Below are 141,890 nucleotides of genomic sequence, written 5' to 3'. Positions count from 1 at the left end.
TAATTCCAGCACTTTAAGTGGCCAAGGTGGGTGGATCACAAGGTCAGGAGTTCGAGACCAGCCTGGTTAGCATGGTGAAACCTCGTCTGTGCTAAAAATACAAAAATTAGCTGGGCGTGGTGGCAAGCGCCTGTAATCCCAGCAACTTGGGAAGCTGAGGCAGGAGAATCACTTGACCCTGGGAGGCAAAGGTTGCAATGAGCTGAGATTGCGCCACTGCACTCCAGCCTGGGTGACAGAGTGAGACTGTCTCAAAAAATAAATAAATATAGTAACCAGTTGTTCCATCCTAATTTGTCAAAAAGACTATTATTTTTCCTTTGAATTGACTTAGCACCGTTGTCAACTATCAATTGTCAGTTGACCGTATATATGTGCCTCTAATTCTGGACTCTCAATTCTGTTCAATTGATGGAGTGTACGTATCTATCCTTTTGTCAATACTACACTGACTTAAATACTGTAACTCTATAATAAGTCTTACAACCTAGCAGTGTGAGTCTTCCTAATTTGTTCTTTTTCTCAAAATTTGTTTTGGATATTCAAGTTTCTTTGTATTACCATAAATATTTTAGAATCAACATACTGATTTTTATGAAAATCCTGCTGGGCTGTTGATTGGGATTACGTTAAATCTGCTGATCAAGTTGGCGAGAATTGGGACTCTAAAATATAGATTTTTCTGTCTCCAGGTGGATAGTGTAAAAAAGCAAAAAAGAAAAAATATATATATTTTTTCCAACTCATTGCCTCTATTTAGGTCTTCTTTAGTGTCTCTTATCAATGTCTTGTTTTCAACGTGTCAATCTTGCATGTTTTGTTAGATTTATGCCAAGTATTCCATGTTTTTTATGCTAATTAAAATGGCATTTTTAAAAAATTCCCATTTTAATTGGGCATTCCTAATATATAGAAACGTAATGATTCTTCTCTGTTGATCTCGTATCTTGTAACCTTGATAAATTTACTTATTAGTTGTAGTTGCTTTTTTGTAGATTCTTTGTGATTTTCTACATAAACAATTATGTATTCTACTAACAGAGACAGGTTTATTTCTTCCTTTCCAATCTGTAAGACTTTTATTTATTTGATTATATCTTTATTGACTTCTAGCCCTGGTTAGGACCTCCAGTAGAATGCAGAATGGGAGTGGTAAGGGTGAACATCCTTGCTTGTTCCTGACTTAGAGTAAAAGACTTCAGTATTGTTTTTTGTTGTTATTGCTGTTGTTTTTTGAGACAGAGTTTCACTCTTGTTACCCGTGCTGGAGTGCAATGGTGAGGCCTCTGCTCACTGCAACCTCCGCTTCAGGCTCCCGAGTAGCTGGGATTACAGGCATGCGCCACCACACCCGGCTAATTTTGTATTTTTAGTAGAGACAGGGTTTCACCACGTTGGCCAGGCTGGTCTCAAACTCCTCACCTCAGGTGATCCACCCGCCTCCGCCTCCCAAAGTGCTGGGATTACAGGCATGAGCCACCGCGCCCGGCCGACTTCAGTCTTTCACTATAAAATATGACAGTAGGTATAGGATTTTTGTGGATGTCTTTCACTGAGTTGAGGAAGTGCCTTTTAATTCTTAGTTTGCTGAGAGGTTTTATCATGAATAAATGCTGAATTTCTCCCATGTCTCTTAACTTCTTTTTCATATTTCACTTTATTACCTTTCTTTGTTGAATTCTTGGTAATTTCTTAAGCTCTACTTTTCAGTTTACTATTCTGTCTTCACCTTGGTCTATTCAGCTTTTTCACTTGTCTTTTGAGTCTTTTTTATTTTAATTATTGCAGTTTCATTTGTAGAAGTTTTATCTGGTTCATCTTTAAATAAGCCTAATTAGGCTGGGCGTGGTGGCTCACGCCCGTAATCCCAGCACTTTGGGAGGCCAAGGCGGGCAGATCACGAGGTAAGGTGATCGAGACCATCCTGGCTAACACGGTGAAACCCCGTCTCTACTAAAAATACAAAAAATTAGCCGGGCGTGGTGGTGTGCACCTGTAGTCCCAGCTACTCCGGAGGCCGAGGCAGGAGAATGGCCTGAACCCAGGAGGCAGAGCTTGCAGTGAGCCGAGATTGTGCCACTGCACTCCAGTCTGGGTGACAGAGCAAGACTCCATCTTAAAAAAATAAATAAAAATAAATAAATAAATAAATATGCCTAATTAATATTATTAGTTTCTCATTATATTTTCAGTATCTTTTTTCAGTTCGTTAAATACATTAAAATACTTAGTTTCTATTCTGTGTCTCATTATTCTATCTTATGCAGTATTTGTGGGTCTCACCCTGCTATTTATTTATTGTTTCTGCTGACTCATACTCCTTGTGGTTTGTTTCCACATGAACTTATTAATTGTTAATTATGAGGTCATGTTTCTTGTAATTCTTTGTGGGAAGTCTTTGAATCTGTGTTTAAAATATATTCTTCCAAAAAGGCTTTTTGTTTGCTTTTGCCAGGCGCCTAAAAGTACTTCCAACTCAGATCCACTTTAAACATTTTTTTGGCTTAGGGTTTTTCTGGTCATACGGGGAATATAATTTTGGGCTTTTCTCTGCATGAATGTTGGCTTTTGGACTTCCTTTTTACCCTGTGTTGCGTCTCCGGCCACAGCTAAGTGGATACAGCAAAGTCTTCTGTAGGTGAGTTGTTTTCCCTGTATCTCCCCTAGGGTATTGACTTCTGAGAAGTCCCAAATTTGGAGGAGTGGAAGGGTCCTACCTCCCAGGACCAGACTTCAGGCCTTTCCTCCTCTTTCCCGATTAGTTTTGGGTCCCCTAAAAGCAGAGCCTCAGACAAAGGTTTTTGTGGAATTAATTTGGGACATAATCCCAGGGAGCAGGAGTAAGGGCTGGAGAGAGAAACAAAGAAAGAGGGAAGCCTGGGACAAGGTCAGGTTATCAAGGGGACCTGGGACCTCTGATAGGTGCTTGATTCCATAGGAATTCTTGATTCCATAGGATCTTCCAAGGAGTCTTATGAAATGGGAGAAACAAAAAAGACACATTGAGTATTTGCTTGTGTCACTCATTGGTCGAGAGTGGCCTCACAGACATGAACTCCCCTGAACCTGGGGTCCACACATGCATAAGGGTCCAGGGGATTCCCAAGAGCATCTGCCCTGTGGGGTCAGTGAGACTCAGACAGGAAGGGAGGGGTGGGCCCCATGTGCCCAAAGTGAGGTGGTACCTGCATGAGGCCTACAGAACACTCATCACGTCAGCAGTGGCCAGAATCAGAACTGGGGCCAAGCAGACTGAAGTGGTGCCCAGGAGGTGCCTGGCATGCTGGCCATTTACAACCCAGGGCCTCAGGAAGCACAGGCCTCAGTGCAGGTTCACCCTGATAGGGTCATGCTCTTGTTATTCTGGCTTCTGACTGGTTCCCTGTTTAACACCCGTTCATCTGTGCTTTCACATAAGACATATTTGATGTTTTATTCAGCATTTTTAGGAAGGGATTTCTCTATTCAATTAGTCTGCATATTTCTGGATACAGGAGTAAATAGTCAATATTTTCAAAGTGCTTCTATATGCATTTTAATATTCCTTTAAAATTTTTCCGAGTATTGAAATCAAGCATCCCTTTCTGGAGTTCCTATAATCCACTTTTGTGCCCCTAAACAGGCCAGTCAATAATGACAACAACAACACAGCAGCTCCCAGCTTTTGAACACCTACTATGTGCTGTTGTTATTGACTATATTACATTTCTATATGCTATAAACCCAATAATAATAGACATTGTTTTATACAATTGCTTTTTACAATCAGTTAACAGAAAGAAGAAGAAATGTGTATTTATACTGTCTTTTATACTTACATAATTACTTTTATCAGCACTCTGTTTTTCCATATGGTTTTTGAGTGCTGTTGGGGTCATTTACTTAAATTCTGAAGAACTTTCTTTATTGTATCTTGTAAGGCAGGTCTGGTAGCAACCAATTATGCTTATTTTTGTTTATCTGGAAATGTCTATATTTCATTTTTCTTTTTGGAATCTAGTAATGGCAACAGCGATCCATCTAGAGTGGCCACTGCCAAAACACCAGCTGCAGCAGGGAGGCATGGTCCTCACCTTTTGCTCCACAGAGCAGGCCGTGCAGGAGCCCTGCCTTCCTGGGCGTGGCTGCAGCCATCCAAACCAGGCTGAAGACTCAGACGTCCCTGCATTCTTAGGGGAACAGAAAGGCACCCCTTGCTTTTCAGGCTCAGAAATGCCTACTCCCACTGCCTGGCTTCTCCCTGCTGTTGGCACCCACTCCAATCTTGGAACAATGTTGGGGCCAAGCCCTGACACCATGAATAGCAGCATGAGGTGGATCAATTCCTGGGCAGAGGAAAACAGGTCCCTGGTGAGGCCCCACTTTCAGGTCAGGGAAGGCCTGAAGGCTGTGGGCCAGGCTGCCAGTCCCACAGTCGGAGTAAGAACTGGTGCCTTTTCCAGGCCACCATGGCTGCCCATGGACCAGTCATTGCACACTTCCTCCCCTCTGAGGCCCATAAAAGCCCCGGGCTCAGCCAGAGCTGAAGAGACAATGGGATGACCAGCTGCAGAGATGAGCTACCCTCTCCAGGGCCTCCTCTCTGCTGAGAGCTGAACACTCAACAGGACAACCTGCCTACAGAGAGGAGCTACCCACTGCGGGCCTCCTCTGAGCTGTTCTAACACTTAATAAAGCTCCTCTTTGACTTGTTCACCCTTCACTTGTCTGCATTTCTCATTCTTCCTGGACACAGGACAAGAGCTTGAGCAAAGGCACCACCAGCCACAGGTTTCTGGCCAAAAAATCGAAAACCCAAAGATCCCTTAATACTAGTTTTGCTGGAAAAGATTGTTGGCTGACAGGTTATTTTCAGCAGTTTGAATGTATAATCCCACTGCCTTCTTCCCTCCATTTTTTTCTGATGAGAAGGTGGCTGTTATTGTTATTGGGATTCCCTTGGACATGACAAATCATTTTTCTCTTGTTTTCAATATATTCTCTTTGTCCTTAGCTTTCCAGAGTTTTAATAGAGTGTATCTGAGTGTGGATCTCTACTACTTGGAGTTCCTTAAGATTCTTAGATGTGTAGCTGAGTGGTTTTCATCATTTTTAAGAAATTTTCAGCCATTACATCTTCAAATATTTGTTGTCTTCCTTTCTTTTTCTCCTCTTTCTGGTACTCCTATTATATATATTTTGGTGTACCTAATGATATCCCACATTTCTCTAAGGCTTTGTTCATTTTTCTTCGTTCCTTTTTCTCTTTGTTCTTCAGGTTGCATATTCTCTATCAATCTATCTTTAAGTTCACTGATTCTTGCTTCTGCCAGTTCAAATTGATTACTGAACTCCTCTACTGGATTTTTCATTTCAGTTACTATAATTTTCAACTTTGGAATTTCCATTTTGTTTTTTCTTGTATAATTTCTATTTCTCTGTTGATATTTTCTATTTGATGAGACATGGTCATTATACTTTACTTCTTTATTTTGTATTGTCTTTTTTTTTAGACAGAGTCTCACTCTGTCACTCAGGTTAGAGTGCAGTGGCATGATCTCAGCTCACTGCAACCTCCGCCTCCCAGGTTCAAGCAATTCTTGTGCCTCAGTCTCTCAAGTAGCTGAGATTACAGGCATGTGCCACCATGCTTGGCTATTTTTTTTTTTTTTAATTTTGGTAGAAATGGGATTTCACCATGTTGGCCAGCTGGTCTTGAACTCCTGACCTTAAATGATCTGCCTGCCTTGGTATCCCAAAGTGCTGGGATTACAGGCATGAGCCACTGTATGCACCCATAATTTTTATATTTTTAGTAGAGATAGGGTTTTACCATGTTAGGCAGGCTGGTCTTAAACTCCTGGCCTCATGCACTCTGCCCACCTCAGTCTACCAAAGTGCCAGGATTACAGGAGTGAGCCACTGTGCCTAGCTTTTTTTTTTTTTTTTTTTTTTTTTTCAGACAGTATCTCACTCTGTCACCCAGGCTGGAGTGCAGTGGTGAAATCATGGCTAATAGCAGCTTCAGAATCCTGGGCTCAAGCAATCCTCTTGCCTCAGACTCCCAAGTAGCTGAGACTACAGGCATGTGCCACCACATCTGGGTAAGTTTAAAATTTTTTGTAGGGATGAGCCGCTCTGTGTTGCCCAGGCCGGTCTTGACTCCTGGCCTCAGGCAATCCTCTCAGCTCAGCCTCCCAAAGTGTTGGGATTACAGGCGTGAGCCACCATGCCCCTCCTTCCTTTACTTCATTTTTTTTTTTTTTTGAGACAGAGTCTTGCTCTGTCACCAGGCTGTAGTGCAGTGGTGTGATCTCGGCTCACTGCAGCCTCTGCCTCCTGGATTCAAGTGATTCTCCTGTCTCAGCCTCCCAAATAGCTGGGACTACAGGCACACACCACCATGCCCAGCTAACTTTTGTATTTTTAGTAGAGGCAGGGTTTCACCATGTTGGCCAGGATGGTCTCGATCTCTTGACCTTGTGATCCACCTGCCTCGGCCTCCCACAGTGCTGGGATTACAGGCATGAGTCACCACACCTGGCCTCCTTTACTTCTTTAAGTGTGGTTTCCTTTAGTTGTTTAATGGCTGCTTGGAAGTCTTTGCCTGCTAAGTCTGACATTTGGACCCTCTCAAAGACAGCTCTGTTGCCTGCTTTTTTCTTGTGTATGGGTCACATGTTACTCTTTCTATGCATGTCCCATAATTTTTTGTTAAAAACTGTATTTTATAATATATAGAGTATATACATAGTTATATATTATGTTAAAATAATACATATTTATAGTATAAAATATATTAACATTGGCCAAGCATGGTGGCTTGCGCCTGTAATCCCAGCACTTTGGAAGGCTGAAGTGGGCAGATCACCTGAGGTCAGGAATTCAAGACCAGACTGGCCAACATGGTGAAACCCCATCTCTACTAAAAATACAAAAATTAGCTGGGTGTGGTGGCACTACCTGTAATTCCAGCTACTTGGGAGGCTGAGGCAGGAGAATTGCTTGAATCCAGGAGGTGGGGGCTGCAGTGAGCCGAGATCTCGCCACTGCACCCCAGCCTGGGCAACAGAGTGAGACTTTATCTCAAAATATATATATATATATATATATATATATAAATGTTTCAGATAATAAATTGCAGCAACTCTGGATACTAACCACGACCCCTCTGCCCCATGCACACAACTTCTTGTTTTTGTCATTTGCTTATTTATTTAGTGGCCTGGCTGGACTATTTTAGGGAAGTTTATTTCCCTGCTGTGTGCAGTTTCTGACGTCATGCCTAAGAAGCCACAGCCTTGCGTATGTGTACTGTCACCCTGGAATGACCATGGCTTTAAGATAGCTTTCTTTGTGTCTGTTCTTGAGCTTTCTGTTAACCTGTAGATGGGTGTCACACAACTGTTAGCCTCTACTAACTGCTGACTGGTTCCTCTATTGTTTTTTATCACTTGGGCATAAATTTCTCCACAGTCCGATCAAATTAAATTCAAGCCCCTTTGCTCTGTTGCCCAGGCTGGAGTGCAGTGGCACGAACATGGCTTACTCCAGCCTTGACCTCCTGGGCTCAAGCAATCTTCCTGCCTCAGCCTCCCATGTAGCTGGGACCACAGGTGTGTGCCACTTGTCTGGCTAATTTTTTTTTTTTTTTTTTTTTTTTTTGAGATGGGGTCTCACTTTGTTACCCAGGTTGGTCTTAAATTCCTGGCCTCAAGTGATCCTCCCACCTTGGCCTCCCAAAATGCTGGGATTACAGGTGTGAGCCACTGCATCCGGCCAATAAATGTTTCTTTATTTGCTATATGGTCTTAAGAAAAATTCCAGAGAATATGAATGATTGTTTTTAAAATTATTTTTCATTAGTTATGGTTGTGTTGTCTGCAGAGCTCCTCCTGTCAGCATTCCAGATGTCCACTCCCTAAGATCTTCTCTTGAATCCTAGTGTTCTAAGATTTCACAATGATGAGCCTTGGTGAGAGATTTTGCTTTGTTTTATATACATTCATTTTGCCAGGCACTCAATGGACTCTCAATTAAGCACTTTCGTCTTTTCTGAAAATGTTTATTGTGTTTTTAACTCTTATTTTATTTTATTTTGAGATGGAGTCTTGCTCTGTAGCCCAGGCTGGAGTGCCATGGCATGATCTCAGCTCATTGCAAGCTCCACCTCCCGGGTTCACGCCATTCTCCCGCCTCAGCCTCCCAAGTAGCTGGGACTGCAGGCGCCCACCACCACGCCCAGCTAATTTTTTGTATTTTTAGAAGAGACAGGGTCTCTATCTCCTGACCTCGTGATCCAACTGCCTTGGCCTCCCAAAGTGCTGGGATTACAGGCGTGAACCACCGCGCCCAGCCTGTGTTTCTAACTCTTTACCCCCTGTTATCTCTGTCCTCTTTTTCAGGAAGTTCAATCAGTCAGATGTTGAATCTCAGATTGATCTAATTTTCTTATTTTTTATATCCTGTTGTTCATCTCTGAATCTTTCTGTGTAATTTTCTGAAAGGTTTCCTTGACTTTACCTTTCTACCACTCTCTCACATTTTAAATTCTTGTTCTCTGATTGCTCCACCTTCTATGGCATCCAGTTCCTATTTTGTGGATGCAGTATGTTTTCCAATCTCTCTGAAATGATCAATGGCAGTTTCTTCAACATTTTCTTCTGCTCTTTGCATCATCTTTGTTTCCTCTAAGTTTCATTTGTTCTGCTGTTTTGGCCTCTCTCTTACATATTGGAAGCTTCCCTCAAATCTCTAGAGAAGTTGAGCATGGTGGTTCGTGCTTGTAATCACAGCTACTCAGGAGGCTAAGGTGGGAGGATCGCTTGAGGCCAGGATTTCAAGACCAGCCTGGGCAACATAGCCAGACCCCATCTCAAAAAAAGTCTCTGGAGAGGGGCCCCTTGGTGTGGGACAGGACATCTTACCATGAAAGCATGCTCATGGCCCCAATATATTCTATAGAGGAGAAGGAGCCAGCCTTGGAGTTGGATACAAGAATCCAACTGGCTCAGAATCCAGCACCATATCTGCCTGCTTTTTTATTCTGATTGGATAACTCCCCTGAGCATCAATTTCCTTCTCAGTAAGATGAGGATAGTAAGACATCCTGTGGATCACACAAGAGCAAGCAAGCACTTGTCACAGAACAGACACTCCAGAAATGTTAACTTGTCAGCCTTCCCCTTTCAGAAGTTGATCTGAGGTACTTCAGTTGATCTAAGGTACTTAGCACCTGCATTGATCATTGATGTTCATTTCTCCTCCTTCTCTTTCCCTCCCTCTTTGGCCTCATATGCTCAAGGCCATGCCTCTACCAATCATGGAGGGACAGACCATCTCTGATAATAAGACTTTGCCACCATGCTGCCTTAAGCAAGTGGTTCAGAAGACATATGTTGGTGTCTGGGATCCAAGGCCTGCATCCATCACTGAAATAGCAGATGTGATGTAAAAACAAAGATTTACCTAGCAGCCCCAAGCCTCGTGTGAGATCCCTATTTACTACAGTCAAAGAGGAGACAGGAATAATATGGCTTCCAGGACTCAAGAGTCCACCCAAGAGAAAGACTCCCAGTGACAACGGGGATCTGGACCCCAGAAAAGGGCTCTTTCTCTCCTCCTCAAAGATCTGGAGGGTTGTGCCTTAAGAGCAAAGAAAGCATCTTCTAGTCTTCCGGCAGCCTGGAGACCTACCTCTCCAAAACAGCTGTTGGACTTTATGCACCACACACCCATGCTGCCCTGCCTCCCCACCCACCTCCAGCCGCCTGCCATCCCCATGTTGCTGCTCAAGTCTAGGCTGAGACTCTGTTCCTTTGGTGGTACTACCTCCCTAGCTGGGCTCTGCACCAAGGAGAGGGAAGGGACAGGTTCCAGGGGAAGGGGGAGGTCAGCCAAGGAGGTCTTGCCCTCCAGGTGAGAAGCCATGCATTCTGACCTCTCCCAGAGCATTCTGCAACAGGCACCTGACTTCAAAGGCTCCCCTAAGCACAGCCTGGCCCTATTCCTTCAGATCTCTGAGCCTGCCATGGTGGGCACTCAAGGCAGGTGTCTCTGGGTCTGGGATGGGAGTTTGGGCAGAGCTATGCTGCAGCCTGTGTCCTCTGGGCAGGGCATCCATACAAGGAATTCCACACTCCTGAGACCTCTGCTGAGAATGCCTGCCTCCAGGCCTGTGCATGTCATCCCTGGGGTGGCAGGTCACCTGAGCAGAACCAGCACACTGGGTGCTCAGGGATCCTGTGCACTCTGGTGACCTCATCCTCCATCTCTGTCGCCTCTCCCACATTTCTGAGGGACAACTGAGCACAGATTCTGGGACACTTTGGGAGAACTCTAAACCCTTCCATCTAATGGGCCTCAGGAGCACTACCTACGGGCATTGCACCATGCTAGGTCAGCAGGGCGAAGCAAAAACAGCAAACAGGAGGGGTCCCGGCCCTCTAGCTAGTTGGAATATAAGGCAACACTTGCCAAGTATCCCACAGTAAAGCTGTGGGAGCCTAGAGGATGGAGGTTTTTGGAAAGAATGGACCTGAAAAAGTTCTTGAGCTTGATCTGGGTGGTGGTTCACAGGTGTGTACACCTCTAAAAATCCATCATGCAGGCCAGCCAGGTGTGGTGGCTTTCACCTGTAATCCCAGCACTTTGGGAGGCTGAGGTGGGCAGATCTCTTGAGCCCAGAAGTTGGAGACCAGCCTGGGTAACATGACAAAACCCCATCTCTACAAAAAATAACTGGGCATGGTGGCACACTCCTGTATCTTAGCTACTCAGGAGGCTGAGGTGGAAGGATCACCTGAGCCCAGGAGGTCGAGGCTGAGTTGCAGCGAGCAGTGATTGCCCCACTACACTCCAGCCTGAGTGACAGAGAAACCCTGTGTCAAAAAAAAAAAAAAAAAAAAAAATCCATCATGCTGTGTACCCTTAAGATGTGTGCACTTTACCATATGTGTTGTTCTTCGATTTTTTTTTTTTAACTGTAACTGGCCCTGGTCTCAGAACTCAGCAGAGAGTAGACAGGCCAAGCGGGGAGCAGAAGGTAGGTGGCAGGACCTCCAGGGAGGCCAGGTCTGGAGGCCCAGTGATGGCAGTGGAAAAGAGCCGTGGGCATGGGTTGGAGCCATTATCAGGAAAGAAGGTGAGGGCCTGGGGACTAACATAACATCAGAGACAGAGGCAGCCAAGAGTGAGAGGTCTGGGGTATGACAGCCAGGGCAGCCTTCTGTTTGGGGAACACCCAGAGACGACTGGGAAGTCCTAGTATGCACACAGTTTAAGGGGAAGTGGAGGAGGGATGTGTTGACTTCTCTTAGGTTCCGAATAGGTGAGGACTGCGTGACTGACAGCTGGAGGGTCCAGGGCACCAGAACACACTCAGGACTCTGAAAGTCAGGCCCTGGGAAATAACTTCAGAGGGTGATCAGCAGCAGCCAGCCCATGGGCCTAAGCACCACCCATCCCTAATCCCTGGTTTCCCCCAAAGCAGTCTGAGCAGAAAAAAGACCTGAGCCCGCCCCAGACTAGCCTGGGTCAGCCCAACCATTTGTGAGGTCCAAAATCCTGTGTTTGGGGGACATGTGTGGTGAGTCTCCAGCCTGAAGGTGGAAAGGAGGGAGCACACAGTAGATGCTCGAGCAATGGCAAGGACTGACTCTAGGCCACCCATGAAGCTAAGCAGGGGCCCTCTTCACACCTCTGCTCCTCCAGTGTCTCCTCAAACATCCCCAGAGCAGGAGGCTCACTCCCTCAGTCTCTCCCTCCATTTCCATGAGCTCTAAGTGCCAGGACATTTTCCTTCTCTGGGGCTCAACTTTGCCTCCAGGACATTTCTCAGAGTTCTAGGATAAACTGCTGTCCCCTGAGGCTGCTCTTCCCTGCTCATCCAGCCTGGCTTTTGCAAAGCCTTCAGCATGCTGGCTCTTCTCCTGCAGATGTTGGGCAGCAGGGGCCCCAAAAGGACCATAATCCTTCGGATGCAGTCTGAGCCAGAAGGAGGAAAAATCACCTCCTTTGACCTTCATGCTATACCACTATTAATACAGCCCAAGCTATTAGCTAAGGAGGCTACATGCAGTGTGTGGTTCCCATTTAGCTGATGGGAAAAAGAGGGAGTTCTCATTTCACATACCACCTTGGCTTCCCAGAGCCTCTCCATGATCCCCACCCAGTCCCCGCCCCATTGGGCCCCTACCCAATCTGCCCTCCTTCACCCACTGCACTCTGCCCCACTCACAAAACTTTTACGTGCCCCAGCCAGCTCTTCCCCTTGCCACATTTGTATGTGTAATAGCCTGGGTCTGAAATGCTCTGGTTCATCTTCCCCTGGCTAACCCCTGCTCACTCATCTTACTTCCACTCACCTCCTCCAGGAAGTCTTTCCTGAAAACCCCTGCCCTTGCCTAAATTAGGCTCCGAGGTTATCCTCTCTCAGTAACCCGTACTTTTCCTCCATGGTGCTTATCAGGGTGTCTACTCTTCCTTACCTTGAGCAGCTATCTCAGAAAGGCCCCGAGGGCAGGGACCATGTGGATTCTGTTCCCCACAGTGTCCCCAGCACTGGGCACAGTGCCTAGCACAGAGCACATGTACATACAGTAAAGATGGACTGAGTGGACCTGTAAATGAGGCATCCTTATTGATCTGGTTATGCAAAGCCCTCGATTGCCACACCACTCCATCCTCCCCAGCCTGAGCAAGAGGATGCAGCGTCAAGAGTGTGTGCTTTGGAGACAGGCAGACCTGGGCCCACGTTGCAGCACAGCTGCTTACCAGCGTGCACCTGTAGTGACTTTGTGTCTCGGAACCTCCGTCTACTCACCGGTAAAATGGAGATGGTGATAGTACCCACCTCCTGGGATGACGGATGTGATACAGTGGCACGTGCAAGGGCCCAGCACACAGTGCTCAGGACAGAAGTCTCCTTTATAGGGTGCTTGTGGGCAGGGTGTGTGTGCGTCCTGGCCACCTCAAACAAGCAGGGCAGGGCGGGGCTTGCTCTGCTGAAGATCCAGAGCAGCGGGGTGGTGACCAGGCTCACCTCTCAGGCGCAGCTTGCTCTTGGGATACTCCCTTCTCGAGGTAGGCCATCCTCATTCTCTCTGGTGGCCTCAGAGCCCCATCATCTTTGTCCCTCTGTAAGAGCCGCAGGGAAAAGGCACCTTTACCGTCTTCATGTTCTGACTGAGCAAGCAGAGGCCTAAGCCCCAGCTGCACAGGCCCCCAGTTCCTGGCCCCCATCTACCCCAGGCCTGGCTACCGCCCCTTCCGGGGGACTCAGGAGGCCGAGTGAGTCCGGTCTGCCGCAGACTTGCTGAGGAGAGGTTCCAAGTCCCTGGTCTCCCGTGCTCACTCTATTAGGAAAGGGTTGCTTTTTCTCATGTCCCTCTTTCCTGGAACCACCTCTAGGGATAAATAAGAAAACGTGACATAACCCGAGAAGTCCCTCTAGGCCCAAACCCCACACCCTGGTGGACCTCAGCTACTTCTCTGTGGCATGTGAGACTGTCGGCCAAGGCCGTTTCTAAGCAGAAGGGAAGGGGCTGTCAGCCCTTGGCCCATCAGAAAAATGATCCCATTCTCAAGGGGCTGACACATGAGGCATCAGTGAAAACCCCTGGAGCATCTTCAGGACACATGTAAAGCCACAAATGGCACCGTCCAGTGCCCCAGCCCCCCCAGTCTCATTCAAGGGCCAGTACAGACCCCACCCCTTTGGGAAGCTCCCCAGATCTCCACTGTGCCTGCTGTGGCCCATCTGGACCCTTCCTCCTCAAACGGAACCCCTCAGCTTTGGACTCCGTAAGTTAAGGCTATCACTGCCTCCACCTATTGATACCCTAAAGCCAGACTGAGAGTCTGGGTTGGGTGTGCTATCTGGCCCCCAGGGCTTTGCACACCCTGCACCCCACTCCCGCCCTCATCACCCTCTTTGCTAACGCCTACACCTTCCTTAGAATTCAGCCCAGGCAAAACTTCCTATGCCATCCCTCTGCATTCCCCAGGCCTCACTTGCAGGCTGGAGGATGCCCTGCAGGGCTCAGCACCCTGGTCTGACCTGGGCTTATCTCTGTTGATGTATCCCCCACCCCCAAGCTGGTCTATCTGCTTGTCTGCCTACTTCACTGAACTAGAAGTGCCTTGAGGGCAGGGCTGGCCTTGGTCTAGAACAATGTCTGGAACTGAGTTTGTAAAATGAGCAAATGAGGCTGTGAGAAACACTCTCACCCATCCAAACCCAAAAAATGGACTTAGCAGCATGAAGAACAGCAAAAGTGAGACTTTTAATAGTGCTCTTGCAAGATCGGGTGTCTAGTAGGCAGGCACACTCAGGACAGTCACAGCAGGTAATTTATCTCCTAGCATACAAGTGCCTCCCCCAGTTCCTCACTGGTCGAGTACTATGGAGTTACAATCTTCCCGGACGTCACCTAAGTTTCATTATCCCCCTTATAAGGTTATACCCTGTCCCCTTCCTCACTTAAGTTTCAATTTCCCAATAATGAAACTTTCTTCCCTTTTATGGACTGACCCCTCCTCTACATTCTGTTCGCTTATTGTGACCTTCTAGGTGCATGGCCCATGCAGCTTGTTACATTTGCAGGCTGGCTGCCAATACTTAGATTTATCATGCCTTGAAAATGGAACATGTAAAATGTTTTCTCACAAATTCCCTTCTGTTTTCTATTGACTTCCTTTGGTCTCATTTTCATTTAAACCCTTTTGGTCCTTGAATTGCTCTAGAAGTTGTTTACTTTTTTTCTTCCTTACATAGGAGAGTGAGTTTAATTTGGTTTCTAATAGTAGCAGGTTACTCTGCTGGTAAGTCATGGGCATTTGTTTATTAATAGCTGTTTCAATTCATCTCTGTGCTAGTCCCCTCACACAAGGGATTATACAATATCTCACTGCTGTTAAGACTCCTGCACAATTAAGAGAGATGGAAGGATTGAAGTTACCATGCCTTTCCATTTTTCAAACCAACCTTCTAGCCAACCTGTAAATGGGTCATTAATTCCAGCATTTTTTGCCAGTTCATTGGCTAGAGTTGTTAGTCCTTATAAAGCTTTTATGATGGTCCCATCTGGGGTAGTAGTGTTGGGAATGCAAGTACATTTCCCACTCAGCATAACATATACACCCCCTTTTTCTGCTAGTATCATGTTTAGCGCAAACCTGTTTTATCAGGCCATTCAACTGGTGGCATCCAACTGATCTCAGCTCACTGCAAGCTCCACCTCCCGGGTTCACGCCATTCTCCTGCCTCAGCCTCCTGAGTTGCTGGGACTACAGGCACCTGCCACCACACCCGGCTAATTTTTTGTATTTTTAGTAGAGACGGGGTTTTACCATGTTAGCCAGGATGGTCTCGATCTCCTCCTGTGTGTGTGAGCTGGGATCGGCCACTGCACTCTAGCCTGGGCGACAGAGGGAGACTCATCTCAAAAAAAATTCTGGCAGTTATTTGGCAGGAAGCCCTTGGACAGATGTAGTTTATTCTTTAGGGGTCTCCAGCTTGGAGTTACCCACCCCATGTTTACTGTCCAACCCTGAAATTGGGTAGTCCACCATATATTATCCCAGTTTGGGCAGGGTGATGCCCTACTGTAACCTGTATTTGGTTTAGGGCAAAGATACTTATCTGCCTGTGAGATCCGTCTCTGATTTTTTTAATTTCCACAAGGTAAAACCTGGCAGGCATTAAATCTTATAGTCTGGGGTGCTACCATCTTGGTCACATTAATCACCAACCTGACTGGGTAGAGAGAAGTCCCCTGCCAGCTTCCATTTTGACCTTCTGCTCTTTGCATAGTAGCCCATCCCAGTCATATTAACTTCCAGAAATGGGGCCAGCCCATGTTTTCTTTTTAAATTTTTCTTAGAGTTAACTTTAAGGGTTCCTTAAAGTTAAAGTTAGACTCGGGCACTTTCCACTGGTCTTTTTCCCTCCCTTCCAGGGCCTCTTTTACCAGTCCCTTGACTCTAGTATAGTGAGTCCATCTCCATTCAGCTGTTTGCAGGGCCATCTCCATGGTCAGGAGCACTTGATAGGGACCTTCCCAGCTTGGGTGGAGCTTGTCTTCTTTCCAAGTCTTAATCAGCATCAAGTCACCAGGCTGGAAGTGGTGAACCACAAACTTAAGGGTGGAGTTTGAGTTAGAAGTCTTTTTAACCTAAGGGATGACAGGGTGGAGGATATGGCCAGTATATAATTTCTTAAGAATTGATCCTTGGTTTTCATAGAAGGGAGTTCTGTAGCTCTGCCTAAATACGGGAGCCCATATAATAACGTGTAGGGGAACAATCTCAAGTCTTTTCTGGGAGCTGTCCTAATCCTGTGGAGTGCTACTGGGAGACATTTGGTCCAAAGCATTTTAGTTTCTAAGATTAGTTTGGTGATATGCTTTTTGAGAGTTTGATTCACTCTTTCTACCTTTATAGAGGAAGGGGGATGCCAAGGGGTGTGATAATGCCATCTAATTGGTAAACCTTCCATAATTCCCCTTAACACCCTTGAGGTAAAGTGGCTCTCATTGTCTGAATCAATATTTTTCACCAGACCAAATCTAGGTACAATCTGTTCTAATATTATTTTGACCATATTCCTGGCAGTGGCTGTTGGGAGAGAAAAGGCTTCCACCCAGCTGGAAAGATGATCTACGATCACCAGTAAATACTTTAATCTTCCTACTTTGAGCATTTCTGTAAAATCTACTTGGATGCTTTGAAATGGTCTTAGTCCAGGAGGTCTTCCTCCCATGGCTTGTTTTCTAATTACCTTTTGGTTTATCCTTTGACAAGTTACACAATTTCCACATACTTGTTTAGCGAGGTTATAAGTCCCTATACACCCATAATTCCTAATGTTATAGGAGGCAGAAAGAAATTTAGGTAGACAGGGTAAAGTGAGTCCCTGGCAGAAAACTTTCCCTCTAACAAAAAGCAGCTCAGAAAGCTCCCTTTCTAACCTCATGTGGTTCAAAGAAATTACTTCTCTTCTAACAAAGGGCAGCCTAAAAGCTCAGCCTGTAAATCACAGATAAACAGCTCAGGCACAGAAGGAAGGGGGTTGGGGGGGTTGGGATTGGGGGGAAGTCTCCTGGGTAATCACCAAACTTCACACTCATACAATGGGCCCCAGTAAAAACAGTGGGCCTTAATAAGCACATTCCTTTCCCTTTAGGCACACTAAGATAGGGAGGCTAAAAACGGACTGGGGTTGGGGGGTGGGTGCCTGAAGCTGCAAGAAGATGCCTGGAACAGACACAGACACTCTCCCTCCCAGGTAAGTGACAAAATGGGGTAAAGGTGATAGAAACTCTGCTCTAAACAGATAGCACACCTGGTCACAACTAAATCATCAGACCCTAGGAGGATAATACATCCCCTCTTCACTAGCCCCCTCCTCGCTAGCCCATTTATGAAAACTCTAAACATTTTTATTGCAACTTGGCAACCTGCTTAGGATCCCCCTTTCAATGCAGAGCGGCTCCCGCCCCCGGGCCACCAAACTCCTGCTCCAAACCCACTCCACCTGTGGGACCCTGATCTCCCCAGCTGCAAGACCAAGAATCCTGGCATCCACCCCAGCCAACAAGGCTGCCTCACTAAGTATTGCATTACACAGAGCCTGGGGTCCCCAATGACTCCCTTTGTGTACTATAGACATTAGTTCTTTTATCAAGGGTTTACTCACACTAGCTCTCTCTCACACTGTCCACCTTTATTTCAGCTGTCTGCTCCCGCTCTGCGGCTCCTGCCACCCCCACACCTGCAGCTGCATTTCCTGGCCCACAAGGCCAGCTCTTAGTTACAAAATTAACTTTTAAAAGGCTTTGACTTACTGGGTCCTCTGTATTTAATCCGGAGGTTGTTTTTTTTTTTCTTCATCTGATCTCTGGCCTCTGCAGGAATGCAGAGGGAGTTTTCTCTTTTTCTTGTTGAATCTCGAGTGCCTTTCAGACATTTTGAGTCCTAGGAGTGGACTCTTTGATCCCTTTAATTATTAGTTATCTGAGGTTCTGCATTTGAGCCTGGTCCCTGGGATCATTATTATCCCATTTGGGATCAACATTTGGAAGTTTTTTGTTCGACTGTCAAGACTTCTTGCCTGGGAGGGTGTTACCTCTCCCATATAGTCATGGCCACTCTCCTAATCATTCCCCTTTCTTCTCCTATGAACAGGATATTTAAGATAGACATCATTTCAGCCCAGGTGTAAAAGCTGGGTCCTATGAATTTGTCCAGCTGGTCTGCTAAACCGAGGGGATCTCCTAGGAGTGGTTTCATTTCCTTCTTGAAATTCCTAACATAAGTACTTGTAAGAGGAGCATTTACAAAGCCAATCTCTCCCTGTTCCATAAGAACTTCCCTAAAAGGGAACATGCTAGATGCCTGCTGTGTGGATAGGGAAGTTCTCAATCTCTCTCCTATACTGTTCTAATTCTTTTTTAAAATTTTGATAAGGATTTAAAGAAGCAGTTGGTTCAGCTCCCCCATGGTCTCCAGGTCTTTTTTCCTCTAACCCTCCTGCTGCCCCTTGATCTTCCTGTCCCCTATTTTGTGAGACATATGGAGCGGGCACGCATGACGGGGGTCCCAGGCCTTTTCCCTAGGTGAGGGCTTTTTACTAGCTCTTTTTCTTCTTCTTTGAAGGGGAACATGGGGGTGAATTCCTTGATCCAGCAGACAGCATAACATCTCTTCTTATGAGGATGGGGTTTTATCATTCACATAGAGAATTAAAGCTTGGCACACCCAATCCTCATCTGAGCCTAACTTGGGCCAAAAGACTGAAGGTTTACAAATGGGTCTTTGGGCCAGGTAAAACAGCAATGCTTTATTATCTTTTGCTTTTCCTTGTCCCTGGTTCAAGGGTTGTTCCTCCAAACCTGCCACATTCTCCCCAAAGGACTATCTGGGGGAACATCAGAGGGAGTCTCTTTGGCTCCCTATTTCCTTTGTCACCTAGGCCTAGAATTCCTGTTTCCCATTTTCAGTCAGTCTCTGAGTTTCCCTGTGTACTCAACCCCCCTTACTGAAGGTTTCTTGCACACCCCGAGAATAGCTTCATCAATTTCCAGCCATCTCCCTCTCGGGAGAAGAGAACCACAGATTGGGACTCTGCACTCACTTTGTATCTAAGATACATGTCAGTCACACACACACTCAACTGCCGAAAATGCCCAACCACCAAGGCAGTACTTATAGTCCAATTTTCCACCTTGGCTCATGCACAAGGTTGCCTGGTTGCCACAGTGCCTGCTTTTCTCCCTGTGTCATCTCAACTGTCTCCTGAGTAAGTCTTGGGTTTGTCTGTGGCTTCTGTGGGGAGCTGGGATGCCCGACAGAGCAGGCCACCTAAATTGCGTAGGACATGTCTCCTCTCTTGGCCAGAGTCCCACTCCACGCAGGCACAGAGATCCCGGACAGGCCCCCAGGTTGTGAGAAACATGCTCACCTGTCCAAACCCAAAGAATGGACTTAGAGGCATGAAGAACAGTGAAAGTGAGACTTTTAATAGTGGTCTTGCAATATCGGGTGTCTTGCAGGCAGGCACACCTAGGACAGTCACAGCAGGTAATTTATCTCCTAGCACAAAAGTCCCTCCCCCAGTTCCTCATTGATCGAGTACTATGGGGTTACAATCTTTCCAGACATTGCCAATGTTTTATTATCCCCCTTATAAGATTATACCCCATCCCCTTCCCCACTTGTTTAGATTTCCCAATAATGAAACTTTTTTCCCTTTTATGGGTTCACCCCTCCTCTACATTCTGTTCATTTATTGTGACCTTCTAGATGCATGAGCCCTGTGGTTTGTTACGTTTTCAGGCTGGCTGCCATTACTTAGATTTATCATGCCTTAAAAATTGACCACTTAAAATGTTTTCTCACAGGCCAAGTATGGTGGCTCATGCCTGTAATCCCAGCACTTTGGAAGGCCAAGGTGGATCGTCTGAACTCAGGAGTTCGAGACCAGACTCGGCAACATGGCAAAACCCTGTCTCTACCAAAAATACAGAAAAATTAGCTGGGCATGGTGGGACACGCCTGTGGTCCCAGCTACTGGGGAGTCTGGGGTGGGAAGATCACTTCAGCCTGGGAGGCGGAGGTTGCAGTGAGTCAAAACCACACCCACTGCACTCCAGCCTGGGTGACAGAGTGAGACCCCATCTCAAAAAAAGGAAGAAAGAAAAATGAATGAATGAAAAGAGGTTGTGGATGTGTGGGGACAGTGCGATATGGAAACTCCCTGTACTTTCCACTCAGTTTTGCTGTGAACCTAAAACTACTTCAAATAACTTTACTAATTAAACAAATTAATAAATGAGTGAAGACATATGATCAGCCCTTGCTCATACAGCTTTGGCTTGCAGAGGCCTCAGGCCATTATGCTTGTGTGAAGTACCACAGGCAGACTCGTCCCCCTGAGAGCCAGGACTTTCCTTCCCTTGTTCGCCCTGCAGACCTGCCACTGGCCCAGGCCTGGGTGTGAGCAGGTGCTGTGATCCACCTGACTGGATGACGGGGTGGCCTATTTCCTACCCATCTGCCTGCGATGTCATAAGTCAAGGGGAGTCCAAAGGCCATCTGAGCTTTGGTGTGTGCCCTCCATTGTCTATGCTATGGCCACTGGTCCACCCTGGAGGGTCAGGCTGGCTTGTGAGTGGAGCAAAAACTAACCCCTGAGGCTTACAAATTCTCCATGCACGCATATGCTTGCACGCCTTCTGCTGCTAATCTGGAGTATTCCTGCATCCCAAACCACCGTGATTCTCTCAAGTTCCAAAGAGACTGAGCCGGGGCCATGGCAGAATCTATAGACCAGAGGGGACAGTCCTGGCTCCAGGATACCTCCAGGTACTAGTGTTCCTGTTCTCCAGTCATAAAAATGGGGCAACTCAGGGCATGACTTCTTTCCTAGAAAATTCCCAGGCAAACCTCTACCTTGGTCTTGCCTCCCTGGAAGCCCAGGACGATCCTTGTGGAAGCCTGGGGGGGCCTCTACCTTGCCCTAAACCCCCACTGCACACTCACCTTCCCTTGCAAGCCAGCCCTGGGAGAGGCCATACAGGGACTTCAGGGATGGTCTGGTGACTGGCCTGTCACCCTCCAAGACCCAAGCTTCGTTCTCTCCAGCTGACCTCCTCCTCTGGTCTTCCTCCAATGGCCCTGGGCCTTGGAGGCAACATGACTCACAGAAAGAGCAAGGGCTTGGAGCCTGCCAGAACTTCCTCACTTCCTAGCCGTGGGACCTTCAGAAAGTTAAGTAACTGGTCAGGCGCGGTGGCTCACGCCTATAATCCCAGCACTTTGGGAGGCCGAGGCAGGTGGATCACCTGAGGTCAGGAGTTCAAGACCGGCCTGGCCAACATGGTGAAACCCTGTCTCTACTAAAAATACAAAAAATTAGCTGGGCGTGGTGGTGTCCACCTGTAGTCTCAGCTATTCAAGAGGCTGAGGCAGGAGAATCACTTGAACCCATGAGGTGGAGGCTACAGTGAGCCAAGATTGCACCACTGCACTCCAGCCCGGGCAACAGAGCAAGGCTGTGTCTCAAAAAAAGAAAGAAAGTTAAGTAACCTCTTTGAACCTCAGCATCCTCATTTGTCAAATTCTTGCTCTCAGAAGAATTCATGGCCAGGGGACAATATCCACCTTAGTGTTGCTGTGAGGATTAAATTGTAAATCGTGGCCATTGCTTCACAGAGCATGGCTTCCCTCTGGTGCTCTGTGAGTAGTGACCATACATGCTGGTTTGCCTGGAACAGTCCGGTTGATGTCTACTGGCCTGGCATGTTAATTGCCCCTTTTCACTCTCAGAAGCGCCCAGTTTGGACAAAATATAGTCAGCCTATCTGTGTTTCTTTCTATTCCCAGCTCAGGTCCAGCCTGCATGAGCAGCACCACTATTTCTACTTTCCCCTCCAACAGGCCATGTTTGGTTTGTGGTTATGTTACTGACACACCAGGGGTTCGGTCTAGGTCCTGCTGTGGGTCACACAGAGAGCCAATGACTGAGACACAGAGGATTGCCAAGGAAGGCTTTAATCGAGTGCTGCGGCCAAGGAACTGGGAGCTCAGTCTCAAATCCATCTCCCTGGCTAAAATTAGGGGTTTGTACAGCAGGGAAGACACGTAACAATGTAAGGGAAAACAGGAACTCCGGAGGGGTAAGGAAGCGATCATGGTAATGAGGGGCCTGGGTCTCCCTGTCTGGATGCTATGATCTGTGAGTTTCAGTTATTTGATACTTTTTGAGGGGCCTGGTATCTCACTGTCTGAATCTGGTGAGTTTCAGGCTCTAAGACCAGATGTGTCAATTTCTGTTTATTAGGAAAAACTGTCTATGAAACTATTGGGTCAATTTCAGTTATATCCTTCTTTCTGGGCCTCAGGTTCCTCTTATACTATTATCATTTTTTAAAGATAGGGTCTCCCTATGTTGCCCAGGCTGCAGTCAGTGGCTATTCACAGGCGCAATCATAGCACACTATAGCCTCAAACTCCTGGGCTAAAGCGATTTTCCTGCCTCAGCCTCTGAGTAGCCGGGATTGCCCATGCACACCACCACACCTAGCACAAGTTCTTATTTCTTTTTTTTTTTTTTTTTTTTTTTTTTTTTGAGATTGACTCTTGCTCTGTCATCCAGGCTGGAGTGCAGTGACGTGATCTCAGCCCACTGCAACCTCCACCTCCTGGGTTCAAGTGATTCCCCTGCCTCAGCCTCCTGAGTACCTGGGATTACAGGCACGTGCCACCACATCTGGCTAATTTTTGTATTTTTAGTAGAGATGGGTTTCACCATGTTGGTCAGGCTGGTCTCGAATTCCTGACCTCGTGATCCACCCACCTTGGCCTCCCAAAGTGCTGGAATTACAGGCGTGAGTCACCGTGCCCGGACTCATATTTCTTTTTTTGTTTGTTTTGAGATGGAGTCTGGCTCTGTTGCCCAAGCTGGAGTGCAGTGGCAGGATCTCCACTCACTGCAACCTCCACCTCCTGGGTTGATGCCGTTCTCCTGCCTCAGCCTCCCCAGTAGCTAGGACTACAGGCGCCCGCCACCATGCCCAGCTAATTTTTTGTATTTTTAGTAGAGACAGGGTTTCACCGTGTTCGCCAGGATGGTCTCGATCTCCTGACCTCAGGATCCACCCACCTCAGCCTCCCAAAGTGCTGGGATTACAGGCGTGAGGCACCGTGCCCGGCCGACCGGCCTCTTATTTCCTAAATGGGGGTAACAATGCCCATCTTGAAGGATATTTAGGAGGCTTAAATGTAGGGTCTGGCACAGGCCAAGAGCCAAATAAACCTGAGTTCCCTTCCATGGCCTTCTCTCTCTTCCCTCCATCATGCCAGTTTCCCCCAAGCATGGCACACCAGAACTCAACTTCTCCCCTGCCAGGAGAGCAATTTCCAGAAGTTCCAGGTGACATATCAGCTCCCAAGCCAGGGCCAGGCCATGGTCTTTTCTGAGAGCAGGAAATCTTCAGGGCCAGGAGCAGTGGCTTACACCTGTAATCCCAACAATTTGAGAGGCTGAGGCAGGAAGATTGCTTGGGCATGGTGGCTCTTGCCTGTAGTCCTGGCTACTCCTCTGGCAGCTGAGGTGCAAGGAACACCTGAGCCCAGGGAGGTCGAGGCTGCAGTGAGCCATGATCGCACCACTGCACTCCAACCTGGATGACAGAGTAAGACCCTGTCTCTTAAAAAAATTTTGTTTACTTATTTATTTATTTATTTATTTTGAAATGGAGCCTCACTCTGTCGCCCATGCTGGAGTGCAGTGGCACAATCTTGGCTCACTGCAACCTCTGCCTCCCGGGTTCAAGCAGTTCTCTGCCTCAGCCTCCTGAGTAGCTGGGATTACAGGCACCCGCCACCATGCCCAACTAATTTTTGTATTTTTAGTAGAGACGGGGTTTCACCATCTTGGCCAGGTGGGTCTTGAACTCCTGACCTCGTGATTCACCCACCTCAGCCTCCCAAAGTACTGGGATTACAGGTGTGAGCCACTGCGCCTCGCCAAAAAAATTTTTAATTAAAAAAATTTTATGTCTGGTGAGGACCTAGTTAAAAAAAAAAAATTGGGGGCAGGGCGCAGTGGCTCAAGCCTGTAATCCCAGCACTTTGGGAGGCCGAGACGGGTGGATCACGAGGTCAGGAGATCGAGACCATCCTGGCGAACACGGTGAAACCCCCTCTCTACTAAAAAATACAAAAAATACTAGCCGGGCGAGGTGGCGGGTGCCTATAGTCCCAGCTACTCGGGAGGCTGAGGCCGGAGAATGGCGTGGACCCGGGAGGCGGAGCTTGCAGTGAGCTGAGATCCGGCCACTGCACTCCAGCCTGGGAGTCAGAGCGAGACTCCGTCTCAAAAAAAAAAAAAAAAAAATTTTTTTTTAATTTTAGAGAGGGCCAGGGATGGTGGCTCATGCCTGTAATCCCAGCACTTTGGAAGGCCGAGGCGGGCGGATCACGAGGTCAGGAGATTGAAACATCCTGGCTAACACGGTGAAACTCCATCTCTACTAAAAATACAAAAAAAAAATTAGCCAGGTGTGGTGGTAGGTGCCTGTAGTCCCAGCTACTTGGGAGGCTGAGGTAGGAGAATGGCATTAACCCAGGAGGTGGAGTTAGCAATAAGCCGAGATCGCGCCACTGCACTCTAGCCTGGGCGACAGAGCAAGACTCTGTCTCAAAAAAAAAAAAAAAAATTAAAGAGAGAAAGAAAGGATCTTCAGCATCCATGTGTTCATGTTCAACCCACGTTGGCTGCTTCCAAGCGCATTGCTATTGCTGGTAACATCGTTTTGCCTATACAGACGGAAGGCACCTTTGAACTCACGTTTGAACGCTCCTTCCTCTTCCAGGAATCCAGAGGCCTGAAAGGGAGTGCTGGGCCTCCAGTCCCTAAGGACCTGCTGTCCGGGCTAGCAGGCAAAGGGTCACCATGTAATCTCAGCAGATAAAGCCACCATGAGATGAGCCCATAGCAGCAAGGGAATGACTTGCTCCCAGATTCTACCTGGATTAGCCACATGTCCTCCAAAAGCCCTGAAGCTCATGTATCTGCCTCTTGCCCGTACTCCCACCCACTCCCCACATTCTTTTGCTATGAGACAACCGGTAGTTCTTCTGGCCTGACCATTCCCATTGCCTTGCCGCAGGGGGTACCAAACCTGGCTTAAATATTGTAGAATATTTGGTTCCACCAGGAAGTTCTCAGTGTAAACAACCTGTCAGTTATTGGGGTTGACTCTTAGCTCAGAGGCAGTTGCATGACACTTAATCACGGATTTTCATCCTGCCCTAGAAACCACAATACATGAAGGAAGGAAGCCATGAGAAGAAAAAGGTAATGAAGCAGCTGTCCAGTTGGGACTGAAAGGGCAAGCATCTGGTGGTGCTGGTGTGTGGTGGAAGGGGTGTTTCAACTGATCCCAAGGAGGTAAATGCAAATGAGGGTAGAATCCTGTGCAGGAGCCTGTTTGCACGTAGCTGTAGGGCAGAAAGAGAAAACCCTAGTACACTGCACTGGCTGTGTGGCCCTCAGTTTCTTGTCTATAAAACAGCTACATATGCTAATTGACTCCATTGTGAAGCTGTGATGTGAAAAGGGTGAAATGAGATCAAAGAAACACTTGGCAATATGGAGAACATGAAACACATACCCATAACCCAAGTATTATCTAGGGCTCCACCACATAGTTCAGTCCTACTCAGCTGCACTCAGAGAATTACACATTGCAAAGGGCTTTAAAAAGAACCTCGATCTTGTTGCAGTGAGCTGAGATCGCGCCACTGCACTACAGCCTGGCGATAGAGCAAGACTCCATCTCAAAAAAAAAAAAAAAAAAAAGAATCTTGGCCAGGCGCAGTGGCTCATGCCTGTAATCCCAGCACTTTGAGAGGCTGAGGCGGGCAAATCACAAGGTCAGGAAATTGAGACCATCCTGGTTAACACGGTGAAACCCCGTCTCTACTAAAAATACAAAAAATTAATCGGGTGTGGTGGCAGGCGCCTGTAGTCCCAGCTACTCGGGAGGCTGAGGCAGGAGAATGGTGTGAACCTGGGAGGTAGAGCTTGCAGTGAGCCAAGATCGTGCCACTGCACTCCAGCCTGGACCACAGACTGGACCACAGAGCGAGACTCCATCTCTAAAAAAAAAAAAAAAGAGAGAACCTTGATCTTTACTTGGGTCTCTTGAAGAACATAAAGTGTGTCAAATTCACAATTCTCAGCAACATTCTTCAAAAATCCTTTTATTCCCCACCCCATCTCCTTCTACCCCTTAGCTGCTCTGAGACCCTATTAAGCCAACTCCAAACCACCCAGGCTGGAGTGTGGTGGTGCAGTCTCGGCTCACTGCAACCTCTTCCTCCTGGGTTCAAGCAATTCTCTTGCCTCAGCCTCCTGAGTATCTGGGATTACAGGCATGTACCACCACACCTGGCTAATTTTGTATTTTTAGTAGAGACAGGGTTTCACCATGTTGGCCAGGTTGGTCTTGAACTCCTGACCTTAAGTGATCTGCCCACCTCGGCCTCCCAAAGTGCGGGATTACAGGCGTGAGCCACTGCGCCTGGCCACAAGGAAAGACTGAACAACACTGTGAGGTCAGGAGAGAGAAAAAAACTATACTATAATAAACAAAGCAAAATTATTTTTCGTGGATGGGGCTGAAGACTGCTATAAATCTTGCACCAACACACACACACAGTGTCATTTAGTCTCCCTCCCCCACTGGCCACAAGGAGAGTGGGTTGTTTTTGTTTGTTTGTTGGATATTGTGTTTTGTTTTTAGCACTCACCACCTTAGGGAAAGACCACGGCTTTTACAGTTTTTAATGGTGTTGATTTTTCTTCACATTGTTACTCACTTTTGTCACCCCTTTTCCAGAATCAAGGGTGTGGTCAAGGCCTTCAGCACAACCTAGATTCCCCTTCTCAGCATCCTGGCTTCCTCCTAGACTCCAGCTTCTCAATCCGGCCCCAGTCTGTTCTGCACATACCGCCTCGGTGATCTTGACCACACTCCACACTCACCATGTGCCTCCCCTGCTAACAGCTCCCAACCTCCCCAGCACGTGGAGCCTGAGTTCCTCCTTGGGTGTCCTACATCAAGCACATGGCAGCACGTCTTCACCCTTTGTATCCTTGGTCCTCCTGTAAGCCCCAGTCCAAGTTCTGTTCCCTCCAGGAGACCCACCCTGACTGCTCAATTCTGAAGTAGAGTCCATGCCACACAGTCTCACTTTCGTTGTTTACTGTTATTTGATCATTGTGAGTCTTTCTCCCGTAAGAACATAAACTCCTTGAGGTCAGGGATCTTAAAGGCTTATGAAAAGCACACAAGGATACTCAAAATTCATTTTCCTCTGTTAGCTTGTGACAAGAAAAGAAGGCCCATTTCTACTCCAAAGGCCTTGATGAATATCTTCAAGGCCAGGCATGGTGGCTCATGCCTGTAATCCCAGCACTTTGGGAGGCCAAGGCAGGTGCATCACTTGAGTCCAGGAGTTCAAGACCAACCCGGGCAACATGGTAAAATCCCATCTCTGCAAAAAATAAAAAATTAGCCAGGCATGGTGGCATGTGCCTGTAGTCTCAGCTACTGGGGAGGTTAAGGTGGGAGGATCGATTGACCCCTGGAGTTCCAGGCTACAGTGAGCTGTGACTGTGCCGCTGCACTGCAGTCAGCCCAGGTGACACAGTGAAACCCAGTCTCAAAAACAAAATCTCCAGATGCCTTTGCCAAGTCTTTGTGTTTGTTTGTTTGTTTGCACTAACTCTCTACCATCATTTTTAAGAACTTCTAGATAAAGAACAGAAAGAGGCCGGGCTCACACCTGTAATCCCAGCACTTTGGGAGGCTGAGGCAGGCAGATCACTTGAGGCCAGGAGTTTAAGACTAGCCTGGCCAACATGGTGAAACCCCGTATGTACCAAAAATACAAAAATTAGCTGGGCCGTGGTGGCGTGCACCTGTAGTCCCAGTTACTCAGGAGGCTAAGATGGGAGGATTACTTGAGCCCCAGAAAGTCAAAGCTGCAGTGAGCTGTGATTGCGCCACTGCACTCCAGCATGGATGACAGACTGAGGCCCTACCTTAAAAAAACAAACAAAAAGAGCAGAAAAATCTTTTTATATTTTTACTTATTATTATTAAATTTTTTAGAGACAGAGTCTCACTCCTCACCCAGGCTGGAGTGCACTGGCATGATCATAGCTCACTGCAGCCTTGGACTCCTGGGCTCAAGTGATCCTCCCACTTCAGCCCCCTAAGTAGCTGGGAAGACAGGTGTGTGCCACCATGTCCAGTTAGTTGTGTTTCTTTTGGTAGAGATGGAATCTCACTATGTTGCCTAGGCCTGTCTCAAACTTCTGGTCTTAAATTGATCCTTCTGCCTTGGCCTACCAAAGTGTTGGGATTACAGGTGTGAGCCACTGTGCCTGACCAGAAGGAACTCTTTTTAAAATGTATTCATCTGGCCCAACAATTAAAAATGAAGTCACCTCCTTTTTTTTTTTTTTTTTGAGACAGAGTCCTGGCCTGCCTCCTATCTTTGTTTCTCAACCACTCAGTTAGTTCCCCTGCCAAGAGGAAAACAATAGACTTTTTTTCTGTTTATCTTTTTAAAAGCATTTGATGCATACACAAGTCAATAAGAATATATCCTCCTTTTCTTTCCCCACCCCCATTTTTTCTACACAAGCGTGCATGTGACACACATTCTTCTGCACCTTGCTTTTTCTGTTTAACAATGTACCTCAGAAATCTTCCCAAATCAGCTTCCTCAACACTTTGTTTTATGGTTGTGTAGAGTTCCAGTGTATGGCCGGGTGCGGTGGCTCACGCCTGTAATCCCAGCACTTTGGGAGGCTGAGCTGGGCGGATCACAAGGTCAGGAGATCGAGACCATCCTGGCTAACACGGTGAAACCCCGTCTCTACTAAAAATACAAAAAATTAGCCGGGTGTGGTGGCGGGCACCTGTAGTCCCAGCTACTCGAGAGGCTGAGGCAGGAGAATGGTGTGAACCTGGGAGGCAGAGCTTGCAGTGAGCCGAGGTTGCGCCACTGCACTCCAGCCTGGGCGACAGAGCAAGACTCCGTCTCAAAAAAAAAAAAAAAAAGAGTTCCAGTGTATGAAGGAACACTAATTTATTTACCCAATCTCCTGGCTGTTAGATAGTGAGGGTGTTTCCAGTCTTTTAGTACCATATACAAGGCTGCAATAAATCTCCTGTTCAGACATAATGTCATACAACTGAGTCTATCCGTGGGACAAATTCCTAGAAGCAGAATTGCTGGGTCAAAGGGTAAGGTGCATATGTAATTTTTTTTTTTTTTTTTTTTTTTTTGAGACGGAGTCTCGCTCTGTCACCCAGGCTTGGAGTTCAGTGGCATGATCTCAGCTCACTGCAACCTCTGCCACCCGGGTTCAAGCAATTCTCCTGCCCGAGCCTCCCAAGTAGCTGGGATTACAAGCATGCACCACCATGCCTGGCTAATTTTTTGTATTTTAATAGAGACGAGGTTTCACCAGGTTGGCCAGGCTGCTCTCAAATTCCTTGAGCTCAGGCAATCCGCCCGCCTCAGCCTCCTGAAGGGCTAGGATTACAAGTGTGAGCTATTGTGCCCAGCCCTTGGTCTTTTTGTCATCAATGCATAGGAACTCTTTATATATTAGGAGAATCAGCCCTTTGTTTATGACCTGCAGATAATTTCCCCAGCATGTTGTCCTTTGACCTTGACTTTGGGTTGTTGCTCAGTGAACCTATTTTTCTATAGTCAAATTTATCAATCTTTGCTTTTGTGGTTCCTAAATTTTGTCTCTTGTGCAGTAAGGAGCAGAAACCAATAGCCCCAACACACACACCACTTTTTTGTCAGTACAAGCTTGGAGTGACTTGCTGGGTTCTGTAAGGAATAGGACAACTCCTGCTCTCCAAGAGATCCCAGTGTTAGGAGGAAATAAAGTAAACTGACAATTACAATTCTGTTGTAATAAATAGTGGTGGCAGGGCACGGTGGCTCACTCCGGTAATTCCAGTACTTTGGGAGGCCGAAGCATGAAGATCAAGAGGTCAGAAGTTCGAGACCAGCGAGGCCAACATGGTGAAACCCCGTCTCTATTAAAAATAAAAAAATATATAAAAAAAATTAACAATCAGGACAGGCACGGTGGCTCACGCCTGTAATCCCAGCACTTTGGGAGGCCGAGGCAGGCGGATCACAAGGTCAGGAGATCGAGACCATCCTGGCTAACATGGTGAAACCCCCTCTCTACTAAAAAAATACAAAAAAAAGTTAGCCGGGCATGGTGGCAGACGCCTGTAGTCTCAGCTACTCGGAAAGCTGAGGCAGGAGAATGGTGTGAACCCAGGAGGCGGAGCTTGCAGTGAGACGAGATCGCGCCACTGCACTCCAGTCTGGGAGACAGAGCGAGACACCATCTGAAAAAAAAAAGCAGAGCGTGGTGGCATGCCTGTAATCTCAGCTTCTCAGGAGGCTGAGGCAGGAGAATTGCTTGAACCTAGGAGGCAGAGGTTACAGTGAGCCAAGATCGCACCACTGCACTCCAGCCTGGGTGACAGAATGAGGCTCCATCTCAAAAAAAATAATAAAAATTAAAAATAATAGTAGGAAGCACCATGGGAACCTGGGCAAGGAGGATGCAGTCAGCCAGGGAAGGCTTTCCAAAGGAGGTAGCACCCAGGTACATCCAGAGGCATGTGTGGGAGTCAGTCTTGTCCCAGTAAAAGCAGCAGCATGTACACAAGCAAGAGGCCTGGCCAGTTCAAGGTCGTCCAGCCTGGCAAGAGAATAGGGAGCCCTTCAGGGTTGGCGTGTGTGGTAAAGGGCAGGGCTAGAAGGGTAGGCAGGAGCCAGATCACAAAGGGCCAGGTGTATACTGCCCAGGAATTTGGGCCTGATCTGAGGCAGTGGGGAGGCAGCAGCGGGACTTGACCAGCGCAGCGGGGTGCAGGAAGGGCTGGAGGCGGCCCAGGGTGGAAGCTGGGCCTTGGTTTGGAGGCTTCTGCCTCCCACCCAGCAGCATCCACAGCAGCCTTGAAGGGCTCATGGCTGCCACACAAGAGTGCATGTTTCAGACCCAAATGTTCTATTCTCTGAAACTTCCAGAATTCTATAAAAATATCAGGGAGGCTAGAATCTTCTCTGAGAAACATTTCTCCCCAAGATGAAGATAACTTCCAGTGCTTGGACACCTCATGGGGAAAGCGGTGATTGTCACTCCCACTCAGCACCTCGCTGGCAGATGGGGCCAGCTAAATGCAGCACCTGCTCCTCTTAGCTCCAGTCTGGCTCAGGCAACAGCTGGGCTCTTTAGGCCCAGCCCAGCCCCATTCATACAGACCCCCCCTTCAAAATGAGCAGCAGGGATGCAGGACTGCTGTGGGTGGGAGATGGAGAGGCGAACCCCCAGGGACAGGGGCCTCCAGCTGGCCTGAGTCCACAGAGATCTATGTTCCCTTCTAGCCAACAAGGCAAAGTCCTACTGAGCAGCAACAGCTGTTTTCAGAGCTCTGGGACAGTGGCCTGTGAACTTCCCTGCTCCCATGGCCTTTTCACACAGGCACTTTTTGGTTGATCTCCCTGGGCAACTGCCTTCCCTAAAATGCCTGGCATAGATCCTCACACATGATGAATACTCAGAAAACGGTATCAGTTTCTGTTAAAATTGGGAAGTGGCTGGGCGCGGTGGCTCACGCCTATAATCCCAGCACTTTGGGAGGCCGTGGCCAGCAGATCACTTGAGGTCAGGAGTTCGACATCAGTCTGGCCAACATGGCAAAACCCATCTCTACAAACAATTCAAAAATAAGCTGGGCGTGGTGGCGGGCACCTGTAATCCCAGCTACTCAGGAGGCTGAGGAGGGAGAATGGCTTGAGCTGTGATTGCACCACTGCACTCCAGCCTGGGCGACGGAGCGAGACTGTGTCTCAAAAAATAAATAAATAAAAATAAAAATAAAATTGGGAAGCCTCACCATTTACTGGTGGGTTGCTGAGGGAGAGGAAGGGCAATGTGGACAAGAAGGAAGTTGGAAACCCTGGAAATGGACTTTTAGGACCATCCCCGGGTTTCAGTTACCCAGGTTCCCTTCAGGCCCCATCCCCAAGCTAGCCAAAGAAGTTGGTTCTTGATGTTACTAGTTATAGTTTATTTCGTGCCCTAAGGCAATTTTATCCCAAAGGGTCACATGGTGAAGTCAAGTGCTGTTGAGATAAAGGCTGTGGAGGCTGCTGGAGCACTGATTCCAGCCAGAGGGCTTCCTGGTCCCCTCAAGGCACCTCTACTCTCAGCGTTCTCAGAGCCCACGTGGGATGTCCCCTATACCTGGCCTGGAAGTCGGAGGGCAGGAAGCCAGCCTCAGGCTCAGTTCCAAATATGCAGACAAGCCCTCCCCACTGTAGCCACACCAAATGGCAATTAGGTCAAAAGCTGGGTAGCAGAGGGTTTCTGGGCCAGAGTGCATGGTGTCTCTGGATCTACTTCCCTTGGTCATGTATACTGGGGGTCGGGGGGTCACAGACACCCAGGCCCCTGCCTCAGGTCCAGCAAAGCTGAAAGGATGAGAACAGAGGAAACCAGGAAGCAGGAAAGAGGCCTGGGACCCAGGGCAGGGTCAACCCTCCTGGCTGCTTACCTGTCACCTGCATAAAGGGATGTGTCAGCTTAGCATCCAGGATTTTCTTTTTCCCAAAATGAGATGGGGCATTGCAGTAAATGTTAGGAAAGCTCTCTGGCATATAAGCATGCCTAGTTTTAACTTCCATTGATTTGACATTTACTATGTCCCAGGCACTCAGTGGCATGGGTATTTTGCACACATAATTTCACCGAATCCTCTCAACAACTCCCTGAGGGTAGGAAACAAGATAGCTGAGGAAAGTGAAGGTCAGGAAGGCTAAGTCCTGAACCAAACTCCCACTGCCAGTAAGTGGCAGAGCTGGGATTGGAACTAGGGGCTTTCTGGCTTCAGAACTTTATCCTTAACCACCATGTTATATGGGGACTAAAGAGTACCAGTGAGTCATCAACCCAGACCCTTCCCCAGCCACACCTGGCAACACCCCCTGGTCTCTGGGACCACAGTTGGGTTATAGGGAAAGAATGGAGCCTCCTAAACGGTGATTGTTCTTTATTTCCCCGCACCTTCAATCTCATGGCATGGTCTGCAGGAAACCTCAGAGTCCTGCCAACTCGCAGGCTTCGCTGATCGCATGGCATCTGGGCACCCCGCCAAAGAGCTGAAGCTCCCAAGGCTCAGCCAGGACTCTCCAGCTGTGGTGTTTCTAAAAGTCATTCTGGGTGAGATGTAGAGCCGAGTTTTCCCAGTCGCTCAGTCCTCCTCCAGTGAGGACAACACTGCTTGCTCTCCTGGCTTGCCTCGCCCATCCAGGAAAAGGTGGGGATGGGCTCTAGGCAGCGGCCTCTCTTGGTTGAAAGAAGCTGAGACCTGAGCCTTCTGTCCAGTATAACCTGGAGCAGGCCCAGCCCCTGGGGAGGCTCAGAGCAGGCCCCCCATTCAGCAAATAAGGGAATCCTCCTATTTTGCCAACATCCATCTTCACCGACTTGGCCTGAACACATGCTGAATACAGAGGGACAACCATGACAGAAATTCCAGGTCAACTCTGCTGGAAGCCACTGTGCTGGAAGAGGACTTCTTTCACTTTGTCCACGATGGTCCCCACTTCAGCCATGGCCCCCAGACCTGGGAGCAAAATTCCGCTGTAGCCAGACAGGCAGACAGTGCCTGTAGCCCTGCAGACCCCTGCCCATTGCTCCCTGAGTGCTCCACCGAGAGCCCAAGGCCTGAGAGGGCAAGGTCTGTCTCTGCCTGAGTCAGACACATCATATCTCTCCCGAGACCCCCGGTGAGGCCCTGGGAATCGTTCCAGTAGCCATCCTTAACTACGTGTGGGCTGCGTGCCAGGGACTCTACCATGTACTTTACATGGTCCATCCCATTTTACCCTACCAATCTGGAGGCAGGAATTACAATTCCCATTTTCCAACTGAGAAAGCTAAGCTCAGAGAATGGTTTGCTAAGGTCATAACAGGCCAGGAACTGAACTGAGATGTGACCCCAAAGCTGAGCCCCTTCTACGGCCATGGGCTATGAGCCTGGCAAGACACCCACCTTCGTCTCCACACACCAGCTTCTTGGCCACACAGGGGATCTCGACATAGCCGAAGGCCTTGAGCTGGTCTACCTGCTGCGCTGTGATAGGGTGCTCCCACATGGCGGTGTTCATGGCCGGGCAGAAGAGCAGGGGCTTGCTGCGGTCCCAGGCCCGGATGACGCAGGTCTGTGAACAAAGCCGGGGAAGTGGGGGTCTTGCTACTCTGTCTGCCACCTTCCCCACTGCCCTCCAGACCCTGCAGCCAGCAGCCCAGCTGTGGGCTTGAGATGAATGGGCACAGCCTGGCTGCAGGGAACTGTCTCGTCTCTCAGGGGTGGAGGCTGTGTCTCCTCGCCTCTCTCCACCTCCCCACAGGCTCTGGCACAGGATCCTACAAACAGGAGGTGCTCAACCAACGCTCAGACCTCCAGCAGGTATCCCTGTGCCTAAGCCTCCTCCAGGTAGGCTCACACCTCCTGGGAGAAGCAACCCTGGGGAGCAGAAGGCAGGCTTTTTTGGTTACACCAGAAAGCAAAGGACGAGGCTGCTCCTCAGTGGGGCCCATCTACCCGACATCAGCTCTGCAAGGCCAGCTAAAGTCTGGCAATGAAAACATCTGCCGTTACCAAAACCTTCTCATGTATAGGATCTCATTAACCCTCACTGTGACCTTATAAAGAAGGTGTTGGCTGGGTGCAGTGGCTCACACCTGTAATCCCAGCACTTTGGAGGCCGAGGCAGGCAGATCACAAGGTCAGGAGATCAAGACCATCCTGGCTAACATGGTAAAACCCTGTCTCTACTAAAAATACAAAAAATTAGCCAGGCGTGGTGGCAGGCACCTGTAGTCCCAGCTACTTGGGAGGCTGAGGCAGGAGAATCGCTTGAACCTGGGAGGCGGAGTTTGCAGTGAGCCGAGATCATACCACTGTACTCCAGCCTGGGTGACAGAGCAAGACTCCATCTCAGGAAAAAAAAAAAAAAAGGAAGGTGCTGTCCCATTTCACAGATGGGGAGCTGTAGCTCCCTGAGAGGTAAGCAGTCATCCAAGTCCACACCCGGACAATGGGCGCCACTCAGGCAGTTTTCCACTGCACAGCCTCACCATCTCCCAAATCCAGGCTGTCCCACCAAGCCACAGACCTGAGCAGCTAAGAAAGGAGCCATCCAGCTCACAGAGTCCTTTGTGCCATGGACTTTGAAATTATGTAGCGCTGAGTTCAAATCCTGGCTGTGCTCTGTATTACTAGCTGTGAGAACCTGGACATGGGACTGAAGGCCAGGGCCTGCCTTCCTCTCTAGAAAGGTCCCTCCCTGGGCAGCAGTGAAGACTGAGGTGAGAATGACTACAAAGCTCTGAGCGCAGGGCCAGGCACAAAGCACAGGCTCCAGGGCAGTGACTCCTGGGCTTCCCACAGGCGTAGGCTCCCTGGGCTGGGGGCCGCCTGGGGAGAGAGAAGCTCCCAGTGCTCTGACTAATCCAGACACTTCTTCCAGGGCTGTGAGCCCCTCAGGGTAACAGGGGCTGGAAACCCCTCCCCTGAAGGGAAGCTCATCTGGGAAAAGAGGGAGTCCAGAGAACAATGCCTCGACAGGCCAGGACCAGCACCTCCCCCAAGTCCCAGGGACAGGGAGGAAGCAGGACAGCAAACAGCCCTGGGACCTGGCTGCTTGCATCAGCCACAGCATTAGTTTCCCACCAAGCCTTCTCAATGCGGCACCCAGGCTATGAGTGGACAGTTTCAGTCACACTTCCTCTTGGCTCCGTGCCACCCACTACTTCTGCAGAAGTCAAGAGCATACCTAGAAGAGTCTCTCCACTGTGTGCAGGGTGGGAGCAAGGGCTGGGCTTGGCTTTCTAAGTGCCCTCAAAGCAAAGAACACCAACCAGGGTGAAAACCAGCACTCCACCTCCTCTCAGACAAGCCTCAGCTCCTCTGAACCCACGAAAGCAGACGAGGGAAAGGAGGGCCTCGGTTCCCACGGTGACATCTCTTTGGCCAGTGCTGTGTTCAACACTTCAGGCTATGCCCCTGGGAGTTCACGTGGACAGGGGAGAAGGCCTGGATCCCAGTTAGGAGACCGGCTCCTAGCCAGAATGGTGACCCAGAGAGATTGTCTGCTCTTTCTAGGTCCGACTGCCTGTTTAACACAAATAGGCCAGGGCCTTATTGAGCTAGAGGACAGAGGGAGATGGGCCTGGAGGCCAGGAGCACGGTCACGCCTAGCACACTGCCCTCACAGTACTCCACGCCCTGGGCCCTGGAAAGGGAGGTTTGTGGAGGGAGGAGCAGGCTCAGCTTCCTTTCAGGGATGTAGGGAGAAAACAGCTACAGAGAGAGAACACAGCCACAGGCCACCAATGCCCACACTTCAAACTTTGTAAAATTTGAGATTCCTTGAAACGTTTGTGACTTCCAAGGAAAACCTTTGAGGCAAATGATCCGGGGGCTGGTCTTGGGAACATGTTTCACTTCCCAGCCAACTCTGGAGGAGGGAAGCCCAGGGATTTCATGAAGTGATGGCAGCTTAGAAGGAAAATGGAGGCCGGGCGCGGTGGCTCAAGCCTGTAATCGCAGCACTTTGGGAGGCCGAGACGCGCGGATCACGAGGTCAGGAGATCGAGACCATCCTGGCTAACACAATGAAACCCCGTCTCCACTAAAAATACAAAAAAGCTAGCCGGGCGAGGTGGCGGGCGCCTGTAGTCCCAGCTACTCGGGAGGCTGAGGCAGGAGAATGGCGGGAACCCGGGGGGCGGAGCTTGCAGTGAGCCGAGATCGCGCCACTGCACTCCAGCCTGGGCGACAGAGCGAGACTCCGCCTCAAAAAAAAAAAAAAAAAAAAAAAAAAAAGAAGGAAAATGGAAAGCAGAGCTTGCAGGAAGGAGGAAAGCACCCTTGCAGAGCTGACCCAGGCCAGGGCTTAGCTCCCAGAGGCCAGTGCTTTGTCACACCAGCTGCTGCTGACCCACCAGCGGGGAGCCTGGAGATTTGGTGAGATGGTGCTGGCCACACAGAACTCTGACCCAATTTGATGAGAGCAGCCAGGAAATTCAACTGTTCTAGCTGCAGCTGCTATGTCAGTTGTGGCACCAGTGCTGCTGGGAAGCCTTTTTGTTTGTTTTTTGAGACAGAGTCTCACCTCTGTAGCCCAGGCTGGAGTACAGTGGCACAATCACAGCTCACTGCAGCCTTGACCTCCTGGGTTCAAGCGATCCTCCCACCTCAGCCTCTTGAGTAGCTGGGGACCACAGGCATGCACCACCACACCTGGCTAATTTTTTTGTATTTTTTGTAGAGATGGAGTCTCACCATGTTGCTCAGGCTGGTCTCAAACTCCTGGGCTCAATAGATTTTCCTGCCTCAGCCTCCCAAAGTGCTGGGATTACAGGCATGAGCCACCATGCCCAGCCCTTTCTTTTTTTTTTTTTTTTTTTTTCAATAGAGACAGGGTCTCGCTATGTTGCCCAGGGTGGACCACACTGGCTATTCTGGCTATTCACAGTCACAATCAAGGGGCACTGCAGCCTAGAACTCCTGGGCTTAAGCGATCCTCCCACCTCAGCCTCCCAAGTAGCTGGGACTATAGGGAAAGTCTTCCTGATGACATTACTCCCAGGCTCTCTTCTCTGCACTCCCTTCCCCTGTTCCTGGCCACACAAGTTGTTCTTCTGCTCACCCTGTGCTCTTATTCAAATGATGCTTAAATCACTGGCAGATTCTTTGAGGAGTGCCTTTAGAGCCCATTGACAAGTATACAAGAACACTAATCTGTGACCCCAAAAAACATCCTGTCCCAGCTTCATTATCCACCTTCTTCACCACATGAAACTCTGAAAAACTCCCAGCTACTTGCAAAAGTAAAACTGCTAGTTACCCCATACATGCAGTATTTACTGGATGTCTACCACAGGCCCAGCACTATGCAAGGTGGTGACTCCATAGTCAAAGGACTGACTGGGGTCATTCAGGACTGTAGTCCTCACCAGAGGATACTCCCTTCCCACTGCCATGGGTGATCAAGCGTGGCATTCTCCTTCCAGCCTGGGAGCTCCGTGTCCTGTGAGGCTCTCAGCATAGACCCCAGTACGTGGTAGGCGAAAGCTCAATAAATGAGGTGAGGGGTGGCAATAAGGGAGAGGGAGGAGAGAAATCACACCCAAATCTTCCCAGAACTATTATATAAACAAAGGCAGCTCCCCTTTATGGGCAACAGCTCCCTGGAGGCATCTTAGGCCTAGGACAGCTCCCACTTTGGACAGCTGGACTTCCATTTCTCCCTACCACCCATCGGCTCTCGCCACTGCCCCTATCTTTCTCCCCTCTTCCCCTCTAAGCTTCCCGTAATATATAGGAACACTACAAGGGCAATAAAGTGTATGAGACATCTATGAAGAAGTGAATCCCCAATCACATTGCCCACGTGTATACCCTGATCTGGGGAGAAGGCAGAAGCAGGAGGTGATGGGGCTGGGCAGAAACAGTGGAAGAGCACATCCAGGCAGCCCACAGAGGGACAAAGAACAAGGAACGAGGGTCTGCTTGTGGGCACCTGGCTGGATGCCAAGGGCAGGGGAGAAGGGGACACTCCTGGGGAGCAGCAGTAGGTCAAGCTGACCCATCAGGACCAGGGCTGTGCCCACGTGCTGGAGAGAAGGTGAGATGACTAGGGGGCGATGGGGGGAATGGGAGAGCATGATCTCCCTGAGTAGACTGGGGCCCCACAGCAGCAGGTCTCCTTGTACAAGGATGTCTGCAGCTCAGCAAACTGGGAGTGAAGCCCAGGGAGGGACAAGGGCACCAGGGCATCACTCACAAGCAAGTTGTCACAGATGCCACTGGCCACCTTCCCCAGCGTGTTGGCATCAAGAGGAGCCACCAGCAGGAGGTCTGCCCACCTCCGCAGGTCAATGTGCAGAACTGGGTCAGAGCGGCTCTTCCACATCTGGCAGAGGGAAGAAAAAGGGGTCAGTGTGGAGGAAGTGGGATGCAGCGCCAAGGCAGGCCAGGAGACTGAGAAGCCCACTGACCTGCCCTGCCCAGGCCAACCTCCGTTCCCTCCTGCAGCTAAGCTGGCGAGCACTAGCCATGGAGCCAGCAGCCGAGAGAACCAGGCCAGAGGAAACAAGCGCCCCTTGTCTCTCTGAGCTACTCCCTTCACGGTTTGGCTTTCAAGAGAACTGACATCTGGCAGGGAGCTCCCGGCCTGTCTGCTTGAGGCGGATGCTTGGGTTGTCCAAGCCAGTGGAAGGCTCTGGGGCAGTGAGAAATGGAGGGGGTGGGGGCAGGGAAGACAGACCAGCCGGAAATGTTCTAGGCTGAGAATGTTTGGAAATGCCTGGCAGGGAACCCCTGTGAGGCCCACACTCAGTGTCTGGTGAATCAGCCAGTGCCCACCCATCCGCAGGGGAGATGCAGCAGAGCCCAGTGGCCGTGGGAAGTGAGGCGTTCTCTTTAGCCCTGACGCCAGGAGCCACGTGGACAAGGGTGGTGGGAACAGAGCTCCTCTGTGGTTTCATCAGCCCAGATAAGTACAAGGACACTCAACCTCAGGCACCAGGCCAAAGCCCAGCTCCGCCTGGGCTGGGAGGAGACTAGGGCCTCCTGCAGGCCAGAAGCTAGACAGATGTTTTCTTCATTGCCTCTGCCCAGAGGGCCCTGACCGTGGATTTGAGCCCAGCCTGTCTGTTCCAGCTGCCAGACCATAGGCTGCAGGGAGGACTGCTCTGTCCTGCTGGTGGAAAGTCAACGGGACTCAGCCCAGGAGCCCCCAGCACTGACCTCCCATTCATCAGCATCGCTGTAGAGGGTGACAGGAATGTCCTGGGGGCTGTAGAAATGTTTGGCTCTCTCAGTTGTGACCACTGCTACTTCCAGCTGTCACCAAGAAAAAGGGGGTGGTGGGGAGGGAGGAAGAAACTGTTACCAGAGTCACAGGCCTGGAGGTCACAGGAGGGTCAGGGCAGGCAAGTGCTGTCTTCACAGGCTGGCTTTAGAGAGGACTTCCCTCCTTAGCTGCAAGCCCCATGTCTGCTTAGCTACTTCTGCTGTCACCCAAAGGTCAGGCCCTACCAGGTGTGGCTGTTTCACTTCCCTATCTGAGGGGCTGCTGAGGAATGAGTCACCAACTGCCCATATATATAAAGCTGCAAGCTCCTGCCACTCGGGCAGAGGGAGGCCCAGGGGCAGAGGCACGCAAGTGACAGGAAAGGAAGTCAAGGCCAGGGCTGCAGAGGCCACAGCAGGCAGGAGGGGCCACCCAAGGAGGCTCATAGGTCCTGAGTTCTGTGCCACACAGCAGCCCTGCCCTCTGCAGGCCAAGGCACTGGGGGCTGAGGCACAGCATGTCCTCTGTGCATGCATGCCCCCAAGAGAAGGCAGACAGTGTCCCTTCACGTACTTCTAGGAACATGGGCACAGGCTGCAGACAGGCTCCTGGAAAACCCAGCTTGTGTGTGCCCTACACTCATGGGGTGAGAATGAGGTTTACCCGCACACTACCCATTCACTAAGAAATTACTAATGCAAACCAGGGCTGCCTGCAATCTGCTTAACAGAACACATGGCTGTGAGAAACAGCACCCAGGAGTGTGAAGGGCACTAGATGGGTTGGTCATCATTTGTAAAACAAGAATTTTTTTTTTTTTTTTTTTTTTTGAGATGGAGTCTCATTCTGTCGCCCAGGCTGGAGTGCAGTGGCATGATCTCGGCTCACCACAATCTCCGCCCCCAGGTTCAAGAGATTCTCCTGCCTCAGCCTCCCAAGTAGCTGGGATTACAGGTGCACACCACCACATCCAGCTAATTTTTGTGTTTTTAGTAGAGACGAGGTTTTTCACCATGTTGGCCAGGCTGGTCTCAAACTCCTGACCTCAGGTGATCCACCCACCCGAGTCTCCCAAAGTGCTACGATTACAGGTGTGAGCCCACCCCAGTCTCCCAAAGTGCTACGATTACAGGTGTGAGCCACCGCACCCAGCCTGTAAAACAAGATTTTAGACTAACAAGCTGGCAAAGTACAGGGGCCCAGAAGAAGTAGCTGGCAGGGAGAGGGGAGTGTAGGAAACCACATCTTTGGGGGAAACCAATGAGTCAGGAGAGGACATTTGTTTCTCTGGACATTTATCCAGAAAAAAGAAAAGTCAAGGGTGGCAAGGACAGAACCATCGAGCAGCCAGAGCTATAGTCGTGGGCCATGTCTGGGCCAGACCCAGCCTACAGACATGCTGTTTGGCCTATACAAGATCATTAACATTTTTGAGCCAACATGTCCAAGTTGGGAGATTTCGCATAGAAAATTCAATTTCCTCAGTTCTTGTGAAAAGCTGAAGGCTCGGCGCTGCTGGACACACATTCCTACTTGAGAGCGACGTGGTGCCCTAAGGCCTGCCTCTCGCTCTGTAGAGCGTGCCCATGCCAATTTCACCTTGTCCTCATTCTTCACTACTGTCTCTCTGAGGCACCCCCTCCTCGCTTGCTTCCTGTATATTGTACAAGACGGAGTGAGTGACACATTGGCACGGCACCTAGGCAAAAAGCTAGGACCAAGGAGTAGAAGTCTCAGAGAAGAAGACTAAGGAAGAACTTCAGAAAGTCTGGGGTTCTGAGTTCTATTAACTTGTCCATTCTCCATCTCACTCCCCCTTAGGATCTACCATGCCCAGAACCTGCAAAAAAATCCTCAGGGACCTTTTCAGAGGTCCGTCACTTATTTATTTATTTACAGACAGGGTCTTACTCCATTGCTCAGGATACAGTGCAGTTGCGTGATCATGGCTCACTGCAGTCTCAACCTCCCTGGGCTCAGGTGATCCTCCCATCTCAGCCTCTCGAGTAGCTGGGACTACAGGTGCATGTCACCATGCCCAGTTAATTTTTTGTATTTTCGGTAGAGACAGTGTTTCACCATGTTGCCCAGGATGGTCTCAAACTCCTAGGCTCAAGCAATCCACCCACCTTGCCTCCCAAAGTGCTAGGATTACAAGCATGAACCACCATGCCCGGCCTAGAGGTCATTTAAACCAAACCCCGACTGAATGCTGGAGTCCCCCTAGGATGACCCTGAACAAGTGTTGCCCAGTTCTGAGGGCTGCCTTATCCCTCCCCAGAACCCAGTCCTAGAGATGCCACTGGGCCAGCACAGGTGGGGAGAGTAGGGCAGGGCAGGGCGGGGCCATGCTGAAGGCCTGTCTTTTTCGTGGGGAAGACACAAGGTAGTGATAAGGTAAAGGACAGGGCATAATAAGTCAGGGTAACCATAAGAAGAATAACCTACACCTTTCAAACCCACAGAAGGAAATTCAATCTACACATAAAGGATACAAAAGGAGAAAAAGAAGCAGAGAGAACGTATGATAAACCATTTGGCTGGGAGCAGTAATGGGATTACGCTCATGCCTGTAATCCCAGCACTTTGGAAGGCCAAGACGGGCAGACTGCTTGAGCCCAAGAGTTCAACACCAGCCTGGGCAACATGGTAAGACCCCATCTCTACAAAAAATACAAAAATTAGCCAGGCATGGTGGTGTGCACCTGCAGTCCCAGCTACCTTCGGGAGGCTGAAGTGGGCAGACCCCCTTGAGCCTGGGAAGGCAGAGGCTGTAGTGAGCAGAGATCAAGTTACTACACTCCAGTCTGAGTGACAGGGTGAGACCCTATCTCAAAAAAAAAAAAAAAAAAAGCAAGCAAGCATTAAATAAGACAGCATAGGTTAATTCTAACATAATAATAATTATAGTAAATATATAACAGGCTTATCTCCTTGATTAAAATTCAGATTCTCATCTTGGATGTTGTTTAATCCATCAATATGTTGTCTAAAAAGATATATTTAAAGCAAAAGAACATATAAAGGTTAAACAGAAGAAAAAGCTTTTAGTTAAAATAAGGTAAACTCTGCTCCCTCCCAGAAACCCACTAAAATAAAAGCAAAGTAATTTTTTAGAAAAGATCTAAACTCAGCCGGGCGCGGTGGCTCACGCCTGTAATCCCAGCACTTTGGGAGGCCGAGGCGGGCGGATCACAAGGTCAGGAGATCGAGACCACGGTGAAACCCCGTCTCTACTAAAAATACAAAAAAAATTAGCCGGGCACAGTTGTGGGCGCCTGTAGTCCCAGCTACTCGGGAGGCTGAGGCAGGAGAATGGCGTGAACCCGGGAGGTGGAGCTTGCAGTGAGCCGAGATCGCGCCACTGCACTCCAGCCTGGGCGACAGAGCGAGACTCCGTCTCAAAAAAAAAAAAAAAGTAAAAAAAAAAAAAAAAAAAAAGAAAAGATCTAAACTCAGTGGCTCATGCCTGTAATCCCAGCATTTTGGGAGACTGAGGCAGGCAGATTGCTTGAGGACAGGAGTTCAAGACCAACATGGTGAAACCACATCCTTAATACAAAAAAATTAGCCAGCATGGTGGCGCACACCTATAGTCCCAGCTACTCTGGAGGCCAAGGTGGGAGGATCACTTGAGCCCAAGAAGTCGAGGCTGCAGTGAGCCAAGATCATGCCACTGTACTCCCACCTGGGTGACAAAGTGAGACCTTGTCGAAGAGAAGGGGAGGGGAGGGGAGGGGAGGGGAAGGGAGGGGAGGGGAGGGAACTGCCCGCGCGGTGGCTCATGCCTGTAATCCCAACACTTTGGGAGCCTGAGGCGGGCGGATCACCTGAGGTGCGGAGGTTGAGACTAGCCAGAAACCCCGTCTCTACTAAAAATACAAAATTAGCTGGATGTGGTGGCGTATGCCTGTAATCCCAGCTACTCGGGAGGCCGAGGCAGGAGAATCGCTTGAACCTGGGAGGTGGAGGTTGCAGTGAGCCGAGATCGCGCCATTGCACTCCAGCCTGGGCAACAAGAGCTAAACTCCGTCTCAAAAAGAAAGAAAAGAAAAAAAGAAAGAAACTCCCAAGAACAAAAAGAAGAGGAACAACCACCAACAGTAGTTAAGACGTGCCAATGAGCTTTCAGAAGATGGAAGTGAAAGGAAGCACTAGCAGATCAGATCCTAAAAGATTAGATTACATTAGATCAGATCAGATCAGATTAGATTAGATAAGAAAATATCCAAAGCCTACACAGTAACTGAGACACAAGCCAATTAGAACCCAGGAGCCTAGGACTTGAGGAAGTGAGTACCACAAAGGTGAGCACGAGGAAGACAGCTGAATACAAAAGGACTGGTTCCTGACCTGTTAGAAGGAACAGCTAAAGTCCCCCCAGCTCTTCTTCCCACCCCAGGCAGCCAGACATACTACCCTTGAAGAGTTAGCACAACAGAGGACAAAGGAGTCTTGGAGCAGAAGTGAGTATCTATAGACCAAACAGAGAGACCCAAGCCTGCTTCCCCTACTTGACCCTAAGAATGCTAGGTCAACCAGGCAGGAGACTACTGGTCTGGAAAAAACAAATAACCCTGGGAGTAGGGAGATGTGGTAGGGAAGGAAACCTTCAGATATGGAATTCAGAGGTCCACCAACAAAACATTTCAATACCAGATGAGTACCCTGGCAGTGAAGACAGTTTCCAATCAGCTTTTGGCACCCAAATAAGAACAGCCAAGGAGTATCAGGTATTTGAGGAGAGCCCTCTAGCAAGAAAGAGATTACACAAACAGAAAATAGAAACCCAGCGGCAATGGAGGGAGAAGAAAATTTAAAAATGAGAGATTACACCCAAAAAACAAGAACATAACACTTTTTAAGATGAATATTCAAGGAACAAAAAAGAACTCTTAGAAATTAACATTATAAACAGTGAGATAAAAAATTCAACACAAGTTTAAAAGAAATCTTCCAGAAAGGAGAAAAAAAAAGATGGATAATAGTAGAAAAAAGATGAGAAAATCTAATCAACTCAGTAGGTTAAAAATTTTAATGATTAAAGAGTTCCAGAGAGAACAGAAAAATAGAGAGGAGATAATTACAAAAAAAAATTAAAAATAAATTAAATTTTCCAGAAGTGAAGAACCCACAGGTGAGAGCCATTTACTCTGCCTGCAGGGGTGGGAGAAGGCATCCCCACTGTTAGGTTCATGAAGAAACCAGAGCATCATGTCTATCGATGCAGCCTGAACCCACAGCAGCTCTTCTGGTGGCCACATCCCCCTGCTGATGTATGGAGTTTGCAATCAGCAAAAACTCAAAAAAATTCTTCTCATTCATGCTGCTACTAGGCGCAAGCGCCAGGCTGTATCTGAGCAGTTATTTTTCTGGTCCCAAATGCAGTCCCTCACATGTCCCTGGCAAATTTCCCCTTATCAGAGTTGGCCTGCTGTTTGCTCAGCCTACAGAGAGCTCCTGAGAGCTCAATCCTGTTGCTCCTCCTCTCAGCCAGCACCACCATCAGTAGCCCCCAGAGACACTAATCCAAATTATGAACAGAACAAAGTCAAGGGCAGAGGCCATCCACAAGGTCCACAGAAGTGGGTGTGGCAGCAGAGCAAGGGGTAAGAAAGAACCAAGAAGAAACTGTTTCCAAGTTGGATCTTTCACTGGTTATAACATGCTGACAACATCCCCAGGCAGTCTAGGAAGAGGTCCTAGGATTCCATCAAAGGCCTCATCTAAATCGAAAAATACTTTGCTACTATCCAAAACATAAACTAAAATCAATATGCCTTGTTCCTAGTGATCCCAATCTAGCTTTTCTTAGCATTTACAAGCCTCATCTGTAGCAATTTGCAGAGCTCACCTCCTTCACCTTTTTGATAAATGGACATTAGCCATCTCCTGCCCCTGACCCCTTTTGACATTTCCCACACTTCCTGTAGGTCACCAACCACAGTTCCCTAGCACCCCAGGAGAGAACTTTCCCAGGACAGGAGATGAATCACCCACCCTCAGTTCAGGTCCCTCCTACCACTACAAGCTCAAAAGAGAAGATGAACAAAATGAGATCAAAGAATCTCTCCATTTCTTTTTGTTAAAAAAAAAAAAAAAGAGAGAGACTCACTTTGTCACCTAGGCTGGAGTGCAGTGGTGCAATCTCGGCTCACTGCAACCTCCCGGGTTCAAGGGATTCTCCTGCCTCAGCCTCCCACGTAGCTGGGATTACAGGTGTGCACCACCATGCCCAGCTAATTTTTGTATTTTTACTAGAGACAGGATTTCACCATGTTGGCCAGGCTGGTCTTGAGCTCCAGAGCTAGAGCAATCCACCTGTCTCTGCCTCCCAAAGTGCTGGGATTACAGGAGTGAGCCACTGCGCCCAGCCCCTCCCATTTCTTCTTGTCCTCTGCTAATGTTACCATTGACCTCCAGCACCAGACACTGCTTCATTGTTCTTCTTCCAAATACATAAAACAGCCCTCTCGAGCCTCCTGAGTTTTGCCACAAGCTTCAGTTCACCCGGGGGGGCTCTGGACCACACTCTTCCTTCATCTCTAGTTACATGTCCTCCCTTCCACTTAACTGTTTTCCAACTCCTTCAACAGAAGGTTTCAGGTAGCCAGAGACCACATCTCTCCTGATACACTGCCTGCTTCTGCTCATGGGACCCCCATCTTTCATTTCTAAGAGCTTCCTAACCATCCTGAACTATTTGCTACTTAAGAACATCCCAGATGGCCGGGCGCGGTGGCTCACGCCTGTAATCCCAGCACTTTGGGAGGTCGAGGTGGGTGGATCACGAGGTCAGGAGATCGAGACCATCCTGGCTAACACAGTGAAACCCCGTCTCTACTAAAAATACAAAAAATTAGCCGGGTGTGGTAGTGGGCGCCTGTAGTCCCAGCTACTCGGGAGGCTGAGGCAGGAGAATGGCGTGAACCCGGGAGGCAGAGCTTGCAGTGAGCCGAGCCGAGATCGCGCCACTGCACTCCAGTCTGGGAGACACAGTGAGACTCCATCTCAAAAAAAAAAAAAAAAGAACGTCCCAGGTTCATCGGGTTCATCGCCTCTATTCTGAAATTTGGAAAGCTACTTCCTGAAGATCTAGGTCCTCCACTCTCCCCAACTCCCAAAACCATCTTCCAGTTCGCAAAGCAGAGGACCTTGCCTAGTGCTGGACTTCAGAATCATCCCCAAATTGGGCACCAGGCATGGTGGCTCATTCCTGTCATCCCAGCACTTTGGGAGGCAGAGGTGGGCGGACTGCTTGAGTTCAGAAATTTGGGATGAGACTGGGCAACAGGGCAAAACCTCTTCTCTACAAAAAAAATATGATCAATCAATCATCAATCAATAAAAACCTAAAAAAAAAAAAAAATCCCCAAATAGGTAATGCCCTTGACTCAGGGGGTTCTCTCCTCCCTCTCAGCTCTACCCTTTCTTTCTTCCCTACACCATCACTCAAGGTCTCAGAGCCTTTAAGCCCCCACTGTCCCCTGGGGAGCTCCAACCCGGGTCCTGTTAAGCCTCTCACCCTGCTTGAAATCTTCCCTCTAAGCTCTTTGCCTTACCTCTCAGAGGCTCCACTCTCTAGCCACCCTCCCAGGTTACATAGTCACATTGTTAGGGAGCCTCCTGGGGTCAAGGTCTTCACTAAGGAGTAATGTGAAATATATGTGATGGGCGGGTCCTTCCTGATGCCTCACCTCTGACCCACTGAAGCAGTTGACTCTCCTTGGAGGTGACCCTGACTGACCCCAGTGTTGTCTAGCAGGCCCAGACTAGTTTTTCTGGTTTTAGAGGGATGTCACTTGATCTGATTCATCAGCCCTATGGGCTTTGTTCTTTTATTTTCATTCACTCCACCAAAAGGTCCTGGGAGCCAAGGGCTGGGCCCTGGGTCTGTACACACTTTAAAAAAAAAAAAAAAAAAAAAAAAAGGCCTGTGTTACCTTCTATAATACTAAATAATTCTGACCATTTCTCATGTACCTTGACCTCTTCCCAGCAAATGCCAAGGAACCCCGGCAGGGCAGAAACTCCCTGAGGGCAGGAGCCTTCCTTGGCTTTCTCTTACACCTTTGTGGGTCCTGGTAGAAGCAGGGCTGGGCATTAAAAAAGAATCTCCCATATGCTACAGAATTCCTGAAAGGTAGCTCCTGGCTTGGTCCCCTGCTGACATCACTTAGAAACAAGTTTTTTCCTCTTTTTTTTGTTTTTTTTTTGTTTGTTTTTGAGACAGTGTCTTGCTCTATTGCCCAGGCTGGAGTGCAGTGGCACTATCTCGGCTCACTGCAACCTCCGCCTCCTGTGTTCCAGAGATTCTCCTGCCTCAGCCTCCCAAGTAGCTGGAATTACAGTTGTGCACCACCATGCCCAGCTAATTTTTATATTTCTAATAGAAACAGCGTTTCAGCGTGTTGGCCGGGCTGATCTCAAAGTCCTGGCCTCAGGTGATCCGCCCACCTCAGCCTCCCAAAGTGCTGGGATTCCAGGCGTGAGCCACCATGCTCGGCCTACCTGAGAAAAGTTTTTACAGCTAATATTTTTAAACTGAATCTCTTTGTGTATGTGACTGAGGCTAGGACAGACCCTATTACATAAGCTGCCTGCATTTTATCTAGCATGTATAGAGATTCCTTCCCGAAACCAGTTGGCAAGTCTGGTTTCCTTTTCTTTGCTGAAGAGACATCAGGAATCCTGATTTGGGTTTGGTCAGGAGAAATGGAATCAGGATTTAGAGTGATACCTCCTGTTTCTACTTCAGGCCCTTAGTGTGGCCAGGCTACTTCTGGGGCAGACTATCAAAGGAACCCGTGGAGAGGCACTTCGCAGCCACGGGATGAGACAAATCCCATGGCCTGAGTCTCCACTGCCAAGCCCATTCCTGGCCTCTACCCACTAGAACCAAGAGCTAGTAGCACCACCACCCCTAAGTTAGGACAACTAAAAATGTCTCTGGACATTATCCAATGTGCCCTGGGAAGGAAAATTGCCCCCATTGAGAACCACAACTCTACAGCATTATCCATGAAGAGCATTTCCATCTCTGCAATGATGGGAACGGCCCTACATGTGCCGTACGGTGTGGCAGCACTGGCCATGTGTGGCCACTGAGCACCTGAGGTGTGGCTGCTGTGACTGAAGAACTGAATTTTTTATTAAATTCTAATTAATTTAAATTTGAATGTGGCAAGCGGCTGCCACATTCAAATTTACATTTATCGGATAGCACAGCTCTGGAATATACAAGAAAATTTAAATATATCAGATAGCACAGCTCTGGCATATACAAGAAAAGGAGAAGAGCCCAAGTGGAACCAGCAGTTGAGTGGCTGGAGAGCAGGTGTTTCTAGTAGGGCGTGATGATGCCTCCACTGGAGACAAAGGAGGATTCTAAAGAGGAAGTGGTAGCCCTGCACTTAAGCTGTGACAAGGCAAGGAACCCAGGGCTTTGGTGGCCCAGTCCTTAGGACCAGGATGCACAGCAGAGGACCCTGACATTGGGTCTACCAGTGTTGACGCTGGCATGCTCCAGATCTGTGCCCAGGACCTAGCGGCCAGCCAAGAAGTAACACTAACCTGAGCATGGGAGTGGCAGGTACATTCTAGGACAAAGGATTATTGGGGCCCAGTGCAGTTGGCACATGAGGCACGGGAGCTGTGAAGGAGGTGGCTGGCCTCCTTAACAAAACCCCCAAGGGAGTTCCGGTTGGCTCCATGGGTTCCATGGCTTATGATGATGCCTCTACTAGGCAAACATTTACTAAGCCTCTTATATGGTGGGGGCAGGGCTGATAAGATCCAAGCTCTACCCTCTGCTGCAGCTCAGTCTAACAGATAGGTGGGGTACAGGTAACTCCTAACTGCAAGGCAGACCAAGATAGGAATCCACAAATTCCACCATCCTCAAGCACTGGTGAGCTTGAGCAGAGAATGAGCTCCAAGTCTGAGCTCCTCAATTCACTCACTGATAGGACCCAGAAAACCTGGCCTCAAGCCCCCAGTTCTGCTAACTCACTTATTCCCTGGAAGGCCGTGGGCAAGCCCTTCTTCCTCTGTCCCTGGTTTCCTCTTATGACCCATGCATGAGCCATTTAGACCACATGGTAGGGGTCCATCCAGTTCACTGTGCCACCCCAGCCCTTCTGTGACCCTGACCCTTTCCCACCTGGCTCTGCAGGAAACAGCCGCTCTCTCATCTGCCCCTGGGGGAGCTGGTGTTCGGGTTGTGCCAGCTTCTCATGCCAACCCTTCTGTGTGCTTCCCCAACTCCAGAAAATTCTCCAGAAGGAAACCAGAGAGGTGGTCTATGGAGGCCCTGCACAGGGACGTTGTTCTGGGCAATCAGGGAAGGACCCTGGGGTGCAGGACCCTCTGACCAGCGGCCGACAGAGCTCTGTCCCTAGGGGAGCAGGCGACAGGGCTGCAGGCCAGAGGGGGAAGGAGCCAGCCAAGCAGGTGGAGACACAAATAAAGGTCTCAGAGTTTCCACATCAGGACACAGAGCGGGCAGGTGGCCCCCACCCAGAACAAAAAGGAAATCATCAAACCAGGCCTTATGTTGTCTGCTCTTTCCTCAGTGAGCACTTTAAAAAAAAAAAAAAAAAAAAAAAAAAGCACAAAGTTACCAAGAATGTTCCACAATATTCCCACCAAAAGCCCCACTGACTAAAAAAAAAAAAAAAAAAAAAAAGACACACACACACACACACAAATATACACATAGGTTAGAAAATTAAAACTGAACAGAATGATACAAAATGAAAAATCCAAGTTTCCCTTCCTCTACCGGTCCCCCTCCACAAGAGTAACCACCTCCAGAGGAAAAAACTGTGCGCAGTAAGTCAGTATAAGAACACATAGAGGCCAGGCGCGGTGACTCACGCCTGTAATCCCAGCACTTTGGGAGGCCAAGGCGGGCGGATCACAAGTCAGGAGATCGAGACCATCCTGGCTAACACAGTGAAACCCCGTCTCTACTAAAAATACAAAAAAATTAGCTGGGCGTGGAGGTGTGCACCTGTAGTCCCTGCTACTCGGGAGGCTGAGGCAGGAGAATGGTGTGAACCCAGGAGGCGGAGCTTGCAGTGAGCCGAGATTGCGCCACTGCACTCCAGCCCCGGCGACAGAGCAAGACTCCGTCTCAAAAAAAAAAAAAACACACACAGAAGGAATCAGGCTGCATACCAGGGGTCAGCAAACCTTCTCTATAAAGGGCCAGATGATATTTTAGGCTTTGTTGCAAGATTCAACTCTGTAGTAGCACGAATGCAGTCATAGGCAATACGTAAATGAATGGGTATGGCTGTGTTCCAGTAAATTGTCTTGGACCTGAAATCTGAATTTCATATCACTTTTTCTATAAGTCACAAAATACTATTTTTCTTCTGATTCAACCATTTAAAAATGTAAAAATCAAGCTGGGCACAGTGGCACATGCTTGTAATCCCAGCACTTTGAGAAGTGGAGGCAGATAGATCACTTGAGCCCAGGAGTTTGAGACCAGCCTGTGCAACATCGCGAAATCCTGTATCTACAAAAAAATACAAAAAAGTTAGTGGAGTGTGATGGCACACCTGCACTCCCAGCTATCTGGGAGGCTGAGGTGGGAGGATTGCTTGAGCCTGGGAGGTCGAGGCTGTAGTGAGTGGTGGTCACACCACTGCACTCCAGTCTGAGCAACAGAACAAGACCCTGTCTCAAAAATAAATAATAAAAATTAAAATATAAAAATCATTCTTAGCTGGAGGCTATACAAAAACAGGCATTGAGCCGAATTTGGCCTGGGGGTCCAGTTCACTAGCTCCTACACCTTGCTTATTCCGCCTCTATCTTGAGGATTGCTCCCATTAGCACAGAGAGAGCCACCCCATTTTTCTGAAACATTGCCAAGTAATTCACTGAGAGATTGTCCCATAAATCATAAGGGCACCATAGCTCTCTACTGCTGGACATTTTGTTTGCTTCCAGTTTTGCTTTGAAATTATAAATAATGCTATAATGAACATCCTTTTATTTTGTAAATACACCCCACAGGGTTTAATCCTGTGGGTAAATCAAGGGCTATGAACATGTTTAATTTCTCTCAATACTGTCAAGTGGTCCTCCAGAAAGTCAGAATTTACTCCACACTACCTATGAGCACAGCCTTCTTTTCCTCACCCTCAACAGACCTGGATGTCCCGACGGACACCCTAGAAATGTATCCTCCTCTGAGCCCGAGGCCTGCTGACTCCTTGAGTCGGGGGTTTTCTCTGTCTTTAGAAATCCCCTTTTGGCTCTGAATTCTGCTGACACCTGCCCTGGCAAAAGCTAGGGCGATATCTGCCTTCTCCTCCCAAGTTTAAAGGGTGTGGATGAAGGAGTTCAGGAAATGCCATCCCATAATATGTGGCTTTGGTATGCTGATTATTTCAAACCTGAAGACACTTGGGAAAAAACAGATGCAGGGAGGAACTTTCTCTGAACTTCTCTTATCTGCCTAAAGAGGGATGCCCCTTGTCCTGAGTCCCCCTCCCTGAGAAGGGAAGACTGACTTATTGACAATCTGCTGAGGCATCTTTCATTATCTGAGAAGTTTTTATCTGCCTAACAAGACGTTTATTCACTGTACAATTCCTCCCCTCACCCTCCCATAACTTGTGTCGCCACCACCCCCAGAAGCCCCAAGCCCCTATTTCCTTCTGTAACTCAGGCTGCTATACAGGCTTCAGTCATCTCACCCTTCTGGGAATCTCATATTTTGTGGTACACCCACGTGCAGATTATGTAATTAAATATGGTTTTCTCCTGTTGATCTTGTTTTTTGTTGTTGTTATTGTTTTGAGGTGGAGTCTTGCTCTGTCACCCAGAATAGAGTACAGTGGCACAATCTCAGCTCACTGCAACCTCTGCCTTCCAGGTTCAAGCGATTCTCCTGCCTCAGCCTCCTGAGTAGCTGGGATTACAGGCGCCCACCACGCCCGGGTAATTTTTGTATTTTTAGTAGAGCTGGGGTTTTACCATGTTGGCTAGACTGGTCTTGAACTGGCCTCAAGTGATCCGCCCACCTCAGCCTCCCAAAGTGAGCCACTGCACCCAGTCCTGTTAATTTTGTTTATAAGTCAGTTGAACTCATAGCCCAGCCAAGCAGCCTAGCAAGATGGAGGAAAGCCATTTTTGCTCCCCTGCACGGGCCAGGCTGCCAACCCCAGGGAATAAACTGCCTGAGCTGACAAACCAGATTTTACTGCCACTCAATTACATGACAACCATGGAACTACAAAACCCCCGATCCCCCTGAAGTTCCTGGGCCCCAGGACCTTCTCTCAGGCTGCCTTTGGGTCCTAGTCCTTTTTGCCGTCACATCTAGAATATTCTAACACCAGTGCCAGAAGAGACCCTGGAGATGGATCATTTGAGAACCTGCCCGTCCTTCACTGTGTAGATAAGAAAACTATGGCCAAAAAGAACTGACTTGCCCAGTGTCCCAGCATCAGAAATGTGCTCAGCTGCCTCTCTTGTGACACGGTTGCCCATCTGCCCCAACATACTCAAGGTCGTCTCTGCTAGTGACTACTCTCCCCATCGTGCTGGTGTGTGTGGCTTGTGCCTAATCCATGTCTCTCCAGCACCCCTCACAGTCTCCCTGACTTGGCTACCTTGAGGTTAGCGGCTTTCCCGGGATGTCTGGACATGCTGGTCAATCAGAAACAGTGATGGGCCAGATCTGTAGAATCCCCCAGCTCCCTGCAGCCCACACCCCAGCTGTTCATGTGCTAGACCAAATCTGGAGGTACCTAAGGTAGTTCCAGAAAGCCTTGAGCATGCGAACCCACAACTCGGCAGGCGAAGAGCTGAAAGTGACTGCTCCAAGGGACAATGATGCTCCTGCAGGAGATCCAGCAGGAGGCAGTGTGGAGATCAGGGCCATCAGGAAATCCAGGGGAGTGTGCAGGGGTAGACGCCACCACTGGGGCCAACACAAGGCAATCCAGGGATTACCTTTGGATCCCACACCTCAGGAAGGCCCCAATAAGCAAAGCCAGGCTTGGAGAGCTGTCTCCCTGCAGATGAAAGGCATGGGCCCTCCACAAGTGCAGGTGAACTGTGGCTTCCATGGCTCTTCCCAGTGGGGTTGCCCCACACCATGTGGCTGGCCCAAAGGACATGAACAAGGGGAAAGGACACGGTGATGGCCAGCAAACACACACAACCGAGTGCTTTAACATGCCAGGCTCTGCACCAAGTCACTGGCACAGGACTATTTCATCTGTGACCCCTCCCACCCCAGCCAACATCTCAGGGAGCCTGACAAGAGCCTGGGGGATGGGTAGCAGGAATCAGCCTTATTTTCAAATGGGAAAGGCAGGCTCCAAGAGGCTGAGTCGGGGAGCCTTCCCTCCCAGTTCAGTGCCCTCTGGCTGCCTCACTTTTGGCGTCAACTCCAACCAGAGAGGGGAAGCCAAGTCCTGTTCCAGACATGGCCTGCCCTCCCACGGGGCCCAGGCTAAAAAGCCCTGGGGTGGGCTCGATCGCCTCCCCGCTCCAGGCAACCCTTTCCACACACCGCCCCCCAGCCAAACGCTGGCTGCGTGGGATGGGAGGAAGCGGTGGGGTTGCCATTTCCCTCCGTTCTGAGGCTGCCCATCTGTTTCCTGGGATAGGACTCCCCGCCCCTATCCACCCCTAGTCCGGAAACTCACTTGCTCTGGGGCTATGGGAAAAGGGAACTGCATGGCTCCCTCCCTCCCCAGGGGGTGGTGGCAGAGGCTCTCACTGCTGCAAACCCTTCCAGGCCTCCCGCCCTCACGGCTCTAGCTGGCCAGCTCCTACCAGTGGTTCTGGGTACAAAGTGGGTGGCTGGGCCTAAGTAGTACTGCCCTAAAAGTGCAGCACCCAGTCTCAGAGTGCCACGAGACTCTCCTCCCTCCCCCACTCTGGCCAGCTGTCATCCCTGGCTAGCAGCTTCATGGCTTATCCCAGCCCTGGGGGTGGGGTGACGGGGTGACTTTCTGGGTGGAAGTTGGTGGAAAGTAAAAAAGTGAAACACTTCCCAGCCCAGCCCCAGCTGATGGGACCACCAGCCCCAGCTGATGGGACCACTGTGAGTAAGCACCGCCCCCTGCTGGACATGCCAGATATGGCTGCCTGGGCCACTGCACCTTGGGTGCTCAGCTGATACAAGAGAGGGAAAAGCCAGGCCTGGGTCCCAGCAACTTCACAAGACCCCACCAAAACTAGGGGCCAGTAACATTAGCAGTGTCTAAGGCAACCTATAGTTCTATGTCAAATGAGTTTAAAAGAAGGGGCCAAAACCACAGGGACTGGGCTGGGGCAGTCAGGGAAGGCTTTGCACAGAATGTGAAAAGGCGGGAGAGGAGCAGAGAGGGCAGCCAGCCCAGCAGGGCCCAGCCACGCAAAGACCAAGGAGGTAAGACAGACCAACAAAGGGCCCTGGAGGCGGAACATAGGAAGTGGGGCCACTGCCTGTTAGATTTCACGCTGTTTAAAGCCTTGAACTTCTGCACCCAAAGAAAATAAATCCAATATAGAAAATAGATCCAAGTTGAGGGTCTGGCCAAGGACGGGGACTAGAGTCCCTGACCCCAGCACACAGTTGGGGGCCCCTGGGGCATCTCTGAATGCCTGAAGGAGCAAAGTTTGAACCTAGAGCTTCAGGCAATGGGGTTTCAGAGCATTTGACTGACAGGACAACCATGGGGTCTCACAAGGAGGGAGAACACTGCCGCAGTGTTCAAGATGGAATGAAAGTGGGGGTGGGGGAGCCCAAGGCAGGAATGGGTACTAAGAACTTGTTGCACTTCTCCAACCAGCCCTCCTCCCACACAGGACTTCACAGATTCTCAGGGTTAATGTATGGGAGCCCAAACCCTCCGTTCACTGGGTCCCTTCCCAGCCTCCCCTCAGGCTCTGTCTGTACTATCTAATCTAGCCCCTGGTTACACTGGACACTGGTCTCTGTCTCCCGAATCCTCCACAGAGCACTACACACACAGGACCTCCACAAGCATGATTAACATGATAAAGAAAAAGAAAATTGCACCCACTGCAGAACAATGGGCCGTCCCCAGGAGCACTGGCCTCCCATGCCGGAGGCTGCCATGCTTGTCTGGTGAGGATACTCACCCCAGGAATGTCCAAAAGCTTTGACACCAGAAGAGGCAACTTCAGGGCTGCAACACTCCCCGTGACACCCACAAGAACATGGAATTTTCTCTCCACCAAGGGTGCAGCAGTTGGACAGGAGGCCTTTGGTTCCATGTGGGGTCTGGTGGCTTCAAGTTCTGGGAGCCTGCCAGGCCTGGGCTCCATAAAGCTGTCAGGATTTAGGATCTAAAAGCAGAACAAGGGCCACCCTCTTCATTCATATACCTGACCAGAATGTATGCAGCACCACGTGTTAGGCCCCAGGCCAGAGGCTGAGGCAGCTAAAGGGATCAGCAGTCCCGGCTTCAGGGAGCACACAGTTTGAAAAGAAAGTGAGATGCCATCCCCACACCTGGGCCAGTCAGTCACAAGGGAATGTTGCAGTGCTGTGGGGAAGGGCTGTACCAGGTGCCGTGGCTGCTCAGAGTGACCATCTCTGGAAGTCAGAGGCTGCATCCCAGAAAAGATGATGTTAGGGTTGAGTCCTGAAGGACGAGTTAGTTTTTCAGAGATGGGAAGAAATCACTTCAAAAGAAGGTACAATCTTGCAAAGGTGAAAGTCCTGAAGGAGTGCGGCAGGTTGGGGAACAGGGAGTGCCTTAGTAGTGAAGCCAGAGTGTGATGTGGGGTGGTGGAGGGGTAGGAGGTGAGGCTGAAAGTCGGGGTGAGGCCAGAATGCCATGGGCAGCGAGGGCCAGGGTGAGGAGTTTCGGTTTTAGAAAGATGGTGCTGACACCTAGTGATAGTGTCAAAGGGACCCTGCTAATGGAGAGACTGGAGGGTGAGAGGAGCTGCTGCAGTGGACTGGGCTAATGGAGAGACTGGACTAGGAGAGGATGGGTTCCAAAGATGCTCATGTGGTGGAACCCTGGGCAACAAGGAGGTTTGGGTGCTCCAGGGAGCCAGGAGATTTGCCTCTCTGTCCCTGTTTGTTAATCAAGATGGGCACCACCGTACAAATCAAAGCCCAAGAAGAAACCAGCATAAAGAGGATGCAGGCCACCCCAGGAGACCAGCTGGTTTGCTTCTTCCTCTGACTCTCAGACGTTGCTAGAAGTGAGTGCTCTTGATAATATGGCTGATGGACACCAAAACCTACCCGCTGGAGGTTGGGCCAGCAGAACATGCTTCATCAGCAACCATCACTGAGGACCGATTACACTGAACACCATGCAAAAGAATTGTGGAAAACACAGTAGCTGCCTCTGGGGAATCTGTAGGTTGAGTTCGAGAAGACAGGAATCACACCTGTCTGAAATTATCTGATATCAGTCCTTCCCTGGGATGTACCTTTTTGGTGATCACAGACTCAATTTACACATCAGTTTCCTTGCCTCTCCCTCCACCAGCAAGCTCCCTGAATGTGTGACCAAGTCTAACTGCCAACCAGCAGTCCACTAGCTGGCAGTCCTGAACATGTGCTGAATGAATAACTATACCCTCCAAGGCAGTGTGGGGCAGAAGACAGATACCCAGCCTGTGAATCAGAAGCCCTGGGCCCTGACCATGGTGTGCTCCTGACCTGGAGTGACCTTGGTCCAGGGTCATTCCCTCCCTGGACCTGTCCCTTCATCAGAAAAATGAAGAGGTAGGACCAGATGATCTCTGAAGCTCCTTCCAGCAGAAACTTTGACTCGATACATGAAAGAGAGCAGTAAGGGCCTCTCCGTACAAGACAGAAGGTCCTAGAAGATACACTTAAAAAAGAACCAGCAGGGCAAGGGAAACCCAGGCAGCTGCCCAGGAAGCAATGCTGGTGAGTCGCCCAATGGCTCCCTCCATGGCTGAGCATCCACAGGGGCCTGTCTCCTCTTCACTCACAGGCCCCTTGGCTCTCTAGCCTCTCTGCCCAGGATTTGCCTTCAGTACTTGGGCACAACCCACGTGGGCTGAGGATCATGCTTGGCTGCATTATCCCACTTCTCAGCAGGGGTTAACCACAGGCTGGTTCCCTAGGGCAAGATCACCCAAAGTTTGATTTGCCAGTAATCTCAATGTTTGCTCCACTGCAGGGCAATGCTTGGTCAGAGTTGGAGAACTCAGTTTACTCCAGGGAGTGGGGAACCCTGTTAGCATCTGACAAGGTACAGAGGGCCTACCAGCCAGCTGCTTCCCAGAACACATCATTGGTAGATGATGGGAGCACGTTGTTTATTCTCCAGGGAAACCTACCTGCCAGATCTCAAACCCTGACCCTGTCCCACCCTAGCCAACTGGTGCTAGGATAGGTAGATTCCTGCAAAACCAGAAGCCAAATTTTATCTCTGAGGCCCCTGAACCTCATCCGCATCAAGCTGATCTCATTCCTAGGAAACGGGTTACAGAAAGCAATCAGTTAAATTTGGGGCAGGAATCTGTGTTAGTGACTTCAACTGCTTCCCCACAGCAGGCACTATAGTCCGAAATATAGTACTTAGCCTGCTTAGTAAAGCTGTGCTAAGGATCAAACCTACCTACCTTCCTAAAAAAGAGGGTGTGTGTGTGTATGTGTGTGTTTAATATACTTGAGGAATAGAAAGTGGATCATTTAACCAACATTTGGAGGCGAGGTCAAATCAGTTCAACCTGAGAATTCCAGGAAGGGTGACGGCTGGCAGGATTCCTTTGTTTGCTTGCAAAGAGGATCAAATTCCAAACCAGTAAGTCTATTACTCTAACCAGATCCTGTTGGAGTCACCTATTTGCACGGGAAGGGTAGCTGGAGACAGTACCTCACTTCCCCGGGCTCTGCTGAACTCACAGGAACTCCTGAGCAGCAAAAAGAGTTGGCAAGCAGGCAGATTATGGGGCTACAGGCTGTGATTACTGAGCCTCAAGATCCCAGGGCACCAAGCCAAGCAGGCAAGCCACAGCCAGAAAAATGGCAGCTTCTCTATCCTCTAGAAAGACAGGGACAGACAGCGCAAAGAGCCTCGGCTTGTGTGTTTAAGTCTCCTCTGATGAGTTTAATTCAGGGCAGAGTTTTAGGTTTCAGGGATACCTGCCAGTCCCTATATGGGCAAAGGTGGAGCTGGCACAGAACAGACTAAAGACGGGAGCAAGGAAAGCAAGGTCAGACAGGGTATACATTCAAGCTCAATACAGGAAGGATGAGAACTGAGCCTGAGACAAAGCAGAACCAAACAAGGGAAGTGGGTGGTGGGTAGGCAGGGATCCAAGATCCATTATGAGCCCGAATCCTTTAGCCTAACATCAAAGCCCCTCACTACCAGCCACCCAGGGTTCTGCTCCAGCTTACACCTGTAATCCCAGCAATTTAAGAGGGCAAGGTGGGGGGACTGCTTGAGCCCAGGCAACATAGCAAGACCCCAGCTCTACAAAAAATTTACAAATTAGGTGTGGTGGCACATGCCTGTGGTCTCAACTACTTGGGAGGCTGAGGCAGGAGGATCACTTGAGCCTAGAAGGCTGCAGTGAGCCATGTTTTTGCCACTGCACTCCAGCCTGGGTGACAGAGACTGTTTCAAAATATGATGATAATAATAAATTATTATTGTAATTTATATTGTATAATTTAATAATAAATTATTATTAAATTGTACCACAATAAAAAAGTGTGTAACTATTTACATAGCATTTACACTGTATCAGGTTTTATAAGTAATCTGGAGATGATTTAAATTATATGGTGGGGCGTGGTAGCTTGGGCCTGTAGTCCCAGCTACTTGGGAGGCTGAGGTGGGAGGATCATGTGAGCCCAGGGAGTTCGAGGTTGCAGTGAGCTATGATCACACCACTACACTCTAGCCTGAGCAACAGAGTAAGACCCTGACTCAAAAAAAAAAAAAAAAGAAAAAGAAAAAAGAGTATACGGGAAGGCTGATGTGGTGGCTCACATCAGTAATCCCAGCATTTTGAGAGGCCAAGGGAGGAGGATTGCTTGAGCCAGGAGTTTGAGACCTGCCTGAGCAACATGGTGAGACCCTGTCTCTACAAAAATAAAATAAAATAAAAATTAGCCGGGTGTGGTGGCTTATGCCTGTGGTTCCAGATACACAGGGGACCGAGGCAAGAGAATCCCTTGAGCCCAAGAGGTCGAGGCTGCGGTGAGCTATGTTCCCACCACTGCACTCCAGCCTGGGTCACAGAATGAGATCCTGTCTCGGACAAAAAAAAAAAAAAAAAAGTATACAGCAATCCCCTGCGGATACTGAGGGATGAATGTATCTAACACACACACTCACACACGTGGGCTACTAGAAAGGCAGTGATTGCGTACTGCTACTTTCCAGCCACTGTGAGAGAGATGGAAACCCCTGGTGCAAGACACCCACCACTTCCCCAACCTGGGAACCTCTCCGGCTCACCATCTAGCACCTGCTTCCAAATACTTCAAGGACAGCAGGAAGTTCTTTTTCGACAAGATTTGGCCTAATTTTTAAACGGCATTCTGCACTTTTTGGCAGGCCTAGGGCTACTTCCAATATCCCATGGCTTTCCTTTTTTAATTTTACCAACTTTTAAAATACACTTTGTATTTTGGGCAGCCCGAGTAAACGCTAAGTGTGAGGAGCTGACACGGCCATCATTTAAACTAGATTAAACGACGCTGGACAAATAATCGCAGAGCAGCACAAAGTTGGGCTGGACGTGCACAGATGCAAACCCTCCACTCCGGGCTCTGGAGTCCCTCCTGCTCCAGGCGGCCCCACCCGTACAGCCAGGAAACGGAGGTCGCACACATGCACAGCCGTCTACCCACGCACAGTCGCAAGCAGAGCTTCATGGCCACAGAGGGGAAAGTGAGGACACACACAGACAGCCACGGACCCACGCTCGCAGACACAGCTCCCCGAACCTCTCCTCCCGCGCCGCCGCGAGAACCCAGCTTTCCTGCCCCGCTCCACTGCTCACCCGCGCCAGGCGCGTCTCGGGGTCGACCCCAAATATCGCGGTATTTCTGCCGCCCTCCCGCGGAACCTGACTGTCACGCCTCACGAGAGCACCGTGGGGGCTGTGTGTCGCGCAGCCTTCTGGGAGCTGTAGTCCACTTCTCTGTCTTCCAGGAGTTGTAGTCCACTGGGGAAATCCTGGAGCAAACCCTGGCTTCCTGTTCTTTGTATTGCTGGGACTCTCGATAGGGGCTGGCATAACTGTCCGACCGCCTCTCCTCACTCCTATCAGCCCCATACACACTGCTCGTTGCTTGGAGCCTTTTTTTTTTTTTTTTGCTGTTGTCCCAGGTTTATTGAATATATTACAGTATCCCAAAAAGATTCAAACAGCTCTACATGGCGTTTTGAAATTCATCCCCACTGTCGGCTGAGTGACCTGCAGGTTGGACAGACTGCCAAAGTCCAAAAACATCAGCATTTCCTTAATATCAGGATCTGTTAATACTTCAGTGATCTCCTGATCCAGGCCTGAGACCTCGGGAACATGATCACCTCTCCTTTCTCTCTTCTCCTCCTGCAACTTGATGGAGATACCTCTCACTGAGCCCTTCATATCACCTTCATCACATGCATGTTCTAGCCTGCTATCTTGTTGGGGAGCTTTTTTTTTTTCCTTTTTGAGACAGGGACTGGCTCTGTCACCCAGACTGGAGTGCAGTGGTGCTATCTCCGCTCACTGTAACCTCCACCTTTCGGGCTCAAGCCATCCTCCTATCTCAGCCTATTGAGTAGCCGGGACTACAGGAGTGCACCATCATGCCAGACTAGTGTTTGTATTTTTTGTAGAGACGGGTTCTCACTCTATTGCCAAGGCTGGTCTCAAACTTCTAGGCTCAAGCAATCTGCCCACCTTGGCCTCCCAAAATGCTGGGATTACAGGAGTAAGCCACCGCACCCAGGCCTGGGGAGCTTTTTGCTGGAAATAATGGTGATCTCCTTTCACATGTGCTTGTTTGTGTGGAAGTTGCTGCCCGGGTGCGTGTAGTACTTTTTTATGACGGAATATAGAAAAGGGCCATCTTCACGGTGTTAGTGTGAATGGGGCCCATGTTGGCAGGTCCTTAGTAAAAGAGGGCTCGGGGCACTTAATGCTGAATATTTACCAAGGTTCTTCTATTTTAGGTGCACAGGATACACACAGGATACAGGATAAATCAGATGCGTCCCTGTTCTTGACACAAACAGGGACACAGAAAATGACAGGGTAAGATCCTCCATGAGGAAGCAACACCTCCAGGCAGGAAAGCCTTCTTGAAGGAGTGACTTGAGATGAATCTTGAAGGACAGCCAGGAGCTTAGATACAGGATCCCAACAGCGATCCAGGTGGAGGGCATCGAATGGGCAAAGGGAAGGCAGCAGGAGAATGCACATTGGGCATGCTTCCCTGCCCCTTTCATTTTTTAGCCTTCACAGGCCCCAGAAACCTCTGTATTCATTGAGGTGGCTAAAGCAGCTGTGGGTTCCCTGCCCTGAGCTGAGGTGGGGCCTCTGCTCTACCCCTGCCCTTGGCTGCAATGGACCATCTGGGCCAAACCATCCCTTACCCAGGGATCCAGCCTGCTTTTTTTTTTTTTTTTTTTTTTTTTTTTTTTGAGATGGAGTCTTGCTCTGTCTCCCAGGCGTGATCTTGGCTCACTGCAAGCTCTGCCTCCCAGGTTCACGCCATTCTCCTGCCTCAGCTTCCCAAGTAGCTGGGACTACAGGTGCCCACCTCCACGCCTGGTTAATTTTTTATATTTTTAGTAGAGATGGGGTTTCACCTTGTTAGCCAGGATGGTCTCAATCTCCTGACCTCGTGATCCACCTGCCTTGGCCTCCCAGAGTACTAGGATTACAGGCGTGAGCCACCACGCCCGGCTGATCAAGCCTGCTTCTTCCACTTCCTCCCCCCAAGGCAGGGGGCCTCGGTGGCAATTTCATCACCTACGCAAGGCTGCATCAGATAAAGAGCCACACAGGGTCGTATAGCTCTAGATCCCAGGAATGACAGACCACAGACCCACCCAGCCCCCATACTTTCATGCCCCTGCCCCACAGCCTGCCGTGAGGCTCCACGCAAGCCCACAGGAAGACACATGGCACAGCAGAACACACAGGGCCAAATGTTCCCCTTTATTATGGTTCACTCAGTTACCAAAGACAGACACATTGGCTCAGGCAGCTCAACTGCCAGCTGGGGAACATCCAGCTCCAGAAATAGGGAGCAGCAGCGGCACCAGGAGAATAGCAAAGCAGGTCACTGGGACCCCAGAACTGACCTGGGCCCTCCTCCACTTGACCCCAGGCCAGACCTTCCTGCAAAGATGAAATGTGTGCCCTGCCCCCACTTCTCATACTGGTTCCCTCCCTGGGAGAGTGCATAGTTGCCTGGAGATGCAGCATCCCAGGGCCTGAACAAGCTGGGCCACACACCAGGATCAGGCTTTCCCAAGGGTAAAGCCAGAGCATGGCCATATAGGTCTGAGCCAAAGAGGCAGGTAGGACAGGATATTGATTGGAGGTAACATCCAACAGGTCATGGGTGCTAAGCAGGGAGCTAGATCATAGGCCTCCTGGAGCCACCAGAGAGAGAAGGAAAAGGGAGCCAAAGGTCTCGGGTAGGAGAGAGGAAGGGAAAGGGAAGAAGGGCCTAGACCTAGGGTCCCTTTTCAGGTACCAGGGACTGTGACCATTGCTCCCTAGAGAGAAAATGGGAGAGAGGAGAGGTAATTATATTTTGTGGCCCAAACCTAAAGGACCATCAGGAAGAGAACTTCCAGAGGTCCCTGGCTCAGGGTGGCATGGAAGCCTAGGTGTTGGGTTCCAAGCTGAAGCCAGGCCAGAGTAGCCAAGCAGGGTTTGGATTTTTGTCCAAACAGCTCAGGCAGGCTTCTGTTGGGAGAAGGGAAGGTGGGAAATGGGCAGATGCTCTTTGGGTGAGAACCCACTCCCCTTCAGGCCCTGCACACAGCTGGAGCCTCTACCAGCCATGTTCTTATACTGCTTGGAATAGAACAGCCCCATGGGCCTAAAGCCACTCTCCTGAAAGTGTTAGGGAGTTCTGACTGGGTGAGGACAAGCCAAGACCAAGGTCTGTAGGCAGAGGGGAGCAAGTTACCTTGATTTGGAAAACAAAACAAAACTAAAGCCAGAGAGCCTCGCCTCCCACCCCACCTAACCTGAAATCCCATTCAGGCCATTGTGCTTGCAGCCAGGACTGGGCCTGTGCTTCTGCTTGGGCCCTGAGTTCAAGTGCCCAGAACTGCCCTGTGACCAACAGCAAGTGAGGGTGGGGGAAGGCATGCTCCCCTCTCACTGGGCCCTGCCTGCCTTCTCCTCTGACCTTCCCTCTGGGCCTAGCCCTCTGAGCCCCTGTCCCTTCTACCAGATCCAAACAGAACAGCTACTGCTCCCAGGAATCCAACAGTCACTGAGAGACACCTAGATGCCCCAGTGTGCTGGAGCCAGCCAGACCTTCCCCAGGGACCAATCATTACTGACATGCCCTCTGCTCCAGCTGTGCCTTTACATCTGACAACTGCCCAGCATGTCCCAACTCCTCAGGGAAGGCAGTAAGGCAGATGCCACCTGGCACATGGTGCGGTCAGGGTAGGAGAATCAAGCTACAGCAGCTGGGGGCATGGGGAGGAGGCAGAGGGACATATGCAGAGGGGCTCAAGGGGGCTCTGGGGAGAGAAGGAGGAGAAGGCAGGGGAGAGAAAAAAGGAGCCTGCCCCTGCAGACCAAACTCTCAGGCCCAAGTAGAAACCCTGCATTTCCATCCCCTGGGTGTCAGTTACCCAGGTGGGCTCTGCACCCCCAGCTGTGTGCCCCTCCTACATCAGGGGTAAGGCCCAACTCCCTCATCAGCTTCCTTGAACTGTAAATCAAGTTAGATTTGGGGATCTGGGCTCAGTCTCAGGAGCAGGTAAAACTGGGATACTCAGCCTTGGGGAAAACAAAGAAAAGCCACGTAGGAAAGAGACAGACAGACCCTGGGCAAGGGAAGATAGCACAGGGAATGTGACATTAGGGAACAGATGAGGGAGGAGGAGGCTGAGGGAGGGGAGGCCTGGACGGATGAGAAGAGCAAGGGAATATCCTGGGCTTGTACCCATCCTCCCACCCACCACCAAGAGTGCTAAAAACTGCTGCTTCCCAGGAAGACTGAAAGTGGAAGCAGTTCCAGCTTATAACCCTAGGAAGGGGCCAGTCTTTCCGCTATGCATCCCCTGGCCCTGTGAGGGGTCCCTGGACCAGGGTCAGAGGGGCAAGGGGCAGGAGGGGCAGGTGGAGGATGGGGGTGGGGGCTGGTTTAGCTCTAAACACACATCTAGCACCACAACAAGAGACCTCCACTGCACACTATTTCACGAGGGGACACGGACACAGCTACCACCGCACGGGACAGCTCCACGTGCAGCCCACAGCTGAGTGCCAAGAGCAGAATACAAAGGTTGGGGGCCGGGGGACAGACATATACATATATATATATATATATATATATATATGTGTGTGTGTGTGTGTGTGTGTGTGTGTGTGTGTATATATATATATATATATATATATAAAACTCTGGTCCTTTGTACAAAGTAGGGAAGGAGAAAAAGGAAAGGGGGAACCCTGCTTGGTCACCACAAATGATGATGTGGCTTGAGCCCCCTGTCCCAATGGCCCCAGCCCTGCCACCTGGTAGGTGTGGCTGGTTCACATCTCATTGGAGTATGTGTAGTTGGGGGTGGCGGAATACTGAGTCTGAGGCTGATTCATGGCACCCTGGGCTGCCCCCATGGCTGCATTCTGGGCCGCCTGCTGCACGTGTGGATTCTTCCATGCCCCTGTTGTCCACTCCTCCTGAGCTTTGCTGAAACTCCCCCCACTTCCCCGGTAAAATTTATGAACCTGTAGGAAAAAAGAGCATAAGAAAGGGTTAATCAAAGAAAAAAAGACAGCGCATCCAGGAAATAGATGGGACCTATCTGTAAAAAAAAAAACAGTGCTCCCTCCCTACGCATGCCTCTGTAGGAGAGTCCTGCAGGCCATTCCAGAGTGAGTCTCTTGGAAGACCTCAGGATCCTCTTGTAACTTGGAGGAGGGTTTGTTTCAGAACACAGCCCCTTCCCTAAGCCACCTTCTCACCCTTGAGGGGACCACGTACCATGCTGAGGGCGATGAAGGAAAAGACGGCCATCACTGTGAACATGACAGTGGGAATTAGCATCACCACTGCCGAGCCAATGTTCGTTCCGAAGAAGGAGATGGTGGCAATCCAGCCGCTGCAGGAAGAGGCCAGTGTGGGGCTGCGGGCAGGATGAGCGGTGCCCAGGAGCCCCTCTCCCAGAGGAAGGGACCATCTCATTGTCACAGGGAGGAAACATATCACTGGATGCAGAGGGACCATCTTACTGACACCCAAACGGCCTGTGTCAGTGGCTCAAGAAGACCCCTTCCCTGTGGCTCAGAGGTGCTCTTCAGATACAACACTTCCTTTCCCCAGATTTTCCCATAATCCCTGACACCCCTCAGCCCTCAAGAAACCACTGCCAGGTTCTCCTTCCCTCTGATGCTATGGCTGTACTACTACACTATCCCGAATCCTCTCACTCTCCCAACAACCCATGTCACTCAGGCCCCATAGGCTAGGCAGCTTAGCACACAAAGGTACACAAAAGATACACCCGCAGTGCCACCCCTTCCAGCCCCAGGCCACACCCCTGCCTCTTACCAGACGCCCCAGCCTGGGATGCCCACGGCCTGGATGATGCTGATGACCAACTGAGCCATGAAGGTAAAGAAGAATGCCATGAAACTGAAGGAGCTGTCAGTCCTGCGGCAGAGGAGGTGGCTCCCGTCACCTGGGCAGAAGGCCAGGGCTTCCCTGCCTTCAAGGCCCCCAAGCCCTTCCAAGTTTAAGTGCGTAATGGACAGAAGACATTTAAAGGCCTTAATTGAGAGGTCAGAATGGGATAGTTTTACCCATACATCTTTGCAAGTTTCCACATGGTAGACCTGTGTGTTGCAACATCGCACAGGGAGGGATTTCCTCATGAACAGACCACCCACTGTTACATGGATGGACGGCTTATTGGCATAGAAATAGATGGCTCCATTGAGGCAGGAATAAACAGTCTCATTGTCAAGGGGATGGACACCGGCACCAAGACAGCTAGCTCCACTGGTACATGAATGGATGGTCCCATAGGCTCAGAGATAGAAAGTCGCATTGGCACTAGAATGGACACCCTATTGGCACCAAAATAGTAGCTAATTGGCACTTAGATAGATGGCCTGATTGGCACAAAGAGATTTAAGGCCCCATTAGCATTGAGATGGATATTCTACTGGCACTAAGACAGATAGCCTTGGTACACTGATGAATAGTCACATGGGCACAAAGATTGAAAATGCCATTTGGCAGTAGGTGGACACCCACTGGCACCGAGACAGCAAGTTCCACTGATACGTGGATGGGTGTTCCCTTTGGCACACAGTTGGATGACCTCATTGCACATGAACAGCGTCCATGGTGCATGGCTGGCTGGTTCCATTGGCACATGGATAGATGGTGTCCTTGGCACCAAGTCGGCTAGCCCCACAGGTACTAGGATGGGCAGCTCCACCAAGACAGGCAGCCCCACAGGCAAAATTTAACATGCAGCTGCCCGAGGAAGGTGATGACAGAAGAAAAAATAGGCCTGGTCTCTCTGTATTTCCCCTACCCAAGGGTAGAGTGAGGAGGAAAGGAACTAACTCTCAGCCCTCTCACCTCAACCTGATACCCCCAGAAAGCCCAAGCCCAGCCCTACCTAGCAATCTGAGCCAAAGGTGAACAAAGGAAAGTGAGTTTGGGGGAGGGTAAAAAAAAAAAAAAGAAGTGAGAAAAGATATGGAGAAGAGGCAGGGGAGACAGGCAAAGAGACGGCTAGGCACTGCAGTTAGTACCAACCACTTACTTGAAGGCCTTGTAAATGGGCCGAAACCAGCAGACGTAGGAGCAGGGTGTGAAGAGGATGAGCCAGAGAAAGGCGAGGCCAAAGTTGGTGGCTCCCCCGCCTCCGATCAGCCACGCGAGACAGCCCACCAGGTTCACGGCCAGCGTGACGCTGTTCACTGCAGGCCCAGGAGCACATGCACACATAGAGACAGACACCCAGGCCCATAGAGAGACACATGAGCACATGGACATGGGCACGCACACACCAGTAACGCAACAGAGACCCACAATCAAGCCAGGCCAACAGCACAGACAAACACAGAGAGATGCAGATACATTCACAGATTCACACCCACACAAAAGACCCACAACCCGTACCAACAAATACATACAGAGACACACGAGACACACATACACACACAGAGGAGTAAAGACTGTAAGAAAGCAAGCTGGGAGCTCGAACCAACCGCCGCCCCCCACCCCAACAACCCCAGCACCCACTCCTGAGAAATCTGGAGAGCACAGGCTCCAGAACCCAGAGCTTCTGCCCAGCAAGCCCCTTTGAAGGGCTCCAAAGCCTCAGGGTGGTAAAATGCTTTTGTCCCCCTCACCCTCCCAGACTCACAGCAATCACCAAGTCCAGGACATGGGAAACCGACCTTACACTTTCTCTTTTGAAAGAGGGGCATGGAAAAGGAAAAGTAAAAGGCCTTGTGGAAACATCTCTTCTAGCCATTGTGCCATCTACCTTGCACTTAAATAGGGCAGGCATTGGCGGCTGGAATCTCAGTCTTTTTTTTTTTTTTGAGAGAGAGTCTTTCTCTGTCGCCCAGGCTGCAGTGCAGTGGCCGATCTTGGCTCACTGAAAGCTCCGCCTCCCGGGTTCACACCATTCTCCTGCCTCAGCCTCCCAAGCAGTTGGGACTACAGGCGCCCGCCACCATGCCCGGCTAATTTTTTTTGCATTTTTTTAGTAGAGACAGGTTTTCACCTTGTTAGCCAGGATGGTCTCGATCTCCTGACCTCGTGATCCACCCGCCAAGGCCTCCCAAAGTTCTGGGATTACAGATGTGAGCCACCACACCTGGCCTTGGAATCTCAGTCTTTATTTAATCTATTTCTTTTTTTTTTTTTTTTTTTTTTGAGATGGAATCTTGCTCTGTAGCCCAGGCTGGAGTGCAGTGGCGTGATCTCAGCTCACTGCAACCTCCACTTCTCAGGTTCAAGCGATTCTCCTGCCTCAGCCTCCCAAGTAGCCGGGATTACAGGCACCCGCCACCATGCCCAGCTAATTTTTATATTTTTAGTAGAGATGGGTCTTCGCCAAGTTGGCCAGGCTGGTCTCGAACTCCTGACCTCAGGTGATCCACCCGCCTTGGCTTCCCACAGTGCCAGATTATAGGTGTGAGTCACTGTGCCCAGCTATCTAATCTATTTCTTAGATAACTCTCATGCCAGCTCCTCGAAGAAGTCTTCCTTTGCTACTGCAACCTCATCATCTCCCATCCCTCTGACCTTCTGCTGACCTGGGCTGCTCTCAAGTTTCCCCAGATGTAAATCCCAGCCCATCAACCAGACTAAAAGTTCCCCAAGAACAGGACCCAGGCTCTCCCTCCTCTGTCCCCACCTCATCTATCTGAACTAGGAGGCATAGTGTCACTGAGTCATGGCCAGCAGGGACCTCAAAGATTTACAGATAAAAGTGATGCTGGTACTAACACACACCCAGGTCTGTGCAGCACATCATTATCTAACATCAGGGCACTCCCTTCCTTGAAAACAAAGCCAAGTCCACAAAGACCTGCTGAACAAACAAACGAAGGAGGGCTCAATCATGGCCTCAAACAGCCAGGCATCTGTGGTCCTGTCTTCTGAATAAAACTCTTAAGCACCTCAAGGGTTATATACATTTCCTTGGGAGTAAACCACCTGGTGAGTGCCTAGTGAGGACTTAAGGAGATATTTATAGCCCTTAAATCCAGCTTCTGGATGAGATGTTCCCAGGAGTGGAGTTCCCAGAGTCCAGGTCAGACAGTGACCCACAAGCCTGGCCTGACCACCATGTCACCCATCTCAGGGCCCCTCATAATGAGTGGGCATTTCTTCCTGTACATTCAGCTGTATTTCCTCTATCCCTGTTCATTGTCCCAAAATCTCCTGGAGGCTTGGTGTTAAGAACTGATTTTATTTGCTCTTTATATAGAAAAGACACTAACCTATTACATTGGTTACATCTCTCCCTAGTCCAACCTGTCCCCAGCTCCTTTGCTCAAACACTTCTGCTGCAATTACTCTGCTTCCTCTCTGGAATGGATACCCATGGGCTCAGCCCCTCTCTCTCTAGCGATCAGTTTCTGTCTGTCTTCACTCTTCCCCCTATCCAGCTTAGATTCCATAATTCATTACTCATTTTCTTATTCCCTCTCCTGCCCTGTCACACTCATCCTAGATGAACATAATTCTCATCTGTACCTGAGCTGAATGTCGCTGAGAAAAAAGGGGACCCCATGAGGAAGACTGGCAGGTGTATAAATTCACATCAGCCAACCTCAAATGGACCTTGTGTGTGGCCCAGAAATCTTAGGGGCCAGGTTTCTTTGGAGAGTGTCCTCACTCTCTGTCTACAAACATGGCCATAGCCTCGCCCTGAGCCCACTCTCCCCACTACATCATATTTGATGGAAAAAACGGAAGCCATCAGAGTTAACTTCCTTATTTGCTTCCCAACATCTACAGACTTACCCACACCTGTTCCATCCCCCCTTCTCTCAGGTTACATGGTAGGAGATCCCTTCTTCACTCAAAGGCCAAGCCAGGCCTTGAAACGGAGTCTGTCTGCCCCATCCTCTTCCTACCATGCCATGGGGGACCTGCTGCAAAGACAGCATATTTTACCACCTTCCTGGCATGTGCAAGCATCTGCCCAGGTAGGCAGCTAAGTGCAGGCCTCACTGAGGGCAATGTCACACATAGCAGAATCCAACTGTAGTCACACTGCGGGTATCTTTGGCTTCTGGGGTTCACACCCAGCACAGGATAGCCAGCCTGCCTTCCCCTCACATGCCTAAGAGGTACCTTCTAACCAACCTCAGCACAGCCAAGTCCCATCCTCCCAAGAAGACACCTTTCCCACCACCTGCTGCAGATCACCAGAAATGAGGCCTTTACACTCTCAACCTTAAAACCTTAGAACATTGATGCTAAGGTTTTCTAAATAAAGAATTCTAGATTATTTAATTTTTTTTTTAGAGACAGGTACTTACTCTGTCACCCAAGGTGGAATGCAGTAGCATGATCATAGCTCACTGCAGCCTTGAACTCCTGGGCTCAAGTGATCCTCACACCTTAGTCCCCTGAGTAGCTAGAACTACAGGCAAGTGCCACTATCCCTAGCTAGTTTTCTTAAGAGATGGGGTCTTGCTATGTTGCCCACACTGGTCTCAAACTCCTAGGCTCATTGGATCCTCTGCCTTGGCCTCCTGAGTAGCTGGACTACAAGTGTGAGCCACCACACAGGCCTAATTTTTTTTTTTTTTAAATTTTCTGTAGAGATAGGGGTCTTGCTGTGTTGCCCAGGCTGGTCTTAAACTCCTTACCTCAAGTGATCCTCCTGGCTTAGCCTCCCAAAGTGCCAGGATCACAGGTGTGAACCACTGTGCCTGACATTAGACTCTTACAGGTACAGACCACCCAACACAGAGCTGCATGGAATCACAGCAATCGCCAAGCCAATACTCTCTTCCTACAAATGAGGAACCTGCTGCTTGGGAAGCACAGTGTCCAGGCGAACATGACCCCACAGCTCCCAACTCCCAGTTGAATCCTCCTCTTTGAGCAATCTTCCAGAGAAAGCAAGACAAATAAGGTTTTGAGGGAAGGATTCCTCTCCAAATCCAGAATCCTGAGGTCCTGACAGTCCTCAGATGTTCCCTGGAAAGTTACTCCAGTGGAAGGGAAAGGGGAAGCAAGAAGACAGGGATTACACTGCAGAGAGGGACCCCTGTCCAGATGCTCTGTGAAAGGAGGGTGGAGGGGAAGGAAGGGAGGAGAGGCCTAGATGGGGAGGTTGATGGAAACTGAGGCCCAGTCGGGGAAGTGGCCCATGGAAGAAGCCTCCGGGAGCCTGGCAGGGGAAGACTTATGGTCCATGCATATGCCACAGTGGGACTGAAGGACAGTCGGGCCTGTGGGCACCCCATCCTGCTGCCCAGCACGCCCAGTCTTCCTTCCTCCTCCAGTCACCCTGGCCCACCCCCATCCCACGGCACTCACACATCCAGAGGTAGTAGAGGCGCTTGGTCATGCTGAGATGCTGGGGAGGAATGTCTGCCTCAAAGTCTTGGTAGAAACATGGCTTCAGCGGGATGAATTTGGGCAATGGTGGGAAGTTGTTCACTTTCTCTGTGGATGAGACACATTGCACAACATCACTTCCAGTCTTTCCCCTGACAATCCAAGACGCTCATCATTTCTCTGGCTGTGCTGCCCTATTGGCCCCTGTGGCCACCGGCTGCTCTGTTTCCCCCACTCAGCCGTCCCTACCTCCCCAGGTCAGCTGAGATGATCCCAAAGTAGCCAAATGCCCTAAGACAGTGTCACTCAGAATAAAAAACAATGTCACCTTGACAGACCACAGTTATTGTTTTTTAATTCTGAGTGACACTGTCTCGGGGCCTCAAGGTGCCACCCTCTCAGCGGGGGCAGCTCCAAGCAGAGGAAGCGGGATGTGTGAGAATCTACAGATGTGGGTTCCAGCCTCCATTCAGCATTTGTGCTCTGGGGCAAATCATCGCCCCTCTCTAGACCTCAGTTTATCTGCCTAGTGGGGGCTGGGCTACACGGTTCTTAAAGTTCCCTCCAACTTTGGCATTCTATACCTCTGAGCCTTCTGAACCAGATAAAAAAAGGCCTCAGAGTATTAGAAAGCAATAGAGACAGAGGGGAGGGGGGCCACTAATCAGGCAGATGGACAGTAAGACAAGGACATCAAGGTGCTCAATTCCTGGTCCCTAGGACCAAAGATCTGACAGAGGGCTAGACAATGTCATGTTGAGGTTCTCAGACACGCCTCAGTGGAGAGAGTGGGGAAAGCTTAGGGACAATAAGATGGAAAGAACCTGGCCTCCAAAGACTAGGGGAGATAAGGGGACCAGGAAGAGGGCCATCCACGCTATGCTCACTGTCATATCCTACCCACACAGCCTGCCCCTCTCCTTACCTGCCATGATGGTACCAGTTGGCCCAGTGGCCTGCCCACACCTCTTGTCCTGAACTGGAAGGAAAGAAAAGCCAGAGAAGGATGAGATCGGACCACACTCAACCCAGTCCCTCTCTACTCCCCATCTGCGTAGCAAGCTCCCCAGGACAGGACCCAGCACATACTCCCACAGTACCGTGAACACAATGGAGGCAGCTCCCCTCCTCCCAGAGCCACCCTTCCACCAGCTGCATCTTCCCAGCTGCTCCTGCCCTCTGCCTCAAGGTACAAAATCTACCCTCCGAAAACCCCATCCAAGGATGGGAAAGGAACCTGGGAAGGGATCCCATATAGGGAAAGCCAAGTGACATTCTATTCCTTGACCTTGAAGTACAGACTGAGCCTCAGCCTTGGTCACAGGCTAGCCTCCCTTCACTCCTTTTGCCTTTGTTCATTTATTAAGACACTTATATGGTGCTGGAAGAGAGAATGAGCAAGACAGATGTGGTCCCTGCTCTCCCCATGAAACAATCACCTCTGCAGTAAATCATATAAAAGGCAAGCACAGCTGCCGTGAAAACATATATAGCATGTCACAGTGATCTAATCTGGTCTGGGGAGTCAGGGAAATTAAATTATTTTAATTAAAAAAACTTTTTTTGAGATGGGGTCTCTCTCTGTTGCCCAGGCTGGAGTGCAGTGGTACAAGTTCAGCTCACTGCAGCCTCAGCCTCCCCAGGCTCAGGTGATCCTCCAAGCTCAGCCTCCTAAGTAGCTGGAACTACAGGCATGAACCATGCCCAGCTAATTTTTATATTTTTTTGTAGAGTCTGAGTTTCGCCATATTGCCCAGGCTAATTTGAATTCCTAGGCTCAAGCAATCCACCTGCCTCAGCCTCCCAAAGTGCTAGGATTATAGGGATGAACCACTGTACCCAGCCTCAGGGAAATTAAATACAAGTGGTAGTAAAGACCTGAAGAATGAAGAAGAGTTCCCCGGGCAAAACAGCCTTCCAGACAGATGGGAAAGCATCCTACAGGGACAGTTCCTCACTAGGAAGGAGCTTCACACTTGTGTTTTTTCTTAGACAGGGTCTCACTCTGTCACCCAGGCTGGGGTAAAGTGGCACTCCCGGGCTCAAGCCATCCTCCTGCCTCAGCCTCGAGTAGCTAGACTACAGGGACAGGCTACTATGCTAATTTTTAAATATTTTGTAGATAGGAGGTCTTGCTGTGTTGCACAGCTGGTTTCAAATTCCTGGCCTCAAGCAATCCTCCCGCTTTGGACTCCCAAAGTGCTGGGATTATAGGCATGAGCCACCTATCATAAGGGAAAGAAAGCCACTATGGCCAAAGCAGAAAGCAAATGAGGGAGCAGCAGATGAGGCTAGAGAGGCAAGGTGGGCAGGCTGTGCTCCCTGAGACCCTTCGGAGACAAGTTTGAAGGAGTCTTGAGGTGGTTTTAAGGAGTAGGGGAAAGGGAGCAATTGGAAGACTCCCTGCCCACTTAACTCCGAGTGGATGGTGGAGACCCATCATGACAAGCCTGTGTGAGATGAGGCGGAGGTTCCAGGGGAGGACAAGCAGCGTGTGCTATGGACATGCAGGATATGAGACGCTGGGGGACACCTGGACAGGGCGTCTTACAGGAATCTGGAATGTACAAACATGCTCTGCTCCTGGAAGTTCAGCAGCAGGCCTGGTTGACCCATGCTAAGTAATCATTGGCAAGTTAACGCCAAGGAAACCAAGCAGCAATCACCTTGTTAGAACAGTAACTTTGGTGGACATTTATATAGTCAACAGCAGAAAATGGTCCACAACCAAGTGCTAAGGCAATGCAACATTTAAAAGCTGGGCAGAAATTTGCTTAAAGTTTTGGAACAGGGAAAACTAATCTATGGTATTAGAAGTCAAGACAGTATTACCCTTGATGGGGCAGCGACTGAGGGCCCAGCATCTGTTCCTGGTAGGGGTGCTGGATACACAGAGGTAGATTTTGTGAACATTCTCCAAGCATACAGTTACAACTTGTGCAATCTCCTGTGTGTTAGACTTCCATGAGAAGTTTGCTTTAAAATAAAAACTTCAGGCTAGGCGCAGTGGCTCACACCTGTAATTCCATCATTTTGGGAGGCTGAGGCAGGAGGATCACTTGAGACCAGTAGTTCAAGACCAGTCTGGCCAACATAGTGAGATTCCATCTCTACAAAAAATAAAAAATTAGGCAGGCACGGTGGTGCGTGCCTATAGTCCCAGTTCCTCAGGAGGCTGAAGTGGGAGGACTGCTTGAGTCTGGGAGGTGGAGGCTGCAGTAAGCCGTGATTGTACCACTGCACTCCAGCCTGGGCAACAGAGCAAGACTGTCTCAAAGGAAAAACATACACACACACACACACACACACACACACACACACACACACACACACACATATAAAAACACTTCTAGCATTCCAGTCAAATTCTTCTGGACCTGATTAAAAGATCGGGCAATTACAATCTTTTGGGCCCTTTTGTGATATGGGATCAAATACAGATATAAAAACCCAGTAACATCTACCACAAAAAGAAAAGAGAAGGGTATGATAGAGACAATCAGGAAATGATATCCATACACAGGTGCATTAATTGCAGCACTGTTTTGAATAACAAAGGATAACATCAATAGGGGACTGATTAAACCAATGGTACAGTCATACAATGGACTGTTCCGCAGCTATTTTTAAAAATGCTCTGCAGCTGTTAAAAATTTTAAAAAGAGAAAGAGGTTCTCCGGGTACTGATATGGAAAAATCTCCAAAAACATGATTAGTTAAAAAAAGCAAGATGTACAACAGTCTGTATGGTAAACCTTTCATGTTAAAGGAAGAGAATAAGAATATATTTTCCTTTTAACCTAATAATCCTGATCCTGTTAGTCATTTACCCAGATATAAGAAATGACAAACACACACGTTATTCAACATGACACTACTTGCATTAGCAAAATGCTGAAAGCAACCTAAATGTGACTATTTAAATATACAAGATGCATCATGCAATAGAGTATTACACAGATGTAAAAAAGAGGCCAGCCACGGTGACTCACACCTGTAATCCCAGCACTTTCAGAGGCGAAGGCAGGAGGATCACTTGAGGTCAGGAGTTTGAGAATAGCCTGGCCAACATGGTGAAACCCCATCTCTACCAAAAAAATACAAAAATTAGCCGGGCATGATGGCATGAGCCTGTAATCCCAACTACTCATGAGGCTGAGGTGGGAGAATCTCGAACCCAGAAGGCAGAGGTTGCAGTGAGCCAAGATTGCGCTGCTGCACTCCAGCCTGGGTGACAGAGTGAAACCATGTCTCAAAAAAATAAAATAAATTAAAAAAAAAATAAAGATGAGCTCAGTAAACTGCTGTGGAATGCTTTCCAGGATATATTAAGTTTAAAAAAAAAAAAAAAAAAGCAGAGGACGAAAAGTGTAAATCATATGCTACCCCTTATGTAAGAAAGGGGAAGTAAAAATGCACATATGAATTTGCTTATTTTTGAAAAGAAACACAGGAAGAATCAACCAGAAAGTAATGGATGAGTAGAGAGACTTCCATTCTTTACATACTTGTTAACAAGCTTTTTTAATATACTTGTACACATAAAATGACTTCCATATTTCAAAAACTTAAACCAAAAAGAAAAGCAAACCCTAAAACTGAAACAAAAACAAATCAAGCTAACTATACTTTAAATTGCTAACAATCTTACAGACAAAAAAAAAAAGGCCCAAGTAACTTTTGATCACAGTAATTCTGTGTACTCTTAGAAAGATAAACCTCAAGGGCAAAAATAAGTGCAAACAGGCTGGGTGCAGTGGCTCATGACTGGAATCCCAGCACCTTGAGATGCCAAGGCAGATGGATCACTTGAGCTCAGAAGTTCAAGACCAGCCTGGGTAACACAGCAAGATACAGTCTCTAGAAAAAATACAAACATGGCCAGGCACGGTAGCTCACGCCTGTAATCCCAGCACTTTGGGAGGCCGAGGCGTGTGGATCATGAGGTCAAGAGATCAAGACCATCCTGGCCAACATGGTGAAACCCCATCTCTACTAAAAATACAAAAGTTACATGGGTGTGGTGGCATGTGCCTGTAGTCCCAGCTACTCGGGAGACTGAAGCAGGAGAATCGCTTGACCCTGGGAGGCAGAGGTTGCAGTGAGCCGAGATCATGCCACTGCCCTCCAGCCTGGCGACAGAGTGAGACTCCATCTCAAAAAAAAAAAAAAAATACAAACATTAGCGGGACATGGTGATGTGCGCCTATAGTCCCAGCTTCTCCTGAGGTTGAGGTGAGAGGATCACTCCAACTCTGGAAGTCAAGGCTGCAGTGAGGTGTGATTGTACCACTGCACTCCAGCCTGGGTGACAGAGCAAGACCCTGTCTCAAAAAAAGAAAAAGAAACTGCAAAAAAGTCATGAATTTTAGCAGGTTTACTCTTACTGCTGGTATTGCTGCAATGACTCTAAAGCTTTGCCATGTATACTACAGAAGAGGGCAAATGAGTCAGTGTGCTGATGATTTGGGGAAGGTGGGTTCTCACTGAAGGAGACAGAATACAGACCATGGAAAGGTAAGAAAGAGCCTTGTGGTGTTGGATTCAAAGCGGAGGTATCAGTATGAACACAGAATTTTTTAAATATATATGGCTGGTTCCAAGCCAGGAAAAGGAAATACAAGGTTAGCCTGGAACATCTTGTGGTATCAGAAAGAAGAAAGTACTCAATAACTAATGGAGGCAAGTCAAAAGGACACAAGAGCCAATCTGAAAAGGCTACAACCAACCAAATTTGGGACAATTAGAGTATCAAAAGTAATAACCATGTGAATTTTTTTTTCTTTTCTTTCTTTCTTTTTTTTTTTTTTTTTTGAGACAGAGTCACGCGATGTTGCCCAGGCTGGAGTGCAGCAGCGTGATCTCAGCTCAGGCAACCTCCACCTCCTGGGTTCAACTGATTCTCCTGCTTCAGCCTCCCGAGTAGCTGGGATTACAGGCACCCCGCCACCACACCCAGCTAACTGTTTTTTTATTTAATTATTTATTTATTTTTTGAGGCGGAGTCTCGCTGCGTCGCTCAGGCTGGAGTGCAGTGGCACGATCTCGGCTCACTGCAAGCTCCGCCTCCCAGGTTCACGCCATTCTCCTGCCTCAGCCTCCCGAGTAGCTGGGACTACAGGCAGCACCATGCCCAGCTAATTTTTTTGTATTTTTTTAGTAGAGACAGGGTTTCACCGTGTTAGCCAGGATAGTCTCGATCTCATGACCTCGTGATCTGCCTGCCTTGGTCTCCCAAAGTGCTGAGATTACAGGCCTGAGCCACCGCACCTGGCCAGTTGTTGTATTTTTAGTAGAGACAGGGTTTCACCATGTTGGCCAGGCTGGTCTTGAACTCCTACCTCAAGCCATCCACCCACCTCGGCCTCCCAAACTGCTGGGATTACAGGCATGAGCCACATTGCCTGGCCCACATGGATTATTGTTTTTAAAAAATCCATGAATCCAAAGTGACATTTTTTTTTTTTTTTTTTTTTTTTTGAGACGGAGTCTCACTCTGTCACCTGGGCTGGAGTGCAGTGGCCAGATCTCAGCTCACTGCAAGCTCCGCCTCCTGGGTTTACGCCATTCTCCTGCCTCAGCCTCCTGAGTAGCTGGGACTACAGGCGCCTGCCACCTCGCCTGGCTACTTTTTTTGTATTTTTTAGTAGAGACGGGGTTTCACCGTGTTAGCCAGGATGGTCTCAATCTCCTGACCTCGTGATCCGCCCGTCTCGGCCTCCCAAAGTGCTGGGATTACAGGCTTGAGCCACCGCGCCCAGTCTATTTTATTTTTTAAAAGAGAGGGAGGGCCTGGTGCAGTGGCTCACATCTGTAATCCCAGCACTTTGGGAGGCTGAGGCAGGAGGATCACAAGGTCAGGAGTTCAAGACCAGCCTGGCCAACACAGTGAAATCCTGTCTCTACTAAAAATACGAAAACTCAGCTGGGCGTGGTGGCGGGTGCCTGTAATCCCAGCTACTCCGGAGGCTGGGGCAGGAGAATAGCTTGAACCCAGGAGAGGGAGGTTGCAGTGGGCAGAGAGCGTGCCACTCCATTCCAGCCTGGGTGACACAGCTAGACTACATCTCAAAAAAACAAAGCAAAAAACAAAAAAAAAAAAGAGAGGGAGGCCGAGGCGGATCACTTGAGGTCAGGAGTTAGAGACCAGCCTGGCCAACATAGTGAAACCTTGTCTCTAACAAAAAATACAAAAAATAGCCAGGCATGGTAGCACGTACTTGTAGTCCCAACTACTCGGGAGGCTGAGGCAGGATAATCGCTTGAACCTGGGAGGCGGAGGTTGCAGTAAGACGAGATCGCACCACTGCACTCCAGCCTGGGCAACAGAGTGAGACTCCGTCTCAAAAAAAGAAAAAAAGAAAGAACATCATGTGCCTCCTGCTATGCTGTGCACAGAAGGACTCAAGGTCATGGATGAATACTGTTGCCAAAAAAAATGTTTAATCTGAAAATAACTATGAAAAAACAATCTGACAAATTCAGATTGTGGGAAATTCTACAAGACAAATGTTATTGTTATGAAAGACAGAAATTGGCAGGGGGAACTTTCTAAATTAATGGAGACAAAAGAGACATGCAACCAAATGCAATGGGGAAGGCTGTCGGATTTTTTTTTTTTTTTTGAGATGGAGTTTTGCTCTTGTTGCCCAGGCTGGAGTGCAATGGCACAATCGTGGCTTGCTGCAACCTCCACCTCCAGGGTTCAAGCAATTCTCCCGCCTCAGCTTCTGGAGTAGCTGGGATTACAAGCATGCGCCACCACGCCCAGCAAATTTTGTATTTTTAGTAGAGATGGAATTTTTCCATGTTGGTCAGGCTGGTCTTGAACTCCCGACCTCAGGAGATCCGCCTGCCTTGGCCTCCCAAAGTGCTGAGATTACAGGCGTGAGCCACCACACCAACCCAGATCTTAGATTTTTTTTTTTTTTTTTTTTTTTGAGACGGAGTCTCACTCTGTCACCCAGGCTAGAATGCAGTGGCGCAATCTCAGCTCACTGCACTGCAAGCTCTGCCTCCCGGGGTCAAGCATTTCTCCTGCCTCAGCCTCCCAAGTAGCTGGGAGTATAGGCGCATGCCACCACGCCCAGCTAATTTTTGTATTTTTAGTAGAGATGGGGTTTCACCATGTTGGCCAGGATGGTCTCCATCTCTTGACTTCATGATCTGCCCGCCTTGGCCTCCCAAAGTGCTGGGATTACAGGCCACTGCACCCGGCCAGGTCCTGGATTTTAAAATCACAGCTACAAAGGACATTTTTAGGACAACTAGAGAAACGTGAATATAGGCTGCATAGAAGATACTACTATTCACTATTAAATTTCTTGGGTATTGTGTGTGTGCATGTTTTTGTTTCTTTCTTTCTTTTTCTTTATTTTTGATACAGGGTCTCACTCTCTCACCCAGGCTGGAGGAGTGCAGCAGCACAATCACAGCTCACTGCAGCCTCGATATCCCAGGCTCAAGAGATCCTCAAGTCTCACCCTCCTGAGTAGCTGGGACTATAGGCGCATGCCATCATGCCTGGCTAATTTTAATTTTTGTATTTTTTGCAGAGAGAAGGTTTCGCCATGCTGCCTAGGCTGATCTTGAAGTTCTGGGCTCAAGAGATCCACCTGCCTTGGCCTCCCAAAGTGCTGGGATTACAGGCGTGAGCCTCCATGCCAGCCTATAGAACATCTTTGTTCTTAGAAGATACACGCTGGTCTTTAGAAGCAGTGTCTGGTCTGTAACTTCCTTTCAAATGGTTCTGCAAAAAAATTTATACACATATATAAAGCAGAAACAGGCATGGTGGCGTGTGCCTATAGTCTCAGCTACATGAGGAGCTAAGGCAAGGTGTTCAAGCCTTCAGTGAGCAATAAAGCAAGACCCTGTCTCTAAAAAGTAAAAATAGACCGGACATGGTGGCTAACGCCTGTAATCCCAGCACTTTGGGAGGCCGAGGCGGGCGGATCACCTGAGGTTGGGAGTTCAAGACCAGCCTGACCAACATGGAGAAACCCTGTCTCTACTAAAAATACAAAATTAGCCAGGCGTGGTGGTGCATGCCTGTAATCCCAGCTACTCAGGAGGCTGAGGCAGGAAAATCGCTTGAACCCGGGAGGTGGAGTTTGCAGTGAGCGGAGATCATGCCATTGTACTTCAGTCTGGGCAACAAGAGCAAAACTCCATCTCAAAAAAAAAAGTAAAAATAAAAGATAAAGCAAATGTTGCAAAATATTAACAATTGATGGGAGAAGGGTATACAGTTGGTCACTGCATTATTTTATTTATTTATTTTTTTAGATAGGGTCTCACTTTGTCACCCAGGCTGGAGTGCAGTGGCATAATCACAGCTCACTGCAGTCTCAAACTCCTGGGCTCAAGCAATCCTCCCACCTCAGCTTCCCAAGTAGCTGGGGCTACAGGTGTGCACCACCATGCCCAGCTAATTTTTTTATTTTTTGTAGAGACAAGGTCTCATTACATTGCCCAAGCTGGTCTCAAACTCCTGGGTTCAAGCGATCTGCCCGCCCTGGCTTCCCAATGTGCTGGGATTACAGGCATGAGGTCACTGTGCCCAGCCCATTGCCCTATTCTTTAAACTTGTTTGTAGCTTTGAATTTTTCAAAATAAAAAGTGGGGAAAAATATACATATCTGTATTTGACAATGACAATATATGCACAAAGAATCTCTGGAAGGATATCAAAAAAAAAAACATGGGCCGGGCGCGGTGGCTCAAGCCTGTAATCCCAGCACTTTGGGAGGCCGAGACGGGCGGATCACGAGGTCAGGAGATCGAGACCATCCTGGCTAATATGGTGAAACCCCGTCTCTACTAAAAATACAAAAAACTAGCCGGGCGAGGTGGTGGGCGCCTGTAGTCCCAGCTACTCGGGAGGCTGAGGCAGGAGAATGGCGTAAACCCGGGAGGCGGAGCTTGCAGTGAGCTGAGATCCGGCCACTGCACTCCAGCCTGGGCGACAAAGCGAGACTCTGTCTCAAAAAAAAAAAAAAACATGGTAATTGTGGCTCTCTGGAGAACAAAGGAACGGAATGGATATAGAGTAGATGGGAAACAATGTTTACTATATATCCTTATGCTATTTCCATATAATTGATGACATCATCAATTTTAAGATAGACCATTATTTTATTGACTAAAAGTAAAAACAAAAATTGCCAATTTGCAGGCTGAGCACCATGGCTCACATTTGTAATCCCAGCACTTTGAGAGGCTGAGGTGGGCAGATCACTTGAGGTCAGGAGTTCGAGACCAGCCTGGCCAACACAGTGAAACTCTGTCTCTACTAAAAATTTAAAAATTAGCCGGGTGCAACGGCATGCACCTGTAATCCCAGCTACACGGGAGGCTGAGGCAGGAGAATCACTTGAGCCCAGGAGGCAGAGGTTGCAGTGAGCTGAGATTGTGCCACTGCACTCCAGCCTGAGTAACAGAGCCAGACTCCATGTCAAAAAAAAAAAAAAAAAAAAAAAAAGCCAATTTGTAACTGTAAGATGACAGAAATTTTAAAACACAGACATGAAAATGTTTTCAGAAATATCAAAATGTTCATCTTAGAACTGACAAAATTTGGAACATCTTTGTGAACTGTAAATCATATAAATGCATTACCTGTTCAAAAAAATAAAAAGTCAAGAAAGTCAAGCAGAAAAAAAAAGAAAAAAGCACAATAGGATAGTTGGGAAAGAATGAGAAGGAGCAGCTGATGAGGCAGGAGGAGACCCCAGAGAGTGTGGAGTCTCCACAGCCAGGAGCAGAGACTGGACAAATGTGACAATGCCACTGAGGGCTCCCATGTGAAAGGATGGCACTACTGGGACTAACGCGTTCATGACACTAACAGCATCGAGTCAGCTGTGAATCCAGCAAGAATGGTTTTGGTGGTGACAGTAGTGAGAGAGAAGCCTGGCTGAGAATATAGAGCAAGAATAAAGATAGGGTACTACCTGGGTAGGATATGGGGGTAGGGAGAGGGCCCAGGGAGGGCTGCAGCTGGGGGTCATTTAAGATGGAAATAAGGCAGAGATGTGTAGGATATATAGAAAGGTTGCAATTACAGTAGAGATAGAGGCTACCTGATAGACAAAGCCTGTGAAGAGGGAGACACAGTAGCACCAGTGCAAGGAGGTGGACAAGCCTTGATCCTAACAGGTGGGAAGCCAAACAGGATCCAAGCAGATGCAGGCAGGTTTGAGGTCTTAGATGGGCAGCGAGAGCGTCCCGGATGGCTGCTTCAATTTTCTGTTTTATTATTTTTATTTTCACAGGCGTTGAATTTTGTTTTATTTTTTATTTGAGACAGGGTCTCGCTCTATTGCCCAGGCTGGAGTGCAGTGGTACAATCACAGCTCACTGCAGCCTCAACATCCTTCCACCTCAGCCTCCCAAGTAGCTGGGACTACAGGTGCGTGCCATCACGCCCATCTAATTCTTTTGTTTTGTTTCTTGGTAGAATGGGGTTTCGCCATATTGCCCAGGTTAGTCATTTTTTTTTTTTTTTTTTTTTTTGAGACAGAGTCTTGCCCTGTCGCCCAGGCTGGGGTGCAATTGCCACGATCTTGGCTCACTGCAATCTCCACCTCCCGGGTTCAAGTGATTTTCCTGCCTCAGCCTCCTGAGTAGCTGGGATTACAGGCGCGTGTGCACCTGGCTAATTTTTTATATCTTTAGTAGTGACAGGGTTTCACCACGTTGGCCAGGATGATCTCAGCTAGTCTCAATGTCTTGACCTCTCGTGATCCACCCGCCTCGGCCTCCCAAAGTGCTGGGATTACAGGCATGAGCCAGAGTGCCCAGTCTGGAGCTGAACCTTTAACAAGGAATAGGGAGTTGGCCAGGGAAAGAGAATCAGGAAAGCAGGTGTGAAGGTCAGAAGAGCAATAGCATAACATACTTAAGGAAGAGAAAGAGGCAGAGGGAGGATGAATCTCAAAGTGGAGGGAGCAAAGGAAAGGCAAAAATGGAGTTGAAAGGTAAATGGGGCTAGGTCATCCTGGCCTTGAAGGCCATGGGAAGGATTTGGAGTTGTCCTCAGAGTCATGGGAGCCATTGAAGGATTTTATTCTTCTTCTCCTTAAAAAAAAAAAAAAAAAAATGCTGGGCGTGGTGGCTCTCGCCTGTAATCCCAGCACTCTGACAGGCTGAGGCGGGCGGATCACGAGGTCAGGAGACCGAGACCATCCTGGCAAACACGGTGAAACCCTATCTCTACTAAAAAAAAAAAATTAGCTGGGCGTGATGGGGGCGCCTGTAGTCCCAGCTACTTGGGAGGCTGAGGCAAGAGAATGGTGTGAACCCGGGAGGCGGAGCTTTCAGTGAGCAGAGATCGCGCCACTGCACTCCAGCCTGGGCAACAGAATAAGACTCCCTCTCAAAAAAAAAAAAAAAAATGGCCTTAAAGTTTTTTTAAATATGCCTAGCACAGTGGTGTGTGCCTGTAGTCCCAGTTACTCAGGAGGCTGAGGCGGTAGGATTGTGTGAGCCCAGGAGTTGGACGCTACAGTGAGCTATGATTGCACCTGTGAATGGTCACCGCACTACAGCCTGGGCAACATAGTGAGACCTCATCTCTAAACTAATTAGTTAATTAATATGTTGCTTTTTAGTTATGTGTAAAAATATATGCAATTAAAACAAAAATCTAAGCGCATAAAGTAGAAAAGTCTTCCCAAAATCCCCCTTCTCAGATGCCACCCCTTTAACAGTCTGATCTTTAGGTTTGGGGGATTTTGTTGGCTTTCAATTTTAATGTATATAGAAGCATATATGACAAAAATGAGGTCATTCCACACATCCTGTTTTATAACCTGTTTTTTCCCACTCAACAGTATCTTGTGAAAGTTTTTCATGTCAATGAATACAGATCCATCTCAATCTTTTTAATGACTGGTCAACTGGGTCAACAACGTCCATGGCTGTGAAGCAGTCAGGTGACAAGTTGATATGGCAATCAGGAAGTGTTTTATTTTATTTATTTATTTTTGAGACGGCATCTCTCTCTGTCACCAGGCTGGAGTGTCGTGGAGCAATCTCGGCTCACTGCAACTTCCGTCTCCTGGGTTCAAGTGATTCCCCTGCCTCGGCCTCCCGAGTAGCTGGGACTACAGGCGTGCACCACCATGGCTGGCTAATTTTTTTGTTTGTTTGTTTGTTTTTGTTTTTGTTTCGAGATGGAGTCTCGCTCTGTCGCCCAGGCTGGAGTGCAGTGGTGCAATCTTGGCTCACTGCAAGCTCTGCCTCCCGGGTTCACACCATTTTCCTGCCTCAGCCTCCTGAGTAGCTGGGACTACAGGCGCCCGCCACCACGCCTGGCTAATTTTTTGTATTTAGTTGAGACGGGGTTTCACCATGTTAGCCAGGACGGTCTCGATCTCCTGACCTCATGATCCACCCACCTCAGCCTCCCAAAGTACTGGGATTATAGGCATGAGCCACTGCACCCGGCCAGGAAGTGTTTTATTACACTAGCAAAATTGAGCCAGCTATGAGCTCTATGGTTTCAGGGAAGTGAAAGGGGAGAAGCCAAGCTGCCAAGAAACTAGGAAAATATGAGGGAGAAGAAAAAGAGACAGATCTAGCAGACCAGTCTTTCAAAAAGCTTGACTGAAATTTTAATACACACAGTCACAGAATATCTGGGACAAGAGTGAAACATCATACGCCAAAAGATTAATAGTAGTTGCCTCTTGGCTGGGTGCAGTGGCTCACACCTGTAATCTCAACACTTTCGGAGACCAAGGTGTTCGGATCACTTGAGGTCAGGGATTCGAGACCAGCCTGGCCAACATGGTGAAATGCCGTCTGTACTAAAAATACCCAAAAATTAGCCAAGTGTGGTGATATACACCTGTAATCCCAGCTACTTGGGAGGCTGAGACAGGAGAATCTCTTGAACTCAGGAGGCAGAGGTTGCTGTGAGCTGAGATCATGCCACCGCACTCCAGCCTGGGTGACAAGAGTGAGACTCCATCTCAAAAAATAAAAATAAAAATAAACAAATAAGTAGTTGTCTCTTGATAGTGGGATAAGTTATTTGTTTTCTTTATTTTCTAAAATTTCTACAATGGTCATATATCCATCTTTTGTAGCAAGACAAAGTCATAGGTTTAAAATGGCAGCAGTGAGAGGAGGACACAGAGTTAGAAAGGCTTCTCCCAGAATAGAAGACTTGAGCATATTTATAAGGTGGGAGAGAGTTATTAAGGGAAATACCAGAGAGTCTAAAAATACAATGAAGGGGAAAATAACTGATGGACAATGGTACAAAAGAGACAGGATGGGTCGGCATCCATAGCACAGATCAGGTGCATTAGAGTAGGAATCTTCTTCTACTGGGATTTGAGAGAAATGGGAAAACATGGGGGTGGTTCCACCTCCCCCACACACAATCCAACCAACCTCTACATGAGCAAAGGGCCTGGCGAGAGTAGTCCAGTTTGGAATACTCCTCCCATGGAATAGAAAGGGGAACTGATGGGAATGAGGAGAGGGGTTTCTATAAGTGATGGAGGGATGGCTAAGACTGGAGACCCTTCATGGCAGCTGGAGTGACACACAGGCAAAGTGGCACAGTGGTTGAGGGCATGGAGTTCAGAAAAAACACAGAAGAGGCAATTCATGAGACGGAGAAAATGGAGGTGTCTGAGAACCAGAGGTCTCCTTGAGGTCAGAGCACATAAAGCAGAAGTTGGACTGTGGTTAGAGAAAAATACTAGAGTTTAAGATTTCAGAGGTGGCCCCATGCCAATGAGGACCACATTCAGATGTAGTTGGTAAAAATTGTGACTGAAAGAGGCACTACCTCCCCTGAGACAATGGGATGTGGAGTGGGCAACTGTGGTCTAGCACTAAAGACCTCCAGGAAAACAAGGAAGCAGAGGGAGAGGAGAAAACAACTAGAACATAGGGGCCTCAAAGGAGGAGTCTCCTCCCTAACCGGGCTCTAGCCTAACCCTTGTCCCTGGTCCCAGACAATCTCCCAAAAGTCTGCTTACAGTTCCAGAGAAGTCAGTGCAGCAAAGTATGAATGATTCAGAGTAGAAACCAGAGCACAGGGCAAAGCTGCCTTGTTTGTATATAAAGGTTAGGGCAGAGAGAATCTGGGACTTGAGAGGGCGGTAAAAGACTAGGGTCACAGAAAGGGAAGCTTCCAGGCTTCTCTGCCCTTGTTTCAGGGCAAGCCTTTGAAATGGGGGGTGGGGGGTTGGAGGGGAAGACAGCAATTACTGGCCTCTGCAAACCAAAGTTCTTTTTTTTTCTTTCTTTCTTTTTTTTTTTTTTTTTTTTTTGAGCTGGAGTCTCACTCTATTGTCCAGGCTGGAGTGCAGTGGCACAATCTCAGCTCACTACAACCTCCGCTACCCAGGTTCAAATGATTCTCCTGCCTCAGCTTCCCTGGTAGCTGGGATTACAGATGTGCACTACCATGCCTGGCTAATTTTTGTATTTTTAGTAGAGACGAGGTTTCACCATGTTGGCCAGGCTGGTCTCGAACTCCTGACCTCAGGTGATCCACCCACCTCGGCCTCCCAAAGTGCTGGGATTATAGGCATGAGCCACCATGCTGGCCAAACCAAAGTTCTTAAAGACTACAAAACAGAAGAAGTAGCAATCTGCTCAACTGATAATCTTTTATAATGGGGATGGGGGCTACATACCCCTCCAAAGATGTAGGCCTTGGGAAACACCTCCTTAATTATCAATAAGACAGTATATACTACCTGAATTTTGTTTAAGAAACCCTGACTATAATGTATTCCATTACTTTTTGTGAAGCTAGGAGGACAGAAGCCCCCACAGTGGGGAGATTGAGGCCCCTGGCAGCAGAAGAGGGTCAAGCCTGGCTTCAGATCAGGCCAGAGCCCTAGGGCTAACTCCAGGGCTCCCTGCTCACCAGGATGGGCCCCTCATCCCTGGCACAGAAATGGTGATTCTTTTCTGCTGCCCAGAGTCAATCTGCTAAGATGGAAGTTTCCCCCTCCTGCTCTACCTCTAATCCCCTCATCCCACTCCTAGCCCCATCTTCTGTCCTGAAATCCCAGAACTATGAATAATCCTCAGAAAGCAGCAGTCTCCTGGCCATGCTATCCCTGTCCTACTGATGACTGTTCAGTAGCCTCCTACAGATCCTTGCCTGGCATTCAAGGCTTTGTGCCAGTCAGCTACAAACCTCCCTCCCCACAACCTTTTGCTGCTTACAGGCTGACCTGCCTCCTACACTCCCAGCCTCACGCAGAAGATCATCTCTAGCTGCCTCCTCTGCTTCCAGTGCCCCTAAACTGGCAGCACTATCAGATCCTCTAAGTCCTGCCACCTTCTCACATCCCACCCCTTCTGGGAAGCCTTTCCAAAAACCGCTGCTCTGCATCCCGCTGCATACATTTGAGTCAGTCATTGGGCACTAAGTGTTCACGTCTTCTCCCATAATCTCTTCTTTACTCTCTCCTGGATGGAGTTTCCAGGAGGGACCCAGCACAGGGCACAGTGAATCCATATACTTGCTTAAGACTTGGACACTCTCCCAAGGGGTGGGAGGGAGGCAATTAACACCCTCCCCCAATGAGACTAAGTCCAAAGCTGCTGTCAAACCTGCTGTATTACACTTCCTCCAGGAAACCTTCCGAAACTCCCGGCTGACAGCATGGAAGGAAGTGCAGCCTGTAAAGGAAATGCTGTGGGGGGCAAGGGGTTGGGACAGGGACAGGGAGGCAGAGGGATGGGGGAGGAAAGGAAAAGGAAGAGGGAGAAGAACGGGGGGATGCTCTAAACTAGAACAAGGAGCACCCTCAAGAGAGGTCACTACTTAGTCCTATTATTTCATCCCTAGAGAAAGGTGCTAGCAAAGAGATGCCCAGAGAGGGCAGGTGACTTGGGGAACTTGCTTGGAGGTGGCCACTCAGGAAAATATTAAAAACAGCCACAAAGACCGAGGTCTCTCTCTAGAACTCCCATCCTGGGACCCCACTAACTGTCCAAGGGGTTTGCTAAAGCTAAGACCCTCTTTCAGGGGCCCATTCACCAGAGACAGCCCCCTCTCAGCTCTGGAGACTTTGCCCTAGGGCTCACCAAGCCCAGAACAAACCTAAGTTAGCAAGACCTGTGTAGCCCCAAACAAAATCTCTCTGCCAATCATGCCTCTGCAAGAACCATCTACCTCTTTCAGAGCCCTGCTTCGTGAGGCAGAACACATAGGGTACAGGTTGCAAATTTCTCCAGACTTCACCACCCCACCGGCAGTCACATGGCTGAGCTCCCAGGTTCAGCCCCTAACAGCTGTGCTCGTTTTCACCCCTGTGCCTTTGCCCATACATTCTCCTGGAATGCCCTCTCTTGCCTCTCCTCCCACCCAAATCCCATCACCTCTGGAAGTCTCCTATTCGCTGGCTGTCGCCTCCCTTTCTGTGTCCCTGGGAAAGTCTGCTAGGCCCTCACAGATCTCCCCACCGGGAAGCTGGGACATTACCGGTTTAAGCCGCCTGTGACAGCGAATGCTCAGTCCCAGTCTCTACTTGGTTCCCCCAACCCCCCAGACCAGGAGCTCCCGGAGGCGGGGGAAAGGGATCGGTTCCCAAACACCTCACCTCCATCCTCGTGACCGACTCCAGCCAGCGCTGAAATGAGCCAAATTCCGGCGCCCCCAGCTCACCACCCAAAGCCCTGATGGAGCCCGCCTGGTGGCCTGGGCCAGCGCTCCCGCACCCCAGCAACCCTGGGGCGGCTGAGGTCCGCCATCCAAAGGTCGCCCGCCCCAGGGAGGTGAGGGAAGTCAACCCAGGTCCACCTGCAGGCGCTGGTTGGAAGGAAAGACCCGAAGGAGTCCATTGGCACCCCCTTCCAGTCGCCCCCATCCCCGGCCGCGCGCGCCATCCCCAGAAGGTCGGTTTCCAGGGAACGCCAGGTGGGGCTGGGGGGGATGGAGGGCCCAAAGCTCAGGCTCCAGATCCAGGGTCTGACGTCACCCAAAGGCCCAGTTCCCTCTGCGGGAGTCACAGATGGGAATGGGGGTGCTTGGTGGGTTTGGGGGGCCTGGGTGCGCCCTGAGCGCTCTTCCCCAGCCCCAAACAGTAAAGGTCACCTCCATCCCCACCTCTTCAACAGTTCGGCCTGCTCCCTGAATCCAAAGGTGAAGTGTAGAGGGTACAAAGCTGCAGCCAGCGACCCCCACCCCTCTCGCCACGCGCCCAGCTTCCCTGCAAAGCTCTCCTCCCAGCCTTCATGCCCAGACTCACCTGCCGCGGCCGTTCGGCTGCCTAAAGGCCGCCGCGCTGCGCTGAGCTGCGCTGCACCAGAGCGATGCGGCGCGGAGCCGGCCGCAAGCCGCTCCCGGGCTGGAGGCGGGGAGCGCGCGCGCGCGCGCGCCCGGGGCCGTCTCCGCGCGCGCCCGCGCCGCCGCTGCCTGCAGCAGTCACTCTCGCGAGACTTCCGCTCTACTCCCAAGGCCGCTCCTCCTGAGCTCGCGAGAAGGACGACCCGGCCTCCCCAGCACCTTCCAGGAGCTGTCCGAGGTGCTAGTTCCCGGGCCCCGGCCGGATCAGGTGGTTGACGGACACCTCAGGGACAAGAGCATGGCAAGTAGGCAGAAGCAAGAGACCCAGAGATGGGAGCCTGGCACCAGCAGCCAGAGCCTCAGCTTCCATATCTGTAAACTGGGGAGAATAACCTCCCATGCCGATGCCAGGAGCCTCTGAGACGTGCCAGAAAGGAGTGAGAAAGAGCTGAGAGCAGGAGAGTGTGGTGACTGCGGAAGGTCCTTCAGATCTACAGGCGCAGGGGGAAAGCGAGAACAGAGGACGGAAGATCGGAGATGATATTCAGAGAGGCAAGAACACAGATCCAAGGGAAGACAGACATAGGAGGACGAGAAAGAAGAGTTGCAAACAGAGACAGAGACACACGGAGAGAGAGATTGAAATGAGAGATCAAGGCCTGGAGAGAAAAAAGACATGGAAAGATAAGATAGGTAAGGGAGCATAATGAAGCAAGAAAGAGGCAAGAAATAGGGACAAATTACGCAAAGGAGCAGGGAGAGAAAGAGAGAGACAGAGAGAGAGAGAGAGGCTTAGAAAGAGAGAAACTCAGAAAAAGGAATGAAAGAGACAGTGATGTGCAGAGATGAACACCGAGAGAGTAGAGGCCAGAGTAAATGTTTAAAAACCCAGAGCTTTGGAGGGTTGAGAGAGACCCACTTGGAGAGATGGGCTGGGAGTAAAGACAAGCTTTTATTGTGATTGGTGTTTACATAGTAAACCTCCATGGGATCTCTACAGCCAGGACCACTCTGTCCTGCCAGCCAATTGCTCCTTCCCCCCCCCCCACCATACCTCCCACCCTCCACTCCCCACCCACAGCATCCTAGGCCTGGAAGGGAGCCTCGGTGGGTGGGAGACACTGCAGGGATTCTTTGCCTAGAATAAGGGCTCATTGTCTGGCTCCAGCCTGCCAGGATTGGTGCCTCACTCCCACAGCTGGCATGAAAAGGGGGTGGGAGTGAAAAAAGGCAGACTAGAACTAGTGTGGCAGAGGGGGAAAGGAGGGAGAGAGCCTCGGTGCCTGGGAAGGGCTGAGCAGGAAGCATAATCCCGCCACCAGACCAACCAGGAAGGAAGGGTCCTGGGCGAATCACTTGAGGTCAGGAGTTCGAGACCCGCCTGGCCAACATGGTGAAACTTCATCTCTACTAAAAATACAGAAATAGCCAGGCATGGTGGCGTGCATCTCTAATCCCAGCTACTCAGGAGGCTGAGGCATGAGAATCGCTTGAACCCAAGAGGTGGAGGTTGCAGTGAGCCGAGATCGTGCCACTGCACTCCAGCCTAGGCAACAGACCAAGACTTCCTCTCAAAAAATTAAATAAATAAAGTATTTAAAGGTGCTAGCTCAAACTGTGTGGCAGGCACTGGAGACATGTCTTTGTTGTAGTGGAGGGCAGGAGTGAGAGAGCCTGTGCCAAACCATGCAGTAACACATTTCAAGCTTCTTTGCAGATGTGGAGAATGTCACATCTGCTCATATGCCATTACTCAAAGCAAGTCACATGGGTAAGCCCCAAACTAATTCATGGGGGCCAGGGAGGTATGCTACCCATACAGGATGCCAGATAAGTCACATGGCAAATGGTGAGGACATTTAATCCCATTGCAGAGGAAGCAAGTAACTGGGAGCAGGAACCCAATCAATCAATGTCGCACAGGGCCAGCTCCAGGCTGCTTATCTTTCCCTGCCTAGCTATACCTGAATGAGGCATGTCCATCCAAGAGTCTCTGGAGAATATTTATGTTACATGCCAGTAAACAAATGAAAAGAATAGAAGTATTTACTGAACTTTTAATGTCTGAGTGAGATGCTAAACTGCATGGCCATCCTAAGAAATAAGTGCTATTATCCCTATTCTATAGATGAGACAAGTGAAAATCAGAGAGGTAAAGTGATCTGCCCAAGGAAATTGAACAGATAGATCTAAGAAATAAAAGAACCACTATCTTTAGGCTGGATTTCCCCCAGAGGCAGACACTGAGATAAGGATGTTCACACAAATAGTCCATTTGAGAGATGATTCCATGGAGCACTAGTAGGAGGCGGCGGGGGGGTGAAACAAAGAAATGAAGAAAATCGGCTGGGCGCGGTGGCTCACGCCTGTAATACCAACACTTTGGGAGGCCGAGGCAGGGGGATCACGAGGTCAGGAGATCAAGACCATCCTGGCTAACATGGTGAAACCCCGTCTCTACTAAAACTACAAAAAAATTAGCCAGGTGTGGTGGCGTGCACCTGTAGTCCCAGCTACTCGGGAGGCTGAGGTAGGAGAATGGCGTGAAGCCAGGAGGCGGAGCTTGCAGTGAGCCGAGATCACGCCACTGCACTCCAGCCTGGGCGACAGAGAGAGATTCCATCTCAAAAAAAAAAAAGAAAAGAAAAGAAAAGAAAAGAAATGAAGAAAAGCAGTATAGGGTGCAATAATTAGCAGGTTACCACTGTGGACAAATGGGGTTTGATTGTATTGGGCATCTCTGGGAGAGTGAAGAAGACAATGTACTCATCCCACTGAAGGAGTGATGACACTAACGGTTTCTTCATTACATGAGAGCTGTTCCTGGCACCTCCAGCTTGCCAGTGTGCCTTTTGAGCAGAAAGCACCCTCAGGCGGAAAATCCCAGGGGCTTGCAGTAAAAAACACATCAGGAATGGCTAAGGGGGTATGAGAAGGGCACTATGTCGTGACAATCTACTACAGCCAGGACCTAAACCCATCAGCCTGGCTCCTGAGCGACATTATGTCACCTCCATGATAATCTTGTTAATCACGTTATTATCTATGCTGTTAGTCCTGTGGAAGTTTACAATATGGAGTATTCTTTCTTAAGAAAGAGCCTCCCCTGGCTGGGTGCAGTGACTCAGGCCTGTAATCCCAACACTTTGGGAGGCCAAGGCAGGTGGATCACCTGAGGTCAGGAGTTCAAGACCAGCCTGGCCAACATGGTGAAACACCATATCTACTAAAGATACAAAAATTAGCTGGGCGTGGTGGCAGGCACCTGTAATCCCAGCTACTTGGGAGACTGAAGCTGGGAAATCGCTTGAACCCGGGAAGCGGAGGTTGCAGTGAACCGAGATTGCGCCATTGCACTCCAGCCTGGGGGACAAGAGTGAGACTTTGTCTCAAAAAAAAAAAAAAAGTTTTTTAAAGTAGCTGGACATGGTGGCACGCTCCTATAGTCTTGGTTACTTGGGAGGCTGAGGTGGAAGGACCACATTAAGCCTGAGATGTTGAGGCTACAGTAAGTCATGTTCTTACACCACTGCACTCCAGCCTGGGTGACAGAATGAGACCCTGTCTAAAAAAAAAAAAAAAGGAAAAGAAAAGAAAAAGAAAGAAAGAAGAGAAAGAAACTCCTGTTTCCCCCAGTTTCCCCCCTCATGCTCCTGGTTTTGCAAGATGCCACCTCCCTGACACTTAGCATGTATTCCTGATTGCACAGAACAAGCACACAGGGACACACATTCTTGCTACAGAGCCACAGAAATGTCAGATCAGCTCATCCAGCAGTGAGCAACTCTGAGGCTCAGAGAGCTCACCCTAGACCTTCCTGAACAGTGCTTCTCCTCCTTACACTGCTCCACACCTCCCTGTCCCTGTGTTTGTCCCTTCTCGCCCAAACAGACTGGAAGCTCCCTGAGACAATCCACAGACTGCAAGAAGATATTTGCAAATCATATATATGAAAAGAGACTTGCACCCAGAATATATGAAGAATTCTTATAACTGGATAATAAAAAGACAAATAACCCACTTAAAAATGTACAAAAGATCTGAAAAGAAATTTCTCCAAAGAAGATTTACAAATGGCCAATAAGCACGTGAAAACATGTTCTACATTATTAGTCATCAGGGGAATGCAAATCAAAACCACAATGTGATACCACTCTATATCTACTAGGATTACCATAATTTAAAAGATAGATAATAATAAATATTGGCAGGGATGTAGGGAAATCAGAACTTTCATACACTGCTGGTAGTAAGATAGTGCAGCCACTTGGGAAAACAGTTTGGCAGTTCCTAAAAAATTTAAACTTTTTTTTTTTTGAGACGGAGTCTCGCTCTGTCGCCCAAACTGGAGTGCAGTGTGGCAATCTAGGCTCACTGCAACGTCCGCCTCCCGAGTTCACGCCATTCTCCTGCCTCAGCCTCCAGAGTAGCTGGGACTACAGGCGCCGGCCACCACGCCCAGCTAATTTTTTGTATTTTTCGTAGAGATGGGGTTTCACCGTGTTAGCCAGGATGGTCTCGATCTCCTGACCTTGTGATCCGCCCCCCTCAGCCTCCCAAAGTGCTGGGATTACAGGCATGAGCCACCACGCCCGGCCAAAATTTAAACTTTTTTAAGCAAGTTATCATTTGACCCTGCAATTCTACTCCTAGGTATATACCCAAGGAAATTGAAAACATATTCACAAAATGGCCAAGAATATTTATTGCGTTGCATTCATAGTAGCTAAAAACTGGAAACAACCATCAACAAGAGAATGGATAGACAAATCATTGCATATTCATACAATGGAATATGACTTAACAATTAAAATGAATAAACTGGGCCGGGCGCGGTGGCTCACGCCTGTAATCCCAGCACTTTGAGAGGCCGAGATGGGCGGATCACGAGCTCAGGAGATTGAGACCATCCTGGTTAACACAGTGAAACTCCGTCTTTATTAAAAATACAAAAAAATTAGCTGGGTGTGGTGGTGGGCGCCTGTAGCCCCAACTACTCGGGAGGCTGAGGCCGAGAATGGCATGAACCCGGGAGGCGGAGCTTGCAGTGAGCCGAGATCGCGCTACTGCACTCCAGCCTGGGCGACAGAGTGAGACTCCGTCTCAAAAAAAAAAAAAAATTTTTTTAAATGAATAAACTGCTGATACAACACGTGGATAAATCTCAAAAACATTATGTTGAGCAAAATAAGCCAGACCAAAAAAATACAAACTATATGATTACACTTATATAAAGTTCAAGAACAGGAAAATTAATGTGATGGAAGTCAGAATAGTGGTTGCTGGTTGAGGAGGTGTGTGGATTGAATGGAAAGGGGCAAAAATAAAATTTGTGGGGAGAAGGGGGTGATAGAAATATTCTAGATCTTGGCCGGGTGCGGTGGCTCACGCCTGTAATTCCAACGCTGTGGGAGGCCAAGACAGGCGGATTGCTTGAGCCTAGGAGTTGGAGACCAGCCTGGCTAACATGGTGAAACCCCATCTCTACTGAAAAAACAAAAATTAGGCCGGGCTCAGTGGCTCACGCCTGTAATCCCAGCACTTTGGGAGGCCGAGGCAGGCGGATCACGAGGTCAGGAGATCGGGTGAAACCCCTTCTCTACTAAAAATACAAAAAATTAGCCGGGCGCGGTAGCAGGCGTCTGTAGTCCCAGCTCCTCAGGAGGCTGAGTCAGGAGAATGGTGTGAACCGGGGAGGCGGAGCTTGCAGTGAACGGAGATCGCGCCACTGCACTCCAGCCTGGGTGACAGAGTGAGGCTCCGTCCCAAAAAAAAAAAAGAAAAGAAAAGAAAAAGAAAATGCAAAAATTAGCCGGGTGTGGTGACATGCGCCTGTACTCCCAGCTGCTTGGGAGACTGAGACAGGAGGACCACTTGAACCTGGGAGGCAGAGGTTGCAGTGAGCTGAGATCATGCCACTACATTCCAGCCTGGGTGACAAAGCGAGATTCTGTCTAAAAAATAATAATAATAAAATATAGATCTTGTTTAGGGTGATAGTTACAAATGTATAAAATTATCAGAGCTCGGCAGGGCATGGTGGCTCGCGCCTGTAATCCCAGCACTTTGGGAGGCCCAGGCAGGTGGATCACCTGAGGGCAGGAGTTTCAGACCAGCTTGACTGACATGGAGAAACCCTATCTCTACTAAAAATACAAAAATTAGCTGGTTGTGGTGGCAGGCACCTGCAATCCCAGCTACTTGGGAGACTGAAGCAAGAGAATTGTTCGAACCCAGGAGGCAGAGGTTGTGGTGAGCCAAGATCGTGCCATTGCACTCCAGCCTAGGCGACAGGGCAAGACTCCATTTCAAAAAAAAAAAAAAAAAATCAGAACTCATCAAACTGAAAAGTTAAGATAGACGCAATTTATTATATGTAAACTAGAACTCAGTTAAAATACTGTCATTTTTAAAAGTCGGGGAGAGGCCAAGCAATGTGGCTCATGCCTGAAACCCCAGCACTTTGGGAGGTTGAGGCAAGCAGATCACTTGAGCCCAAGAATTCAAGACCAGCCTGGGCAACATGGTGAAACCCCATCTCTACAAAGAAAAAAAAAAATCATTCTGGCATGGTGGCACATGCCGGTAGTCCCAGCTACTGAGAAGCTGAGGTGGGAGGATCGCTTGAGCCCTAGCAGTCAAGGCTGCAGTGAGCTGTGATGATGCCACTGCACTTCAGCCTGGATGACAGAGTGAGACCCTGTCTCAAAAAATATATGTGTATGTGTGTATATTTACATATATTGGGGCAGCCTGAGTCTAAGGAATAAGGACCCCACCTTCTACCCCTTGTGATATATCTAAAAAGAGACTTGCATTTAGAATATATGAAGAATTCTTACAACTCAATAATGAAAAGACAAATAATCCACTTAAAAATGCACAAAGGATCTGAATAGAAATTTCTCCAAAGATTTACAAACGGCCACCCTTCACTGCTTCCCTTCCAACAGCAGGGCCTCCAACAGACCACTTGGGGGCACCCACACCCACAGAGCTAGTTCTCCACCAGCTAGGTGGCTCTGTCCACAACTGGAAGTGCTGGGGGCTAGGCAGCCTGCTGGCCTGCACACAAGTCAATTTCATTGCCACCTCTTGCACCTTAGCCAGGAGTTCTTAACATGGAATTCAGAACGCTGCCCACTTCTCACTGGTTGAGTTAAAGCAGAAGTAGTGAGCTGGGCTCAGTGGCTCACACCTGTAATCCCAGGACTTTGGGAGGCCTAGGCGGGCAGATCACTTGAGCCCAGGAGTTTGAGACCAGCCTGGGCAACAGGGCAAAACCCCATCTCTACTAAAAATACAAAAATTAGCTGGGTTGGCCGGGCGAGGTGGCTCAAGCCTGTAATCCCAGCACTTTGGGAGGCCGAGACGGGCGGATCACGAGGTCAGGAGATCGAGACCATCCTGGCTAACACGGTGAAACCCCGTCTCTACTAAAAAATACAAAAAAACTAGCCGGGCGAGGTGGCGGGCGCCTGTAGTCCCAGCTACTCAGGAGGCTGAGGCAGGAGAATGGCGTAAACCCGGGAGGCGGAGCTTGCAGTGAGCTGAGATCCGGCCACTGCACTCCAGCCTGGGCAATAGAGCGAGACTCTGTCTCAAAAAAAAAAAAAAAAAAAAAATTAGCTGGGTGTGGTGGTGCATACCTGTAGTCCCAGCTACTCGGGAGGCTGAAGGGAGAGGATCACTTGAGCCGGGGAGGTCAATGGTGCAGTGAGCCATGATCATGCCACTGCACTCAAGCCTGGGCAACAGAGTAAGACCCTGTCTCAAAAACAAAACAAAACAAAAAACAAAACAAAACCACAGGAACAGTGCGGCCAGGAATGCCCATCCAAATCTGCTCCAATTAACTGTCCAGAAAGAAAAAACGCCCTCCACAAGTCCCAGCTTGGGCCTGGCCCTGGTGAGCACTAACTGCAGGCACTGGCCAAGCCCCTGGATACCAAATCCATAGGACACACTCCAGTCCTTGCCCACCTGACCACTTGGATACAATGCAAAGCCAGTATTGCTTCTATTTCTGCTGTTTCTCTTCCTTCTGACATCCTCTGCCCTGGCAACCTTGCCCCTTCCCAAGTCCTCAGCTACCTCCATGGTGCTGAGTGTTCCCAAAGCCCTGTCTCTGGTCTGGATTCTCTTCTGCACTCTAGCCCCATCCCAAACCAGAACCCTAGGTCTTTTCCCTATAACTGTCCCTCCTCCTTTGGCCTTGCCCCCAAAGATGGCCCTATCATCAGTAATAAGACATGGGTATATCATGTACTTCCTGATAGGATTCACTGATCTGTGTGATATTTGTATATTTATGCATAAAATGCGTAACCTCAATTTATTTATTTATTTATTTATTTATTTTGACAGAGTCTCACTTTGTCATCAGACTGGACTGCAGTGGCATAATCTCAGCTCACTGCAACCTCCGCCTCCCGGGTTCAAGTGATTCTCCTGGCTCAGCCTCCCAAGTAGCTGGGATTACAGGAGCCCCCACCACCATGCCTGGCTAATTTTTGTATTTTTAGTAGAGACGGGGTTTCACCATATTGGCCAGGTTGGTCTCGAACTCCTGACCTCAAGTGATCCGCCCACCTCGGCCTCCCACAGTGTTGGGATTAAAGGCGTGAGCCACCATGCCCGCCCAACTTCAGTCTAATCATGAGAAAACATCAGACAAACTCCAGTGGAGGGACATTCTACGAAATAACGGATCAGTGCTCTTCGAAAACAACTGCATCAGCCCTCAATCACCCATGCCAGATTCCTGAAAGTTGAGTCCTTTCAATTCCGCTTCCCCAAATCTTTGGAATCAATTTTCCTTTTTTCCCTCTCCATATCCACTACCCTATTTCATCATCTCTCACCTATGTTACTGCAGTATCTTCCCAAAGGTATCACATCCTCCAGTCTTTCCCTACCTGATACCCACTGAAGCCATTCTCCTCCAAGCAGCCACGGGGATCTTAATCATGTCACTCCCTACTCAGGCCCCTCCTAAGGCTCCCCACAGCTCCTGAGGGCACACACCCTCTCCCTGGCTTGGTTCTCAGCCCTCTTGGCCTCAGCCACGGCCACTTCTCCAGCCTTGTCTTTTGCACACTCTGCCCGACATGCACTCCAGTCACCCAGAACTGCCTGCAGATCTATGTAATCAGATTCTCTTTCACCTCCTTGCTTTTGCTCACGTGGTTCCTTCTGCCTAGAATACCCTCTCTTCCCATCACCTGACTCCCATCTTTGTCCCTTTGTCCAGAAATGTTTACTCTTCTTAGGTCTAGGGTTCAGAAAAACCCTTTCCAGTACAGGCTGCTCTTTCTCCACTCTCCAGGTGCTCCAGGAGGAGCACCCCATGGCCACTCTCCTCAGGCACATCATAACCTGTTGTGGGGTTTTTTCGGTTTTGTTTTTGGTTTGTTTTTGTTTTTGTTTTTGAGATGGAACCTCGCTCTGTTGCCCAGACTGGAGTGCAGTGATGTGATCTTGGCTCACTGTAGCTTCTGCCTCCTGGTTCAAGTGAATCTCATGCCTCAGTCTCCCGAGTAGATGGAATTACAGGCATGCACTACCACACCTGGCTAATTTTTGTGTTAGTAGTAGAGACAGGGTTTTGCCATGTTGACCAGGCTTGTCTTGGACTCCTGACCTTAGGTGATCCACCTGCTTCAGTTCCCAAAGTGCTGGGATTACAGGCATGAGTCACTGCACCCGGCCTGCCTCCCATTGTTTCTGACAACAGCTGGGCCTTTGCTCATGTTTTTCCTTTGGCTGGCTGATTCCTACTCATCCTTTGAGTGCCTACATAAATCTCACTTGCTTTGAACACCTCCCTACCTCTACTTGGTCTCAGTTCCTTTCCTTCCTGACACCCAGTGCTGTATTGTTACCTAAGTTCCTGACTCCCCATGAGACTGGGAGCTCAGGGGCAGGAGGGAGGGTCAGCCCCACCATGAATGGTATTGCTCACCATCACCCCAATGCCAGTCTCAGGGAAAGGAGTCCTTGGCAGAGTGATGCGTTCGTAAATGTTTACCAACCAGCTCTTCAGGGAAAAATGTACGTGTGTGTGTGTGTATTTACATATATATGTGTGTGTGTGTATATATAATGTGAAAATATATTTACTATAAATTTTACTGTACAAAGGATGCTTAACACAGACCTTACACATTATATGCAACGCCTTTTATTGTAAATTCCATATAATCAATTGATTCTCACAGAATGCTGTCGTTTTTTGCAGAACTCAAGATTGTAGTTGATGAATGACTATAGGTATTTCACAAAACTATAACTCAGTGGGCCAGGTGCGGTGGCTCATGAGTATCTTCCCAAAGGCATCACGTCCACCAGTCTGTCCAAGCACTATGGGAGGCCGAGGCAGGCGGATCATGAGATCAGGAGTTCAAGACCAGCCTGGCCAACATGGTGAAACCCCATCTCTACTAAAAATACAAAAAAAAAAAAAATTAGCCGGGCGTGGTGGTGTACACCTGTAGTCCCAGCTACTCAGGAAGCTGAGGCAGGAGAATCACGTGAACCCAGGATGCGGAGGTTTCAGTGAGCTGAGATTGCGCCACTGAACTCCAACCTGGGTGACAGAGCAAGACTCTGTCTCAAAAAAAAAAAAAAAAAAACCTCAGTAACTCAAGCTCTGTATCTGTAGTGTTGGCTAATTTCCATGGTGTATATATTTCCACCGCAGCTGATTTTGAGTTAATAACATGATGCCACTGAATGCAGAGTTGGGCAGAGATGCACCATAGCACACCATTATATAGTATTTCCACCATACAGATGCGAGAAGCAGAAATAACTCCAAAAGCGTGAATAGTAGTAAGATGTAGGAAAGTTATTAGAAAGCAATGAGCTTTGAATATTCATTACCTTTGTTTTAATATGCTTTACTTAATTGTAAGTTTATGTACTTTTTTTTTTTTGAGACAGGGTCTCACTTTGTTACCCAAGCTGGAGAGCAGTGACGTGATCTCAGTTCACTGCAACCTCTGCCTCCCAGGCTAAAGTGATCCTCCCACCTCAACCTCCTGAGTAGCTGGGATTACAGCGCCCACCACCACATTCAGCTAATGTTGTTTTGTTTTGTCTTGTTTTGCTTTTGTTGTTGTTGTTGTAGAGGCGGGGTTTCACCATGTTGCCCAGGCTGGTCTCAAACTCGTAGGCTCAAGCGATCTGCTTGCTTTCACCTCTCAAACTGCCAGAATTACAGGCATGAACCACTGCACCCGGCCTTTATAATTACATTTTAATAATGGCAATGTGTAACAATCAGCCCACAAAATTGAAAATTTAACAATTGGTTTTCCTGAGCCAATATGAGCTTACTTCTAGCACACTACTGCTTGGACACCTGCCCCCAATTTTCTCTCCAAGCCCAATCTTGCTGCCATTCTAGGAGACTTCTGAGTTCATAGGATGACTCACCCAATACCCGGGGTTTGTGATTCCTCCTCAACTCCGGTGACCTCTGTCTCTCCTTCAGTCACCCACTTACTCCCCTGGCCTCACCAGAGGTTTTGTCATCACCAAAAACTGTTTCACCCACTGAATCACACTTTCCTCTCTTGCTTCTGGACTACAGCCTCCTCTTATTCCAGCCCTCTCAATACGCCCATGCAGGTACTTCCACCTTGAAGAACACTGCTCCCCAACCCCTCACTTAGTCTCTGTTTATTGTTGACATATTCCTGATGCCTGGAACGTCCCTCCTCCCTGCCTTTCTTCTACTGGACCAACACTTGAGCCTTTCACCCAGGTATATAGTAATTACACAATAAAGCAATTCACAGTTATTATTATTTCAGTGGAAGCTTTTTTATGTGATGTAATTGCGACAAGAAGTTGGTCAATTAAACAAAAAAACAGTAAGCTTAAAAGGATCATTAAAAATGATACGTGAGTCTGAGATGGGCGGATCACGAGGTCAGGAGATCGAGACCATCCTGGCTAACACAGTGAAACCCTGTCTCTACTAAAAATACAAAAAATTAGCCAGGCGTGGTGGCAAGTGCCTGTAATCCCAGCTACTCAGGAGGCTGAAGCAGGAGAATGGCGTGAACCCGGAAGGTGGAGCTTGCAGTGAGCAGAGATCAAGCCACTCGCTCCAGCCTGGGCAACAGAGCGAGACTCCATAAAAAAAAAAAAAAAAAACAAAAAACAAAAAAAAAAAACAGTGGGCTAGTCCGAGTGCAGTGGTGTTTACCATTGATTACAACTAGTTGCAGATTACTTTTTTTTTTTTTTTTTTTTTTTGAGATGGAGTCTCGCTCTGTCACCCAGGCTGGAGTGCTGTGGCCGGATCTCAGCTCACTGCAAGCTCCGCCTCCCGGGTTCCCGCCATTCTCCTGCCTCAGCCTCCCGAGTAGCCGGGACTACAGGCGCCCGCCACCTCGCCCGGCTAGTTTTTTTTTTTTTGTATTTTTTAGCAGAGACGGGGTTTCACCGTGTTAGCCAGGATGGTCTCGATCTCCTGACCTCATGATCCGCCCGTCTCGGCCTCCCAAAGTGCTGGGATTACAGGCTTGAGCCACCGCGCCCGGCTAGTTGCAGATTTCTTTGTTTCTTTCTCCACTCCCACTGACTCACTTGACTGGCCTAAAAAAAAAAAGTGATTCGTATTTGTATATTTCGCTTTAATGTAAAACATTTAAATATACACTAACTTGCCAATCTTTTGATGTAATGCCAAGGCTTTTTCTTTGAATATGGGTTTGCTGATTGGAATTCCTTTTTTTTTTTTTTTTTTTTTGAGAGGGTCTCCCTCTGTTGCCCAGGCTGGAGCGGCAGGACTGTGGCTCACTGGAGCCTGGAACTCCCAGGCTCAAGCAATCCTCTTGAGAGGTGACAATATGCCAGCAGCCCTAGCTCTGGGCGCCTCCTCGGCCTCGGCATCCACTCTGGCGGCGCTTGAGGAGCCTTTCAGCCTGCCAAGGCACTGTGGGAGCCCCTCTCTGGGCTGGCTGAGGCCGGAGCCGGCTCCCTCCGCTGGTGGGGAGGTGTGGAGGGAGAGACGCAGGCAGGAAGCGGCGCTGCACGCGGCGCTCTCGGGCCAGCGCGAGTTCCGGGTGGGCGCGGGCTCCGCGGGCCCCCGAACTCGGAGCCGGCGGCCGGCGGCCCGGGGCAGTGAGGGGCTTAGCACCTGGGCCAGCAGCTGCAGAGGATGCGCCAGGTCCCCCAGCAGTGCTGGCCCGCCTGCACCACGCTCGAATTCTCGCCGGGCTTCAGCTGCCTCCCTGCGGGGCAGGACTCAAGCTTCTCCCCATCCCCACCCTCCGGCCGCCCGCCCTGGGCTCTTGCGCCTCCTGAGCCTCCCCGACGAGCGCCGCCTCCTGTTCCTTGGCGCCCGGCCCCATTGACCGCCCAGAGGCTTAGGAGTGTGGGCGCACTGCAGGTGAGGCAGCTCCACCAGCAGCCCCAGTGGGAGATCCGCCAGGTGAAGCCAGCTGGGCTCCTGAGTCTAGCAGGGACTTGGAGAGCCTTTATGTCTAGCTAAGGGATTTAAAATACACCAATCAGTACTCTGTGTCTAGGGCAAGGTTTGTAAATACACCAATCAGTACTCTGTGTCTAGCTCAGGGTTTGTAAATACACCAATCAGTACTCTGTATCTAGTTAACCTAGTGGGGACTTGGAGAACTTTTCTGTCCTGCACTGTGTCTAGCTAAAGGATTGTAAAGGCAGCAATCAGCACTCTGTGTCTAGCTCAGGGATTGTAAATGCACCAGTCAGCACTCTGTCAAAATGGACCAATCAGTTCTCTGTAAAATGGACCAATCAGCAGGATGTGAGTGGGGTCAGCTAAGGGAATAAAAGCAGGTTGCCCCGAGCCAGGAGTGGCCATGTGCTTGGGTCTGCTTGGGTCTGTTTCCACCCTAGGGAAGCTTCCTACTTTTGCTCTTTGCAATAAATCTTACTGCTGCTCACTCTGGATTCATGCTGCCTTTATGAGCTGTAACACTCACTGCAAAGATCTGCAGCTTCACTCCGTGAGGCTAGCAAGACCACGAACCCAGAAGAAACTCTAAACACATTTGAACATCTGAAGGAACAGACTGCAGACACACCATCTTTAAGAACTGTAACACCATGAGGGTCCATGGCTTCATTCTTGAAGTCAGCAAGACCAGGAACCCACCAATTCTGGACACACTCCCACCTCAGCACCCTCAGTAGCTGAGCCTAGGGGTGCTGCCACCATGCCTGACCAAGTTTTTATTTTTTGTAGAGGTGGGGTCTCACCCCAGGGTCTTGAACTACTGGGCTCAAGCAATTCTACTGCCTAGGCCTCACAAAGTGCTGAAATTACAGACATGAGCCACTGCGCCTGTCTTTTTTTTTTTTTTTTTTTTTTTTTTTTAGATGGAGTGTCGCTCCTGTTGCCCAGGCTGGAGTGCAATGGCACAGTCTCGGCTCACTGCAATCTCCACCTCCCAGGTTGAAGCAATTCTCCTGCTTCAACCTCCTGAGTAGCTGGGATTACAGGCATACGACACTATGCCCGGGTAATTTTGTATTTTTACTAGCAACAGGGTTTCTCCATGTTGGTCAGGCTGGTTTTGAACTCCTGACCTCAGGTGATCCATCCACCTTGGTCTCCCAAAGTGCTGGGATTACAAGTGTGAGCCACCGCACCCAGCCCTTTTTTTTTTTTTTTCCTTGAGATGGAGTCTCGTTCTGTCACCCAAGCTGAAGTACAGTTGTGTAATCATAGCTCACTGCAGCCTCAAACTCCTAGGTTCAAGTAATCTCCCTGCCTCAGCTTCCTGGCATATTTCTTTTCTTGCATAACAATACTCATGACAAATTGTCTAGATTTCCACATCCTATAAAGTGCCTAAATGCTTTAGGATTCTTGCAAAGCAAGATTGAGAATGGGCTTGAAGAACACCATTTCCCAGTCCTCAAATGGTCTTTTTATCAGCTTCCTCCTGATCCCTGTAACATCCCTCCACCTTGCCTTCCTTTTCCTTCTACTCCATCTAGGCTCAAGATCCAGTGTGAGTGCAGCGTCGGGTTTCTTTAGCGTTTCCCCAACCTTTTCCAGTAGTCTCTCCAAACCAAACAGCTACTTTGTAAGTTTTTGTTTTATTTTATTTTATTTTCTGAGATGGAGTCTCGCTCTGTGCCCAGGCTGGAGTGCAGTGGTGTGATCTCGGCTCAGTGCACCCTCCACCTCCTGAGTTCAAGCGATTCTTCTGCCTCAGCCTCCTGAGTAGATGGGATTACAGGCACATGCCACCACACCCAGCTAATTTTTGTTTTTTGTTTGTTTGTTTGAGACGGAGTCTCACTCTGTCGCCCAGGCTGGAGTACAGTGGCACGATCTCCGCTCACTGCGAGCTCTGCCTCCCAGCTTCACGCCATTCTCCTGCCTCAGCCTCCCAAGTTGCTGGGACTACAGGTGCCCACCACCACACCTGGTTAATTTTTTGTATTTTTAGTAGAGACGGGGTTTCACCGTGTTAGCCAGGATGGTCTCGATCTCCTGACCTCGTGATCTGCCCGCCTTGGCCTCCCAAAGTGCTGGGATTACAGGTGTGAGCCACGCCCGGCCTGTTTTTGTTTTTTAAGATAGAGTCTTGCTCTGTCACCCAGGCTGGAGTACAGTGGCGCGATCTCGGCTCACTGCAAGCTCAGCTTCCTGAGTTCACACCATTCTCTCCTGCCTCAGCCTCCCGAGTTGCTGGGACTATAGGTGCCCGCCACCACGCCTGGCTAATTTTTGTGTTTTCAGTAGAGATGGGGTTTCACCATGTTGGCCAGGCTGGTCTCGAACTCCTGACCTCAAGTGATTCACCCGCCTCGGCCTCCCAAAGTGCTGGTATTAAAGGCATTAACCACCGCGCCCAGCCATGTTGTAATTTTTAATTATTTTTTACAATACGTACTGACATTTAGTTTTTTATTTTATTTTTTTATTTTATTAATTTATTTATTTTGAGACGGGGTCTCCCTCTGTTGTCCAGGCTGAAGTGCAGTGGTGTGATTACACCTCATTGCAGCCTTGACCTCCTGGGCCCAAGCGATCCTCCAACCTCAGCCTCCTAAGTAGTTGGGACTACAGGCATGTACTACCATACCCAGCTAGTTTTTTGTTTGTTTTTGGAGAGTCTCACTGTGTTGCCCAGATGGGTCCCGAAGTCCTCAAGCGATACCCCTGCCTCGGCTTCCCAAAGTGCTGGGATTACACACATAAGCCATGGTACCCAGCCCAATATTTTAACCGTAGTAAAATATATTATATATATATATATATAACTTACAATCTTTATTTTTATTTTTATCTATTTATTTACTTATTTATTTATTTATTGAGATGGAGTCTGACTCTGTCTCTATGCCAGAATGCAATGGTGCTATCTAGGCTCACTGCAACCCCTGCCTCCTGGGTTCAAGCGATTCTCCTGCCTCAGCCTCTCAAGTAGCTTGGACTACATGCTCGCTCCACCACGCCCAGCAAATCTTTGTATTTTTAGTAGAGACGGGGTTTCACCATGCTGGCCAGGCTGGTCTCGAACTCCTGACCTCAGGTGAGCTGCCCACCTCGGCCTCCCAAAGTGCTGGAATTACAGGTGTGAGCCACCGAACCTGGCCTATTTTTATTTTATTTTCAAGACAGCGTCTCGCTCTCGTTGCCCAGGCTGGAGTGTAGAGGTGTTACCATGGCTCACTGCAGGTTGCCCAGGCTGGTCTCAAACTCCTGAGCTCCTGCCTCAGCCTTCCAAAGTGCTGAGATTACAGGTGTGCCAAACGTACCATCTTAACCATTTTAAAGTGTGTGGTTCAGTAGTATTAAGTGTAATCACATTGTTTTACAAGAGATCTCCACGACTTTTTCATCCTGCAAAACTGAAACTCCATATCCATTAAACAACTCCCCATTTCTCCCTCCCTCCAGTCCCTTGTAACGACTGTCGCCCAGGCTGGAGTGCAGTAGCACAATCATGGTTCACTGCAGCTGAAATCTCCTGGGCTCAAGTGATACACCCCAGCCTCCTGAGTAGCTGGGTCTACATGCTTACTCCACCACACACAGCAAATTTTTGTATTTTTGTGGAGATGGGGTTTCGCCGTGTTGCCCAGGCTGGTCTTGAACTGCTGAACTTAAATGATCTGCCTGCCTTGGCCTCCCAAAGTCTTGCATTACAGGCGCGAGCCACCACACCCTTATTTGTCTTTTTGTAAAAAGACCTTATTTGTCTTTTTGTGAACAGCTTTTGTTTTTTCTTTTTCTTTTTTTTTTTTTTTGTGTTTGAGACGGAGTCTCGTTTTGTCGTCCAGGCTGGAGTGCAGTGGCGCGATCTCGGCTCACTGCAAGCTCCGCTTCCTGGGTTCACACCATTCTCCTGCCTCTGCCTCCCGAGTAGCTGGGACTACAGGCGCCCGCCACCACGCCCGGCTAATTTTTTTTTTTTTTTTTTTTGGTATTTTTAGTAGAGACAGGGTTTCACCATGTTAGCCAGGATGGTCTCGATCTCCTGACCTCATGATCCGCCTGCCTCGGCCTCCCAAAGTGCTGGGATTACAGGCGTGAGCCACTGCACCCGGCCTGTTTTTTGTTTTAAGCAAATACCCTTTTCAAACCTTTCTAAAGTAGTCTTGGTTTTCATAGAAACTTGGTTTTCATAGAAATAACAACTCACCTTCCTTCTGTATTCATATTTCTATGGTTTAGTTATGGCTTAGTTAAATTATGTAATTACAATAGCACCTACAACAGGCATAAACAGATTTGGGGATGTGTTAGTCCAGGTCCTCAGAGAAGGTGGGATTCCAAGATAAAATTAAATATGCAAGATATTTATTAGGAAACCATCTGTTAGAGAAAATAAGGAGAGGCTGGGCATGGTGGCTCACACCCGTATTCCCAACACTGAGAGGCTGAGGCAGGATTGCTTAAGGCAGGAGTTCCATATTAGCCTGGGCAAGATCCAATCTCTATTTTATTTAGCCATAGCGAGATCCAATCTCTATTTTATTTATTTTATTTTATTTATTTTGAGACAAAGTCTCACTCTGTCATCCAGGCTAGAGCGCACTGGCGTGATCTCAGCTCACTGCAACCTCTGCCTTTTGGGTTCAAGCGATTCTCATTCCTCAGCTTCCCGAATAGCTGGGATTACAGGCAAGCTCCACAAGGCCCAGCTGATTTTTGTATTTTTGGTAGAGATGGGGTTTTGCCATGTTGGCCAGGCTGGTCTTGAAATCCGGGCTTCAAGTGATCCACCGAACTCGGCTTCCCAAAGTGCCCATCTCTATTTTAAAAAGAGAGAGAGAAAAAATGAGGAGGGAACTAAGAAAGGTTGGGAGAGACATCAGAGCATAATAGAAGTCTGACTCTTGAGTGCAGAAGAGAGGGAGGAAAGAAGTTGAGTGAACAACTCTTAAACTGCAGTGCAGCTCTAAGGAAAGTTTTCAGCAAGGCCATTGCAGCATCCTTCACTTAAAGTCACCCATCTTTCACCCTTCTCCCAAGAATGAGCCTGCCTTAGTATCCCATCCACGCTGTCATTAGCCAGGAGCAGTCCATGGAAAATCTGGCCTTGGCATAAATGCAATGATGCATTTCAGAGCCAGCAGCTGGAGTCCTTGGTTAATTATACTTCCTGCAGTCAGAGATTTGAGAAGCCATTCTCATGGCTGCCACAGTTAACAAACACGGCTGATTCTTTGCATATCAAGTATGGCTTACGCTTGGCTGCATATAACAGAAAATGCAAATATTAAATAGCAATGCCTTAAACAAGATACCTCTTCTTGTTCTCACACAATGAGAAATCCAAATAAGTGACCTGGCTCAGTGACTTTAAGATACAGGGTAGAGGTCTCTGAAATTCTCTTGGCCTTTTCCTGAGAAGTTTTTTTTTTTTTTGGTGGGGGGAGGGGCGCGGGGAGACAGGATCTCACTCTGTCATCCAGGCTGGAGTGCAGTGGCGTGATCTCGGCTCACTGTACCTTTCAGGCTCAAGGGATTCTTCCATCTCAACACCCCAAGTAGCTGGGACTACATGTGCATGCCACCAAGCTTGGCTAATTTTTGTATTTTTTGTAGAGACTGGGTTTTGCCATTTTGCCCAGGATGATCTCAGACTCCTGGGCTCAAACAATCAGCTTGCCTTGACCTCCCAAAGCACTGGGATTACAGGTGTGAGTCACCGTGCCCAGCTGCCCTCAGAGTTTTGAGAGGGCTTCTCAACTCCAGTCATCATGGCTGCATTGCAAGAAGCTGGAAGAAGGAAGGGCAAAGGGACAATCGGCATGCCAGCCGAGTCTGCGTCCCCATTTAATTAGCTTTCAAAAAAGTCCTATTCAACCATTTCCGTTTATCTCCCGTTGGCTTAAACTGTCATACAGTCACTCCTATTTGGCATGGAAGGCTGGAAAATACCTTTTAAATGGGCACATTGCCTCTGCCAATAAAATCAGGGTTGTATTAGCAAGGAAGAAAAGGAGAATGGATGCTGAGTAGAGCACCAGTGGTGTCTGCCACACTACGGAGCGCCCTGTTACCAAGTGAGTGCTTTCAGGTGGCTTTGGGCTGCATTTCATGTGCTGGCTGCAGAGGCAACCGAGAGTTCAGCTCCCCCAGTGACTCAGTGCCACGGGGTGGGGGGGGGTGAACACACACTTGGTTGTTTTCATCTCACTAAAATGTGACCTCCACGAGCAGGAACAACTTTTGTGCTGTTCACTGCCATATTCCCAGCACCCACAACAGTGCCTGTCATGTGATACAGACAATTAATATTTTGAATGAATTAATATAGAGAATTAAGCTCAGGGCTTTAAAACAAAATAAATGAATAATGATTCATTATTGTATTCTACATTGTATCCTATGCAAACTCTTTTTTTTTTTTTTTTTTTTTGAGATGGAGTCTGACTCTGTCACCCATGCTGGAGTGCAGTGGTGTGATCTCAGCTCACCACAAGCTCCGCCTCACGGGTTCATGCCATTCTCCTGCCTCAGCCTCCCGAGTAGCTGGGACTACAGGCGCCTGCCACCATGCCTGGTTGTTTTTTGGTTTTTGGGTTTTTTTGTATTTTTAGTAGAGACGGGGTTTCACCTTGTTAGCCAGGATGGTCTCGATCTCCTGACCTCATGATCCACCCGTCCTGGCCTCCCAAAGTGCTGGGATTACAGGCGTGAGCCACCCGTGCCCGCTGCAAACTCTTAATAAACTCTTATCACCTATTGTCCTTCAGTGTGGATCCTGCAAAAAGCCCGCTAGGGATAATTCTTCCCCAGTATTGCCCATTCTGTTCACTCTCTGCAGGCAACCTCAGCCTCTTCAGGGGGATGCATTTACTAACATACTCCTGTATCCCTTCCTCCTTCCTACCTGTCTCAGAGGAAGAGATGGCTCCCCTCCCCCCTCACAGGCTCAGGCCAGCCCCACAACTGTGCTCTGATTCTCATCACTTCTTATCTCCTCAGGGGTTTTGATCTATCAATTACCCTTTTCCCTCAGTGCTGTCAACTTCGCCTTGTTTCTTTTATTTATCCTTCAAGCATCTCCCAATAGAAACAACAAAAAACTGTTATCCCTCTGTTCACCCAAGTCATTCTTTAACTCTTACGCCTGGAATATTTTAACCATTCCTAAGGCAGTAAGTACCCACCATGTGCTAAAGACTGTTTGATCAATCAGAGTTCTTGGTTATTAAGTGTGAAGAAGCCACCTCTAGCTAACGTGAGCAGAAATGGTATTTAGAAAATATAAAACTAGCTCTCTCAAGATCTCTCAAAACTAACTCACTCTGACTCAAGATCCATTAGTCATAACTCTGGTCAGTACCTGGCCTCCCATGGCCCTTGCCTAGGTCTGTAATCACTCAGAGGATGTGATTGCCAGGCCCTTTAACAATTTGTGTCTGATTTATTTATCCATCTCTTGTGTGCTTATTGGCTATACAACAGCCTGTCTTTTGTGAGTTGTTAATTTTGTGACCTTCATACTTTAATAAGAGAAAAAATAAGGCCGGGCATGGTGGCTCAAGCCTGTAATCCCAGCACTTTGGGAGGCCGAGACCGGTGGATCACGAGGTCAGGAGATCGAGACCATCCTGGCTAACATGGTGAAACCTCGTCTCTACTAAAAAAAAAAAAAAAATACAAAAGTACAAAGAAAAAAAATATTACTTTCCCTGCTTGGCTTTCAATTTTGGAAACTGAAGCTAACTTTCACCAGTGTTGTGCTTTTCATTTTTTTATTTCAAGGATTTTATTTTATTATTACATGCAACTTATTATTACATGGCCATCATGTTGTTGGACTCCTTTGCACACATCAACTCTTCCCTGGTCTCCAGGTCTCTCAGCCTCCTTCCAATCCTCATCTCTTTTTTATTTTATTTTTTTAGACAGAGTCTGGCTCTGTTGCCCCAGCTGGCATAGCATGCTCTGAGCTCACTGTAACCTCTGCCTCCCAGGTTCAAGCAATTCTCCCACTTCAGCCTTCCAAGTAGCTGGGACCACAGGCGCATGCCACCATATCCAGCTAATTTCTGATTTTTTGTAGAGATGGGATATTATCATGTTGGCCAGGCTGGTCTCGAACTCCTGGGCTCAAATGATCCTCCCACCTCAGCCTCTCGAGTACCTAGGACTACAGACCCACATCACGATGCCTGGCAAAATTTTTTTTTTTTTTTTTTTTTTTTTTTTTTGAGGCAGGGTCTTGCTCTGTCACCCAGGTTGGAATGCAGTGGCGTGATCTCGGCCACTGCAACCTCTGCCTCCAGAGTTAAAGTGATTCTCAGGCCTCAGCCTTCTAAGCAGCTGGGAACTATAGGCACGTGCCACCACACCCAGCTAATTTTTGCATTTTTTATAGAGACAGGGTTTCACCATGTTGCCCAGGCTGGTCTTGAACCCCTGGGCTTAAGCAATCCACCTACCTCAGTTTCCCAAAGTGCCGGGATTACAGGCATGAACCACTGTGCCTGGCCAATTTTTTAAATTTTTTATAGAGAGGGGGTCTCACTATGCCGCCTGGCTGATCTCAACTCCTGGCTTCAATCAATCCTCCTGCCTCAGCCTCCCAAAGTGCTAGGACTATAGGTGTGAGCCACCACCCAGCATAAATATTTATTATTAATTAATTCATTTTTGGGTTTTTTTTCTTTTGGAGGTTTTTTTTTTTCTTTTTTCTTTTTCTTTTTTTTTTTTTTTTTCTGAGACAGGGTCTTGCTCTGTTGCCCAGGCTGGAGTACAGTGACATGATCACGGCTCACTGCAGCCTTAATCTTCTGGGTTCAAGCAATCCTCCCACTTCAGCCTCCCTAGTAGCTTGGACCACAGGTGTGCACCACCACACCCGGTTAATTTTTGTATTTTTTTTGTAGAGACGAGGTCTTACTTTGTTGCCCAGGCTGCTCTTTAACTCCTGGCCTCAAGCATCTGCCCGCCTCAGCCTCCCAAAGTGCTAGGATTACAAGCATGAGCCACCGCATCCAGGGAAAACATTTATTATTAATTCATTTTTAAAAATTAATAAACCCGGCCGGCTGAGGTGGCCTGTAATCCCAGCACTTTGGGAGGCTGAGGCAGGCAGATCACTTGAGGTCATGAAATCGAGACCAGCCTGGGCAACATGGCGAAACCCTATCTCTACTAAAAATACAAAAATTAGCTTGGTGTGGTGGTGCGCACCTATAAGCCCAGTTACTCGGGAGGCTAAGGCAGGAGAATCACTTGAACCAAGGAGGTGGAGGTTGCAGTGAGCTGATGTCGTGCCACCACACTGTAGCCTAGGCAACAGAGTAAGACTGTCTCAAAAAAAAAATTAATAAACTCATTACATGTTAACATAAAAAACATGTTATTTAAATTAGTTACATTTTTTTAAAAAGTGAGAAGAGTAGCATCATTTTATAATTATGCAGATCTCTTTAATGTCTGGCTTAATAGAAGACAGCTAGATTCCCATAGCTGCTCCTTTCCTTCCTGCCTCTCTCCTCTTCTCCCTCCCTTCTTCTCCTCCCCTCCCTTCCTTTTCCTTTCCTTTCTTTGTTTAATAGAAGAGATGAGCCAGGCACAGTGGCTCACACCTGTAACCCCAGCACTTTGGGAGGCCAAGACGGGTGGATCACGAGGTCAGGAGATTGAGACCATCCAGGCCGACAGGGTGAAACCCCGTCTCTACTAAAAATACAAAAAAAAAAAAAATTAGCCGGGCATAGTGGCGGGCGCCTGTAGTCCCAGCTACTTGGGAGGCTGAGGCAGAAGAATGGCGAGAACTCAGGAGGCGGAGCTTGCAGTGAGCCGAGATCGCGCCACTGCACTCCAGCCTGGGTGACTGAGCGAGACGCTGTCTCAAAAAAAAAAAAAAAAAATAGTTTTGACCTTGCACATCCTCCCACACCAAAGGGTCTTGGGGACCCTCAAAGATCCTGGATCACACTTTAAGGACCACACTTTAATAACCACTGTTCTAGTTTTATTTCTTTGAATTAATGTTTCTCTTTATTATTACTTTTTTTTTTTTTTTGAGACACAGTCTTGCTCTATCACCCAGACTAGAGTGCAGTGCACGATCTTGGCTCACTGCAACTTCTGTCTCCTGGATTGAAGTGATTTTCCCACCTTAGCCTCCTGAGTAGCTGGGATTACAGACATGCACCACCATACCTGGCTGGTTTTTGTATTTTTTATAGAGATGGGGCTTCACCATGTTGCTCAGGCTAGTCTTAAACTGAGCTCAAGTAATCTGTCCACTTCGGCCTCCCAAATGATGGGATTGCAGGCATGAGCCACCATGCCCAGCACTAAATGATTAAAAGTAATAATAATAATAATAATAATAAGCTGAGTGTGGTGGCTCACAGCTATAATCCTAGCACTTGGGACCATTGCTGTAAAAATTTTTTTTTAACTTTTTTTTTTAGAGATAATGTTTTGCCATTAATTCAGCCCCAGCATTCAAGCTGAAACCTCAGACATCATGGAGAAGAAACAAAGCCATCTTCAGTGTGCCCTGCCTAAATTCCTGACCCACAGAATCTGTGAGCATAATAAATAATTGTTTTGGCGGGGCGTGGTGGCTCACGCCTGTAATCCTAGCACTTTGGGATGCCAAGGTGGGTGGATCACCTGAGGTCAGGAGCTCGAGACCAGCCTGGCCAACATAGTGAAACCCCATTTCTACCAAAAATACAAAAAAATTAACCAGGCATGGTGGCACACACCTGTAATCCCAGCTACGTGGGAGGCTGAGGCAGGAGAATTGCTTGAACCCGGGAGGCAGAGGTTGCAGTGAGCCGAGATCATGCCATTGCACTCCAGTCTGCGCAACAAGAGCGAAACTCCGTCTCAGTAAATAAATAAATAAATAAATAATTGTTTTACACAACTGGATTTTTGATAATTTGTTATGCAGCAGTTGATAACTGGAACAAAGGCCCCTTAGCATCCTGTGTGAACATTCTAAAGTACTAATCTAATCAAGACAGGCCTGATTAAAATTCTGCAATGACTCCTCAGGCTAAAGTCAAAGTTGGTGAGCACTACAGGATATTAAAAGAGATCTCAGGGCCAGGCGTGGTGGGTCATGCTGGTAATCCCATCACTTTGGGAGGCTGTGGGCAGATCACCTGAGGTCAGGAGTTCGAGACTAGCCTGGCCAACATGGTGAAACCCTGTCTCTACCAAAAATACAAAAATAAGCCAGCTGTACGTGGGGCACATGCCTGTAATCCCAGCTACTCAGGGGGCTGAGGCAGGAGAATCACTTGAAGCCAGGAAGCGGAGGTTGCAGTGAGCTGAGATTGTACCCCTGCACTCCAGCCTGGGCAACAGAGCAAGACTCTGTCTCAAAAAATAAATAAATAAATAAATAAATAAATAAGAGATTTCAGGCCAGGCACAGTGCCTCACAGCTATAATTCCAGAGCTTTAGGAGGCCAACGTGGGAGAATCACTTGAGGCCAAAAGTTCGAGAGCAGCCTGGGCAACATAGCAAGCCCCTATCTCTACAAAAAATTCAAAAATTAGCCAGCATGATGGCTCGCATTTGTAGTCCCAGTTACTCAGGAGGCTGAGTCAGGAGGATCCCTTGAGCCCAGGCGTTCAAGGCTGCAGTAAGTTATGATTATGCCACTGCACATCAGTGTGGGCAACAGAGTGAGAATCTGTCTCCAAAAATAAAATAGGTGGGGCGTGGTGGCTCATGCCTGTAATCCCAGCACTTTGGGAGGCTGAGGAGGGCAAATCACTTGAGGTCAGGAGTTCAAGACCAGTCTGGCCAACATGGTGAAACCGTGTCTTTACTAAAAATACAAAAAAAGTAGCCGGGCGTGGCAGTATGCGCCTGTAATCCCAGCTACTTGGGAAGCTGAGGCAGGGGAATTGCTTGAACCAGGGAGGTGGAGGCTGCAGTGAGCTGAGATCGCACCACTGTATTCTAGCCTGGGCAACTGAGCAAGACTCTGTCTCAAAAAAATAAAATAGGCCAGGCACAGTGCTCACGCCTGTAATCCCAGCACTTTGGGAGGCTGAGGAGGGCAGATCGCTTGAGGTCAGAAGTTTGAGACAGCCTGGCCAACATGGGGAAACCCTGTCTCTACTAAAAGGGTGTGGTGGCACACACCTGTAATCCCAGCTACTAGGGAGGCTGTGGCAGGAGAATTACTTGAACCCCGGAGGCAGAGGTTGCAGTGAGCCAAGATTGCACCACTACACTGCAGCCTGGGCAACAAAGTGAGATTCCCTCTAAAAATAAAATAAAAAATAAAATAAATAAAGAGATCTCATAATCACCTTGTTTTATTGGGTTTTTTTGTTTGTTTGTTTTTGAGTCGGAGTCTCACTTTGTTGCCCAGGCTGGAGAGTGCAGCGGTGCAGCCTTGGCTCACCGCAACCTCTGCCTCCCAGGTTCCAGCAATTCTCCTGCCTCAGCCTCCCAAGTAACTGGGACTACAGGCATGTGCCGCCATGCCCGGCTAATTTTTTTTTTAGTAGTAGTAGAGATGGGGTTTCACCATGTTGGCCAGGTTGGTCTCGAACTCCTGACCTCAGGTGATCCGCCTGCCTTGGCCTCCCAAAGTGCTGGGATTACAGGCGTGAGCCCCCGCGCCCGGCCAATCACCTGGCCTTCTTCCCTTCAGGTTAGGAACTAGACAGCTTTGGGATTCAGGCTGATGGGTGGAAAAAATCCCAAACTAGAATCACCTGAGGTCAGGAGTTCAAGACCAGCCTGGCCAATGTGGTGAAACCTCGTCTCTACTAAAAATATAAAATTGGCCAGGCATGGTGGTGCATGCCTGTAGTCCCAGCTACTTGGGAGGCTGAAGCAGAAGAACTGCTTGAACCTGGGAGGCCGAGGTTGCAGTGAGCCGAGATCGCACCACTGTACTCCAGCCTAGGCATCAAAGTGAGACTCTGTCTCAAAAAAAAAAAAAAAAGGAGAAAAAAAAAAGCCCCTGCATTTCCAGGTTTCAAGTAGAAGTCACAACCTTGGCCTGGAGAGGTGGCTCACACCTGTAATCCCAACACTTTAAGAGGCCGAGGCCAGAGTATTGCTTGAGCCCAGGAGTTCCAGACCAGCCTGGGCAACATAGTAAGACCCCTATCCCTACAAAAAAAAATTCTAAAAATGAGGCAGGAGGATCACCTGAGCCTGAGACGTTGAGGCTGCAATGAGCTGTGATAGTGCCACTGCATACCTCCCTGGGCAACAGCAGTGAGACCTTGTCTTAAAAAAAAAAAAAAAAAAAAAAAATTTGCCCTGGGCATGGTTGCTCATGCCTGTAATCCCAGCACTTTCGGAGGCTGAGGCAGTGGATCACTTGAGGCCAGGAGTTCGTGACCAGACTGGTCAACATGGCAAAACCCTGTCTCTACAAACAAAACACAAAAACTAGTTGGGTGCGGCCAGACACGGTGGTTCACAACTGTAATCCCAGCACTTTGGGAGGCCGAGGCGGGCAAATCTCCTGAGGTCAGGAGTTCGAGACCATCCTGGCCAACATGGTAAAACCCCTACTCTACTAAAAAAAAAAAAAAAAAAAAAAAAGCATACAAAAAGTTAGCCGGTGTGGTGGTGGGCACCTGCAATCCCAGTTACTCGGGAGGCTGAGACAGGAGAATTGCTTGAACTCAGGAGGCAGAGTTTGCAGTGAGCCCTGATTGCTCCACTACACTCCAGCCTGGGCGTCACAAGAAGACTCTGTCTCAAAAACAATAAAATTTAAATTAAAAAAAATAAAAGGAGGCTGGGTGTGGTGGCTCATGCCTGTAATCCCAGCACTTTGAGAGGCTGAGGTAGGTGGATCACAAGGTCAGGAGTTCAACACCAGCCTGGCCAAGATGGTGAAACCCCGTCTCTACTTAAAAAAAAAAAAAAAATACAAAAAGCAGCCAGACATGGTGGTGGGCGCCTGTAATCCCAGCTACTTGGGAGGCTGAAGCAGGGAATTGCTTGAACCTGGGAGGCAGAAGTTGCAGTCAGCCAAGATCGCGCCACTGCACTCCAGCCTGGCAACAAAGAGAGACTCTGTCTCAAAAAAAAAAAAAAAAGGAAGTTGCAACCTTGGGCTAAACTGACCTACAGATATGTTGTTTAAAAACATGAGTTAAGCCAGGCACAGTGTCTCACGCCTGTAATGCCAGCAATGTGGGAGGCCGAGGCGGGTGGATCACAAGGTCAGGCGTTTGACACCAGCCTGGCCAACATGTTGAAACCCCGTCTCTACTAAAAAAACAAAAATTAGCTGGGCGTGGTGGCGGGCACCCATAATCTCAGCTACTTGGGAGGCTGAAGCAGGAGAATCACTTGAACCTGGGAGGCGGAGGTTACAGTGAGCTGAGATCACACCATTGCACTCCAACCTAGGCGACAGGGCGAGACTTTATCTCAAAAAAAACAAAACAACAACAACAACAAAAAACATGAGTTACTTGATGTGGTAGATTGTCTGCAGAGATGGCTGTCAACAGTTCCTCCCATTCCTGTATATACATGTCAGGCCTTTCACCAAGAGGTGCAGTTTATTTCCTTATCCCTTGAATCTGGTCTAGACACGTATCTTGGTTTGACCAATGGAATGTAGAGGACGTGATAATGTGTGACATCTAGGTCTAGGCCTTATAAGGCCTCACAGCTCCCATTTTCAGTTTTGGCATCAAGCCACTCAAGAAGGCAGCTTAGGCTAGAGTCCATGAATAGAGAGGCCCAGCCAGCACCCCCATCCTTCCAGACACCCCAGCAGAGGCACCAGACATATGAATGAGGCCATCTTGAGTGTTCTGACCTCTGTCAAGCTCCCAGCTGAAGGAAGCCATGTGAGTGACCACAGCCAGCATTAAGTAGAGCAGAAGAACTAACTGCCCAGCTGAACCCAGACAAAACAAAGTCATTAGAAATAATACATCATTGGCTGGACACGGTGGGTCACGCCTGTAACCTCTGCCCTTTGGGAGGCTGAGGTGGGCGGATCGCTTGAGCCCAGGAGTTCAAGACCAGTCTGGGCAACATAGTGAGACCCCATCTCTTTTTTTTTTTTTGAGATGGACTCTTGCTGTGTTGCCCAGGCTAGACTGATCTCAGCTCACTGCAACCTCCGCCTCCTGGGTTCAAGCAATTCTCCTGCCTCAGCCTCCCGAGTAGCTGGGATTACAGGTGCCCATCACCATGCCTGGCTAATTTTGTGTTTTTAATAGAGATGGAGTTTCAGTATGTTGGCCGGGCTGGTCTGGAACTCCTAACCTTAGGAGATCCACTAGCCTCGGCCTTCCAAAGTGCTAGGATTATAGGCGTGAGCCACTGAACCCAGCCCATCTCTTTTTTTTTTTTTTTTTTTTGAGACGGAGTCTTGCTCTGTTGCCCAGGCTGGACTGCAGTGGCCGGATCTCAGCTCACTGCAAGCTCCGCCTCCCGAGTTTACGCCATTCTCCTGCCTCAGCCTCCCAAGCAGCTGGGACTACAGGCGCCCGCCACCTCGCCCGGCTAGATTTTTGTATTTTTTAGTAGAGACGGGGTTTCACCGTGTTAGCCAGGATGGTCTCGATCTCCTGACCTCGTGATCCGCCCGTCTCGGCCTCCCAAAGTGCTGGGATTACAGGCTTGAGCCACCGCGCCCGGCCGCCCATCTCTATTTTTTAACAAAATTATAAAAGTAAAAAAGAAAAAAAATACATCGGGTCGGGCGCGGTGGCTCATGCCTGTAATCCCAGCACTTTGGGAGGCCGAGACGGGCGGATCACGAGGTCAGGAGAGCGAGACCATCCTGGCTAACATGGTGAAACCCCATCTCTACTAAAAATTACAAAAAACGAGCCGGGTGAGGTGGCGGGCGCCTGTAGTCCCAGCTACTCGGGAGGCTGAGGCAGGAGAATGGCGAAAACCCGGGAGGCGGAGCTTGTAGTGAGCCGAGAGCCGGTCACTGCACTCCAGCCTGGGAGACACAGCGAGACTCCGTCTCAAAAAAAAAAAAAAAAAAAAAAAAAAAAAAATTGCTATTTTAGCCACTAAATAAGGTGATTTGTGGTTTGTTTGTTTTTTTGTTTTGTTTTGTTTTGTTTTTTGTTTTTTTTTGAGAACAAAAAAATGAGTTATTTGATGTGGTAGATTGTCTGCAGAGATGGCTGTCAACAGTTCCTCCCATTCCTATATATACATGTCAGGCCTTGTTTTTGGTTTTTTTTGAGAATTGCTTGAACCCAGGAGGCGGAGAGGTTGCAGTAAGCCAAGGTCGTGCCACTGCACTCCAGCCTGGGCAGCAGAGTGTGACTCTGTCTAAAAAAAAAAAAATTAAAAAATTAAAAATAGGGCCGGGCGCGGTGGCTCAAGCCTGTAATCCCAGCACTTTGGGAGGCCGAGGCGGGTGGATCACGAGGTCAGGAGATCGAGACTATCCTGGCTAACATGGTGAAACCCCGTCTCTACTAAAAATACAAAAAACTAGCCGGGCGTGGTGGCGGGCGCCTGTAGTCTCAGCTACTTGGGAGGCTGAGGCGGGAGAATGGCGTGAACCCGGGAGGCGGAGCTTGCAGTGAGCCGAGATCAGGCCACTGCACTCCAGCCTGGGAGACACAGCGAGACTCCGTCTCAAAAAAAAAAAAAAAAAAAAAAAAAAATTAAAAATAAAAACCTGAAACTGTCACATAAAAACATGAGTTTTGAAAACAAAAAAAAGGGCTTGTTTTTTGAAAACACTGGAACTGTGTACCTCACTTGGACTTCAGGGCAGAATCGTAAATGTGTGCCCACAACCCCAGTGAAGGAAGATCTGTGGTTACAAGAAGACAACCGCTTCATTGGAGGGCAGAGTTCTGCCTGCTCCCGTGACTTCTCCCAGGGCAGGTATGATGAGAGCTGGTGACATCCAATCACAACTCTATTATCTCTCCCAAGGCAGCTTCACCAGGCAGGTCATTCATCAGCAGGTACACATAATTTCTGGGCAGAGAGAAGTAGAGAGTTCTCCCAGGAATTTTGCAAACAAAATGTGTTCTTTTTCCTTGTTGAAATGTATAAAATTTATCTTCTGGGAGAATACATACAGGGTGCTTTGTGATTTACTTCAGAGTAGATGGCAGGCACACTTGATTTACTTCATTGTTGGTTCAAGAGAAGGAAGACAATTATCTGGTGGTAATTACCCTCGTGGCCATAAAGAGAATTTGACCAAATGTCTCCTGGAATTGAGAGAAACCCCAATTCATCCAGCTTGATCTTGGGACTCTGTTCCAGGCTGGCAGGCTGGGGGATGGAGGTGTCAAGGGTAGCATGTGAAAAATGCTGTTTCTGCTCTCACCATCATGGGGAGGTGGGAAACGAACAACTGTCATGAAGAGAGGTGACCCAGGAAAAAGGGAACAATTTCCTGGCTTCTTCCCAGTACTCCAGACCCTAGGGGCCTCTACAGCAATGAAATTACATTGTTTGTCATGAGCCTGACTCAACCGGATGTGAAGGAAGAAGGGTTATATGTATGTAGCATTCAGAAAAGCTGATATATCCAACTCTCATTGAAATGAAGCAGAAAATGTTCAATCACACACAATCAAAACAAAACCACTGGGCCTGCAGTCCTGCCTGTCAATGAACAGCTGAGGCCCAACAGTGCTGGCTGCCACATGGAAGTCAACATCCCCCTTCTGTCTCCCCATGTTTTTTTACCCCATTCCTGCACCACCGGTTTCCCTATAAGCTTTAATGCTCAGAAGCTGAGTCTATAGACAAGGGATTTAGCCTATCTCTGAAACCCGGGGTGACAACTCCATGGAAGTACTGGGGTATAACCTAAGACAGTCATTTTTTTGTTTTTTGTTTTTCGGTTTTTTGTTTTGTTTTGGTTTGTTTGTGCTCTGTCTCACTCTGTCACTCAAGCTGGAGTGCAGTGGCCCAATCTCGGCTCACTGCAAACTCCGCCTCCTAGGTTTAAGCGATTCTCCTGCCTCAGCCTCCTGAGTAGCGGGGATTACAGGTGTGTGCCATCATGCCCGGCTAATTTTTATATTTTTAGTAGAGATGGAGTTTCACCCTGTTGGCCAGACTGGTCTCAAACTTCTGACCTCAAGCTATCTGCCCGCCTTGGCCTCCCGAAGTGCTGGGATTACAGACACGACCCATCACGCCTGGCCTAACCTGAGCCAATTCTAAGAGTACTATTGTCATTGTTTCCATTTCACAGGGAAAGAAACCGAGGCACAGAGACGTTCCATAGCTTGATCAAGGGCACAGCTAGTAAGTGGCAGAGCTGGGATTCCAACACAGGCAGTGGAGCTCTAGAGTCCAAACTCATAACCACCCCATTAGCTGCCTCTGGGTATCAGATGGGCAAGCATTTTCTGAGTTGTAAACAAAAACCTCGGTCGAGGCCGGGCGCGGTGGCTCAAGCCTGTAATCCCAGCACTTTGGGAGGCCGAGACGGGCGGATCACAAGGTCAGGAGATCGAGACCATCCTGGCTAACACGGTGAAACCCCGTCTCTACTAAAAAATACAAAAAACTAGCCGGGCGAGGTGGCGGGCGCCTGTAGTCCCAGCTACTCGGGAGGCTGAGACAGGAGAATGGCGTAAACCCGGGAGGCGGAGCTTGCAGTGAGCTGAGATCGCGCCACTGCACTCCAGCCTGGGTGACAGAGCCAGACCCCGTCTCAAAAAAAAAAAAAAAAAAAAAAAAAAAAAAAAACCTCGGTCGGGTGAGGTGGCTCACACCTGTAATGCCAGCACTTTGGGAGGCTGAGGCAGGCAGATGATGAGGTCAAGAGATGGAGACCATCCTGGTCAACATGGTGAAACCCCATCTCTACTAAAAATACAAAAATTAGCTGGGCATGGTGGCACGCGCCCGTAGTCCCCGCTACTGGGGAGGCTGAGGCAGGAGAATCACTTGAACCCAGGAGATGGAGGTTGCAGTGAGCCAAGATCGCGCCACTGCACTCCAGCCTAGTGACAGAGCGAGACTCCATCTCAAAAACAAACAAACAAACAAACTTCAGTGCACCCTGAAGGGCATATATTTCCAGGGAAGCCGACCCAACCAAGCACCCTATCTCTGCCCCAGGTCAGTGCTGGAGAAGGACCAGCCCTGATGCCTTCCACACCAGGCAAATGCAAAGCAGAACTCGCCCTGGAGTGCTGTGCCCTTCATTATGGATAGCCAGGGAGGTCCTGATGATAGCTGGTGGCTTTCTGCCTTGCCTCCCCTTCCTCCTACAATGGTCTAGTGCCATGATTAAGAGCAGACACTGGAGCCAGACCATCTGTCTCTGGATCTGGCTCTACTTTACACATGAAGTGGGTAGCAGCTACCTCATAGTGCTTGTGGTATGTGATGAGTTTGTACATGTAAAGTGCTTAGTATAGTGTCTGGCACACAGTACATGCTAACTAAATGTCAGCTGTAATTGATAATGATTCCTCACTTTATCAGCTCTGTATCTTCCTCCCATGCCGAGGTTCTCAAGCATCCTGATTATTTTGTTTTGATCAATTCCCGTTTTGGAAGGACTTTATCTTCAGAGGACAAAACTGATCCTAAGGAGGGAAGCAATAATGGAGGATTTCGGGCATCACAGCAGGCTCGTGGAAAGTCTTTCAGGAATAGGAGCTCTCCTGGGAACACTGATGTTGCCGAGGTGAGTGGGTGTTTGCTGCACTTGCCTCTAGAGTCTGGAAGGAAGATGGGGTAACCAGTGGCAGCATCCCAGTCTTGGGGAGAATGAGAAGCAGGTCCCATGGATGCTTTTGCCTCTCCTCTCCTTTCTGCTTCCACAGACACGTCCCCTCATTCATTCTAGGCCCCCCTCTCCCACTCAGGACTCGGGTGACTTGGCCTATCTGCTAGGAGAGTAATTGAATTTCATGCAAGATTAATGGTTATTGTCCTCAAATGGCATCACTCACTGGATCTGCACTGCAAACCCCTGTTCCCCATCTGTGGGGCCAGAGCCAGCACAAGAGGAAGACTGGCCTGAAGGCAAGGGGCATGGCCAGTGGTAAGGCTCCTGTCCTGACTGGCTCAAGGAGAAAAGCAATACCTAGAACTGAGCCATGGTGAGGAGGTTGGACTGGGGCTGAGAGAGAGAGCTGAGAAGGAGAGCTGGAATCAGAGCACTACCCCAGGGCCTGGGACTCAGTCTGATAGAAGAGATGCCTGGCCTGGGCAGAGGCTCTTGTATGGCAGAGCCTTCTCCCTGTGTCCCAGACCACATTCACTTCCAGGCATCATCATCCAGCACTATTACATTTACAAAGAGCTCTGATACCCATAATCCCACTCAATCCTCAGGAGAGCATGTGGGGTGGTAACTGCTCTTATGTCTGTGAAAACAGTCTCAGAAAAGTTGTCAATCCTGCATTCACTGAAACATTTATTAGGTGCTTGCTGTATGCCAGGAAATAAATCTAGCTCGCCTGATTCAAGGCCAGTGTTCTTTCCACGTATTTGCTTCAATATGTTGATTCCTTCTTCCCTCTCCTCCTAAATTTGCCTCCCAAACACTCCCCTTCTGTTGTGATTTTGAAATGCCTACAGTTCTTTGATACCCTTCCCTTCAGAAAATGGAGTCTAAAACCCCTCCCTTTGAATGTAGGCTGGGCTGCCTTCCAATAGAATAAACTGGAAATGATGGCGTGCAACTTCAGAGGAGGCTGGCCCATAACAGGCACTGCAGCTTCCTGCTTCTTTTCTCTGTCCCTCTCTCTCTTTGTCTCTCTCTGATCACCTGCTCTAGGGGAAGCCAGCTGCCAGGTCATGATCAGACCAGAGGAGAAACAGAGGTCTCTGACCAACAGACATGTGAAATAAGTTTGGGAGTAGATCCTCCATGTCCAGCTGACATCTTGACTGCAGCCTCATGACAGACCCTGAGCTAGCTGAGACCTCTTTAAGCTGTTCTTGGATTTCTGACCCTCAGAAATTGTGTGATCTCACAATCATAAATGATTGTTTTTGGGTTTTATTGTTTGTTTGTTTTGAGACAGTGTCTCACTCTGTTACCCAGGTTGGAATGCAGTGGTGCAATCACAGCTTACTGCAGTCTCAACTTCCTGGTCTCTAGCAATCCTCCAGCCTCAGCCTCCCAAAGTGTTGGGATTACAGGTGTGAGCCACTGCACCTGGCCAAATGTTTGCTGTTTTAAGTTGCTGAGCTGTGGGGTAATTTTTATGCAGAACAGATCACCAACACATCTTTCCCACTGTGGAAACACCCTCATCTCCCAAAGCTAACCCCTTTGGGCAGTGTGAGTCATTTAAAAGTTTATTTTTCTCTTATATTCAGCTGAGATAGTAAAGGGAGTCAGAATTCTCGTTTCAAACATCTGTGGTTGCTGCTTTCTAGCTGTGGTACATAGAGCAACTGAGACCTCTCTGGGTCTCAGTTTCACATCTGTCAAACAATGATGATGCCTTCCTGGAAAGGAAGACTGTAGAGATTGAACACATCTGACCCAATGCTGGGCACTCGGTGGGTGCCTGCTAAATCTGAGTTCCCTCTGGCCCTGCTAACTTTCTGATTCCTGACTCTACTCGAAAGCTTCCAAGTCCCTGCCCAAAGAGGCTGGGACTAGGATCACAGTTTTAAGAGCACCTCGCTGGGCGCGGTGGCTCATGCCTGTAATCCCAGCACTTTGGGAGGCCGAGACAGGCGGATCACGACGTCAGGAGATGGAGACCATCCTGGCTAACACAGTGAAACCCCATCTCTACTAAAAATACAAAAATTAGCCAGGCGTGGTGGCGGGCACCTGTAGTCCCAGCTACTCGGGAGGCTGAGGCAGGAGAATGGGTGAACCTGGGAGGCGGAGCTTGCAGTGAGTGGAGATCCTGCCACTGCACTCCAGCCTGGGCAACAGAGCCAGCCTCCATCACCAAAAAAAAAAAAAAAAAAAGAGCTCCTCATCCTCCTCCTGCAACAGGAGACAGAGGAGAGGGGCTGTACCAGGGATCCCCCTTCAGTGTGAACATGAGAGATTTGTCCACAGGAAGTAGGGTGTGCTGCTGGAAAGGTCCCAGGGAACCTTAACAGAGATGTATTGGCTAGGCTTGGGCTCTAGTCTAGCTACACCAACACCTCCTCCCAGGGTGAAAGGAGTCTAGTTTGCCACTCACCAGGTCACTGTGAGTGAAAACAGCTATTATTTCTGAGGCTTTCCCAATTTCTTTTCCTTTTCACCAGTTTTCTTTCCCCAATCCCTTTAAATTTTTTTAAAATTTATTTTAATCACAAATAATATATGAAAAATAGTAACAGCTAACATTCCCCAAGAACTTAGCAGCCAAGGTTCCAAGATGGCTGTCTCATAATCACTCTGTGAGGTAGATTACTATAATTAGCCCCATTTTACAGATGACAAAGCCAAGGCACATGGGTTAAGTAAATTGTCCCAGGTCACACAGAGGCAGAAAGAAGCTAATAGAAAATGAAGCTTCAGGGTCAGTAGCTCATTTATACAAGCTGCTCCAAGACTCTGTATTTAACTTTGTATTCATATTTAATAGTTCTTTTCTTAAAGAAGGTAATGAAAACTTAATGCGGTAACAAGAGGTCAGTGTGCTGTTTTCTTGCAGATATTTTAAAAATACATTTACATCTATAAACACACACGGAAATAAATGCTCCCCTACTGTGTGTATGGCTGGCACCCAGCTCCTTTAACACAACATCTTGACTGATTACATTTTTCTAACCATTGTGTGGTGTGCACCACTGATGCTCTACTTTATTTACCAGCCTTTCTGAAGTTGAGCCCTCTGCTCCCCTCCTCTGACTCTGGCCGCTCACTGGGGTTCCCACCCTCTTCACAGCTTTTTCTCCCTTCGCCATGTCCCCTACGCTGTTTCCCCTCTCATACAGCCCCTTTGCCTGTGTCCTCACTACTTCATGCCCCAATTCCTTCCTGCCTCCCGCGTTTCTCCTCTCTCCTGGCCACCCCGCCCAGTCCTTCACCGCCCACCCTGTTTCCCCCGCTCGCTGCCCGCTCTCTCCCACTCCAGCTTCCTCCGGGCCTGCTACATTACCCTAATTCACAGCACCCCATCCTTCCGCCCTCACTCCCCTCATCTCCCGCCCCCACCCTCCGCGCCCCTCCGCGGCCAGGAGGGAGCGCACAGCCGGCGGGCTGCGACGCGCGCTGACAGTGTAATGAATGGCTTCAGCTGTAATTAGCGACCCCGCGGCTAATCACGATGTACATTTACATTTTAAGTGCTGCAGAGGGAGCGGGGGAAGAGGAGGGGACCGGCAGGAGGGGATGCGGGCCTTTTCGGCGTTCTCCCTTCACCGACTGTGGAGAGCAGTGAATGCGAGTGTTCTACAGCAGTTTAGGAGGGTGGGGGCGGTGGGGTCATAGAGGGCCAACCTGGCCGGACGCAGAACCGCCCTGTCCTCGCCCTACACAAACCCGAAGCTCCCAGGACTCTTCCTCCAAATGACAGAACTCCGCCTAATCCCTTCCAAGTGATCTTGCTGCCCAAGCTTGCATAGCCCCGGGGACGGAGAGCTCGCTTCTTCCACAACCAGCCCGTTCCAACGTTACTTCCAGCCTTTCGGGGACTTTTTCTCAGGGCCTGACCTTACACAGCCCTCAGCTCTCCACGCCCCGCTACGCACTGCGGACAGTCTTTGTATCTTCCCAAGGCTGCTGTGCCTCTAGCCCCCACCGCTGTGTGGGGCCCACGGAGACTGGAGCGAGACCGAAGTCCTGGTTCGGAGCATACCCCGAGGGTTCCTGATTCCACCAGGAGACGGGGTCAGCCATTCACACACTGGGGTGCCAAGGTCCAGGCGCCGCAGCCACTCCCAAGAAGTGGTAAGGGGGTAAACCCCGGTTCTGAACAGCAGGGACTGAGAGCTGCTGCTGATGCCCAGGAGGTGAGAACAGCGGGAGGAGACAGAATATAGTCTGGCAGCCTCATCTCCAACTGAGGCCCAGCAATCCCAGGCACCGTCATGCCCCCAGCACTTTTCCGGTTGCCTGCCAGCCCCAGCTCTCTGTGTCCCTCCCGCCACGCCCCGTCACAGTCCCCTGGCTGGGACCAGATCTGCCGACCTCCCTCAGTCCTGACTGCGTGGGGCCGGTGGAAGGAGGACAGGCGAGGCCCGAGGGCAGTTTTAGGGAGGGTAGGGCCCCTTCTCAGACCCCCTCCCTTCCATCAGTAGTCCTGACAGCCCCAATCTCATCTTTCTCTAATGCTTCTCTCACCCGGCAGGAGACCCCGGGCCTCTCCTTCGGTCCCGAGGAGTTTCCGAAGAGAGGCATCCAGTAGCTCTATAATGCCCCCAGGGCTTCAACTCCCCATCTTCCTCCCTTCTTTCTCTCTTTTATTTTTTTAAAGTCTTTCTTTTTCATTTTTGTGGGTACATAATAGGTGTCTATATTTAGAGGGTACATGAGATGTTTTGATACAGGCATGCAATGCATAATAATCACATCATGGAGAATGGGCTTTCCCTCCCTTCTCTTTCTTTTTTATTTAATTAATTTTTTTTTTTTTTTTTTTTTTTTTTGAGACATAGTTTTACTCTGTCACCCTGGGTGAAGTGCAGTGGCGTGATCTCGGCTCACTGCAGCCTTCAGCTCCCGGGTTCAAGCGCTTCTCCTGCCTCAGCTTCCTGAGCAGCTGGGATTACAGGCGCGCGCCACCACACCCAGCTGATTTTTGTATGTTTAATGGAGACGGGTTTTCACCATGTTGGCCAGGCTGGTCTCGAACTCCTGACCTCAAGTAATCCGCCCGCCTCGGCCTCTCAAAGTGCTGAGATTACAGGTGTGAGACACCGAGCCCGGCCCCTCCCTTCTCTTTCTTAAAACCTGCGTTCACCCAGCCTCCGTTCGAAAAAAGACCCACTGGATCTCAAGGGGCCAAGGTTGCCTGATCGAATTTCGCCTGGGAGGAAAGGGGCGGCCACGTTGGCATGGCATCGTGCCTGGCTCACCCTAAAGCGCGCAGCCCTAAGGGTGGGCTCTCGGGCATAGGTGGAGCGAGCCTACCGCCTTTTCAGAAGAGGTCTCGCCCGCTTCCTCACGCGCCTCGGGGAACAGCTTGGCCCAAAGCCTCACTCCTCACGTCCCAGGGGTGGACGGGGGTCCGGGAGCCTCGAGCTCTAGACAGGCGTGGCGAGGCTGAAGCCTGGGTCTCCCGCGCCCCGCGAGGACCACGCCGCGACGTAGTCGCCCGAGGGGAGGCGCGGAGTGGAGCCGCAGCCAGCTCCTCCCGCACTCTGCTGACCGCGCACTAGCTGTCCTTGAGGCAAGAATACTTGGGAGCGGAAAAAAGGTGGGGGTGTTCCCCAGCGGGGAGAGGAGGGGCGAGGCCCCAGCAAGCCTCTCGGAAATTTCTCCCTGGGAGGGGACGAGGGGCGGCCTTCAACTGCAACGGGGAAGGGCTAGGATACCGGGTTTGAATTGGTGTTTGCACCGCAAGCGCAGCTTTTATTTAGGCTGCCGGTTTGTGAGGGTTGGCTCGGAGAGCGCTGATGGCGATTGTCGTGGAACTTCACCTTCACCTGCCCATGCGCCCCGCAGCGCGCCCGCTCCCACGCCAGCTCCCACGCCCGCGTAGCTGAGGACCCGGACTTGCCACGAAAGGCTGGTGAGGCTGGGGCCCGGGCGGGCCGGGCCGGGCCGGGTCAGGGGAGGGGCCTGGCGGCAGGGGCGGGGCCTCAGCTAAAGGCGCGGAGCACCGGGCGCCGAGAGCGCGGAGTAGAGCGGCGCCCGCTCGAGAGAAGTGGGGCCGAGATCGCGCCGTCCCAACCCGCCCGCCGGCGTCCGAGCTGCTTCCGCGCCCTTACCCCTGCGGGCCCTTGCAGGGCGAGACCGGCGGCCATGCAGCCCCGGGGTTGAGGCCGCCCCATGGCAAAGCCGGCGGTCCCGGCGACGACGGCGCATGGAGAACTTCCGTAAGGTGCGCTCCGAAGAGGCGCCAGCGGGGGGCGGGGCCGAGGGGGGCGGCCCGGGCTCTGGCCCCTTCGCAGACCTGGCGCCGGGCGCGGTGCACATGCGGGTCAAGGAAGGCAGCAAGATCCGGAACCTGATGGCCTTCGCCACCGCCAGCATGGCGCAGCCAGCCACGCGCGCCATCGTCTTCAGCGGCTGCGGCCGGGCCACCACCAAAACCGTCACGTGCGCCGAGATCCTCAAGCGCCGCCTGGCGGGCCTGCACCAGGTCACGCGGCTGCGCTACCGGAGCGTGCGCGAGGTGTGGCAGAGCCTCCCGCCTGGGCCCACGCAGGGTCAGACGCCTGGCGAGCCGGTCGCTAGTCTCAGCGTACTTAAGAACGTGCCCAGCCTCGCCATCCTACTTTCCAAGGACGCGCTGGATCCGCGACAGCCCGGCTACCAGCCCCCGAACCCCGATCCTGGTCCGTCGTCCCCGCCAGCCGCGCCAACGTCCAAGAGGAGCCTAGGGGAACCCGCAGCTGGAGAAGGCTCCGCGAAGCGATCGCAACCCGAGCCAGGGGCTGCGGACGAGGATCGGACGGCCTAAAACTCCGGACTGTGGGCGGGATCTTCCGCCAGCGCCTCCACCCTCAAATGCACCTCCAGCCTTTCACTCCTCGGTCCTCCGGAACCCACAACCTGGACACAGCTCCTCAAGGCAGATAGCATGGACCTTAAGGCGACAAGAGAGGGGCCCCAGAAGTGGCAGGAGAGGATCCCCGACGACCTTAGGGAAACTTCGTGCGATGATTGCTGCTTATGCCCGTGTTGCCTGAAGACACGGAACTTCACCTTCACCTTTTCTGGGACCTTCTTTGGGGGAGAATGGTGGACAGTGGGATTCTGGAAACCTGATTGGGACCCCCAAGGGTTAAAGCCACCCAGCATTCACGAAGGGCACCTGGAGTGCGGAAGCCGAGAAGAGTTATTGGAATCACCCCCACCGTTGACAGAGAAGGCAGGGGGTGAGACTTGACTGCTTGAGGGTAGGAGAGTCTGAGATGTGGGGGTCCTATTCCACTCCCCGCCCTGGGACAGTTTTCCTTTCTAGTTTTCCTTCCCCTGCTTCAGAGGAGCATCTCTGAGGGTTCTAGCTCTTTTAACACCCCTTTTCCCCCTGCTGGCCCAGAGGGAGACCCAGGACTGAACCCTCCAGGCCTCCTCCCCCAGCCCTGCAACTGGAGTCTTGCTTCCAATAAAACAAGCACAAAAATGGCTCTGTCCCCAAATTTTTTTCTAACCACCCGCCTGTGCAGAGACAGCTCTGGCCTGGCCCTTTGTGTCTCCCCTCCCCTCCAGCCTTGCGTCCTGATCCTTTGGAGTCTTCAGGGTCAGGCATAGAGACTGGACAGCTTCAAAATGGTGCAAGGCACTTCCCAGTCCCTGGCTTTTTCCTCTCTCCTCCCCCACTCTGCCCTCCCGGGCTGGCCCTGGCCTCAGGAGCTGTGGCCCATGGGGGGCCCATGCTCCCCTGTACATCACCACTAAGGGAAAGGGAGTGGCACATTGCTTTTCTGGGAGAGAAAGGAAGGAGTGGAAGGAGAGCATGGATGAACTCTCCTGGAGGTCACTGCAAAGGGTGGCAGACCCTGCTGAGGTCCCTGAACCTGCAGCCTCCAGACAATAAACTGAACCTTACCCAGAAGGCTGGCACAAAGCCCCCAGCTCCGTGAGTAGGATCTCCCCTTCGCTGCCCTCTCTCTGAGAAAGGACAGCACACCCTTGGGAAAAGGGGAGGAGAGAGACTGAGCGCAAATCCACTGCTGGAAATTACTATTCAGCAGAGAAGCTGGGACTTGGGCTGTGAATCACTGCAGGCCTCCTGATAAGCTGCTGCCTCCAGCCCTGCACAGCTGTCTGTTGAGAGATAACAGCCTCATAAGCTTCTCTGCCCAACTCTAAGCCAGCTGGGGGGTGGGGGTGGTGCTGTGTGCTGGAAGAGCTCTGGTGAGTTGGGGGTGGGATACAGCCCCAGGATCTCAGAAGTAGATCTCATCCCATGCAACTCAGCAGCACCCCTGGAAAGGGGGAGATGCGGAAGAATGTATTTATAAGTCATTTTGCTGGCAGAACCCTGAAATAAATCCTGCTGGTGACAAGAGATACGTTCTGTGGCTGACTGGAGGGGCTCTTTAGGGAGGTTTCCCTCTCCTGCAGTTATCTCTGCTTGAGCTTTGGATCAGTGAGCTTTGTCATCCAGACTTTTTCCCTCGTTGCTCTCCCCAAATTCCTGCTCTTGATGAGTCCCTGGAGAGGGCCAAGGGGTTTGGTTGTGCTTGTCTGACCCTCTCAGGGGTGGCCCAGGAAGCATGGAAAGAATGTAAACTGTCCTGACAAGATGCCCTAGCTTCTCCTGGACTTCAGCATCTAAAGGCAGTGATAAAACTTGGACAAGGTCCTGCATGGTAGAAGCTTAAGGGAGACTGGTCTTGGTTCTAAAAAGGGGCCAACTTTCCAAGACCACTAGTGACTGATTGCTGGGTTACCAGGACTATGAAAGCAGTGCCTGAGGCCGGGCGTGGTGGTTCATGCCTGTAATCCTGTAATCCCAGCACTTTGGGAGGCCAAGGCGGGTGAATCATGAGGTCAGGAGTTTGAGACCAACCTGGCCAACATGGTGAAACCCCATCTCTACTCTAAATACAAAAAATTAGCCAGGCGTGGTGGTGGACACCTAATCCCAGCTATTCAGGAGGCTGAGGCAGGAGAATCACTTGAACCGGGGGGTGGAGGTTGCAGTGAGCCGAGATGGCCCCACTGCACTCCAGCCTGGGCGACAGTGCAAGACTCCGTCTCAAAAAAAAAAAGAAAGCAGGGCCTGCTAGTCTTGTTACGGAGATAAGGCTGCAATGGATTTCTTTTTTTATTTTTATTTTTTGTTGAGACAGAGTCTCACTCTGTCCTGCGGGCTGGAGTGCAGTAGCTCAATCTCTGCTCACTATAAGCTCTGCCTCCCGGGTTCAAGTGATTCTCCTGCCTCAGCCTCCCGAGTAGCTGGGATTACAGGCATGCACCACCACACTCAGCTAATTTTTGTATTTTTAGTAGAGACGGGGTCTCACCATGTTGGCCAGGCTGGTCCCAAACACCTGACCTCTGGTGATCCACCCACCTAGTGCTGGGATTACAGGTGTGAGCCACCATGCCCAGCCTTTTTATTTATTTATTTATTTATTTATTTAATTTTTTTTTTATTTTTTGAGAAGGAATCTCGCTCTGTCACCAGGCTGGAGTGCAGTGGTGCAATCTCAGCTCTCCTGGGTTTAAGCGATTCTCCTGCTTCAGCCTCCGGAGTAGCTGGAATTACAGGTGTGGACTACCATGCCCGGCTAATTTTTTTATTAGTAGAGATGGGGATTCACCATGTTGGCCAGGCTGGTCTCGAACTCCTGAACTCAGGTGATCCACCCGCCTCAGCCTCCCAACGTGCTGGGATTACAAGCGTGAGTCACTGCACCCGACCTCTTTTTATTTTTTTATTTTATTTTGAGACAGTCTCACTCTGTCGCCCAGGCTGGAATAAAGTGGCACAATCTTGGCTCACTGCCAACTCTGCCTCCCAGGTTCAGGTAATCCTCCTGCTTTAGCCTCCTGAGTAGCTGGGATTACAGGTGTGGGCAACCATGAGCAGCTAATTTTTGTATTTTTATTAGAGACGGGGTTTCACCATGTTGGCCAGGCTGGTCTTGAACTTCTGGCCTCAAGTGATCCACCTGCCTCAGCCTCCCAAAGTGCTGGGATTACAGGGGTGAGCCACCACCCCCAGCCTGCAGTGTATTTCTCTTGATGAGACGGAAAAGTTCCCTTCCAGCCCAGAAACCTATCCTGGGGGATAGAGAAGAGAGGAACATGTTTATCCAGCATCAAAGCATTAATCTTCCCCCAAGCAGGTAACGAAACACTTTCTTTTCTGCACCCCCGTGACACCCCAGCAAGTTTGGTTCCGAAGCTTTCTTTTTTTTTTTTTTTTTTTTTTTTTTTTTGAGACGGAGTCTCGCTACCGCCCAGGCTGGAGTGCAGTGGCCGGATCTCAGCTCACTGCAAGCTCCGCCTCCCGGGTTTACGCCATTCTCCTGCCTCAGCCTCCCGAGCAGTTGGGACTACAGGCGCCTGCCACCGCGCCCGGCTAGTTTTTTGTATTTTTTTTTTAGTAGAGACGGGGTTTCACCGTGTTAGCCAGGATGGTCTCGATCTCCTGACCTCGTGATCCGCCCGTCTCGGCCTCCCAAAGTGCTGGGACTACAGGCTTGAGCCACCGCGCCCGGCCCCGAAGCTTTCAGTAGGTGCGCTGTAGGTCCGAAGCTTTGGTTCCGAAAGTAGGTGCGCTGACTCACCAATGGGACCCAGCATGTATGAGCACCCCATCTCTGCCCTGCTGATTTCTGGCCCCACTGACCTACGAGCAGGCTCCAAAAGAAGGTGACAGATGTTCCTCTACCAGCTCCAAACCACCAAGGCTGAAGTGGGAACCTCAGAAGTCCTGGGATAAAGGGAGGGGCGGCTAGGGGAGCACCTCAGAGACAAGGCCCACTTCAAGAGCCAACTAGTGGCAGAGTGGGAGAGCCCCTCTTGTGAGACCCCATTTTTCCAATAGTGGTCTCTACCCAGGAACTTCCGGGACCCAGCCTGGTGCTTGCCTTGGCCCTGCCTTAGGACACTTCCAGACTAGGAGTGGCAGTGAAGTCTCACACCTAGAAAACTGTTAGTTCACAAAAATAAAATCCATTTGGAAACATAAAAGTATATAATGCAAGGCCCAGAGCTCATGGTCAGATGGGTGGTGGACTTCCACTTGGGCCTTCATTCATTCAGCAAGCGTTCATTGTTGTACCAGGACCCAGTCTAGGAATGGGGTGGGGCTGGGTACAGAATCACAGCATAATCAGACATTGTACCTCAAAGAGGGCCCAGCCTTGGCCAGGCATGGTGACTCACGCCTGCAATCCCAGCACTTTGGGAGGCAGAGACGGGGGGATCACCTCAGGTCAGGAGCTCAAGACCGGCCTGACCAATATGGTGAATACGAAATTAGCCGGGCATGGTGGCGGGCGCCTGTGATCCCAGCTACTTAGGAGGCTGAGGCAGGAGAATTGCTCGAACCCAGGAGGTGGAGGTTGCAGTGAGCTGAGATGCACCATTGCACTCCAGCCTGGGTGACAGGGTGAGACTCCATCTCAAAAAAAAAAAAAGGGGCCTAGTCTAATGGAGAGAAAGACAAATAAGAAGTTATAGCACAGTGTGATGATAGAAGATGGGAGCTCTGAGAAGGGGCACATACCTTGCCCAGAGGTGCTGATGGAGCTGGTTCTCCAAGGATCAGGAGTTAGCCAGCTGACCAAGACAGGACAGGGAGCTCCAGGCAGAGAATAGCGGGTGCATATGATGCTGAGGCTTCCACAGGTGTCTGATGGATAGAAGAGATGGCAGAGGGTAGCATGTAGAGATGCAGGTAAACTAGAGTGGTAGGTGGGAGCCAGGTCACAGGGAAGTGAGGAAGCCACTGGGAGCCAGGGAGTGCTCTGAGCCCAGGTCTGATTGGTGTTTGAGAAGGATCCTTCTGACACCTTTGTAGGTGGGAATGGATCAGAAGGGGTCTGATTAGACCCTAGAGACAATGCAGGGATAAGAGATGAGACAGCGGCAATGTGGAGGGAGATGGGAGCAGATGTGAGAGCTACCCAGGCTAGGTAGGATTTCGCTGCCATTACAGCCAGTAAATGGGAGGGATTCTCCTTGAGCATTAACCCTGCCTGGTCAGGACTTGGTCTGCCTTTCTGGCACCCCAGGGGACATGCTATGTCAGGACCAAACAATGGAGTGATTCTTTTTTGTGGGAGGTGGGGATCTGCAGCTTCAAATTGGTAAATCTCTAAGAGCTGTTGTCCATTGCCATGAATATGCCAGAGTGTATTCACTGCACTGTTAGGGGCATACCTGGGCCAGACATACACTGCCCCCCGCCCACCCCTTACCCTTCATCTCCCAAGCTGATTATTGAGTTTTGGTCATTGCTATGCCCACACTGACCACTAGGCGATGCTCTAGTCCCTCTATTTCACTGAGATGTTGAAACACTCGCAGGTTTGAAACACAAGAGAATGGTAGAAAGGCAAAGGAAAGGAAGGAAGGGAAGGAGAATGAAGGAAGGGAAGGAGAATGAAGGAAGGGAGGAAAATGCAGCTGCAGGAGGGTCTCCTCGAAGGCATCAATTTCCTTCCTTTCAGAGCACAGATACTAGTTCGTAAGTGTGCCCTCATTAGTCCTACCTTTTGGCTATTAGTCACCCTACTAACCCATGAGCCCATAATTGACTGGATCCTGCCTGCCTTGCTCCTTGCCCAGCTTCTGGCACATGAGAAGCTCTTAAAGAGTTGTTGATTGAATGGACTTGCTGCTGGTCAGGCACAGTGGGTCATGCCTGTAATCCCAGCATTTTGGGAGGCCAAGGTAGGCACTCTGATCACTTGAGCCCAGCCCAGGAGTTCGAGTCTAGCCCTGGCAAAATAGTGAGACACCATCTCTACAAAAAAAAAAAAAAAAAATTAGCTGGGTGTGGTGGTGTGTGCCTGCAGTTCAGTTACTCAGGAGACTGAGGTGGGAGGATTGCTTGAGTCTGGGAGGTCCAGTCTGCAATGAGCCATGATTACTCCACTGTTTCAAACAAGCAAAAGACTTTCTGGCCGGGCGCGGTGGCTCAAGCCTGTAATCCCAGCACTTTGGGAGGCCGAGACGGGCGGATCACGAGGTCGGGAGATCGAGACCATCCTGGCTAACACGGTGAAATCCCGTCTCTACTAAAAAAATACAAAAAACTAGCCGGGCGAGGTGGTGGGCGCCTGTAGTCCCAGCTACTCGGGAGGCTGAGGCAGGAGAATGGCGTGAACCCGGGAGGCGGAGCTTGCAGTGAGCTGAGATCCGGCCACTGCACTCCAGCCTGGGCGACAGAGCGAGACTCCGTCTCAAAAAAAAAAAAAAAAATACAAAAAACTAGCCGGGCGAGGTGGTGGGCGCCTGTAGTCCCAGCTACTCGGGAGGCTGAGGCAGGAGAATGGCGTGAACCCGGGAGGCGGAGCTTGCAGTGAGCTGAGATCCGGCCACTGCACTCCAGCCTGGGCGACAGAGTAAAGACTCCGTCTCAAAAAAAAAAAAAAAAAAAAAGACTTTCTGAGCCAGGTTTCTGAACTGTTCTCATGTCACATCACAATTCTTAACCATCCAGCCAATGACAAAGCAGCAGTTGCTCACTGCAACTTCCGCCTCCTGGGTTCAAGTCATTCTCCTGCCTCAGCCTCTTGAGTAGCTGGGATGCGTTACCATGCATGCGTTACCACGCCTGGCCAATTTTTGTATTTTTGAAGAGATGGGGTTTCATCCTGTTGGCCAGGCTGGTCTCGAATTCCTGACCTCAGGTGGTCCACCTGCCTCGGCCTCCCAAAGGGCTGGGATTACAGGTGTGAGCCACCGCACCTGGCCCCCTCTGGGTTTTAAGCCACCCAGCCTGTAGTACTTCATTATGGCAGCTAGGACTCTAATCCAACAAGTGTTCTCACAGCCTTCAGTGGGAATAGGGAAGACGAATGTGGGGTGGTTGCCAAGGCCCCTGTTATCAGAATTTCCAGCCCTGCACAGTGGGAAGGTCTCTGCTTTGCAGTCTTGTGCCAACAAATGTTATGTCTGATGTTGTATGCAAGAGATCATAGGCTTTGGAGGAAGTCAGTATGACTGAGGCTTTGGGCAAGTTAATTCTTCTCTGAGCCTCAGTTTTCTTGTTTGCAAAATAAACCAGATTACTGTGGAGATCAGGGAGATAATACTACCAGGACTCTTAACCTTGGCTCATTGTCAGAATCGCTTTGGACACTTGTTAAAAATACAGATTACTATCACTTCTCCACCTTTTGGCTAAAATCAAGTTTAAAAATACAGATTACTGGGTGAGCTTGGTGGCTCATACCTGTAATCCCAGCACTTTGGGAGGCCAAGGTGGGTGGATCACTTGAGGTCAGGAGTTCAACCTGGCCAACATGGCGAAAACCCACCATCACTAAAAATACAAAAATTAGCTGGGGCTTGGTGGTGTGGGCCTGTAACCCCAGCTACTCGGGAGGCTGAGGTGGGAGGATTGCTCGAACCCGGGAAGTGAAGGGTACAGTAGGCTGAGATTGCGCCACTGCACTCCAGTCTAGGTGACAGAACAAGACCATGTCAAAAAAAAAAAAAAAAAAAAAAAAAAGCCAGCACAATGGCTCACGCCTATAATGCCAACACTTTGGGAGGCCAAGGCAGGCAGATCACCTGAGGTCAGGAGTTTGAGAGCAGCCTGGCTAACATGACAAAACCCCGTCTCTACTAAAAATACAAAAAAAAAAAAATTAGCTGGGCATGGTGGCCAGTGCCTGTAGTCCCAACTACTTGGGAGGCTGAGACAGGAGAATCACTTGAACCCGGGAGGCAGAGGTTGCAATGATCTGAGATCATGCCACTGCACTCCAGCCTGGGTGACAGAACTATACTCCGTCTCAAAAACACAAAAACAAGCCAGGCACGGTGGCTTACGCCTATAATCCCAGAACTTTGGGAGGCCAAAGTGGGCAGATCACTTGAGGTCAGGAGTTAGAGACCAACCTGGCCAACATGGCGAAACCCCGACTCTACTAAAAATAAAAATTAGCCGGGTGTGGTGGCAACCGCCTGTAGTCCCAGCTACTTGGGAGGTTGAGGCAGGAGAATCATTTGAACCTGGGAGGTGGAGGTTGCAGTGAGCAGAGATTGTGCCACCCCACTCCAGCCTGGGCAACAGAGGGAAACTCCATCTCAAAAACAAAACAAAACAACAACAAAAAAACAAAATGAAACAACAACAACAACAAAAAAAAAAACAGATTACCTGGGCTAAACTCTAAACCAACAGGATCAGACTCTCCCAGGAGGGACCTGGGAATATACATTGTAATAAGATCTTCAGCTGATTTTGATGGTTCATCAAAATTATCTCTGAGATGTTATGTAGCCACATTTATAGTGGTAAGATAGGCACAAAATTAAATCCCCTTCTCTTACTTTTCACCTTCAGTGATGGTTTGAACAATGTTTCTGGAGAGAAACACCGTTAAAGAACTGCCACAGGCCGGGCGCGGTGGCTCAAGCCTGTAATCCCAGCACTTTGGGAGGCCGAGACGGGTGGATCACGAGGTCAAGAGATTGAGACCATCCTGGCTAACACGGTGAAACCCTGTCTCTACTAAAATATACAAAAAACTAGCCGGGCGAGGTGGCGGGCGCCTGTAGTCCCAGCTACTCGGGAGGCTGAGGCAGGAGAATGGCGTGAACCTGGGAGGCGGAGCTTGCAGTGAGCTGAGATCCGGCCACTGCACTCCAGCCTGGACGACAGAGCAAGACTCTGTCTCAAAAAAAAAAAAAGAACTGCCACAGCCTGGGGTGGTGGCGCAACCTGTAGTCCCAGCTACTGGGGAGACTGAGGCAGGAGGATCGCTTGAGTCCAGGAGTTCAACACCAGCCTGGGCAAAATAGCCAGACCCAGTGTCTTAAAAAATAAAAAGCAAAACAAAACAAAACTGCTAGGAGCTGCCCACTAGAGGTGGTGCTGGGAAATAGAGCCTCTAGCTCTGGGCTCAGGTAGCTGGAAGGGAAAGGAGGGAGAACATTTTAGGAGAGCAATTAGTGGACTGCAAGCATAAAGCTACCCCACCCGGAGCCCTGGTTCTCAATGGGGATGAAGGAGGAAGGCTCAGCTCAAACAGCTACAAAGACGCATCTTGCTTTGTTAAGTGTATATATATACACATATATATATATATACTTAACAAATTCTGATAACGGGCCTTGGCAAACACCCCACATTCATCTTCCCTATTCCCACTGAAGGCTACGAGAACACCTATTGTATTAGAGTCCTAGCTGCCATAACAAAGTACCACAGGACGGGTGGCTTAAAACCCAGAGGGGGGCCTGGCGCAGTGGCTAATGCCTGTAATCCCAGCACTTTGGGAGGCCAAGACAGGCGGATCACGAGGTCAGGAGATCAAGACCATCCTGGCTAACACAGTGAAACCCCATCTCTACTAAAAATACAAAAAAGTAGCTGGGCGTGGTGGCAGGAGCCTGTAGTCCCAGCTACTCAGGAGACTGAGGCAGGAGAATGGCATGAACCCGGGAAGCAGAGGTTGCAGTAAGCCGAGATCGCGCCACTGCACTCCAGCTTGGGTGACAGAGTGAGACTCCATCGCAAAAAAAAAAAACAAAAAAACAGGGCATTAGAATATAGGATACAGACACGTGTTCACATAGAGGAAAGACGATGTGAAAACAGGAAGAAGATGACCATTTATAAGCCACTCACAAGAAACAACTAGGCTGGATGTGGTCCATAATCCCAGCACTTTGGGAGACTGAGGTGGGAGGATTGCTTGAGCCCAGAAGTTCAAGGTCGGCCTAGACAACATAGAGAAACACCGTCTCTACTAAAAATACAAAATTAGCTGGTCATGGTGGCAGGTGCCTGTAATCCCAGCTACTTGGGAGGCTGAGCCAGGAGAATCGCTTAAACCCGGGAGGCGGAGGTTGCAGTGAGCCGAGGTTGAGCCATTGCACTCCAGCCTGGGGAAGAAGGGTGAAACTCCATCTCAAAAAAAAAAAAAAAAAAGGCCGGGCGCGGTGGCTCAAGCCTGTAATCCCAGCACTTTGGGAGGCCGAGACGGGCGGATCACGAGGTCAGGAGATCGAGACCATCCTGGCTAACACGGTGAAACCCCGTCTCTATTAAGAAATACAAAAAACTAGCCAGGCGAGGTGGCGGGCGCCTGTAGTCCCAGCTACTCGGGAGGCTGAGGCCGGAGAATGGCGTAAACCCGGGAGGCGGAGCTTGCAGTGAGCTGAGATCCGGCCACTGCACTCCAGCCTGGGTGACAGAGCGAGACTCCGTCTCAAAAAAAAAAAAAAAAAAAGAATGATTTGTTCATCAAGGGAGTGGGTTCACTCCCTCTTGCATTCTCTTTGCCATTCCACCATGTGATGCCTTCTGCCATGGGATGATGCAGCAAGAAGGCTCTCACAAGATGCCATTGATATTGGACTTCTCAGCCTCCAGAAATATGAGCCAATAAATTTCTGTTCATTATAAATTACCTGTACAAAAATTTGCTGGGCAAGGTGACACATGCCTGTGGTCCTAGCTACTCAGGAGGCTGAGATGGGAGCATTGCTTGAGCACAGGAGGTCAAGGCTGCAGTGAGCCAAGATCATACCACTGCACTCCAGCCTGGGTGATCCTGTCTCAAAAAATAAATAAATAAATAAATTACCCAGTCTCAGGCATTCTGTTATAGTAGCACAAAACAGACTAAAATATCCCCATCTCACAACTTGCCCTGCCCCGCTACAATTTTACAACAAGAAAATGCTCTTTTAGAGAGCAACAGTAAGCATTTATTGAGCCGTTACTGTGTACCAGCCAGGACATAGTGTTTTATGTACATTTTCTGAAGTGATCTTCCCAACAATCTATTAACCTATTAGGTAGGTTCCATTATTATCCCATGTTTCATTTGTTATGTTTTTTGTTTTTTTGGAGACGCAGTCTTGCTCTGTCGCCCAGGCTGGAGTGCAGTGGTGCCATCTCGGCTCACTGCAACCTCTGCCTCCAGGTTTCAAGCGATTCTCCTGTCTCAGTCTCCCAAGTAGCTAGAACTATAGGCACGTGCCACCACGCCTGGCGAATTTTTTTTTTTTTTTTTTTTTTTTTTGAGACAGAGTTTCACTCTTGTTGCTCAGGCTAGAGTACAATGACACAATCTTGGCTCACCGCAACCTCCACCTCTCGGGTTCAAGCGATTCTCCTGCCTCAGCCTCCCCAGTAGCTGGGATTACAGGCATGCGCCATCACGCCCAGCTAATTTTGTATTTTTAGTAGAGACAGGGTTCTCCATGTTGGTTAGACTGGTCTTGAACTCCCAACCTCAGGTGATCCGTCCG

The 141,890-nt window shown here is 49.3% G+C and overlaps 3 protein-coding genes and 1 pseudogene across 28 annotated transcripts; 1 reads left to right on the top strand and 3 right to left on the bottom strand.

Moving 5' to 3' along the window:
* Window positions 1-27,239: 27,239 nt before the first annotated feature.
* On the bottom strand, window positions 27,240-61,252 carry PPCDC (phosphopantothenoylcysteine decarboxylase). 18 transcript variants are annotated; one of them, XM_065548201.2, is made up of 6 exons: window positions 60,889-61,002; window positions 56,098-56,304; window positions 39,930-40,025; window positions 38,965-39,093; window positions 34,164-34,332; window positions 27,240-27,546 (listed from the first exon to the last, which is right to left on the bottom strand). In XM_065548201.2, the coding sequence occupies exons 2-6, from the start codon at window positions 56,281-56,283 to the stop codon at window positions 27,428-27,430; spliced, it is 699 nt and encodes a 232-aa protein (XP_065404273.1). In that variant the 5' UTR covers window positions 56,284-56,304; window positions 60,889-61,002; the 3' UTR covers window positions 27,240-27,427. The 18 variants fall into 18 exon arrangements, with proteins under 18 accessions (XP_065404273.1, XP_065404278.1, XP_065404274.1 ...); XM_065548206.2 differs by having other exon boundaries at window positions 60,917-61,002; XM_065548202.2 differs by having other exon boundaries at window positions 60,973-61,002.
* Window positions 61,253-61,272: 20 nt separating this feature from the next.
* LOC135971696 (small ribosomal subunit protein eS17-like) lies at window positions 61,273-62,196 on the bottom strand (annotated as a pseudogene).
* Window positions 62,197-63,105: 909 nt separating this feature from the next.
* SCAMP5 (secretory carrier membrane protein 5) lies at window positions 63,106-90,600 on the bottom strand. 9 transcript variants are annotated; one of them, XM_073996394.1, is made up of 10 exons: window positions 90,457-90,600; window positions 89,809-90,017; window positions 88,817-88,899; window positions 75,053-75,102; window positions 73,146-73,199; window positions 72,200-72,328; window positions 67,947-68,103; window positions 66,719-66,820; window positions 66,152-66,269; window positions 63,106-65,895 (listed from the first exon to the last, which is right to left on the bottom strand). In XM_073996394.1, exons 5-10 carry the CDS (start codon window positions 73,150-73,152, stop codon window positions 65,701-65,703), a joined length of 708 nt encoding a protein of 235 aa, XP_073852495.1. In that variant the 5' UTR covers window positions 73,153-73,199; window positions 75,053-75,102; window positions 88,817-88,899; window positions 89,809-90,017; window positions 90,457-90,600; the 3' UTR covers window positions 63,106-65,700. The 9 variants fall into 9 exon arrangements, with proteins under 9 accessions (XP_073852495.1, XP_073852496.1, XP_045251737.1 ...); XM_073996395.1 differs by lacking the exon at window positions 75,053-75,102; XM_045395802.3 differs by lacking the exon at window positions 89,809-90,017.
* A 39,057-nt stretch (window positions 90,601-129,657) lies between these two features.
* On the top strand, window positions 129,658-131,112 carry RPP25 (ribonuclease P/MRP subunit p25). The gene has a single exon (XM_005560108.5). The coding sequence runs from the start codon at window positions 129,847-129,849 to the stop codon at window positions 130,444-130,446; it is 600 nt and encodes a 199-aa protein (XP_005560165.1). The 5' UTR covers window positions 129,658-129,846; the 3' UTR covers window positions 130,447-131,112.
* The last annotated feature ends 10,778 nt before the right edge of the window (window positions 131,113-141,890 follow it).

The sequence above is a fragment of the Macaca fascicularis genome, chromosome 7, assembly GCF_037993035.2.
Source record: "Macaca fascicularis isolate 582-1 chromosome 7, T2T-MFA8v1.1".
NCBI classification, from domain to species: Eukaryota; Metazoa; Chordata; class Mammalia; order Primates; family Cercopithecidae; genus Macaca; species Macaca fascicularis.
The sequence above is the reverse complement of the archived record's forward strand: the minus strand, read 5'-3'. Positions and strand labels throughout refer to the sequence as shown.

Coding starts and splice junctions, on each gene's coding strand:
- SCAMP5 (XM_073996394.1), bottom strand. Junction 68,104..72,199: donor CCTCTACTACCTCTGGATGT/GTGAGTGCCGTG, acceptor CTGGGCCTGCAG/TGAACAGCGTCACGCTGGCC. Junction 66,270..66,718: donor ATCCCAGGCTGGGGCGTCTG/GTAAGAGGCAGG, acceptor CTCTTCCTGCAG/CGGCTGGATTGCCACCATCT.
- RPP25 (XM_005560108.5), top strand. CDS start 129,847: ATGGAGAACTTCCGTAAGGTGCGCTCCGAAGAGGCGCCAGCGGGGGGC.
- PPCDC (XM_073996390.1), bottom strand. CDS start 61,209: ATGCCAGCCCCTATCGAGAGTCCCAGCAATACAAAGAACAGGAAGCCA. Junction 40,026..60,888: donor AGCTGTGTCTGCGAGCGTGG/GTCCGTGGCTGT, acceptor TCTTGGTGACAG/CTGGAAGTAGCAGTGGTCAC. Junction 34,333..38,964: donor GCATCTGTGACAACTTGCTT/GTGAGTGATGCC, acceptor CTTTGTTCACAG/ACCTGCGTCATCCGGGCCTG.